Below are 127,835 nucleotides of genomic sequence, written 5' to 3'. Positions count from 1 at the left end.
ACAAGACTTAAGGACAAATATAAAAGAAAACTACCATGACAGAAACAAGATGTTTGTATATAAGAATCAATGACTCAGCATTTTCTTTCTGCTATTGCTTCGAAAAATACAGGCAAATAAATTCAAACTGCAGTGAATTATTTAAAAATGTTCAATAAAACGGTCAAATTTGATATTTCTAAAGTTATGCAGGATAAACAGTGAAAACTTCATGATTCATACAGTTTTTTTTTTTTTTTTTTTTATCCTTAACATTGAGACTATATGTGAGAAAAACCCATTTTCTGGCTTCTAGTACAGATTAAATGAATCCAGACAACACCACCTCCATGGAGACCAGCAGAGACCTGCATGCTGGCTCTGCCATCTGCTCTGGGAGCAAACCAAGGGGATGCAATATTGAGCTTTTGAGGCTGAAATTATGCATTTTTCTGCAGCAGATCGTGAAATCACAGATTTATAAACAGTGGCTGTAGGCTGTACAGACATCTGAATGGATGCCATAACAATGCAGAGTAAATAAGCTGCTTTTTGGGAACAACAGTGTTCGACTTCATCCAGGCAATCTTCTGAGCTGGTGCTGTTTTCCTACCAGTGGTAGTCTCACAGGCCCCTGCTGTGCACATCTGAGATGCATTCATTTGATATCCAATAAACATAAACTAAGTTAAAGTTCTTCTCTGAATACAGATTCTGAACTCCCCCCAGAAACTCCCCCTAAAAAGCATGACTGCTTTTTAGAGGTAATAAAGTTATTTTAGTCAATTCATCTTTGTGTATATTGAAGAGAAATAATGCACAGCATTTTTTTTTACTGTTATCAGCACAGTTCTGATTGTGAATTCCGATGAACTAAACAACACCAGCCAAGTTTTTAGGGATGAAATTCTCCTGTCGGTTCAGCTGGTGTCCATGTTGCGCTTTGTGTAAAAGTCTCATAATGTTTACTGGGCTGTTTCCTACAGAAGAGAAAAAACCTTGACTTTAATGCCGAAGGACCACAAAATTATTAAATGTCAATACATTTAAATCAAGACTCAAATGAGCAGTTTTATTGCCATATCTTATTATGATCATAAACTGCAAAAACAAATGTCCCAAATGAAAGAAAATAGCATCTCAATAAAACTCTCAATAAAATCCAGAACCAATGATGATTCTGTATAATTTACCAAAAAATGACAAGCATGAGAATTACTCATAGGCACTTTTTTCTTTTTTTTTTTTTCTTTGCTGCACTCATCAGTAGCCAGAGCACGCTCAATTTGGAGAATGATGGAAGTGAAGCTTACAATAATTCAGAACAAGACCATTGAAGACCAAATCTTTATGTAAATCAACTCAAACCTTGAAAATTTTAAAGTGTTTAGACGTTGTCAAACATAGGGATTTTTTACACAGTGCTACTTTTGCATCTAATAGTTCCTGACCTTGTCTCAATCTTCAACTAAAAAATGTCCATGTTTTTTTTAGGCTTTTCCTGTGTCCTTTTTACAAGAACACTTTTTGTTAGTAGTTATTTATATTAAATGAGTTTTATAATAACAAACTTTTTTGAGTTCCAAAATACCAACTCCAGGAAAGTAAAGTTTACTTAAAAACTATGAAAGGCACAAACAATTTCCATGCCTATCAGTAGGCTATCCAGTAAATTTGATGGACTCTGCAGCTAACATGTATACAAATAACCCCAAGCAACACAGACATTTTACAGTTGAAAAAAAACAACAACAAAACAAAAAACTTTTCCACAAAAGTGGGTCGAAGGTTGAATTTGTTTAAAATGAAGAAAATGTGCTTATGTGTAGTCCATGTTGCTGTTAGCGTAGCTGTCCTGTCAGAATTTCTCCCTGTTTCTCCAAACTGAAAGCTCTCTGACTGTCTGCTGCAGAAAAAAACACTGACTATTCGTAAGCACACAATCCCCTTTTGTCATGCTCTGTGGGTTTTAGTTGGGGTTTTCAGTCTTGTCGTTTTGAGCTGCCTCTCCTGTTTTATTTTATACTTCCAGCCTTGTGTTTTACATCCTGTTTTATTTCCTTTATTAGCTGTTTTAATTGTTAACTCAACCTGATTCTCTTCCATTTAAATACTCCTCGTTGTCAGTCAGTCTTTGTCAGATCATTCATTGTGTTTGTCTTTGTGAGGTCTGTTATTAAACTTTGTTTCTGCATTCACTCTACCTCGTGCCTCTTTGTTGGGTCCTCACATCCGCCACACCATGACACCTTTAAAAAAAAGAAAAAGAATTTTAAAACACTGAGCTGAATCCTTTTTGTCTATCACTACTTTCCTGACTAAATGCTGAGGCTGTCAACTACTGACACAGAAGCAAGAAACTAAACCAGCTGAAAAGCCTTGCACCCACCGGTGAGTACAAAGTGACGTTTGCAGTAATATATCTGATCAATGGGAGATCAAAAAATGGTCAATCAAGAGATGAGATAAGACTCTGCAATCACTTAAACCTACAAATCATCAGCACACAAACACACACACACACACATCTCCTTATTTTTTGCCCTCACAACTATAATCTGAGACATTACAACCCATGACTAGTGTAAATAAAAGATCTTTTATAAAGAGGAACACTGACAGCAGTGTGCATAAAAAACGCGATGTCACAAAATACCAATAAATTTAGTTGAAAAATCAGCCAGCAAGTTTGGCACAGGACTATTTTCATTATACTCAGTGTAAAGGTAGAAGTTAATGTTTGAACGTATTAAAAAGTATTTTGTCTAAAAACCACAAGATGAAACAAGACTGTTCATACTCTGTTGTAACCTCACTCATAACTGTCATACCTGAGCTGCTCCTTCACCTTTAGAAAATCTTATCAGAGCACCAAGTGAAACCTATTCATCATAATAAGGTGCTAAAAAGCCAGCATGACTTTGAAGATTTTGAAATGATTTATTAGAATTTATCGTTTTAGTCAGAATTCTATTAAAATAAACTGAAAACTTGTCCTTCACCTCTAGATGTGAATCATAAAGACAACACCAACGTTTCTTAACGCAGAAACTACGCTCACTTTCCAAGAGCTGCAGTAACATTAATAATATGACAAACCAAAAAAAAAAAAACAAAAATAAAAAAAAAAACTGCAACTCCATTCCAGCCTTAATGAAGACTATTACATCATGAATCATTAAAAGTAAACCTCTGCCAACAATTGTATGATTAAGACTAGCTGGATTTTATCTAAGGCAGATCCTATCCGTCTACAGGATATGCTTTTATCCAAAATCATGTTGTGTGTGTGTTTTTTCCTGCTCTTCTATTAGTGCTGATGGCAAAGCTTTGATGAGCTCCAGCTGATGTAACCACGAGAAGATGAAAAGAGATAAATGACAGCCCATGGAGAAACATGGGGAGGATCAAATCTCACATCATCTGTCATGGTGTATCGGTGAGAGAGAATGTTTACAGCTCAGCTGCAAGGCTTTACTGAACAGAGAAGAACAGCTCTGACAGAATTTTTCATTAAGCTTTTCATGCTCGAATGCTCCAATGCTAAATGACTATGTGGTCTTAGAGGGTTACAGCACGCTGCAGATGTTAACTGACTGGAGATCTCAATTAATTTCCTCTAATCAGGTTACACAAAAGAGTCAGATAGAAACATATCAGCATATCATATGAAGATGCATTTTCACTTTGGAGCATAAAGGCCAAGGTCCTTGCAGTTAAAGCTTTTCTAAGGAAGTTCACTTCAGCTTGATGCTACTTAGGAAACAAAGAAAAAAGTCTCCTTTAAGCCTTTAAAAGCTTTTAACAGCTCTCGGACCATTTCATATACTGGACTTGGAGATCAATGACGGGGATTTACTTCACCAGGAGCGATGGTAGCATAATGTTTATAAAATCTATAAAATGCACATCCTCTGGGTCCACTACTGGAATTTAATTAAGAGCTTAAAACAACTGACATCCCATTTTTCTGGTGCAGAAAATGCCTTGTCTCTTTACCTTGTGATTTATCGACAAACCATATACTGCGTAGGTGATATTTCAAAGAAGGTTGCTAACATCTATTACTGTGAGATTGAATGATTTTTCTTTTGTTTCTTTCAGGATTTTATTGGTAACTTCAGAACACAAGACAGATCCACCTGGTCTCCTCTCACAAATGCAGATTTTTTTGTTTCTTTTTGACAACAGACTTTTACTTTTGGGCATGAGGCATGCTGGCATTTTGAAATAAGCAACCCCCCCCCCCCAAAAAAAAACAAAACAAAAAAACTAAATTGTAACTGTTGTCTTCTCAAACAGCATCAACACAGTTTTTAACTTGAATACTGAGAGCTAATTGAAAAACTGACGGGTGCTGGATCTGCATCAAATGACAGCCGTGTGAGCAACACAAGAGATCATGCAATATGGGAATTAATAAAAAGAAATAGTTTGATTTGTTATTTGGGTTTCTGCACATCAAAGAACTATTTGAAACCCTTTCCTTATCTGTGAATGCTGAGGAAACTAATCTATTCACAAAATGAACTGGAAATGCATTTTTAACTTACTGTCCTTTAAAATCTGATCTGACTTTAAATAACAAACACAAAAGACTTTTTATACATATATTAAATCATTACAAGATAAATCTAAAAAAATCTCTTCTCCATCAAGTTATTCTGTTTTACATACAGGATTCACCTATTAATGTGAATCTTGATCACATAAAAATGTGGACAAACAGCAGCATAGTAATGCATGGCCACACGGTGTCAGTGTTGCATATTGGACAAATGAAAATACTCATTGCAGGACCCTTTTCACCCCCTCCCCTCAAATCTTTTTTTTCCTCTTTTTTGTGACATTTTAGAGTCCTTCACACTAATCTTTGCAGCAGTTAACACCTGTGAAGCATTTACAGATAAGTCTTAAGTCCAAATTGCTTCTACATTTAAAAAGTTTTCATAGAGCAGGATCAAGTTCAGAATATGCACCTTTCAAAGATTAAGTTGATGGACTGCACCGCATCTCAGTGCTTCACCAGATATGTCACCGTGTTGTGAAATGACATGACAAGCCTTCATTGAAATAAGGTGTCTGCTGAAAAATGGAAAGATTTTCTTGCAGCTTGAATCTGTTCAGAACTAAAACTTGACAGCACATTCTTGACCTTGGAAAATATAAATTACAGAACAACCTCCACTCAAGGACCTCTAAGTAAGTTTCTTTCTGAAGCTTGTGCACGAGAAATATGCCCATTTATACTGAACTGTATCCTAAACTAATATTGGAGGTAAATGTTGGGATACTGGGTCTGATTGAATAGTCCTTTCTTTGTTGCTGCAGTAGGTTCCTAAGTGTGAAGGAAATGACCTGGGTATATCTAAACAGAAGCCATAAAACCTGGTTAAATTCCCCAGGAATATTTATTTATTTGTGATAAACCTTAATTAATGAAGAAACATTTTCAAGCTGTAATCTGCTTAATAATATAAGTTACATGAAACATTTTAAGATGGCAATAAATAAAGAACATTTTGTGGTATTTATTACAGCAGACCCACATCACAGCTTTTTGTAAATTGATCTGTCTTCAGTTTAAATATGATTTCCAGCCAGGCCAAGGAAAAATGACAAGAATAGATAACTTATTGACTGATTTGATTGTTTCTATTTTATAATGCAGGGCCAGGTCTAACATGTAAACCTTGAAAAAAGTGTCTAGATTTCAAGAAATAATTAAATGATTATTGGAACTGTAAATTAAAAAAATAATTCAGCATTATTGGCTGTTTAACTTCACTTTTCACTTCTGGTGGGTTTGTAAGTTTTACATTATCCTAATACAATATAAGCAGTCTGGTCACACACATATATTTCCTTTCATGCAAACATTTGGTGAGACGATATTTTATAAATGCTGTATTATGACTAAGAACATGATGTTGATGTAGAACAACATAGAAATACATTACATGCTGCATTCACTTGCAACTGGACACTTGAGGGTTATGTAGGTTATACAAAGGTCAGTTTATACTAAATATTTGTTGGGGGTGAAACCTGGGGGGTGAAGATGGGGGGTTTGCAGTCAGATTTTAGTGGTGGCCCATGCCCTCCCAGATCGTCCCTCAGGCCCCAACCGTTAAGTGAATGACGTTGCTTTAATTAGGATCATCTGTGAAAAGTGAAGGAATTAAAAGTCAAAAAAGAGAGGGTTTGAAGTTTTTAATGCCAAAGTCAAACTTTTACATGATTCATCTTCATACCAAACCGATCGTTGACAGCTTCTCTTCTTCCTCATCATAGCAAATGCAATTAGTTCATCATGTAATTACAGGAAGGGAGCAGCAGAAAGAAGAAGAAGAAAAAAAAACAAACTAAGCGAGTTCCTTAAGAAGAGAAATCAAAGAAGAAAGTAAAAATACATTTTTTTCTTTCTTTTTTTTCTTTTTTTTTCTCGAGTGCAGATTTGAACCTTAAGCATGCCATTGTCTGTTATGGTTTCCAGTTGTTCTTTCTACAGTGTAGCTTAATCTGTACATGGCAAGGATAGCAGTATGAGAGGGAATGACGGGTACATGATGTCCATCGAAGCGTCCTTTTATAAAAAAATTACTTGATTAGTGGGTAATAGACTCCTTCTCTGTCTGGCTTCCCTCGTTACTTTGCAGTAGACTGAAACATATTAACATTTAAACGTGCAGTATAAAAAAAAAAAAAGTACACATCCACACAGATTCATGTACAGCAAGATCCCCTAAATCCAGATTCGAGGGTTTGAAATGTGCCATAGAGGAGCTGCCATAAAACAGCAGTCTGAAGAAATATGTGCCACGATGAGGAGACAAGGCTGTGTCAAGAGTCTCTTTCCAAAACAAGTCTCTCCCCAAGTTCTTCCCTCCTTTCTAAGGCCTGAGACAAATGTATCCCAATGCTTTGATTCCACAGCAAGACCATGCGTCCTTTAGTTTCTCAGAATCTGTACTGCTGCAGGTTATTGGAATTTTGTTTTCAGCTTGTCAACACCAAGTCTCCATGAACACAGAAATTCAAAAGCTTTGAACTTTGTGAATTTTCAGTACAGTCCATCAAAACAGAGCTCAATAAACAGCCAATGTTGGTTGATATTTTTCTGGGGTAATGAAGGCAAGGGAGTAAATGCATCAGTGGCCTCAAAGCTTAAGAGTTTTCACAGAGTAGTAAAGTTAAAAGTATATACAGGTTTACAAAGTGTGGTCACACACAGACAGAATGCTTCATCCTAATGACTCCTTTCAAATGTAAGCAGGTGTCATGATTACAACTATTTCATTGCCCCAGATGTTGAGTTATCTGTCAGTCACTGTTGCACACCTGAGTTGGGTGCTGTTCTTTTTTTTCCCCCTCATTTCCTTAACAAGGTAATGTTCTCTGCCTCTGATCTGCTACAACTAGAAAAAATGAAGAGGCACGTTTACTGGCAGTTTCCAGCAGTGCTCCTTTCACCTATCCAAACATTAATGAGATCAGTGCAGATCACGGGAGAAAAAGAGAGGAGAAAGGAAACTCATTAAGACCGCAGGGACGACCTAACCCTATTATCCCTATCACACCACTGAGCCACACACACTGATGATGGGAATTAAGATGTGTTGGCCTCGATCCACACCCACTCTTCAGCCCGATGCAGCAGAGTGTGTTGGAAGTCGCGCAGCAGCTGACTGGAAGGACGAATGTGAAGGAGTCTGTTATCTGTGCAGTTCAGCACAGCGGTATGGGTGCGCCCAGGTCCGTGCTGTGCAGCAGAACAGGTAATGGCAGAACCCTGCACTCTCTCAGTTTCTCTCACTCTACAACATGTTCTTTTTAGTCACAGCCTCTGGCACACTTTGTGCTAAATCCAGGGCTGTGGAAAACTGAGAGAAAGGTCCAAACATGTTCAGCCACTGAAACTAAAACTCTCATCACTATCCCTATTTCCCCCTGAGAGCACTCACTTAGCACAGATGTATCCAAATAACTGTGCTGTCCAAAAAAGTATGAGGTTTACAAAAGAGAGAGAAAAATAATCTGCATCATATTTCTGTCATGCAAAGTTTTTTATCCTGTCTTTTTTTTTTCTTACAGAAAAAGCAGAGATTTGGTTTTTATATGAGTCCTACTTACAGTATGCAGAATATCTCCTGCACCAACATTTTCTATCAATTACTTACAGTAGATGTCATTGAAATTCTCTTTAATGTATCCACACACATCAGTCAGCGAGATGAGTAATTATTTAGATACACTTCATGTTTAAATACTGGCTGGAGAAGAGCAGGCAAAATGCTACAGCTAGTTCAATGAGGCAATGTGCTAAAAAATTATGATTGAACGCACATACACACGCTTGCGTATGAACGGATTGGTCAGTACATCTCAATACCTGTTTAAGTTTCTGGTTAAGTTTTAATATGTTTGTATGTTTGTGTGCATTCATGTGTGAAAACTTTTTCTGTAGTCTGAAGTGAATGCAGCTTAAGGTAAACTTTATGTTACACAGCCACTAAAACTGAAGTGTGGCTCTCTACATGTGTGTTGAGATTCTCTAAATGCACTGTATGAGTTGGAGTTTACATGCTAATGTTTGAGTGTATACGTGTTTGCATGCTTGCATTGTGTATATATGTATGTGCATGTGTATGAGAGCGCTTACATTAGGACACAGGAGATGTGACATGAACTCGGCACCACTGTCTGTTCTGAAATGGCGGACAGCAGCGTAAACAGAATGCTGCTGTTTTATCAAATACACACATGATATATACATACAGACTGGGTGTAAAGGAAAATTAATGAAACATTTTCATACACATCAGAATACTGTGGCACTAGAGACTCTATGAAAACCTTGTATTCTGAAATAGTACTGAGTACATTAAAAAAAGGTCTTTGTTTTACCTTGTTGCTGTTTGCTTTGATTCATGTTTTTATAGAACAGACTTGACACTGTTTACGAAGCAAGATTCTCATGGAACTGGTTAATATATCCCACCTGTGTTATGATACAGGTGATTAGGCATTAGAAAGTTTGATTGGTTGGAATTAGATCCAAATTACTCATTCAAAGACCCGTAACTTCTTTTTATCTTTTCTGACAGGATGGAGTCTCAGTGGCTTTTCAGCAGATGGTTCATTAGTTGAGTCCAAATTTGGACTGTTTTAAGATGCAACCAGGCTTTTAATGCATCATGATGTACACAGTTTTAATCTATCTTATTTGCAAAGATACCTTTGTGGTCAAAGGGTTAGGCATGCATTGGATTTTATAAAGGAAAAAAAGAGAAGATTGTCCTCTTCTATATAAACATACAGTCTTTGCCTGTAGGTAGCTTACAGTAGTTGTTAAAAAAAACGTTTTTTGTTGTTTTTTTTGTTTTTAGAAAGACTCAAAGCACTCTAAAGAGTTTATTGTGACTTAAGTGCCTATGAGTATTAGTCCAAAAGTTAAGAGTTTGATAAAGGCGTTTGGAGATGATCTTTTTTGATATTTTCCCATCTCAGTTTCAAGTGTGGTCAGAACTGCTCTACAGTGTGGCCGTCACAGGTAGACCTCACGGCGGGACAACGTGAGGCAGGACGTTGTCTTGTAGTCCCCTCCAGTCCGGGTCAGTGGTATGACCTCGGGTTGGTTCTGGCCTTCTCCTCCCTCCTCCTCTGGCTGGCGCCTCCCGAAGCCTGCACTGCTGAATGTGTCGTAGGACGCTGAAGTCATCTTGCGGTTCAGTAGGTTACGGTTGTGATCGCCCACGTTCCTGTTGCGGTCTCCACGACCCAGGGTGCCAAGAGGATCCCCGTTGGCTAAAGGTAGCCTTTGACCTTCTCCGCTGACCACCACCCCAGGTTCAGAGCTTCCTGCACTGCCAGCACTCTCGCTGTCGCTCTCGTGGTTGTTACCACGGAGATTGTTGTTGTCATCTCCTGGGGCAAAAGTTGAGAGTCGTGGGGGGTCACTGCCGTGGCGCTGACGTTGCCGTGGCGAAGGGCGGACGGGCATCCAGCACGTGTCAGAGTGGCCGAACTCATCACACTCTCGAGTGCACTTTCCTGTCAGAGCTACATCAGGCAGCTGTCTGGCATCTGGATACAGGATAAAAACGATAAAAAAATAAACTAATTAAAGACTTTATTTTAAATTTCTGCCTTTATTTTATAGCTGGAAGCAGATATATTTTCACAGGGGAAAATGGGAGGGTGCGATTTTAGTATATCTATAGCGCCACCTGGGTGCCCCATGAAGAGGCAATCAAATTGAAAGTGCAACAAATGAGATAAGCTAAACATTAAATGAGGGAAAAAGGTAAAAATGAGTAAAAACAAACCACATGATTAGATTAGGGATATAAAGGTGATAATTGAGTTTGAAGGGAACAAGAAAGGAAGGAAAAAAATGCTGTTGGTGCAAAATGAAAATTGCTGACTTCTAAAGAATTTTCAAAAACCCAGCTGTGCTCAGCATTACATGAAAGGTGAAAGGTGAGTTTAAGCCAAACAACTATCAGAGCCACAGGGAATGTAATTATCAGCCATTTGAAAGGCAAATCTAAACTTTTTATATGCAAGGACAAGATTACATGTTCTGAATATTAGCTACATCCCATGAGTGAGGACACCTCAGACTGAATGCTGATGTCCTGCAGGGCCAAAATTCTTACCTATTTAAAGCAATAATTTATAAACCCATACAGAAAACAGGTAAATTAAGCCATGACTGGCAACGAAAAGAGAACATTAATGCGAATAACATGAACAATACAGCTGTCATATAACAGGTATTGATAACATTTAGAGAACATAGATTTAACTTTGTCTCCTGTGTTTCCAGTTTTGTGTAGTGCTTCAAAGATTTTTTGTAGATGGAAAAGGCCTACAAAATTATAAAGCTCAAAGATTCTATTAACTGGATTAAAGGGAACAAACTAGGCTGCATGATTATGCCAGAAGTTGGCAATGTAGGCTGTTACTTATGGATGTACAGTATCTCACAGCAGTGAGTACACCCCTTACATTTGTACAAATATTTTAGTCTAGCTTTTCATGAGACAACACTATAGAAATGATACTTTGGTATTCAGAATATCAGACTATAGAAACTTAACTTATTTTTGCAAAAATGTGAGGGGTGTACTCACTTCTGTGAGATATTGTAACTCAGTAGAAGAGGTGGTCCTTACTGGAATATTAATAAAAAATAATAAAAATAAAAAAATCAAGTAAGAAAAGAAAAACAAAAACAACTGTGGTGGACATCCAAAAAAGGGAAACTTGTTCATATGCTTGGCTAATTTAGCAATTAGCATTAATGCAAAACTTAACATTAACAAAGGAATGAAAAACGAGCTCGTCTTCAGGAATAATTGTAATCTCTGGGAATATCTGGGATATTATGATTATACCTGAGAAGATGCTGGTCAGTCAAAATACATGAGTTTATTGTTTGCTGGCTACAGAAACAGCTGGCGGGTCACATCATTTTAATCTCTCCCAATCACATGTGAGATACAAAGCTGTGTTTCATTTTGTCTGATGTGCATCTAATCTCTGTTGAACCAGTGAGAGACCTTTTGCACATTTTATTTTAGTTTATTTTATTTTTTTTTACAATTTATAAGCTTTCCATTCACCTTTTATATTTAGATCTTCTAAATATGAATAAAACATGGCAATGGAAAACAGGTTCTGGACTTGACCCCTTTGCTGGGACTTCAGACTTTTCTTTCATTTCTTTGTTGCATCGGCATGTAACCCGCACACCGCTTGGTTAGTAGCTGGTGTGGAGAGCTTCAGATGAAAATGAGCCACTGGCTCATATGCCACCACTTTTGACAAATCCTCCGACTAATTAGTGCAGACCATTTGGGGAAGACATTAGAGTAAAAACTGAGTAATTGAATCCTTTCTGTTTTTTTGTTCCCAAACACTGATGCAATCTTATCTTATCTTATCTTATCTTATCTTATATCTTTGCTTATTTTATTAGTTTGTATACTGTTAGACTGCAAATCTGTGCAACACTTTGCATTGTTTAAATGTGCTATGTAAATAAACTTGACCTTCACCTTAACCTGACATTAAATTATTTCAACCTAAGGGCATAATATCTGCTATTAAATGCTCATTTGAGACCAATCATTCATTTTCTGTAAAAACCGTAAATTCTGGAATCTGCTTTACTTCAAACTAAAAAAATAAAAAAAATTAAATAAATAAAATAAAATCAGTATTTCAGTTGTAATGTCATAGCTATTTTTTAACATGTGCAGCAGCAGTGTTGACAAAATCACATGAAGACAAACAAGCATATAATTATACACAATAATTAGAACCATCACTAAGAATTCACGGTTCAATTCTTCTGTTTATCTGACTGAGACAAAAACTTAATAAGCTACACAGAATCATCAGTTTTTAAACATTGGCAAAAATCTTATTGAAACCACACTGACAGCCTCAGAAACAGTCAGTCGCCACGGACACAGTGACCTTGGTGAGCTGCCACTATTCCACTGTACGATTATATGCAGTGGAAGGAAGATGGAAAATAATTTTTTGTCACTGACAGGGAGGCTTAAGGCCTTGGATGAGACTCTGGCACAACATACTGCAACATTAGCTTTTTGAAAAATCTCCTTGCATAATACAAGGAGGCCTTGCACACAAAAACAGGGTATGCACTTTGTGAAATAATGCATGCATATACACAAAGGACAACTGCTTTCTTATGTGAAACACATTCCCATCAAGAGAGGAGAATAAAAACTCCTGAGACCTTGACAGCAAGTCAAAGTTCCAATGAAAATGTTTCTGTAGCATGTTTGTTTGTCTGTTTGTGTGAGCTAGAGAAAGAAAGATAGTGTCTGTGTGTATAATCAAAAACATGCCCATTCCTTTCACAGTATAAAGTACAGAAAACCTCGAGATGGGAAATTTTCAAGTCAGTGTATTTGGCAGCAGGTCAAGTTCAGTGAATTTTACTGGCTGAGCACCAATAGATGTCCTGTATGAACGCCCGTACCATTCTCCACATGCTCCTCTTCCCCCACGCTGCCCTCCGGTGTGGTTCGCTCGTAGCCTTCTTCGGGAAGCGACAGGGCTCCTAGCCGTGGGCCTGAGGAACTCTTGCTGCTCGGCGTCTCTGAATCTTCCACACCGCTGTCATAGCAACCACCTTCCTGGGGTTGGTTCACAACAGAGAAGGTCACCCGACGAAGGGTCCCCTGCAAGAAACATACACACACACACAATATGGGATTAATCATCCAGGATTCCTAATCTGAGATTCTAAATCTGAGGATTAGGCAGTTGGGGAGGGTCTGCAAAGACATATTGGGATTATCTGATCATGTTCGTCTTGATTATGGGCTTAGCTGCTACAGTGCAGGGTAATAGTCATCAACCAGCCATGGCAGTATTTCAAAGTTTTCAATTGTCTTTTAATCTCCGTTTAGATTAATGCTGCTGGACATGGCTGGTGTTTACAAACCTCTGAGACACTTATTCCCTATCTGGACTGGCGCCTAATAATAGCAGCTGGATAATAGTGTCCAGTCTCAAAACACTTACCTGGTGCTCTATTACAGTAGGTGAAGATATTTTTCCTATACTGTCAACTAATGCAAGTAATGCACTGATCTCATTAAAAGTTTTTCCTGTGTTTCCAAAGCTTCACTGCTCAGCTAATGCAATTCAATATCAGCCACAACATCCAGGTTACCATAAGTAAGTAACAATGCTCATGGTGTTACAATGCAATGCTTTCATTCTGGCATTCACATGGATGCAACATGGATGTTTGCAGAGTATGACAACAGCAGCCTCCCCCATCAGGAGCGGGCCCCACAAGAACAGCTTGGACAGACCTCAAAGAAGATCACAAAGAGTCTGTGGTGTTCACCCATCTACCAAACACTCCAAATGCTAATCTGGTGGGTTCTGATGGCATCTGTAGGAAGCAAATCCAACGACCCAATCCTATTACCCAAAGGGCCCAAAGCATCTGTTGCAGATGTTACTGTACCTGACGCCCTACGTACACCCTAAGATGTTCTTTATCCAAACGATGACTGGATGGTCCATTTCTTACAGCATGAGGAGAACCAATATAAAATCTACTCTAGACAGAGTAACATAAACTAGTAATAAAGGACTATTTCCATGTGTCTTTATTTAAAAGATTTACATTTTAATTGATTCTTGGATGAATGAGCGGAACAGGCAGTAGAAGAGTCAGAAAGTGGTTCATGCTTAAAACATAGCTGGTTTTGGATCTCATGAAAATGAAAAAAAAAACAGAATATCATGAGCCATATGTCTCTTATTGTTAACTTGCTAAATAGTTTATATATTTTCTGATATTAGTTTTTGTTATTACTTTTTTTCTTTTTCATTTATGCTGATTGTTTCTTGAAAATTCTGTTTCAAGTGGAATTATTTTACACTGGCCAAAGACATTTCACTTATTACTATTTCAAAGTCCATTATGAGCAATGCTTGAACTTCATCCATGAGCCTTCCAAAAGGCTCCAGCTATCACTCTGAACACGAAACAATAAACAATTTAACAACAGTTTCCATAAATAAAGCAACTCTGCAGTGTAAGTAATTTCAACAAAGATTTACAGTTTTCCACTCATACAAACTGAGCATCACAACTGCTCTAGTTTTCACACACTTGTACCCCCTCCTTTGTTGTTAGCGGAGTAGTTTTAACTCTGGAGAGAAACAAGACTGTAAGTTCATGCTGAGAGAATATCAGAGAGAGCTAAATGACTCCATCTGGCCTGAAGGGATCAGTCTGCACCAGGACGCCTGTTTTTATTTGACATCCATCCTATCTCGTCTCATACTCATTTATCTGCTGACAAAATTACATCCCTTAAATCTAGATCTGCTTTGAAACATGCAGTGTGTACTGAGAAAACGAGAGAAACAGAGTTAGGAAGGAAATTAGGGTCGAAAAACTATATCTCGTAATGTCACCTCTGGATAATTTACAGGGAAACTGATGGAATGCTGGGATGAAAGCTCGAACTATACTATTTCTTCTTTTCTTCCAAACATGGAAATGAAACATTTGAACAGTTCATCTACTGAACACACAAGGCAAGAGGAAAGAGGAACACAGCAAAATTAATTAAGCAGAAGGAGGGAATTAACTTGTTTCTTCTGCCACTTCTTAACTACATTCAGATGAAAGGGGGGATGAGAGAAAGTGACTCAGACAGCAGGAAGGGCGAGCACATGCAAGGCTGAGGAAGAGCAGAAGATATTCGAGTCTAATGGAACACCAGCAGCCCTTGGAATCATCATATTAACTCTTGGACAAAAAAGTCTATCCTCTTTTAACATGTTCATCAGGGAGCGAAAGAGAAAAATGCTTTAAGAAATAAGAATGAGTATAAACAGTCCCAGAGAGCGTGGGGATTTTTGTTTTTTTTTATATAAAAATTTATATGCGTGATCCCATCATAACAAGTCTCTCATGCCAGAGATATCAATAGAAATGATTTCTTTGCTTGAAAGGCTGTCAAAACTGTTTTTATTAGATTAGAGAGTAATATTATATCAACATCATTGCAAACTGTGTATCTGTGATCACAGGGTAAGGTTTTTTATGATAATGTAAACTTTAAATTATTTCTCATCATTAGACTGAAAGACAAATACATCACATCAGCTTACTGTTCAGAGTCAAAATTGGAAAAACAAAAAGCAAACTATTCAGAAATTATTCATGGGAACATCATTAGCCCCATTTTATGCTTCCTGTCTATTACTATGGTATTACCACAGCAGTGCTCAGCATCCATTTTTCAGAAAATACTTAGTGATTTTTGAAAACTCCACTGTTATTTAACAACATTTGGAACAGTTGTGAACATAAGTGAAAAGAGAAAACTCCTGATTACACACAATGAGGAAAAAGCTTAAATACATACTTTAACGATACTGGATTTTTTCTCTTCACATTTCATGAAATAAAAAAAATGCTCAGCTATTGTGCACAAAACAGCAAGGACGTGCCATTTATAAGAGTCTAAAACATCCCACGGCCAGAAAATCCAAGTAACGTTCATTCTTTTGTGAAGCATATTGAATCTATTTTCATCCAGGAGGTTAATGATTCTGGAAATGCCTTCAGTGGCTAATGATGTTAAGAAAGAAACAGCTCTATGAGAATGTACTTTGGCAAAAAAGGGGCATTGAGATAAACATTAAGATACTCTTTGCTAATGTAGTGAGAGCGCTGCATGTTAGTTCTAGAGTTTCAGTTTTGCATGTTTAAGTGATGCCCTTTACTAATTTAGCAATTACCATTAAGACAAGAGTAAGTAAGCTAAGTAAGGCAATTCATTTTTATTTACAATGTATTAATTACTAGTTAGATGACTTAGTATTTTATATGTAATTCTTATATCATTGTAAATGCATTACTGGCAATTATGATGCACTGTGCTTTTTCAGTTTTCATTTTATTTTGCCTAATGTGTAGATATGAGGCACAAGTTCAAGTTTCAGGATCTTGTTTTAAGTGAGTATAAGACCATAATGTTTACATTAAATACAGCTGGCAATGTATAGATTTACAGGTTATGAATGAAATAGACATTCAGCTGTTGATGGATCTTCGTAAACAGTCAGGGGAGATTTGTGTTTCATAGTTTTCACCTTCAGGGAGACATTAAGATTTTATAACAATCCATGCCATAGTTGTTGAGTAACAGTCTAATGGCAGTTCATAATTCATGCAATTTTATTATTGGTTAATATTTTTAGGTTCATGTTCACTTCCATTATTTTGAATACAAAAACAAACAGAGTTTTCAATTTCATGGTATAAAGAAACTCAACATTTGGAAGCTGGAGGTAAAACAAAATGACATTTCCCTAAAAAATAAACTGGATTCAATGCCAGCTGGCAATCATCATTTCTTTGATTTTCATTGACTTTTGTTTACTGCTTATTTTGTTAGGTTTAGGCATCTAAACAACTTGGCTATAATTAGAAAAAAATGGGCTATAGCTTAAATACACCCATCTACATGCTTAAAAATCTCAGGGGTTCCATATGCATGTGCTTCTGAGTATTGGATGCTTGTGTATCTGATTTAAATGTGAGGAACATTGGATGGCGCAGACTGGGGCTAGTAATATAATGTGAACACAGAGATCCGGACTGAACCACAGGGTAGGCCTCCATTGACTTGCATTGGGTAAACTGGCGGTGGCTGCTCTCTCTGTGTGTTCCATTACAGAATTCATCTGATCAGCAATGATTCCATTTAATTCAATTTCACTCTTTCCGATCAAAGCGAGCCAATCCAAACCCTTTATCTGGATCATGTTGTTTTCTTCTCCTCCCCCTCTGTCCTTCTTTTCTTCTGCTGATCCAATACTTGACTATGCTTTTCAGTGTTGTGACTCTCAGCCTTTTTTCAGTTCCTCCATCTCACTTCCTCCACCACCTCCTCCTCTTCCAACCCCTTCCTCTCCTTGCCAGTCAGCTTTATGATGTGGCGATCAATGATGAGTCCTTGACCTCGTTATGAGTCCCTCTCTGCTTCTCCCACAGCAGGGTTTATTGACCCATAACTCCTCTTCAGTCCCTCACCCACTTTCTCCCCCATTTCTTTTTTTTTTCTCTTATCTTCTCCTCAATCTTAAAGTCACTCACTGACAAACCTCTCTTCTTTTGCCAAATCCAATATTTTGGCTACTTTTAATTATTACTTTTCACTCACTGTACACTCAACATGTTCTGACCTGGTCCCTCTGGCTTCCTCTCAGTGCTGCTCCAACCATTTGAATAGCTTCGGTCTTAAGGGATTTTTTTAAAACTCCTGCCAAATCTCTCTCTCTCTCTCACTCCCCTTTGCTTATGTCTTAAATGTATCTTTTATTATTTTGTTTCTGCTTTACCAGCTTCTGTTGTTGCATAAAAAGTACTTAATCCTTTCAAACCTGACTCACAAAGTGGTCTTTTGTGTATGTTTATCTTCTATCAATAAAGGCTGACAGCTACATATCTCAAATTTCTATATAGTTAAGACACATTTATCATAAGTCTGGACACACACACACACACACACACACACACACATGGATAAGTTGGCTTTGGTCCAGTATGGCCTATGAATTTATGCCTGATGGAATATTAATTGAGTTTGACAGAGGACATAAGAAACCTTCCTCTTAATCTGACACGGACCATTACAGTTCAATACTGACATGGAAGCCTAACTCATCTGCATGGTACCATGAATGTGTGTGAGTGGGTGTGTGTACATGTCATTACAGTTTTGTAGGCAATGCAGCTATATTGTAGACATATTTGAGCATCCTGATAAAATACAGGAGTTATCAGGAAGCTATTTCTGTAAGATGAGTGTGAATCAAAAAGATGCATAATGGTCCTGAGCTAAGAATAAACTTAACCATGTGAATCTTGCAGCTCTGAAGCAAAAGAATGAGAAAAAAAGTTCCTAATATAGCTTCCATTTTGGGGCACGAGTGCGTTGCAGTGCACAGGAGCATGTGGTTATGTTTGTGTATAAGTGAGACTTCACACCTTTATGTTTGCATTTTATGACTGTGTGAGCCTAAAAGCCTGCGAGATGTGTTATGTCAGCCTGTGAGAGCGTGTGTTTGCAGTGTGAGGACCAGCATATGTGTGCGCATGCACAGGCACAGGTTGGCTCAGTCATCAAGGTAATTAGTGTGTAAACCTCCTCGCTGTCGGTTCAAAGAGAATTAACGAGCTCTAGTTAATTAACAGTCTCCCTCTCTTCTCCTTACATGTGTCTGCATATTCAACACATGTGTATGCATCTGCACATCTTGCTGTGTGCGTGTGTGTACATTTGGTTGCAAGTGTCTGTTTGTTTGTTTGTGTCCTGCTGCACTCTGGTCTGCATAATGAATTTACAGGTTGCGGCTTATGCATAAACCAAAACTACAAATATGGTTGTAAGAGAAGATCCACATTTCCCTTTGGCTCTCTGCTCATTCATGTATTGACATCATCTAGGTATGTGGGCAAAACCTCCATTAAAAGCTGACTTTTTTATTTTTTAGTTAATTACATCTGCATAATACTCTGTGGTTACTCTTTCTTACACAGCAAGTATGTTGCTTGTAACAATGCCCTGAGGTCAGGTTGTAGGTCAAATTCCAACCATGGAAACATTTATTTTTATTTATTCACTAACCACTAAGACACAATGCATGCATGAAGAGTCAGGGAGTGATGCATAATCCATAGCTGACCAAGTGCATTGACCTTTGTTGCATCCTATAGCAGATGAAGCTAAACCTTCAGTAGTCTACAGTCAGAGTGGAAATTAAATCAGCCTCTAACAGTTTGTTTCCTGAACTAAATCTAACAGGAATTTGACTGATATGGCTTATTCATGGATCATGCTATGGCTCATCCTAACACTGACTCTCAGTGGGTGTAGAAAGGTTCGGCTGCTCTGCTTGGCATTTAACAATCACAAAAATGATATAGCTTGTTTGCATTTTATTATACCAGCCACAATAATCTTGGGCTGGGGTAAACCCAGAATGAAGAGATGGCATTAAACATGTGAAAAGCAAATGTTATTAAAGGAGATATGTTATGACCTTTTATACAAATTGACTCCATTTCCTATAAGTTCTAATGAAATGTACACAATGTGCTTTAGATGAAATCCCACAGAGAGGCAGTACAGCTTCTTTTTATACCTTTCAAGCACATAATTTCTATATGACAGAGCAAACAGTAAATAACCTGAGAGCTCACAATAGCAAATACTGCAAACCAAAGACTACCACGCTGACAGAGACACACTAAACTGTGATAAAATTCTTACACTTCTTGTCTGCAGTTCAGTCACAAATGGGGTTCTGATCCTTTTTTAAGGCACAAGAGTGACATAATGAACTGGCCCAGGTCATTAAAACACTGCATTGCATAAATATCAGCTCCATAAACTCTGGGCTTCACAGTTGGTACATTCCTGTGTTTTGAGCAGGTTTTTATAAACTGTTAGCAATAGTTGCTATTTTGAGCTACTCTTTTGACACTGCTCCAAATGGGTTGAAAATGTTGGGCTTCAACTAAGCTACTGGATGTTCAGAATAGATTGGTTTCAGCATTTTCTAACACAAAACTGTTTAAGGAAGATGTTTTGTTTTTGAACTGATATTTAATTTAAAAAATATCTAACTAATATATACTTGAAATTAAAATGTGTTTTCTCTTGCCCTATTTTTATTTATTTTTTTTAGCCAGAGGAAACAAAGCTAAGAACAGGAGTGAAAAGACTGCAGCTGAATAAATTAACATGTTTTACAGCTAAGAATGAGAAAGGATTTTCAAACACCGGTTATATCTGGTGCGTTGGCCATGATCACAGCTAATGTGATGGATTATTATGTGTCGGTGAATGTGTGAATTTGTTATTGTGCCCAAAAAATAACAAGTTGGTGGTAAAACTATATTTTTACCTTTGTGTTTTTGTGTTCTATCTGATCATTTTATGAGCCAAACATAAATCAACCAGACGTTTGACATCCTCTTTGTAACAGCTCCCACCAGACACTTCAAATTCTCCTAACATTGACTGAGGGGCTTAGCTTTGTAATTTTCCTGTCTGTTGTCCTTGACTGCTGATTTAAGCCTGAAAACACATCATATTTGATACCAAGTATAAACAATTTTTGAAATATGACTTTCTTTTATGTCAGAAATTGGATCGTGTGACCCTCGTGGAATTATAAAAGTCGATCAAACGCCAAATTGATGGAATTTCTTAAGAAGTTTAGCAGTTCCAGAGAGCATAATGACTGAACCCAGTCATTTAAGCATACTGTGAAAAAACGGAAAAATAGCCTTGCAAAACTTAATGAAATTAGTGATGAAGTGTTTCTAGGATATTTTGACTTCAGCCGCTCTGAACAAGCATATATCTGATCTTCAATGAAAGATTAATATAATTCAAATCCTGTTACTTAAACTACATTATCCCATCATGTTTCCCCTAATGCAAGCTCTTATTTACTACCCTAAGAATAACTGAGCTGATAAAATGTCAGTCTTTTGCATAGTACAGCTATGACTGTGCAAAAGAAGTAAGGTGATACAGCACACAATGAAAGCTAATATGTTTGTGTTGACATGTCGTGGACGCGGCCCAGAATTCATAGCTGGAATGCTGATCAGACAAGATGACCTTTGCTTCTGCTCTTTTGTTTTGCCTTCGTTAAGTGATCACATTCTGCTAAAGCAGCCTGTAAATTTAAAGAAAGAAATCTGCCCATACATTGAGAGTACAGGGAACGTTGGACTGAAAAAGTGAGCTAAGCATCATGAGGTGTTTTTTAGGAAATTAGAGTAAAAAAAAAAAAAAAAAAAAAAATCAAAGCAAGGATGCTGCTGTCTATACACACAGCTCTGCTGCTGAGGTTTTCATTTAGTTTATTCACTTTAAACAATCCCTTTCTTTGCTGTTCTTATTATCTTACCCACTCCAGATGTCTTGTTTCTTTCTTTTGGGCTTTCTCAACAAGAACCTCGACTGTGAAATTTATGTTTGAGAAATAGCCTGAATATCTCGGGGTGATTCAATCTCATCTGTGCACAGTTCAGCAAAGTTCATTCATTTACCATTCTATTTCAGTACCTTTTTCTGTTGCTGTGGTTTATTGCCACACTGATGAGAAAAGCAAATGAATAAATAAAACCAATCTAAACTTTGACAAAGCGGTTGAGTCAACAGGTCAAATTTCTCTGCTGTAACATCACATTTGCTGGAATATGTAAAAGAAATCTTTTGAATCTTTTTGCTGTCATCTGTTAGGTTAAAAAAATAAAAGGCAGCGAGGAGGAAACATTGTAAATATCTAGAGGATCTTGCAGCTTCCAAATGAACACAATCCACAGGTTGGTATTCATTTGATGATGACATATTTGCACAAGTTATGTCAATGTAAACTTGATCTGTAACTGTATTCAAACCCCAGGTGCTGGGGAGGATGTTGAAATGCAGTGGTAAAAAAAAAAAAAAAAAAAAAAAGAATAGTTCTTGCTTACCCAGTGCCATCATTAGGTCAAGTAGACAGGCACAGTGGGACATGTGATTAACAAAGTGGATTTTAAAATCCATTTTCTCCTGGATAGTTACATATGCTGAAGATGAGTTGATCTCTAAAAAGTCTGAATTCTTAAGAGAATGTCTTCTCTTTACACCAAAAGGTCTTAATTAACTTTTGAGGGTTCATTTGTGTGGCTTTAAACAGTCACTGCAATGCTAGTCCAGGTAATGCAAATTTAAAATCAGTGATAACTCATTTAAGCTTGACTCAATCTGCAGCCATGGGCTCCTCTAAGCAGCTAACGACCATTCTGAAATTTTTAGGAATTGATGCCAAAAGCAGAAGGTGGCCATAGGAAAATATAGGAAGAAGAAGTACAGCGTTCCCCTTCACAAATATGACCTTTATGAAACAGTGATAGAAAGAAAACTCCTTGCTCACTACAAATTTCTGATTCCCAAGTCTGGAGTTTAACTTCCAAACAGGAAGCCTTCTGGTTGCAATGTGAAAGGATTTAAAACCTCTCACCTGTTGAACTTGTTAAATCATGTTTTGGACTTGTGCAAGAATCGGCGGCAACATTAACAACATTTCCTATAACTATAGGAAGGACAATGATACTATGCACACCTACAAAACAACTACCTTCAATGAAGCTTCAGGTCTCACCAAAACCTCCACAAATATCTATGCAGGCATCTTGAAAGAGTCAGCTTAAAGATGTAAATAAAGCAGAAGCATTTTGCAGGAGGAATGGGCAAAAATCTCTAAACAAGAATGACCCTAAAAGCTGCAACATGCTAAGATATTTGTAAAATAAATTGTGTTTTAGGTTAGTCAGACTTCCCCTTTTCTTTGAACCCATAAAATATCAAACTAAAACAAGCAATCTTTTCTTTTTTGTAAATTGTTCCCTTTTTATAATTTAACTGTTTCATACCCGTTACACAACCGAACAGGGGCAACGGATCGGTACGTGCTAAAACCAGAAGTGAGACAGAAAAACAGTTTACAGTCACAGTCGAATCCCAGTTAGACAGAGTCAAAGCATGATGTTTGGCATTGGAGGGTTGTGGTATTTGCAGAATGCTGAAAATTGTTTGGAGCAGGTTAAAACTTAGCTCGGGGCGAGAAAAAGAAATATGAGCAGCATTTCCTTCATTTGTCTGACCCACAGATGTTGAAGACGCCTTATTACCACAACACTCACACTCACACAGCCTCCATACATATACCGTAAATGCACCCATTAGGCACACCTGCTAGCTTCCGCACACTTGCAGGTGTGCATGTGCACACATACACCCTCGCACGCATTTATAACTATGCAGCAGCATGTTGCAGTGGGACCACCTCTGCAGTAAGAGCAACCCCCCACCCCCGCATACTTCTGCTTTCCCCCATATTCCCTCCTTCACTGCCATATTTCTCTGTTACCTCTCCCCTTTTTGTTCACTCTCTTCTCTCATTTCTCTGCATTCTCCTCCTCTTTCTTACTGATCTCCTCCTCCTTTCCTTGCCCTTCTATTCTGTCTTTCCTCTGCTTTAGTCTCTCCCTCTCCACTGCTTCCTCTAGAAGCAGGTGATGTAGAAGGGTGCTCAGCAGTATCTGACTATCAGGCCTGACTCTGTGAGAGGAATGATAATCACTGTGCTGCACTGCAGAGAGAGAAAGAAGAGGGGGAGAGACAGAGAGAGAAAAGAGGGAGGGAAAGGGGCATGAGGTACAGGAAAAGGGGGGCAAGTGCGGCAGTAGAAATGAGGGAATGAGGGGTTAAGATGAGGAGGGCAAGAGAGCAGGACAAAGAGAAAAGAGGGAGAAAGTAGACAAATAGGAATGTAGGAAAAAGAGTTTGAAACTGAACACTGCTTTAGTGGCACATACCCTTTTGGTGTCATGCTCTTATTCCCCCCCTCCCTCTTTTCCATTCCACTCATCTATCTGCTTTTGCATTCACACAAACACACCTCCAACATCACTACTTCTACCATCATGGCTGCTTGTAAAACAGCAGCCCTGCAGTATAAGGGAGAGCCTTTGCCTTGTGTCTGAGCGCCAGAGAACATTAACTGCAGCAGCGAGGTCATCTGATCGACACTATGCGGACCCTCTTTCTCTCTCCCTTTACTTCTCTTCCTACTGCTGCAGTCTGCTGTGAGCCCTCCCATGGCCAACACTGGAACTACCAGCCTTGCTTCTTCCTGGCACACCTGTCCCAAGTAAATGTTTTGTGCTGTTCTTTTATTGGGAGCCAATTTCTCTTATAAAAACCCTGTAGACCATGCTCATTATCATGCCCTAAACTGTAAGTGTGTCTTTCTGTTTGTTGGTATCATCTGTGTGTATATAACTGCAGAGATAAAGAGACTGTTTCACTGCAGGCGGATCTGCTGCATCCACCATGGCTTTGTTACCATCAAGCTGTCCACTCTGGCATTGTGCTCTCTCCCATCTCCCCGTCTCCATCTGGGCTCTCCACCCTGCAGATATGCATTGGAAATCACCGACTCTATTCACAGTATCAGTCTTTTGAAATGTTTATCCTTTTGTGCAGCTGTGGCTGTCTATGGGTAAAACACAAAATAGAGACAAAAGCTCGTAGAGTGAGACATAAAGCGAGGCTTTCCGGACAAATGCCCATGATTCAGATTAGCTCCTTTGTTGGCGTGTTTGTGAGCGTGTGCTGGTGATCTTCATCACTTTCCACTGCTTGTTCTTAAAACAGTCATCTCTTTTAATACCCTTGACAGCAGTCATTGTTAGGAAAGATGCAAACAGGATGGTGGCACACAACTGGCCCTCTGTGTGTAATTGTGAGTAACAGAGACCATACATATGTATGCATGCTATTTATTGGCCATTCTGTGTGCAAATGTGCGCACGTGTGTGCGTGTGTGTGTGCGTATTTAGTCAATTAGACTAATGTGTTAGGGACATGCTTTTCTCACCCACTTCTATTGTCCATTAAGCTTGACCAGATGAAAATGGGACAATAGCTTCTCTGTAGGGTCCAGTGTGTGAAAAAGTGTAAGTGAGAATGTGGTTTAAGATACGTGATCTCACACACAAGGCTGGCAAACGAGCACAGACACATACAAAACCAGGTTCCCTGTTGAGAGTGATTAGGATTGCTGCTGTGAACAATAGACAGAGTCAATAAAAAACCTCAGAGACATCCAGATACAAGAGCAAGGTGTCCCCTCCCCCCCCCCCCCCTCACACACACTCTCTTCTCCGTCTCCACCTTCATTTACTGGCACTTTTTTTCCCTTTCTCAGCATTCTGTAGCCTTTCTCTTCATTCTACATCACGTTTCTTTAGTCTCTACCAAAACTGCTCTTTCTCCTTCACTTTCCAAACAAGTTAATTTATCACACTGAACCCAGCTTTCTCTGTGCCTCTCTCATTTTCGCCTTGTTTCTCTGTGTCTGGCACTGATACTCTGTCGCCTTTGTGGTGCCCCTGTCTTTTGTAAAACCAACGTATGGGCTAAGCTGACAGAGGCTGACACGACGGAGTGCCATGACAAACTGAAATCCATCCTGTCAGTTTAGAATTCATGTCACTCATTTTACAAGGTTAAAGATAGCTTTACCTAATGTGTTGTCAGATGCAAACAAACATGCACTCCGCATTGCCTTCGCCACACGTACACCATCACAATTACACTTACAGTACAAGCACAGAGTAAGGCTGGCGCACACACTCACATGTACTCTGCACATGAGAGTGCCGCATTAAGTCAAATACCTGCATTTTAATATGACCTAAAATGGTAAGACAGCACATTTGTGTATGAATGTTGGATATTTATGAGGGTGTATATGTGTGTGTGTGCACTTGTATTACTCATGTTGAAGGGTATTAAAATTATTTACACAGTCACATAGAGGGGACCAACCTCCCTTTTGGGAGCAAAAAGCAAATCCCCATAACCTCTAACACTGGGTTGAGGTTTGAGGTTAATGCTTAGGGCAAGTTGTTAAAATTATGGTAGGGTGAAATCTAGAAATGCTCCTGACATTAATGTCCTAGATGGTTAAACAAGGGGGGGAAAAGCCTAATCAACTGGTGTAAAGCTGCTGTCAGACTGCCAGCTCTAATCTGTTCTTCCACATTAAATGTCTGAACAGCAGAAAACCAGTGCTGTCAAGTTAACATGTTAACAGCATGTTAACCTAATTTTCTTTCTCTTTGCCTAGAAAAATACCAACAATAACACTTTTTTTTTTATTTAGACAAGATTATGCTCTGAATTCAGAATATCTATGCTAAACAGCATTTCCTGTTCCCCACTCACAACTAAACTTTCATTAACATTCAAATATTTCCAAATCAACAAAAGCAACAACTTAAATTACTAATTGTAACAGGAACCTTTGCTAGCACATGATTAACTAAATTCAAACATTATCATTGGCTACACTGAAGGAAAAAAAACATCACAAAGCATTCTCAACATAAAACAGCTGTCTTACTAGTTAAAGCGCTGCTACATTAATAAGCAGATAACAAATGAATGGTTCACAAAACTACACACAGTACAAATGAACACCAGTGTTTTTAGCTGTTGTATGATTACAAGAAGAATTTATTTATATATTTTCAAATCCTTTAAATCAATTTGGGTTCAGCATCACCAGAGTACATCTAGTTGACAATATGCCAGCTAAGCTAAAGCTAACACAGATGACATTTTTCCTGATGATGTGACAGATTATAATTTAGACGACTTAGCAAAAACAACAATCCTTCAACCCCCACGTCAACATTATTGTTTTAGACACTTTATAGAGTAGAGTACTGTAGTAGTGTGTTTCAATTGAAACCTGAAGTGTAGCGTCACTAATAGTCCACTTAAATGTCTGACGCAACTCCATCAAAGGGCAAAGTGATATAGGTTTTCATTTCTAAAGCGGTGAACAACATCAAGATTATAGCGATTCTGGCCCCTGAGGCCATCTACATACTAATTTTGAGCAGTGATGGTATTATTATTTATAAACGTAATTAATAGGTTTGCATGATTAGAGCCTTTATAAAGTAACACTTATGTTAATGTGTTACTATCACAGAAAAGTAAGGCTTCTGAGTATTTTTGTGTCACCAAATATCAACACATTTTCGTTCCTTTCTTGTGTTCTTTGGTACATCATTTAACATTTTCCATTGAATTTACTGGCTGCTTTAAGTGATCACATCAGGGATCACCAATTCCAGAGCTCTTGGGCCAGCTTCCTGCAGGTTTTAAAAGTTTCCCTGCTGCAACACACCTGATTAAAGTGAAATGGTTCTCCAACAGCTTGTTGTCCAGCTCTGCACAAGCCTCTTAATGACCATTTATTTGAGTGAGTCAGGTGTGTTGCTGTAGAGAGGCATCTAAAAACTGTCAGTCCAGAAGGTTCAGAGTTGGTGATCCCCCATTTCTCTGGCTACATTTAAACTGCAGCTCAATTCTGATTTTTTTGCCTATATGTGACTCATCAGAATTTATTAATGACAGCCTGAACAACACAAATCCAATTTTTTTTTAAATCCGACCCAGGCCACTTTCGATCTGTGGTGACCTCAGTCTGAATGGTAATGTCACATTTCATCCGACTTTGACATCACAGAAGTGAGACAAACGTCACAATTCTGCATCGATGGAAGGGGAATGCAGCAATATCGCATCATGACAGATAATATCAATGCAACTTTTTTCATTTGTCAATCGGCCATAATTTTGTTGGCTCCGACTGTGCAATTATCTCTAAATTGATACACAAACATGTGGAGCATCCTCATCTACTTCTGTAAACACTGCATTCTATGTGACATGTTTCCATCTGCATGATGTGATGAAAGCTGAATTGGAAAGATAACAGGAACAGCCATGCAAAAAAAAAAAAAAAAAACGTCTTTGGGTAAAAAAAATGGATTTGAGCATCCACCTGCAGTGTGTACGTAGCTATAGTCTGTTTTATTGTGTTTAATCTTTGCAGCCTAATAACGGTGCATCATTAATGATAAAATTTACAAATTAACATTAAATCAACATGCAGCTCAATGTGTAAGTGTATGACTTAGGAGGTTTCAGATATTACTGATCTTTACAGAATAATGGTGACTTGGAAGTCGTTGACAGCATCTCCTTTGCCACATAACCTTCTAAAAGAAAACAAGTTGGCTGGAGGCGTAATATATTTCTGTGGAGCATTTGTATGAAAAAAATCTATTATTCAAGTAAAAATGTGAAAAGATTATAAAGAAAAAAAATGCAATAAAGTTACCATTTGTTATGAACAATAGATATTTAGCCATGTGATTAAATGCGATTCCAATTAACAGGTTACTCAAAAGGTTCCAGTCATTTGACTCAGTGATTAAAGACCCATTTATGCTCCCTTACATAAATATGGACGTCTGTTTCAAAAGTTGTCATATGTTGCTGTCCTCGAGCCTAAGTGTGCGTCTTTTGTGTTGCCATGTTTAAGTCAATTCTTCCACTAGTTGGCAGTGCAAGTTCAGAGTTCATTCCTACAAGCTGACGTCCATTTCATTACACCGTCTGGCAGCGATAATGGATCGCTACTGTATAAAGTTGTTTCCAACCGCCCATCATGCCCTAAACCCTCGCTTATCTTTTCTTCAAAAGCTCGCACAACTTTTAACAGTTGTCCTCATCTTCATTCTTCTGCTGCTTTTTTGTTCCCTTCCTGATCCTCTTCTTCTTCTCTGGTTTGTTTCTTTCGCTGGTTGCATGTCAGCTATTCTGCTCAGCACTGCCTCCGTGATTTCCGGTGGTATTGCCTCGTCTTCTGCGTCAAGCGACGGATAGCTAAGCTTCCTGAAAACGAACCCAATTACTTGCGCAACCGACGCAGAAGGCGAACAAATCTGTCTGTCCATTTGTGTATCCGTCTTCTGCGTTGAGCATAAATGGGCCTTAACTGTGAAAACAAACTCTTACTGGTTGAACTTCCAATTGAATCAAGTCCCCAATTGTGTCGTGTGTATTAAGTGAGAAAACAACCTTACAGACTTCTACAGTACGAACCACAGCGCCTAAAGAACAAATGTGACAATATACTGGTATTGGTTTATTGGAAGAGGTTCATGTAAAGGTCAAAATGACAGGAACCCACTATTGGAAAACCATGTCACAAAGTTAGCTATGTCGTTACTGACTGCTACTGTAGCATTTCAGTCAAATAGCATTGTGATTTCTAGACATCAAGTATGACAATATTACACAGTATCAGCACTTTGTTTTAAAACCGGATCTAAGAGACAAATTTGTATCCAGTGTATCCAGTTTTTCCCATTATAGCCTCCATTATGGCATAAGCAAAGGCAGAAGTGTCTACTTTCTGCAAACATTTTGAACATGAAAGACTAGGTTACCCCTTTAGCATTTCTGGTGCCATCTAGCAAGGGTAGCAACCTTCAATTGACCCAATGGCTAATTATGCCATCCATGTCCATGTAATGTCCTCTTAATTGAAGGAAACATGACTGCAAGTGTGCGCATTTGTGTGAACCCCATCGCAGCCCTATCACCCCCGTGACAGACACAGTGCCACAGAAATGTCTCGGGGCACCTCGCCCAATGTCTTGACAATAGTCTCAGTGTGTGTGAGTGACAGAGAGTGACTCGGGGACACAGAGGGGGCGTTATACTGGGTAGACGGCACGCACGCAGATACTCATACACACAAACACAGAGGCGAACACACACTCACACATTAAAGAGGGAAGACAGTGCGCTCTTTCTCTACCTCTGCACTATTTCTCATTCCCTCTCTCCCTGACGCAGAGAGAGTCAATCATTCACACACTCTGTCTCCTTTGACGCAGAGGAAAAGCATAAAATAACTGCTCCCTCACTCTTACTGTCTTCTTTTGTGTTTTCGTGTGTGTATGTGCGTGCACAAATGCGGACTGTATAATTAATACAGCTTTCATTTTCTTTGAGCTATGAAATATGCTTTTGGTATGCAAACAGACTTCTTGCTTGTGAGCGTGCATTTATGTGTGCCTGATTGAGTGTGTGCGCGCGTTCAATACACCAGAGACCGAGTGCAAAGTTTGGCCATTGAGCGGAAGGAGGAGAGTTAATGAGAAAGCAGGGGAGAATCCAAGATGCTCCCATCGATACCCCCCCTCCCCCCCCCCCCCCCAACATTTTAAGAATATATGTATACATTGGGTCTTTTTTGCAATCCCTTTTGAAAATTATGGTTCAGCATCAGGGTTAAGAAGTGACTTCAGAGAAATAATTTTCAGCAGAGTTTCACAAAGCTGAGCCTCTGCTCAGGATTCTGTCCCATTATTATGCAGCTCATGGCATTAAAAAATGTTTGAAAATGCTAATTATTCCACAGCTACTTCAATAAAATAGTTCAGTAGCAGCTGAAAACAATACCGCACGTCCACACAATGGGTATATTTTTCATTAATTACTTTTACTGTTCAAATATATTGTTTTCGACTAGTGTATCAGTGATTGTGTAGCATCTCATATGGCAAAGGCTTATAGTTATTTGTATGGTGTACAATGTGCTGTAATATAGAAAAAGTAGTACGGTCCAATACCAGAATATTTAAAAAAACAAAACAACAGACACAAGGGTATTATTTTACATAGCCTAAATAACTAATTTTTCCAGTAGTTAACATTAGAATGAGAACATATATGTACTATAATGACATGCATTGAGACTTGAAACCAGCTTCACACTACCATTATTTTCTTCACACATTACTTACTATCAGCGCACACACTGTCTACAGACTGCACGTTGGCACTTCATACATTTCTTTGGTTGCGTTGGGTTTTGTTGCACTCATTTATGCGAATTCACACTACAAATGCACCTCATCTTCTCCTCGGTCTGGGTTGACGGTGTCTATGCTGGCCTTGAAATGTGCTCATTGCGCAACAGCTAGCAGAGCTCCAGGATTAAATCCCGTTGGGGAATGTTTGTGCCTATGCATGTCATCTACAGGACCTACGCATTCAGGGCAGCCATGTCCAGTATGTCATAAAACACAGCAATTGGACTGTACCATCTCCTGGTTCTGGTTTAGGGTGGAGAACTGCCTCAGCATCTCGTCAAGCACATTAAAACAGGGGTTTTATTTTAACAGATATAAGGGGGTCATTTTTACCCCCTTGGTGGCTTTATGTTTAAAGACACACAGAACTGTTGGAGTTTTCCCAGAAATGCAATGACGGCTAATTTTGTATCCATATTGCATAATACATATACTATGAGCTCTCTCCAGCCAGTAAAAGACTTTTCTTGATATCGTCTTTTTTGTTGTTCTGTCTCTTTCTCTCTTTCTTTTCCTATATTCCTCCAATAATGCGGTTTCTCAGCCTCAGGACGCTGCTGGGCAGAGACGGCTCCAGAAATGCACATATAAATGTCACAGTGCCATCAAACTGCAAAATTGTAAAAATTTTTTCATCTTACTCAAGTACTTGTATTCTCCTATGTTTTTAAATTGTTGTTTTAATCTTTTGTAAAGCACTTTGGTTCACCAGTGGGTTGTTATAAAGTGCTATATAAATAAACTATGTTTACATTTACATTAAACGAGTCCGTATCCAGAGTTTTTAATTTACAATTGAAGAAAAATTTCCACCAAAGCTTTAACAAACACCTGTTAAGATTCCATTGAGAACCAAATACTATTTTTGTCCATATACAAGCTGCACTTGTACAATGGCTAAGCTGTTTCCATCCAGTGAAACAAATTTTAAAGCAAACTATATCATCAGTATATAGGCTAAGCTGCACTTGGTAACTAACAACCTTGGCCTCATAAAAAAGAAAATGGGTAAAAAAACTATTTTTTTTTTTACAAATTGAGCAAATTGTGTTCATACTTTCATGGCCTGCAAATATTGATCATGTTTCTAAATGTTTAAGTTAATCAGCTTGGGATTTCTCAATCATTCTGTGCATGTTATATCTGTTTCCTCTTAAGCATCACAATACACCAAGCACACATAAAAACCTTCATGCAAAGCTTCTGAACATTGCCTTTTTATTGAACTTAAAAACAAAAGTTGAAAATAAAAAGTTAGGGCTATTTGCCACAGTCATGGTCGACTGTAATTTTTAACAGTTGATCTTCACAAATGTTTCATAACATTTTTAAAGCGTAAATGGTATCAAACTGTTCAATGTTTTCAGACTTGAAAGCATAGTTGAAATTTGTAATTTGATCTGTTTCTGTTCACATCCACTTAGGGCTGGGCGATTAATCGATAAAATCGATAAATCGAATTTTCCATTTCTGAAAATTAATTTTTTTGAAAATCGGGATTTTTTTCCATAGTTAGTTAGCAGCAGACTTAGCCTTCCCTCCACACCAGAACGGTGTTTGTCTGACAGATTTTCATTAAAGTGACCCTTCACTCATGCCTAGGATTTAGCTGTGTGTATAACTGCAGTGAGAAATGCTGCTCTCTATGAGATGCAGAGATCAACTTAACCCACAAACCCTAGTTAAGAGACAACCTTCATCAGGGGAATTATTTCTGCAGTGGATCCTGTATGATAAGGATCCAGATGGAAAGAGATCACGGATGCATTGTGTCGCATATTTCTATGTAAGATATGAAGTCGTTCATATGGTGGAAGAGCTATGACATTATATGCTTTATTTTTGCTAGCATTCATCTATATAAACAAAATAATTTTTTTAATAAGTTTATTTATGTTTTGTAAAAGAAAAGGAAAAAAAAATGATTAAAATCGGAAATCGGATTTGGTTATAAAAAATCGGAGATTTTATTTTTAGGCCATATCGCCCAGCCCTACATCCACTACTTCTATGTCAAAGCTGGTAACATTAAATAAGAGCTTGGAAACTCTTTAGGCCAATTTATGCTCTACACTAAAAACGGACACAGAGCTTCTGTCCGTCTCCTGTGTCCTTGTTTGTAATTGGGTCCGTTTTCAGAGAGCTCGCAGATGTGTACCGCAATGCAGCAAACAGAGCAGTACCAGTGGAAATCGTGGGGGCAGTGTTGAGCAGAGTAGCTGACGTGACCAGTAAAAAGGTACGAAGAAAAAGAAGAGGAAAGAAGAAACTGCAACACACTTTATGGCTCCACAGACCACCATCGTCACTGCGCTGCCTTTCTGAGAATGTACATTATCATTATCTCATCCACCGTCATCACATTTGCTACAGTCTAAAACTGACGTTGGAACATAGAGGTAAACTCTAAACTCTATACTGCCCTCTGGTGCATGCACTGCCTAACAGCCATGTCAAAGTAACGTGACGTGTATGTAAACGTGATGTTTAAAATTGATGTACCTATTTACACATGTAAAGGGAGCATAAGTGAGCCTGAAGAGTAACTGCCATTGTCTGAGAAAAATCATTATTTATGTTTACTTACTACTTAATAATGTTGGACATCTTATGTCATGGGTTTATTGGTTAATTTTCAGTGGAGTCAATAATAAAAACAAAGTATCAAACTCTGAGTTGGACATTCTTTTACCACAATGGTGAAATCTTTGAAATGTTTAGAGGTCTAGAAAATGCTCACGGAAATTGCAGAATTGTTTTCATTTTGCTGAAAAAAATGCTCAAATGATTCATTCAATCATTCTCTGAACCGCTTAGTCCATTAAGGGTCGCGGGCAAGCTGGAGCCTATCCCAGCATTAACAGGTCGGTTATTATTTTTTGTCAGGGCACACGTACAAAAACATTACACACAGGGTAAAGGTGCACTGTACTTGATTATAGTACAGTCCCTATGGCAGGTAGAAAGAAAATTACAAACCACAAGACCACTAATTCGTGCAAGATTTACATGACTTAATTTATGATTCGTACAGCTCAAACTCAGTCAGGCACTTTGTTGATGTAAGTGTACTTGTTAATATCTACATAAGTTAAGAGATTCTGGGTTTAAATTGGTTTCCTCACAGTCCAGATCACAGGCTCACATTCTACACAAATTCCCATATGGGAGTGGGGAATAAATTATTAAACCATTCAAAATGATTATGCCATGCTGAGAAACCATGCTTTGTAAAAGTCATTTAGACATATTTTTCTAGTAGAGAGACTCAAAAATGTAATGGAATTAACACCAACATTTCTTAAATACATCTATTCAATTAACAGTTTAGTCAACAATTCTAAAGTCAATTTTTGATCGTCCATGAAACTAAACTAATGCAGTAGCTTCCTGGTTCAAATCTAGTTTAAATGTGTCTGTGCAGGGTGGGCACGCTTGATGTCTGTGTTTTAGAAAATTCAGGGAGAAAAAAGAAAAAGAAAACTGAAAAAATGGGGGTAAAAACCCAAGGGCAGCATGTTGAGGTGAAATCGTTGATTCAACATATTTTTTGACGGAAGGCTCCCTGCAACGGCTCTGCTGGATTTAAAAGGGCCGCTGTCAGCAAAGGCTGGCATTAAGAAACACTTTCACACATCACATTCTAATCAAAGCTCGCTTTTTTTAACGGACGTAAAAGCTTTCATGTTAACACGACACCACGACCAAAGCTTTATTCACGCTTTTAAAAAGAGACTGACCGGTCAATGAGTATGTGCGTGTGTGCCTGCTCCTGACAATGCACCATATCTGTGTCAACACACTATACCTGCTTCTCATCTTACCGGCGACACTTTGTACGACTCCCCTTAACCATGCATAAATTGTCTGTGATCCCCACTTACACTGTGTACACCTGCAAGCTTGCAGATGAGGACTCGTATATTTTCCAAGCCATCTCAGGTTGTCGGCTCAGATGTGAGTATTCACTTATTCAGCCAATTAGAGGTTGCTGCTTTATCCCCATAGAAACCTGTTTTGGATCCTAATTGGAAAAAGAATTTGCATGACTTTGATTATAAGTTTTTCTTTTTTTTTTCCTTTTCGTGTATATGTGCTTGTTTTCAAGTTTAGGAGTAGATCTGAGTAACATTCAATAAAAGCGAGTTGTTTTGTTTTCCCTCTTTTCCTCAAGTGTTTTTAGTTGCCATCCTCATAATATTATTGTATTGCTGAAAAAGAGACGAGAGCCTCTTAAATAATGTATGTCTGATTTGTGCCTGTGCGGTGTTGGCCCATTAAGAACCAGCTTTATGGTAATGGTGCGCAATTACTGTGATGTATTTGGAGCAAGCCATTGATTTAAAGTGCAGTTTGAATCATCCATTTGTTTTGTGAGGTTTGTATCTGTATGAGAACAGGTAAAAAGCCCTCTTTGCATGGTGGGAGCACCTCATATGCAATGTCCATGGCAGTGTGTTTAAAATGCTGTGGAGTGTGTGATTGCATAGGCAGTGAGTATGTTTGTGGGTCAAATAGATCAAAATATTCTGCTGTCTCTGCTTCAGGGCACTGGTTATAGTTTAGTTTAGGTATATCTCTTAGTGTGTGTTTATATATTTTAGGTAGGCATCTCTCTTCTATCTGGTCTATATCTGACATCAACAGGCCAGTGGGACTTAACAAAGACTGAACAAACACACAAATCCACACATATACACTCACAGATACATTGGGAAAGGCTTGGGTCAGTGGTATAATATGGAGCATCGCTGCAGGCAGAGGTCTGCCCACTCAGATTTATGTAACTTCTTCAATAGGGCAGGTAGAAAGCTCTCATTTCTCTCTCTCTTACACACACACACACACACACACACACACACACACATACACTAAAATAGCCTGAAGAGTGTGAGCTGGCCTTACTTTTAGAGTAAAGTTCCTTCCCCTCCTCTCCCCGCTTCTTCAAACCCAAGACCCATATACCTCATTTCAGTCCTTCTCATTGCCCTCCTTCCCTGTTCTGCCCCCATCAGCTTTTACCCCCCTAGGCAATACCAAAGAATGCATACTCATTTTGTAGCTTCACATCTCCCCTTACCATTCACTGAAGCATTGCCTGCTATCTCAGTCACCTTACTTCTCTTCATCTACCTTCCCAAATCTCACAGCTTCCGCCCCCCTCAGTAATCCACCCTCTACTTTCTGCATCATGGGTACTGACCAGGGATTTCCTTTTTTTTTCTCCTGTTCTTGATACATTTTTTTTTTTCTTTTGTCTTTTTCTTAGCTTATTTCCCCTTTTTCTATCTTAATCTTGATCTTCTGATTTATCTGTCTTCCATCAACAATTCCAAAACAGATGGCTACATTTAGCCCAGAGCAAAAACATTGGCTTAGGACTACTGCACTAACAGGGCCAGTCTTTTGCACTCATGCAAGATATAATGAGCTGATACCCGGCGAGGGGTATGTGCTCTGATTCGCCACTGGCAAAAATGCATAAACCATATTGCTCAGCACAGATATTCACACCTTAGGCTTGTTCCTTGGTAGCATAATTAATTATATCCAATCAGAAAAACATAAAAAACAAAGATTAAAGCTGACTTTAACTACACTTCTTTATAACTGAGGAAAGAAAAATGGAAGGGGGTGTTAAGAACCATTTGTAGAATTTAAAGAAACTATTCAGTGTGATGGGGAAAAAAATTGGGAACCATTAAAACACGTTTTGAAAAGACAGATCCAGATGGTGAGTGATGAAAGGAGATGAAACCACTTAGCGAGAACAGAGAGATCAATCAGAACGAAGACAGACGGAGGAGGATGTCATTGACTGTGTGGGTGTGTGGATGTGTCTGGGAGGGTCCTTCATACAAGGCGATGGAAGGTTGGAAAGTGATGCATTTTTTCACTGGAGTAGTTGAACAGCACGAACTTTAATAAGACAGCGCAGGCAACTAGCACTTGGGCTACAACTAATGCACAAGATTTTCTCACCACAGATTTGTAAGTGTGTTTATTTAAAGGGCACATTTATTTCCCTGATGATTTTTCCCTCACCTTCAATGTACTATCTAATCTTCGTTCTTAAAAAAGTTATAAAGCCCAAAGATCACAACAAATGGTAATCCCTTTCCACGGAAAAAAAAAAAAAAAAACGTTTCTGCTTCTTTACATTACTTTGTAAAACATTTACATAATACCTGTCAACAGCTTAATTCTGGGGAGTTGCATCATCAAAAATTCTGAATAATCATTTAACTTATGAGAGCAGAGCACCCCTTTTGAAAGGCATGCCTTAATATGACAGGAGCTAGAAGGAAGCTTGCTGGACATACCATGAGAGGTGCTGCAGAAGGGACCAGAATGACAAAAAAATGTATTTTGAGGATTAAAACATAAAAATACAGGAATAAAATGAGGAACCTGTAAATAAACTTAATATAAGCTCTTAAAGTTTTGAATTTGTAAGGTCTGTACCAAGAATTCTGTTTGCAAATCTGTGCTCATTGGTCTGTTTGTATGCTCCTAGTCTCAGACAACACAGCATTAGATCAGGGATGTGAACTCTAGCCCTAAAAGGCCACTGTCCTGCAGGTTTTAATTGGTTCCATGCTCCAACAAACCTGAGTGAAATTTAATGGATCTAAAAGCTTGTTATGAGGTTCTGCACAATGACCCATTAATTTAAGTCAGGTGTGTTGAAGCAAGGAAACATTTGCAGGACAGTCTTCTCATGGACTGGAGTTTAAGATCCTCTCTTTAGATAGGCTAACTATGACTATTTGGTCTGCCTCTCTAAGGAATTCATAACATTCATAAACTGTTTCAGACTTAAAGGAAATTTCTAGAATAATTTATAACCTCATCTAACAAAATGACACAAACATTATGTTTGTTCCCCATATTAATAGCTTCTATACTGGGAACTGAACTGCAGCATCCAGTAGCAGGAAAAGCACCTTAAAATTCTTTCAGTCTGAGTCAATATGACTTGATTTCATAGAAACTGAATTATTCAATTTAGCCGAGTTGGGCTCAGTACAATTCAACTCAGTTCAAGTTCAATTCAAGACAATTTAAATCAGCTCAACTCAAAACCACTTTGTGCAAGTAGGATTCCTTTGTGTCAGTGGATAAAACCAGTCACAGGGCCACTAAGCTGTCTAGAATTGACGCCTTGTGCGAGAAAGAGTGCTTTTGTTTAGCAATATTGGGTAAAATTGCTCAACCCTTAGACAGCCATTAAGGTAATGCTGGAAGGCAGATGAGCTGAATGCAGAGCTGCACAATACAGAGCGGCATCTTAAGAAGCAAATAAAAGGAAGCGTCTCAGCAAGGGGCTTGCTATGTAGGTCTTTGTGTGTGCTCAAGAGTGTGTCTGTGTCAGAGTGAAAAGAGTGCGTTTGTAAGCCTCTACGATGATTCTGTGTGTGATTCAAGAAGACGGAGTGTGCTTGGGCTTGTGCACAAGACTCCATCCAGAGGGAAGAAGAGACTGATGTAAGAGATGGAAAACTTTTCTGTCTGCTTGTGTGTCATAATATTCTTATCAGACTTTGTTTGCTTGCTCTGAAAAGTGTGAGCATAAAGATCTGGGAGGGTGTATGATTATGTGCTATTATGTACACACAAGACCATGCTTCAGAGGGGTATTTGTATGTGTTAAAATCGCAAGTTTGCAGCGTGTCTCTGCCTCAGCTTGCCTGAGTGTGCGTGTGGGGATGACATTCCCACATTCCTGCCATTTCACAGGAAAGTTGAAACAAAAGCTGAAGGGAGGTCTTGTTAACATGGAACATCAGCTGAACAGTCTGTGTGTATTAACTCGTGCAAAACAGCCAAGACAAACAGGAAACCTTCAATCTCATTCCTGCTCCCTGTGATCTTGACATGAGGGGAAACTGACAATTCCTCTCCTTTTGCTGCCTTTCTCTCATTCTCTTCTCAATTCAGTCTTTCTTTGTATTTCTCTAACGCAAAACAATTTATGACTCTTTACACTAACCTCGATCCTCACCACACACCTGCCTTCACCTTTGCTTTCATCTAATCATTGTTCTTACTTCAAGTCTCATCAGAAAAGCTGAATTTTGGCACCTCAACAGAAACTCTGTAATTAAATGTTGCACTGTTGCCAAAGTAGAGAAGTTTCCACATTACTCATAGGCCTGTACTGGAGAGTATCTAAGAGCTTTTATACAAGTGTGTTAAAGTATTTGATTTAGTCTACATGTACAGTATCATTTAAATACAAAATAATGTATGATATTTCTAACTTACACTACTTTATACTTCCATTTTACTACATTTTGGAGAGGAACATTGTTATTTCTGCTTCTTTACACTGGAAAAAATATGAAACCGTGTTAAAAATTAAACCAGAGCTTTTAAAATGTCGTACTGTAAAATGTCAAATGTATGATGTCTGACTATGTTGAGGATTTTCTTGCTATAAACTTGGTTACATGGTTCAATTTCCATTAAGGTTAAAGTGATCTGCTGTCTCATCAAAAATCAATGACAAGAGGAAAAGTGCCAAAATTAAAAAAAGGGAATAAGAACATTTTTCTTCTCTCTTCTCTCATTAATCATCTTACATATTCTTTGTATGTTATTTTTCTTTGAAAAATGTTTCTTGTGTTGGGGCTATTTTTACATCCATGCTGTTGCATTAGTAAAGAACTTCCTTTAGAGTCCAATTCTCAATCCTAATAGCTTAAATAAGGACAACTATGCATAAACTGGCAGCTTGGAGATACAACTGTGCAGATGTGCAGTTTGTTCACTTCTGACATTGGTGTGTTTCAAACTACAGTAAAAGACAAACTGCTTCATTACAGGACCCATTCATTTTAACACAGCTGAGTTTTCATATTTAGCTCTAATGATAAAGGTTAATCTCTATTACCACCAATAAATAAATAAATAGATCATTATCCAAGGAACTGTGTGCTTATGCAAATTAAATATGCAATTATACTAACCTTTTTGTTCAGGGGTCTGTACAATGGCCCATGATTAGTGGGTTCAAGAGATACCTTCTGGATTTTCACTATCATGAAACAGGTTCACTTCTTAACAGCTTGTGTCACCATGCCAGCTTATACAGAAAACCAAACCTGCTTTGGAGCGGGTGTGGATATGAGATAGGCACCACTTCAGAATGAATTCACTCTCTCATATATTTCTATGTGGAGTTTGCATGTTCTCCCCGTGTATGCGTGGGTTCTCTCCAGGTTCTGCGGCTTCCTCCCACTGTCCAAAAACATGCATGTTAGGTTAACTGGTCACTCTAAATTCTCCCTAAGAGTGAGTGGGTGTGTGAGTGGTTGTTGTCTCTCTGTATTGGCCCTGTGATGGATTCGTGACCTGTCCAGGGTGTACCCTGCCTCTCACCTGCTAAATTGCTGGGATAAGCTCCAGCTTGCCCGCAATCTGTAATGGACTAAGCGGTACAGAGAATGAATGTATTATATTATATTATATTATATTATATTATATTATATTATATTATATTATATTATATTATATTATGTTAGGGTGTGGACAGTAAAAGTCTCTGTTTAGAAATATTATGTAGCGGCATGTTCAGCCCTAACAGGTGAACTGAAAAGACATTAATCATCTCATTACATGACAAATATATTTATAGTTTTTCTAGGGAATTGTGTTTCTTGGGGGAAACTACTTTAACAAAGATCACACATCTAAACTCTGCTGCACATCAAGCACAATCCCTTATGTCAACAGTACTCCAGACAACGCTGGCCTCCCAAGATGTTTACCCTCAAAGCCATTAAGACTTGCATACCCTAATTCCAATCAGATATTAGCTGGATAGGCCTGAACAAGCCTGAATCATGAAGATCACATTTAACAATCTACAGGCCACAGGGAATTCCAGTTTCAATCATCACCATCACACCTTCTGTTTTAGTGTTCATCACAGTACCATCCTGCTGGCACAAAGGGGGACCTAGGCAATACTAAACTACATGTAGTTCAAATTAAAATGGAACATGACTTATGCTGTTTCTAATGTAGGCCCACATGCCATTGCTGAATGAATGAATGAAAGGTAATATAACCGCTAATAAACAGCAAACTTATAAGACCAAGTTTTAAAATCTTGCTTTGCCTGCAGTAAACTGAACAAAAAGATGCAGAGTCTTTTTTTGTTTGGATGTGGACCATTTCAACTGGATGCAGAAATGAAAGCACCTTTGAACACTGCACATTTGTATCCATACAATGCTGGTCAAGCGTAAAATCAATGTTTACAGGGTAAGCATGTGTTCCACCTCCAGCAACGGGCATCTAAAAGAACACACATCTGTCTTTGTTTCCGTGTAATGTTTAAGCGTTTCTTCGTCTCTGCTCTTCACATACACCTCTCCCACTCTGTCTCACTTTTTTCTGCTTGGCTCATGTTCCCTCTCTGATGTCCACTGACTCACTGAGACCACGTCACCTCCCCTCGCTCTTTGTTGCAGGGTCAGTAGATCAGTTTTCAGTCTGGTTCAATGGGTGATCCATGCTTATGTTACCTCGTCCTTCTCACCTCCCGTTTACCCCATCTACTCACCCCTTGAGCATATGGCTTGCTGCATGGCCTGAACTCAGTGCAGCTTTAATAAATACATCAGAGAGCTGGTATCATCATGACAGGGGTTATGGGTCGGTTACAGCGTGCATGTATAAAGAGAAAGAGAGGGACGGGGGGGTGTTATGCGTGTGTTTGTTTCTGGTTGACAGCGCCATAACCCAAATGCATGCCACATGTTGCCACAGGAGGCAGAAGCCTGCGTGCCTGAGGGCGTGGAAAGGGTGAGTGTGAGTTTGTGACAGACGCTCATCATATTTAATCCTGGAGGGATTTAGCAGAAATGAAAAGCTGCTTTTCAATTTCATAATCCAGTAGACCTAATCTCTGCACCCGTGCAAGTCCATACAGTCCAATTAGGTAAACAAGACTGACTGGATGAGTCTGATTTGCCACTAACTGCATCTCAGTGTTGTTGGGAGTCCAGTGCTGACCTTCACTGAGCAGAGCCATGCAATGCGCATAAAGCTGCACGGTCAACCTACCTGTTTCCACTGCAGTCTTGGCCTTGTTAACAGGGCATTGATTGGACTTGGACTCATTTGTGTGAGTGTGTGTGTGGACATGGGTGTGTATCTGGTTTGATTCAGCTTTCGAGGCACCGGGCTCTCACCCGCCCCCATACGCCCACTGAGTCCAGAAAGAGAGAAAGTGCACACTACAGTAAAAGAAGTCACACTAGTGAAAATGCTGAGTTGAGAGTTTCTCAGAGGTCAGTGTGGCGTATGGAAGATGCAAAGAGAGCAGTGGTGGGCTCTTTAGATTTATAGCAGGGCATATGGCAAAGAAAGCAGGAGAGTGACAGCAAGGAGCAAAGGGTGAAAGTCAAAAGGAGAAGTGATTAGAAAGAAAAGGAAGAAGAGCTAAATAAGACTATATTACGGTGGAGTAAAAAAAGGAAGAGCAGCAGAAGGAAAATCTAAGGATATTGAAGCATGAATGCTGGATTCACTGACCTTTGTTGTGGTTGATTGAGGATAGCAGACAGTAAAGAACTGTTTCATGGTGGTGTGCGTTACATATGTGCGGCTGGACTTAGAGGGTAGAATCAGGCCACTTTTCCCATATTGGCTGCAGTGCCATGTGACTGCTGTGATCATTAATGTCTCCTGATGCCAACGGGTATCCTGATGACCTACATCTCAGCAGTCCACTCTCACTCTCTGGCTGCCACCCAAACCAGACCTCTCTATCACATGCAATTTGCCTGCCCATCCCCTCTTGGATGCATGTGTTCTAACCTTCCTCCTCTCCCATTCTCCATTAGTGTTCTGAATCCATCCTGAATACATTTCAGGCGCTTACTGGAATGAGTTTGCAGCTAAGAACTGAAAGCTGGTGCTAAGTGTCAAATTGGTTGACTCGTCTTCACCTGGCTACACACATGCTGTCAATTTAATGAAAACTTGAAGGTTTCCCCACTTTAAATTTTGTATTTGGAAAATGATTTGTGTTTTTCTGTGAAAGAATCTGAGTCTCAATGCCAGGTGACATTGAGGGTTGTTTTTCCAATAAAAGCAACTTTTTCAGAGGTTTGAATCATATTTGATATTTTCAAAATAACTTTTTTTTTAAATTAAGAAGTCAAAAAGGCAATTTAAAAAGTATATTCATTTTAGAATTTAGAATTTAGAAAGATATTAATATGGCATTCATGGCTCCGTTCAGTCTGGCACATTTGAGATTTTCTGCCTTCGTGCATTTTCTTAAAATCTTTAAAAAAACATAAAATTTTCCAGTTTTAGAACCAACTTTTATTGGCAAACTGGCCTGAACAGATTGATGGTCCCAGTATGAAAATATGACTTTTTGTTTTGTTGTCTTCTGTAGTGCAAATAAAAACATAAATAACTTTTTTTTTATCAGCACAGTTGTTACAAGGCTACAAACTCCATCCAGATATTTTCACAGCCAGCGTTTAAACCACAGCACTTTCTGTCTCCTACACTTCCAACTTTTAACTTTTTAACAGTTTGTCAACTCATTTATCTTCCTAGAGATAATTAATTAATACACAGGAAGAATTAGACTTTGGGGATTAATAACACCACATATAATATATTATATAATATATAATAATTTAGTTCAATTATTTTTTTCAGTTTGATTTGATTAATCTTATTCAGTTCCATTTAATTCAGTTCAATGCATAAACTTTAATGAAGATCACCAATTAATGTATGACTAAGATTTCTGTAAAATGAGGAAAAAAAAAACATGCAAAAGAACGGAAGAAATTTTTTTTTTTTTTTTTTTTTTACATTTTATAGAATAAATGTAATTTTCACAGCTTAAAAAAATTTTAATTTAAGACCAAATTCCAGATAAACATACTCCAGAGGTAAAACTTTACCTAAAACGTTTAAAACTTTTAGAACAAACAATATGGAGGAATATTTGGTTGAGAATAGAGATTTTTCAACAGGGTCAAATTTTCACTAACTGTTGTCACCATGAGACATCCCAAGGTGTCTATTCTTGTTCGTTTTAAAAGTTCTCCAAATTTAATGGTTGAAAATTGCAAATGATTCAGAACCTGAATAGATATGCCCTGACTTGCACACAGTGTTGTAAGATATGCACACATACCACATATGATTAGATGAACCTTTTACCTGGAAAAAAAAGAACAAATCAAATTAAAAAGTTCTGATTAAGTTGATGTCGACTGCACTACCTTTGTCAGTTAGATGAGAATTAGTCATTCCAATAACATTCAACCCTTGTTTATGTTTCATTTTTATAATATTAAGATTGACATACATATTGTTTCCCTCTCCTGAGTAAACAGCTGAGATTCAAAAGCATCTCTAAAACCATCAACCAAGCATTTTGTTGCTACTCTGAAGCAATCTTGCTATTAATCTATGAGTTTTAATTACTTTTTTTTTCCCTTAAATTAATTTTTTCTTCCTAATTTGAGTAGCCCAGTTGGACTGATCATCTACTGACTTCAGATGGAGAGTTTTTTTATGCTTTCATTGACCCAGTAAAGTAGCTTTGAAATTTAGAAGTTCTTCCCCCAACTCTTTTGCTCAAGCTTTCTCCACTCCTAACCTTTTATAAATCTCTCCCATTTCTGATCTAACGCTATTCCGATTTCTGTCGGCGTCCCAATTCCTACATTTGGCACATACATGTCACATATGACTCCTTAAGTCTATCTCACACTAGCACTCATGTATAAAATGCACATGTCTTTATAAAATAAGTAGTCCCTCCAGCACAGTGACAGGAACCCACCGACTCAAACCTGCCCATGTCGTCAAAAGTGTTCAAATTAACAAATTCTGACATTTAAGCAAACGCAGCCAAGCGTGAGCACAGAGTCTTTAACCCACACACATTCACACAGAGCTGTGGATAAAATGTAGAGCTGTGGATAAAACCACTGGCTGTTGGATATTTTGGGAGGTGGTAGGAGGGGGCACACCCCACTGCACCAGGGGAGTTAATTACCCCATGCGATCAATAATTCATTACGCTGTCAGTTTGTGTGTGTGCGACTCTATGTGTGCTGGCATGTTTTGAGAGCACGTAAGCATGAACGCCAAACTCTCCCAGTAAGCAGTTTCTTTCCCTGGGAATGGCAGATTAAGAGGATTGACTCCGTAATGGATTAACCTCCGGAGTTTGTGTGCATATGCATATACGTGTATGTTCCTGTGTGTATGTTAAACGGGATCAGAGAGCCCATGTATGAATTGATTAGCCTGAGAAGCTTCTTTCCTTCCCTTTTAATGACCACATCAGCATTTTTTTCCACCACAAGCTGGATAAATGTTGAGCTGTCTGTCAGAGACACCGCCCCTTTAAGCAGGGTTAGCTGTCACTTGGATATCACTCCTGGGAAGACTCCCCATGGACAACGGAGACCCTGCTGTGTCAGTGTGTCTACGATGATAGATGGTGCCTGTGTCTTTGTGTTATTGTCTGTGTGGGTAGAAGGGTTTGAGTGACCGACTAGATCCAGTATTTATTTGTCAGCTTTTAACTGCAGCTTCCTGAGTGAACATTAAAGGCAGTGCACTCATTATCTTTGCAACTGATATTGTTTATGGAATAAATATATATGCTAAATGGAAGAAAGGTCACAGCTTGACAAAAGAAACAGAAAGACAAAATGACCAATTACTCTGTTGGAAGAAACTGTTCGCCCACTCCTTCTGTGTCTCTGCAGTGACTGAACTCCTCAGGGGTTCATTCAAATGGTCTCACTCACATACACATACATGTATAAACAAGTATGCATTCACGTATCATTCAGCTACAGTATGGGCTTGACTCATGTGCCCTGCAGAGGTTCTTGCCAAACAGAAGGCCCATGCATACACACTCTGGCAGGAGGGTGCTGTTACACTGCTCATACGCTTAGGATAGTGACACCAACACCCAAGCACGCACACACTCTGACAGCTATTTTGTGGAGATAAAATGGTGTGTAGACATTAGCAACAAGGTGAGCAGGACGTATGTCAGCCTATGTGGGAGTAGTAGAGGATGAATCCACAGAGCAGAAAAAGAGGCAGAGATCTGTCTGAGATTTGTAGGATGACTTTTAAGAAAAGGGGAGAAGACTCAAACCAATACCTGGGTTTAAAGAGCTCTTACCTGTTTGCTGTACTTGTTCCCAGTCTGGCAGCCGTACTCTGAGCACTGGTCAGATCCTAAGGACATGGCATCTGCATTGCCGCTGCCACCACTACTGCTGCTGCTTGAGCCGGCGCTCCCCACGCATGCACCGCTGCCCACAAAAGTGTTGGAGGGAGGCAGCTCCTGGACCGCCTGGTGCTTCTTCCCCTCTGCTGGAGGTGAATGGGGCTGTAGATCCACTGCAGGGAGAGGTGAGCTGGATTTGTAGTGCCTGGCCAGATCTGGGCTTGACTGGTGTCTCCGGCCACCACCCATGCGTGGGCTGCCTGGGTCGCCGTCCACTGCGCAGTAACGGGCTGCCAGGCGTTCACTAGCACTGCTCAAATCCTCCTCATCATCATCATTGGCGTGGCGACGAAGGCCATTGACTGTGGCAATACCACTGTAAAGCGATCTGTCTGACTTCCCTCCTCCTCCAGCCACACCACCACCTCCTCCGCCACGTTTGTCCCGTCTGGGTTTACGTCCACGGTCTGATCCCCCACCTCTTCCGACCTGTGGTTGAGCCCCTGAAGGACTGAAGAAGTCTTCCTCTGGCTCCTTCTTACCAGCTTCGTAACCGTTCTTGCCCTGAGCACCACACTGCCTGGCTGTGACCACAAGGAGAATAACCAGGATGACTGCTGCGGCACCCGCCAGGATGCCGATGGCCACACTGAGGCGCTGTTTTCCCAATGCCCGCTCATTGTCTGGGTCCCCTGCGATGTCCAGTGACAAGGGGGCCATCATGCTTCGGGCCACCTAGGATGGGAAGGAGAGATGTGAAAGAGAAGTGAAATTAAATGAAGAGAAAGAGCAATAGAAAAAGTGTCCAAAGTGGTGCCTGCAACTGCATGGCACTGTGGGTGTCAGCCACAGAGAAACATCAAACAGCATCTTCATCTTAATTAAACACATCATTCTGTTTAGTGTGGGAGTTTCTCCGTTATTCCTAGTAACATCGAGTGCCACTAAATATATAATTGCTCTTGCTTCCCAGTTGCAGCATTTCAAGATGAGTCTGTAATTCTTTACTTATGATCTCGTATCATCGACAAGAAGTGTCTTAGATTAGGCTGTTTAAAGCTGATTAAAAGAAAAAGGAAACTTTGAACATTGAGGTCAGGAGCAGTTAGAAGAAGCAGCACAGGAAAAAGCAGTCAATAAATGTGAAAATAAAGGCAACAGACAGACTATGACTACACCCTCGGGCACAAACTCATCTACTGTCTCATCAATGAACAATATCCCTATTGTAAACGATTGCGTAGGTGTGGATTTGCTATCACAATTTTTATACTGAGAGCTGGATGGCTAGACAAAAAGGAGGTTACTGAAAATATGCGTGCTCTGTGCATTTATACAGCCATTCTCTTTTTGTATCTTTGCAGTCTTGAATTTGTTCTGACAGACATAATAGTTTCTTCATTGCAGGGCAAATCTGTGCAAATCCATTTGAATATCTACACTTGAAAAATGTTTTGTATTTTGGTTGGAGGTACAAGTAGCAATGATCTTCCCTTCTGAATACATATATACAGAACTGGGGGCACTCAGAAAACACACACACATGCACACAAAGCTTCTACACTAGTAGGAGCAACATTATAAGAAAAAGGGTTACGCTGAAGCACAGACAACCATTACAAGCAATGATGATTTCTTTACAGGAAACAGTGAGGCTGTGGAGTTCTGGTCTGTCGAGCCTTGCTGGTAACTTTGTGTGTGAGAGTCATTAACTATGCTAATGCATGTGCATACATGTCTACATCAAGTGGAAGCTATATGTCAGTGAGACTACTCATTCAACATACTGCACCTTGTCTCAGAGCTCACACCACAAAGTCTTTGGCCAGGCAGCGGTGGAAATAACAGACTCCCATAATCCCTGCTGCATTAAGACTAGTTGGTCTTAATGCTTGCAGGAGTGTGCAGGAGACAAAATGAGCCCTCTGGCTTTGAAATAGCCACATACAACACAGTACAAGACCCAGTATTAGTAGTAGAGCAGAGGATGTGCTCATATATACTGCACTGTGGAACTTAGCTTTTTACATTTTCCAAGACATATTAGGCTTACTCATTCAGAGCTACATTACTCACTCTCTCATCTTGTTTCCCTTGAGCTAAGAGTGACACTGTGTTATATTGCCTTGATTCATTACCATCTATCTCTGGGTTAAATTTCATTGTTTATTAGCAAGTTGTGTTAGTTCTGTTCCATTGTTCTGCTTCGACCGCAGAGTCTTTCTGCCAGGCTCCACTGTCGCGTCAACCCCACTGCTCTTTTTTTGCTTGCAGTATCCCTTTCCATTCTCATTCAGTGGAGCATCTATGGCACAGCGCTTCCCTGCACTATGTGCTGTATTGTGTGAGCAGACCAAATAGGAAATAGAAAGGCAGTGTAATATGTATGAATACAGTACTTTGCAAAAGCCTGGAGCCACCCCCTTATTTCTTCATACATTGCCAAGAAAATATTTGTGTATTGTCTTCCTCTTGTGTAATTTCCTCAGTTTATTCTGAGATATGCCAAGTTTCAGGTAATAGCTCTTTGGAAGTCAACTTTTTGCTGTACAAATACTATTTAGTGCCAGTGAAGCAGTTTTACCAATAGATAGATAGATATGGATATCAAGTATTTTCATGTACAAAAAAGCTCTTTTGCAGACAAATCATTAAATACATTTGCACAGATCACCTCGTATGCATGGATAAAACTATGTTTACGCACAGATCAGTTTACAAGTGCATGAGGGCTTTTGAGACTCTTAACGCTTCTGGGAGTCTCCCAGCTTTATGCATACATGGTGCGTTTAAGTGCTGGTGGAAAGCCGGGTCATCTGGATTTTCATCAGATTCTTTTCTCCAGTTATTTCAAAGTGGGAAAAATCCTTTCTATGATAGATAGATAGATAGATAGATAGATAGATAGATAGATAGATAGATAGATAGATAGATAGATAGATAGATAGATAGATAGATAGATAGATAGATAGATAGATAGATAGATAGAGAGAGAGAGAGAGGGAGAGAGAGAGAGATGTGGACAAATATGTAATGATTTTTCCAAAGTTGCCAGTAAGAACATTCCATTTAAAAATGTTTCTTTTGTTTTCCTTACATGTAGACACTAGTTCATCTCTTGAGTTAGGTACCTTGAATAATTAGTCAGTATAAAGTAGCTTCAAAAACTTAAACCTATTTCTCTACAAATATTCAGGTACAGGGACTGGACTGAAAATAAATAGGCCAATGCCAAAGAAAAAGAAAAAAAACAAAAAACAAAGAAAGACCTTCAAAAATGCAGAAAAAAGTACTGTTAAAACCACTTAAAAAAAGAAATAAAGAGGCTGGCTCCTTGGTAGCAAAATATTAAGAAATCAGGGTTACCTCAAGCTGCACCAGACTGTATTATATGACCATAAGGACAGAGTCTGTGTGTGTGCAGGCATATGTGACATACAAAAAAAAAAAAAGGTTTTTGAGGGTCTACAGTCCTGAGACCACGCACATTTGACTATGTGTGAGAGGAATAGACACAACACCATCTACAACCTCTCTACAGCCATCCAAGTTCAGACCTCTATGCTTTATGTGTTTACAGGCGCATACCAGAGTGTTCAGCAATATATGCAGCCACCTCCACTCCTGCATTTGAGCACATCCCTCTGATGCATCCCAAAATCCCAGAGGATTCATCCATTCTGCTGCATGCGCTTTGCTTTAGCTGGACTTAGCATAGCTTTCTACCAGCTCCCCTCTCCTAGGATTAAGTTATCACCATGTCACTGCAGATACCCGAGATGTGACGGAGACAAGGAACTCCCCCATGACCACACTGCTGACCTTAGCTCGCAGAGTCCCACATTTTAACCATAGCTTGGTGTATTCCCATCTCCCCAGAAAAACAGAGTAGCAGTTTTGTTGCTGTTAGCTCTTATATTAGAAAATAAAACTGTACTCAATAAATCAAGAAATACAAAGAAGCATGTTAAAGTATGATTGCTTCAAGTCGTCATCAGCTTGACAATACTGCATATCTCTGATATGCAAAGTGCCTTAAAGGTTCCCAAATGACAGCAATGACACATTAAGTCTGAAATGCCAGTTCTGTCTTCCAGGATCTCAAACTCTGCCGCATAATATTGCAGATAATTACCAAACATGTGGTTCACCCAGTGCTGTTGGATGGAAAAGACTGGAGCAATTTTCTGCCGCGGTGCTGCAGCAGTAGCAGCCGTTTTTGTTCCCTAATTGCATCTGGCACCCATCCACCATACGCTTTGACTTCATTATGAGATGGAGGTATTCTCTCTTAAATTACTTCTACTCAATTACTCTGCCAAGTTCCTCCCTACAATCAACCTAAACTGTGCATATTGTTATCAATGACAGCTGTTATACCAGCTTGGACTTATTACGCTATATTGTTTGAGTCAATAGCCCCGGTCATTTAGACACACAGCAGATAATTTTACCTATTGTTTAACATCTTACCCAGTGTTTTGCTCCAATTTTAATCTGCTTGATTATTGTTTTTGCGGTTTTGTTTAGTGTTACATGTATAAAATGCTCTTCTTACTGACTCTTCTTTAATCCTTCAACTTCTGTCTTTACTGGCTCTTATATCATAAATTGTGTAAACTTATTTTTACATGAGGTAAACAAATGCTCACAGCTTAGGTTTATACAGAGGTTTTGGGGTTTCTTCTTGCTCAAAGGCAACATTTAACTTTAAGTTTCATTCAAAGTTAGGACAAAGACTATTCAGAGGGCCCACAAAGCACAATTTTACTGTCCTTGCTGTATGACTGTTCAGAATAGCTACACTGACCAAAAGTACAACACAAAACATAAGCATGAAGACTCAGAATGTAGTTTAAAAGGGGTGGATTAAGAATGTTCATTGAGATTTGCATCTTGCCTTCATAGGGAAATATTCAGGGGTGAAAAATAAAGGCACCACTCAAGTAGCAGTTCCTGCAGTTCCTTGGCTATTTGATGCACATCAGGTCTCATATGACTGCATACAAAAAAAACCATCAATCTAGTAGAAAAAAAAAATTTGAAAATATACTTTTCCCTCATTATGACATGAATGTGAGTGAATTTTATGCTTCTATTTTATGTTTTGCACAGGTTAGACAGAATGCCACAAAGCTTAATTTCTTGTGTGCTTAATGATCCTTTCAGCATATTTAAGAAAGCCATCAAGTGCCTTGCCACATCTCTGGAGATGTGTGCCTCTTACTTTGTCTAAGTGCTCTTTTCCTCTTAAATGACTCAGAGCTACTTTAGAGTTAAACTTTCTGCATCATGTTACATGCACAGACTTGACAGAGCTTTTACTAAAAGAGAAAAAAAAAAACAAAAAACAAAAAAAAAAAACAAAAGAAATGTGTCCGAAACCAAGTTTCAAGTAATGGTTGAAACCACAAGCTGTCTGTCTCAGAGCAAACACTAGAACCACGAGGCCACAGCAACAATTTTAGTCTCAGTCGATACAAATTACTTGGCTCAGACCAAAGATGAAGTTTTTGGTTATTATTACCTGCCAGAGTTTATAGCTTAATTGAATGCTTTTAAGGCATGGAAGGAAGAGTATTCCATTAATACAAGGGCATAGAGGAAAATAATGAATTTCACCAGCATAGTACAAGCTAAATTTGAACACATACTGTTCCAGTTATTTCTGGTATCTCAGTAATGTCTTTGAGTCCAGTCAATTACCTCTGCACATTGTGGATCTTTCAAGTCAGCTCAAATCTTGCTCTGTTCCCAAAGACCACACAGATATTTTCAATTGTGGCACATATAGGTGTTCCACTGTCTTTATTCTCCATGTAAACATTACTCATTTAGATTTTATTGGGTTTTTTGTGAACCCTGCTACAAATACTGGCCACTAACCCCCAAAACATTAGCAAACAGCTCCTTCTGAGATAAAACTCCCATTCAGAACATACTTCAAACTACTTGGTATTACAAGGCCAAAACTGGGACAGGCTCATCTCTCCCCCCATGATTCTCCAAAAGACTTACCCTTAATGCTCTCCCTCTTTCTCTCTCTCTCTCTCTCTCTGACACACACACACACACACACACACACACACACACACACACACATAACCACACCTAATACTCTCAGATCTGAGTTCAATGTACCATAAATGAAGCACCACTTCAGTAATAACAGTTATTTTAACCACACAGCCGTTGCGACAATGCTCGCTGAGCAAAGCACAGTACTTCAGTAATATCGAAACTACAAAGAAGTTGCTTCTGCCAAAAGAAACAGAGTTATTTATCTGGAACAAATACTGGATACATCTATTTCTCCAATAACAAAGAAAACTGCAACAAGCTATAGGCTTTAAAAACTGCACATTTTTCCTCATTCGCTCAAGAAAAGTATGCTTTTATTCATTAATTTCTTTTGTTGAAAGACTTACAGTCTTCAACATCCTCCTTAATTGTGATATATTATCAGTGTGGACATTGTAATAGAACAATTTTATCACATTCAATGTCTGCACACTCCAGGATCTAAAACTTTTACACTCAAAACAGGTAGAATTAACATCATTTTAACTTTCAAAACTGACTATTAAAATGATGAAAATGATCATTTCTTTGTTTAAAACTTTTCTGAAATAATGTTTACAGCACCGGTTCCCAAAACATTGGGATGTTGTCTAAGATGTTATAATAATGCAATGATTTTATTCACAACAGAAAAATTAGTTCACATGTTGAAAATGAGAGATTAGCCAGTTCATAAAAACATATTAGCTCATCTTGAACTTAATACCAGCACTGTGTTTACAAATCCATCCCACTCTTGTCTGATATCAGATTCCTGCTGTTTAGTCAAGGGTCTTGGTTGTTATAGTTTGTTTTGTCTTGATGCACCAAACCTTTTAACCTGTTCCTTTGTTGCACATTGAAGAACCTTTGCCAATCTTTACTCCTGAGAGACTCTGCCTCTCTAAGGTGCTCTTTTTTATTTGTCTTTATCTGCAACCATGTTACTGACCTGTTGCTAATTAACCTAATTAGTTGCAACATCTTCCTCCTGCTTTTTACTTTTCAGTACCACTCATTTTCAACAGCTGATAAGTTTTCTTTGTTTTGTTGTGAATAAAATGGTTTAAAAGATTTATCATTGGAATTTTTTTTTTTTTTGCATTTTACTTAGTGTCCCAACTTTTTGGGGATTGGGATTGTACAGAAACACGTAATTTCTAAATTTGATCTGCATCTAATTGCGCTTATGTCTTTTGAAAACAAACAGAACACACAAAGTAGCATTCTGGATATTTTCTTTTTACAAATCTGAAAACAAAACAGCAAAAAAAAAAACAAAACTGCTTTTAACTTTAATATGTCACAGATGACATGCATGGAAATGGCCTGTGGTAGCTGGCAGAAACCAGTGAGAATAATGTATAAAAATTACCTGTGCATCCACTAGGGTGGCATTGGCCAAGCTCTCATTAATGAAGACGTGAACCAGTGCTGTGGCACAGAGAGAGGGGATGCCACTATCATTGACTCGAACCACCAGGCGATGTAGACCTCTATGGCGCCGCTCCAAAGGCTCTGCCAGGGTGATCACTCCATTGCTGTGGCCAATCTCAAACAGTCTGTGTGGATTTCCTCCCACTAGTGCATAGTGCAGATCAGCATTTGGGCCAGTGTCTGAGTCCACAGCTGTTACAGTCCTGACAATGGTGCGGGCACTACTGGCAGGTGGTAGTAGGGTATAAGATTCGTTGGCTGGAGAGGTTATTGAAGGGGCGTTGTCATTTTCATCTGTCACAAAAAGTGACACTGTGGCGGTGGCAGTTTTGCGAGGCTCTCCTCCATCAACAGCCCGGACACGGAAGGTGTAGGTAGAAATTTTTTCACGGTCAAATGATGCAGAGGAGAAGATTGTTCCAGTGTTGTTCTCAATGGAGAACATATCTTCTCTCTCATTGTCACTATCCACTCTATCCACCTTCTCCCCTGCTATCTTCATGTCAGCTCCATCCATCTCTACAAACAAGCTAAGTTCTGCATTCTCGCCTTCATCAGCGTCAGTAACAGTGACCATCCCAACTGGACTGTTGGCCAGCAGGTTCTCCTTGACATAGAACGTGAAGATTTCTTGAACAAACTTTGGCGCGTTGTCATTGCGGTCAGTAACCTGCACCACAACAGTTGCAGAACCTTGCAAAGAGGGGGTGCCTTTATCCTTTGCAATAACCCGCAGTTCATACCGCTCTCTCTGCTCCCGGTCCAGAACCCCAGAAGCACGGATATCTCCATTGTCTGCATCTATGTAAAATGGTCCATTAGAAGCAGGATCCAGGGAATATGCCAATTCAGCATTCTTTCCACTGTCTGCATCGGTGGCTACAACAGTGATCACCCTTTCACCTGGAGAGTTATTCTCAGCAAAGTGGACCTCCACAACGCTCTGGGCAAAGGTCGGAGCATGGTCATTGATGTCTACCACTCGAACCATCAGTGAGCTGTTACTGGACAGACTGGGGCTGCCAGAATCTACTGCCACAATTGTTACACTGTACTCTTTTGTGGCCTCGAAGTCCAGCAAAGCAGAAGTATGCAAGAAGTACTTTTTCTTGTTCCTGTGGAAATAATTGAAATATATTTCATGAATAGAGAAACTACCTTGGATGAAAATGATATTGACCAAGTCTCAAATATTGATGTTTCTTATTAAAATAACTGACTTCTATAAGTAGTCATTGGGCTGGTCTTTTTATGAGGAATGTCCTATTGTACCATACTTAGAAAATAGAGAAAAATTTCAGTTTCACAAAATCCAAGGTCACATCCTCAAAAGTTTAATTTTGTCCACCCAATAGGAAAACAAAAAGCCTAAACATAAACAGGCTAGAAATGCAATCATACAGTATTTGAAAAGCTGGGACCAAAGAATGATGTGTTTCAAATTGTGTCTTTGCTCATTAATTTATTGCAACGCTTAATAAATCTCTAAACTAGTGAGGCAATTACTTTACTGTCAATCAACTACTGGATTAATGAACAAATCATTTTAGCTATAATATGCTTTACTTTAATGCACATTACATTTTAGAAGATCTTCATGCATGACTGCTGTGATTTGCAGGGACAATAAAAGTGAAAAAACTGTGATAGTGACATTTTAATCAAATTAACTTATTGATTCGTGGAAGCCCTCTGATGATTATTGCTTCGATGAATTTTAGTCAAGGAAAGCCCTACATTGAATTTAACAACCAGTATCATTGTAAAGGTCATACTGTGTGATGGCAGTAATATCCTAAAAGGGCCATGACTGGTCCCCTCCCTCCCATCTCTCCATTCAATAGCCTCAGGCAGTGTTCTACAAATGACTGAAGAGCATTGACATTTGGCATCTGCACTGCTGAAATCATATTAAAGAGTGAAAAGCTTTTCATTTTGATGAATATTTATACTCAAAGTTTACAGATTGTATGACAGCCTAACTACCCTGTAGCCTTAGTGGATGAGTGAAACTACTTGAACCAAGCTTAAATGAAATTTCCATGTAATAACGCTTGGAGCACTTAATCTTTGAATTCTTTGAGGGAGAGATGCCTGTGTTGCAGCTGCTTGCTGCATTAGCAACAGTCAAGATGAGAAGCCATATAGAGGTATACAGTATTGTATTTATGTGTATAACATACCTGGTTAGACACCAAAGGGAGAGTCAGGAAGTTTTCTGCTGGCAACTATAAATCAGGTGCTTAATGGCACATTCAAATATTATCACCTTTTATTCTAGTTAAAAGTTTTATGCACCTTGGGGTAAGGCATTGTTTCATGTCTCATTTTTATTTAAAATGCATCATTACTTCACAATTACCTAACATTACTTACTGTTTTAAGTGCCCTCAAGGTAAATAGACTGTAGTCCTGTGACAAGGACTGAATCCTTTTTTGCAGCTTTGTTAAGGTATCGCCAGAAACAGTGCCTTTATGATCTATTCTACCGTCCTTGATTCCTAGTTTTCTCTGGAGTATTTATTGATAAGCATTAAGGTAGCTATCCAACTACTAATGGTTACTCTTGGTTTGTCTTACCTGTCAAAAGCTTCATCTGCAGGTAAGGGTGGGAGTGCTGTTTCACCTGCTGGCTTTAGTGTGAATGGAACATCTCCCACAACTGTGCAGGTCACAACCCCGTTCTCTCCCTGGTCTCGGTCTGACACCTGAACCAGAGCCACCGGTGTGTCCACCAGAACATTCTCTGGCACTAACGCTGCTCCGTCTCGCACAAGGATCCGTCCAATCTTTCTTATCTCTACAACTGGGACATTGTCATTTTCATCCCGGACTGCCAAAACTACTGTGGTGCGGTCAGTGCGGGGAGGCTGACCCCGGTCCCTGGCTGTTACTGTGAATCTCAGCTGTGCCACTTCCTCTCTATCAATCCTGTGAAGAACGCTCAACCATCCAGTCGCCTCATCTAGACGGAGGAGTCGCCTTACAGATTCAGTGGCAGCTCCAAAGACATACTCCACCTGACCATTGACTCCAATATCGCGGTCTGAAGCTCTGACCTGAAGGACAGGTGTACCTGGAGGGGCGTTTTCTGTCATTTCAGCTTCATATGTTGACCTCTCAAACTGTGGACTGTTGTCATTTACATCAGTGATGGAAACACGAAGTAGAGCTTGGGAGGAACGTGGAGGATTCCCTCCATCTCGAACCCTAAGGACAAGCTCATAAGAGTCTTTAAGCTCGCGATCCAGTGTGCCTTTCACTATGAGCTGTGGCTGCTTTTCTCCATCTGGTGTATCCGCAACTTGCAGTTCAAACACACTGCTCCTGGCTCCTGCTCCATTATCCCCACTTCTACCCCTCCGGTCAGGTCCATCTACTCTAGTAATGGGGTTTCCTCCTGCTGTGCGTCTTGTTGAACTTGACCCAGCTCCATTATCTTGGATGAGCTCATATCGGTCAATGCCATTTCGTCCAAAATCTCTATCCGTTGCTGTGGTGAGCAGGTACAGGGTTCCTATTGGGCGATTCTCCTCAACTGAGAGCTGCAGAACAGGTGAAGGGAAGGAAGGTGTGTTGTCATTGATGTCTGTTATAACAACGCGGCCTTCAAACAGGTCTACCCAGCTCTGCAGTGGTCCAATCACTGACACTTCAAAGTCCAAAAAGCACTCATTTTCATCAAATATCATCTGGCATTGCGGGAGCTTCTCTCTGTCAATGCGTCGCGGGCCTGTTGTCAGCTCACCTGTCACATTGTCAATCTTGAAGAACTCTGAGCCACTCTCGAGGGCGAAAGTGACATCCCCGCTGCCAGTACCTGCTGTAAGGCCCAGATCTGCGGCCACGTTACCAATTTTAACATCCGGTGGGCCCTCCTCCGCCACTCGGTACCGGAGAGCTGAGTCGGCACCCGGTAGCTGAGTCAGCAGCTGCAGCAGTACGACCACGAGGCTGAGAGCCTGCGCCGCGGAGGAGTGCACTGCACCAAGCCTCTGCATGGCTCTTTCTTCCTCTTGCCTCTCCTTTACAGCTCAGTCTGCTTCCCAGCTGGGGCTTCGTCTCTTCTTTATTGGTGTTTTGTGGTCTGGTGTACCTCACAGCGTGGGTGTTTGATTTATCCTTTCTTGCCTTCTCTATATCGCTCCCTGCGGACTGCCGCCTGAGGTCCGGGGAAAAGCTTCTGTAAGTGTAGTTCACTTCAGCGGTGCAAGATCCTTTTCTTTTTATTTTCCTCCTACACTCAATGGTAGGTTTTCAACTTCTATGAAAATAATTCTGCAGTCTTGCGGGGCTCTTCAAGCCTCGAAGATATAAAAAATCCATCTTGCTGCGGAAAAAACTAATTCATCAGCGTTTGATTAATCCACTTCACTCTCCTCATTCATCTCCTCTCCATAAAACGGAGAGCTATTGATGTTTGTCACTTCACAATGCCGTTTCTAAGTTCTTCTTATTCCAGTCACATTTGGGACAGCGGCTTTTCCTCGCGGTTTTCAGTTAGAAACTGCAATGCAGCACCACTACACAAAAGACACGAGAGAGGAAAAGAAAAAAAAACACAGCTCAGTTCACCGGACGCCGGTGTAAAAATAAACTCACATCTCCAATGAAGAATAAAAATCTGTTTAAGTGGAAAGATGCCCCGGCTGGACCTTCTCTTACCTTCCAATCCAACTGCGTTTCGTTTTTTTTCCTCTTACCCTCCCGCAGTGGAGCAACGTGCCAAACAGTCAGATTCCTTCACGTTAAGTTATTAAAAGAAAGAGAGTGCTTTTCAGCACGAGTTTCCCCTCATATCTTCTTCATAACCTCAGAAAATGAGCTAAGAACCTGTTTTTGTTGAGCTGGTATCCCGACATCAGTTTGGAGTAATCCTGCAGTCCGCGCTCGGGATGGATGTTTTGGTGATGGACCGGGTGTAGATGCGTCTTTTCCAAGAGTCCCGCATTCTCCGACTCTCTTTCTCACTCCAGCTAACACGCCTCCTCCTCTTCCTCCTCCTCCAGCTTTTTTTTTTTTTTTTTTTTTCTCACCTGCACTGCTCGGGACTGCTACTGTCTCCGGTCTCCAGCGATGCTGCAGTCTCTCTCTCTTTCTCTCTCTCTCTCTCTCTGTCTCTCTTTCCCCCCTCTCTCTCCTCTCTCTCTCTGTCTCTCTCTCCCCCCTCTCTCTGTCTCCCTCTCTCTTTCCTTGCTACTGCAACATTTTCCCCGACCACGTAACTCGATCGCTGAGCTGTAACAAGAGAGGCAGCAGAGGCGGTGTTGGGTCGCTGTGTGTGTAGCCTGTGTCGGTTACCGGGGACAGACCTCACCCCCCTCCTGTCATATAGGAAGATTAAATGGCTTGCTGTCCCGGCTGCTGACAGCCCCCGGTGGGAAAATATCTTTATTCACATATTCATAGAAAGGACAAAGAGAGACGGGTAGAGGAAAGGGAAAAAGTGATCTGGCTCTAATACAAGTCAGTTATAATTCTGCTGGTGCAGCTCTTTTGTTGGGGCAGTTGTAGCTCTGTTCATTCTTCTGCTCAAGCAGGAGTTATCACACATAGTGGTCGTTCTCTTGTGCTATTACTTGTAATATGTAGGCTATGTCCTGTAATTTATCGTTGAGGTTTGTGGTCACACATCATTACTGCAAACAATCGTGTGCTGGAAGGAAAGAATCCAGATTATATAGGCGGACAAAGAGTATATACGATATTCTACCGCGAATAAGTTTTTGTGATATAGCCTACGCTAACATTTTTATACTGATTTTATAGTAGTTATTAAATTGTGCCGGTGTTGTTTCTTTGTCAGGAGCAGGATGTTGTCCCTCAACGGACCGACCTGCTCAGCGAAGAGCGCAATGCAGCATCGGTCTGCAGTTATTGAACACTATAGCCTACCTGTGTTCCTACGCTGGTGCTCTGTTAAACCGCCTCTGCATGTCTGATTTTCAAGCTCGTCAGACTGCCCTCTGAACTGACAACCAGGCTGCAAGGCAAGGAAGCAGGGAGTCCCCCCCCTGCAACATAATGATATTGATGGAGAGCGCACGGTGCGCCCAGCCATTAGTGAACAGTTTATTGCTGGTGGATAGTAAACAAGGACGGACAAACTGCTGAAGGAGGTCACACATTTTTGTGTTACTCCCACCCTCTCCTGCTGACTTTACATCTCTCCATCTCTTTCTGCAGCCCTCTGTCTTCTCAGCTTCACCAGGAGGCGTGCGGCTAACAAAAAACAGTGCGAATTAAGTGGTAAAAGTGCTCAACATTTCAGAGGCAGCTGCACGCGCGTCCGCCCCCTGTTGTTAGACCGATCAGCGCAGGGGGGGAGGCAGGGTGCACTTAAAAAGGAGAACAGGCAAAGAACGCTGAAAAATCAGAGGAAGAGAACGGATATACACACGTGCTATTGTTGATATTTAAAGTCCCCCTCCAGCTAACAAATAGTCTTTGCCCCTCAAAACTGTAGGATTTAATAGTATTTACTAAATTGGCCTTCAAGTTGCCATTTCAGTGACTGACATTTTTCTCCTTCAACAAATGGAGCTCTATCCTAATTTGACTCAACCTGCCAGCACAAGGCACCCCGCCCTGTTTATTCCAACTCTTTTTACACTTTTAACATTGCTGTAATTCAGCTGTAAAAATTTGAACCAGACCGCGATAGCGATTCTCAAGCAAAGGAAGCTAAATTATACAGTGCAGTGCTATGCAATACATGCCAGTGAAATTATGGCTATTCACTTTCTATCACTTCTTACGAGATCAATTCATTTTTGGCAAGTAAATTTTGCTCCAATTGGCTAATGATTGCAGGAGTGTAGATTGGGCCAGTTTATGCTGGGAGGCAGCACATTTAGCACAAGTCATAACCATTGACCACACTGTAACAAATTGCTGTAAAAATACTGGATATTTTTAACAGTAGTATACTGTTCTCCATTAATACAGTTGAATACTGTAATTTCTGACGTCTTTAAGAGACAAAATATTAATGGCAAGCTTCTGGAAACTATTACAGTACAGAGCAGTATTTTTATTTTTTTTTTACAGCAAGCCACCATAATCCTACAGTATAATATAGTATTTCTTTTCTTTTTCGGTTGAGACATGTTCTTTGGTCCGTTCAGTTAGACATCTGAACAAAATTAGAAAATTAAGTGAATTTAAAATAGGTCTACACATCAGTGTGTTTATTCAAGATTGAGGAAACACTAACAAGAAGAGAGGAATTACGTTTCATCCGGATTGTTAAACTGAGAGCACCAAGCTGGACGGAACACTTCAAGTGACACGCTTTCCCTCTTCTCATCAAGTGAGCAGCGTTCCGTCATCAACCCTCCTCCCAAGGCTTTGTTAAAAAGGTAAATATCATCTTGCTAAAGTGAGAATACGATATTATGTGATTTTTTTGTTGGATTAGCATTTACCTGTTGTAAGCTAGCATGCTATTCACTCTTTTAGCAACTGCGGATAAAAGTTAAACTTTCTGTTGAAGCACGTTGCTAGCTTGAGCTGGTCGGTCATTTGTGATTGCTACAAGGTTCAATTTTACAATTTGTTGCGGTATTCTACATGTAAAACGATTTAAAGGAGTTTATAGGGAGACACCGTTATAAAGGTTGATGCAAAAAGCTTAAGGCAGCTTCAAAGTGGACTTAGTGTAATATAGCTAACGGTTAACAAGTTGTTGGGGAATGACTTTTTTCTTGAAAGAGCATTTTAAATATTAAGTGTAAGTGAAATAATTTTTTTGTGAAGGTCTGTAGGGTAAACGATAACATGATAACTTGTAATATATGTGGTAAGGCCTGCAGGAACACATTTGCTCATGTCAGGCACATGCGGACTCATAGTTGTCTACCATGACTGTACATGGAATTCCATTCTTAATTTGAATACTGTTCATGTTTTACAGATGTCTGCCACTGCAGCTGATGTAGAGTGAACCCTGACCCTCCCAACCACTCCACGACTGATTCTACTGGGTAAGTATCATAACAGCATTACATGGAATATAGAACAAATTGAGTCTGAGTGTAACGGTGTAACTTTTTATGTTCTGTCTTTAATGTGTTATCCTGCAAAATACACAGACATTGCAATGAATATACTGAACACATTTATGTCCTAATTTCCTCTTAGCACCACAGTTCAATCGCGTTGCTGGGATTATTGACCTAAAACACTAGTGAAACAACAAAAAAGAACTCCAAGTTGGACAAAATAGACAAAATAGTAATGTTAAAAGTAAAAAACTATATATATTATGTTACTTTTTCTTTAAACTTCTTGTCCAGGGCTCTTACACCCATATTTCTTTTCCATGATTGTTGTCTGCATCAGTTGCTGGTGATGGAGTCACATTGGGCCACTGGATGATCAGCATTGAAAGCCAGGTCATCTGTGAAGGCACCCAAAAAACCTTCATCTCAGGGCTTGCTGCAGTTTTCGCAACATTCTACGTGTTCAACCTGGAATACCAAGAAGAAGCTGCAAGGACCCTGGAGTTTGTGCAAAGGTAAATTTTGTGTCAGAAATATTGTTTGAATGTGTTACCCCTCTTCCCAGCTCTTGTTTAGGAATATTGAATTGTTATTTAATATAAGCCATGCTTATATATTCATTTTACAATTACAACATTTCTAAAGAAATTTTGAATGCTGCTAATGCAGCCACCCACGCCCGAGAGCGGCAGCCATGTTGGAGCACCTACATTAATGAGTGTGAGGGAAGGGCAGCTGAAAAAAACATTTACTTGTAAAAGACACCTGCAATAAGACTGCTGGAGCGTGTGTGTGTCAGAGAGGGATCATAAGAGAGACACACTGAGTCAGACAGATACACACCGAGTTAGACAGAAACACACTGAGTCAGACAGAAACACACTGAGTTAGACAGAAACACACTGAGTCAGACAGACACACACCGAGTTAGACAGAAACACACTGAGTCAGACAGACACACACCGAGTTAGACAGAAACACACTGAGTCAGACAGACACACACCGAGTTAGACAGAAACACACTGAGTTAGACAGAAACACACTGAGTCAGACAGACACACACCGAGTTAGACAGAAACACACTGAGTTAGACAGAAACACACTGAGTCAGACAGACACACACCAAGTTAGACAGAAACACACTGAGTTAGACAGAAACACACCGAGTTAGACAGAAACACACTGAGTTAGACAGAAACACACTGAGTTAGACAGAAACACACTGAGTCAGACAGACACACACCAAGTTAGACAGAAACACACTGAGTTAGACAGAAACACACCGAGTTAGACAGAAACACACTGAATTAGACAGAAACACACTGAGTCAGACAGACACACACCAAGTTAGACAGAAACACACTGAGTTAGACAGAAACACACCGAGTTAGACAGAAACACACTGAGTTAGACAGAAACACACTGAGTTAGACAGACACACACTGAGTTAGACAGAAACACACTGAGTCAGACAGACACACACTGTGTCAGACAGAAACACACTGAGTTAGACAGACACACACTGTCAGACAGAAACACACTGTCAGACAGAAACACACTGAGTTAGACAGACACACACTGTCAGACAGAAACACACTGTCAGACAGAAACACACTGAGTTAGACAGACACACACTGAGACAGAAACACACTGAGTTAGACAGACACACACTGAGTTAGACAGAAACACACTGAGTTAGACAGACACACACTGTGTCAGACAGACACACACTGAGTTAAACAGACACACACTGAGTTAAACAGACACACACAGAGTCAGACAGGGAGAGAGACAAATCGGAAGCTAACTGAGACAACTGTAAAGTTCCAAAAGGAAGTCAAACCATAGCCTGCTTCCTTTTGGAACCCATCTTAAGGATGGGGCTGGTCAGACTGACCATGTCAGTCTGTGTGATGCTCTTATTGAGCAATGTGTCCTTCTCTAACAGCCTTTCTTAAGTTGACCTGAAATACAGTCTTCAAAAAGTAGATACATTTTGAACTTTGAAGAACTAAATTCTTAGAAATCACTGCCAACAAATTTCCCAAATATGACATGTTTCCTAATGCCTCAAATTAGTTAAATAAATTCTGTTTTAATTGTAGCAGCTGATCTATTGTAATCCTCAATCATGAATGTTTTCTTATTTCTCACTGATAGTTTTTTAAAAAAAATCAAATTTTCATCCTCTCATCATTTTGAGTCACTGAGGTGATTATCATATAAATGTATCTTAATTCTTTTTTCAGTTAATGTGAAAGGGTTCCATATGAAATTATTTTTAGTTACCACACCTAATATCTTATATAATTTCTCTATTATTTCATTTTAGGCGCCTCATTGGGAGCAATCCCGAAAGGGGAGGAAAGACCAGCCAGGGAAAAGTGGTGTCAAAGAGGACGGGGAAGCTGGTCCACAAAAAGGCAACAACGGTGAATCCCCATGTGGCCACTCTCCTAAAAAATTTGATGGACTTTGAGTGGGGGTTTATTTAGTTCAAACTGTCTCAGGTGCCCATGGTCAATTTTTTTACTCACAGTTGTTGAAAACCTGTTTATGTTTAGTTTTTATTGTTGTGAAATGTGTGTAATGAAGTTAGCTTTTACTTTGTTCTTAGCTGCTATGCAGTGACTTTAACTGAACTGTTTCAATGTTTCGGTGAACGGAGGAAGGAAGAGGAAAAAATAACAAGCAGTAAAGTGAAGAGGATTTGAATTGGCTGATGATTTCTATTCTGTTTGCAAACAGTCAAACCAGCCTCGATCAATTTTGACCCAGTAGGACAACACAAAGTTTAATAAATGTAATGTGATCTAAATCCCATGTCATAGTTCAAGAAAAAATATGACAGTCAAGTAATGATGCTTGTGGATTTTATGGATACTACAAAAGTTCAGTTTTAATAAATATCAATGTTGCGAGGCCATCTCTTGTCTGAGCTCTTTCTTATGGCTGTTTTAATTTATTAGTAGTATAGTTTTACTTTTCACTTTAAAGATAACATTTTGTAGGATTTTGATATAGTTTTACAGTAATAAGTTGTTAATGGAGAATACTGTAAGAACTGTAAAATAACAGTATAATGGCAAAGAACTGACAGTATAATACTGTAATGTTTGTTTTATGTACAGCACAGTACTGTAATGTTTTTACAGTAATATACTGTTGCTGTAGATTACAGTAGATATACTGTAGATTAACAGTTTCAAGCTGGCAACTCTAGCTGCCAGTAGTTAACTGTAATTTAACAGGAAAATTTGTTACAGTGCACGAAGACCTGAATTTGAACAGTGTTGTGTCAACAGAAGGACATAATATTTAGGTTGATTCTGGGTGTCTCATTCACATAGGATAATCCCATTCCATATTAATCCAGAATTAACTGAAAAATTAATTCTGGACTCCTGAGGGAATTGAGGTAAACAGCCTTCTGTGGTTGACATCAGATATCCAAATAAAAGGATCACTAAAGCTTCCTTTTCTGTGTTGTGGTCACAAATATGTTTTTATTTTTTATACTTAAAACTCAAAACTTGCCAAACGTTTTGAGATTTTATTCCCACCAATTTTTCCACATCCTTCGCTCTTCACATGAATGTGTTTGCTAAAATGATTCAGATTACATACGGACAGTAAGTAAAAATCTGAAATATTCCAAGATTAAAATATGCCATGCCTACATATTTTGTATAATCTCATGCAGATATCTCTTTAAAGAGATTATTTTCATCCCTGCTGAATTAACACACATACCAAATACCTAATCTTTGCTCTCCCCTTGTGATTTTTTTTTGTTTAGACTTAGTAGGTGTGCATGTATCAGCTATGAAACTTCTCAATCTTTATTACAAACCTCTAGACTTCGAAAGGGGGATGTCATATCTGGTTTTAGAGACAAACTTTACAAATCATGTACATCTCAGAAAACTACCCAAAACAACAGCAGCAGAGAACAGATTTTTGTCACCACAATTAGAATGGGCAAATAAGAATTATACAAGTATTATATTTTGGTTTTTAAAATATGGTCGAACTAGTGTTTATCAAAGCTAAAGAATAAACAAGATACTGAATTGAAGTAATTTGCTCTGGGGTCTGCTCTGCTGTAAGATCAAGTTATTTCACTTTAACTTCAATTGATTCAGGTTATTTAAGACATATTTGACCTGATAAAAAATCATCTAATAAAAATCTGTTGGCCTGAGCATGCTGTTATATCCAACCCATTAAGATATAATTGAGCATGAATCCTCTTTCATCAGCAAATGAACTGCAATTTCAATTTGCATATTGAATTAAAAGTGAACAGAGTGTGCTTGTGTGTGTGTGTGTGTCTGTGCTTGTGAGAGCTCTAGTTAAAGACAGGATGTTCTTTGGAGAAACACAGCCTGAGCTGACATCCAATGTAGCCTAAAGGCCTAATCTGCTGTTTATGTCACCACAAAATGAGACTACAGCTTTACATGTGGTGTGGTCTACAGGGGTGACTGCAGAGAGAAAAAGAAAAGACACATGACAAGTGCATTTATAAAAGCTCTTGGCAACAAAGCTAAACACCCTGTAGAAAAATAGATAGATACACTGATGTGAAAAAGTGAGGGTTGTTATCCATTTTATAAAGATTTCAGTCAGAATCATTTTAGTATGAACACACTCTAGAGCCCCAGCTTTGGCACAGCTACACTACCAGTAAAAAGTTAGGCTACACCTTCCCATTAAATTTAATGGGAAACTATGTCCATACTTTAGAATGGTACTGTGCATCTCCTTCAAGATGAAAAATAAAAAAACAAAAACTAATTACAGCATGTATGAGGGGCAGAAAAGTATTTCTGGTCTCATATTCTGGTTCCTGTTTAGTAACAACAATGCTGATTGCATTACATTTGTGACATATTTGGATGTTTGAGCACTGCTTTCAAGCATGGTTGTACTCATCATGGAAAGTAGCAAATAATAGAAAAGGCCTTGGTGATGTAAGCCTATCAGTGTGCCCTATGACTCACCTGAATTACGTCACTGACAACCCACAAGACAATCTGCAATCCACCTCCAAATCAGACCGGTAGGCACAAGCTCGCTGATGTCTGGATTAATGCCTCCTGATGGTGGACTTCATCTCAGCAGTCATTGATTTGAGCCATAACGTTTTTACCCTTTTGATTTACCAGAATGGCAGGCCTATCTCCACTTTTCACAAAATCACAAGCTTTCCAACTGGAAGGATGAGGCAAGTAAAGCTACAGAGCTTTCCATCACCCCTGAGATGTGTGCTTTCTTTTTCTTTTTCTTTTTCTTTTTTTTTTTTTTACAATTTGTCTTCATATACACAAATGACTACACCTTAATATAACAATGTAAATCCTTTGTTAACTTTTAAGTTTGTAAACTCAGTTGCTATGATTTCATCTGGGCATTCTATATGATGTTCAAACACTGGGATATTGAAGATCTGTGACAGCCCAAACACCCTGGAGCTAACTTTTTTCAAAAGCTGGAACGAGATTTGACTGGATAGAGTTTTTGCTCAGCTTCTGCCTTGCTAACAGACTTTGAAGTGTGAAGCTTTATTGACCTTTGAATTCCTGTCAACCATAGTGCAAACTAAATAGAAAGCTGGGGAATACCCTTTTGAACATGAGTCACATGGATAGTGCATTTATTGAGGCAGTGGAGGAAACAAAACCTTCTGTCTGTCTGGTATAACTCCGCCATTAAAGAGGAAATGAAATTCATCCAGAAATCCATGAGAGGTAGCTGGAACATTAGAAACATTAGAACAAAAAAGAAGCACGCTGGTGAGCTCAGCAACTAAAGACGTGGATGTCCATTGATGAAAACAGTGATAAATGATTCCAGGATCCCTCATATTGTAAAAAATATCTTCACAGTATTCAGCGAGCCAAGTAAAGAACTGCCCGGCAGGAGGTAGAAATATCACTATTACTGAAGCTTAAAGAGAAGACTTCACAAAAGCAAATTCACAGGGAATCACAAGTATGCAAACCATTCACAAGCCTCAAGGATAGAAAGACCAGATACCCCCTATCAAAAAAAAAAAAAAAAAAAAAAAATTTCCAGCATTTTACGCCTGAAGACAGTAAGTATAGACAGGAAAGACGGGCCAAGCAACAAACTGTGTGTCACACTTAGACTCAGTCAGCCATAGCAGAAAATTCAGCCTCTGCACATGAAGAGCATTACCAAGTGAGTTATAGAGGCTTTTCTCCAAGACTCAGCTTAAAAAGGCAGAGCAGTTCTAAAACAACTTTCTTTGAAGAGATAAAACTAAACTCAACCTGCACCAGACTGACATGAAGCACAAAGTTAGGACCAAACTTGAAAAAGGTCAAAAGTGTGATGACCTGGGCACACATTGCTTTCACCAATGATTGGATCAAACACAATAGAAAAAGACAAAATCACATACATTTAGAACAAGATATCTTCATAATGAAGCTATTAACTAAACCTATCATACTGAACTGAATAAACAACACTTTGCCTGAAGCATAACACCAGCACAATAGCTGTTTACCAAAAGATATTCAAGTGTAGATTCCACTTCAAGTAATGAGTATTCAAGTCCCATTTGAAAGGGTTAAAGCAATCTGGGAGCAGTGCATGCTGGGAAACCAGGAAGAGGAGTTTGAGGTCAGTTTCCAGCTCCTGTTGTGTAAGCACATATAGCTGTCAGCTCCTCAGTTTGGACAATTCTTTCTCCTTTTGCTCAGGCAACGTCTGTAGGTAGTGCCTTTTTTTGTATTTCTGGGCTATTGAGAATTTAAGCTTGTGTGAATGTTCGGACTGTAGAGATATTTATCATGCTACCAGACTAGATTAGCGTCACGTTTTTGTTGCTACTTGCTAACTTATTAGCTTGCCTAGCTAACTTACGTTGTTGCATCTACACTGTGTTTATTTGTTTAGTAATACAAATATTTTATGTACTGTGTTGCAGTTTCACAAGTTCTCAGTAAACTCTATGGAAATTAATCGACCGAGTCCTGGTGTTTCCGAAAGTGTTTAAGCTGACTGGAACGTAGTCCAAGACAGCTGGCATTCAAATATGTGTGTAACTGTATTTGTTACATACTGACAAATTAAGAACAATAACATTAATAGAAAAATGCACCAAATGCCTTCTAATAACTATTGTTGAGTAGACTAACATTTTACAATGCCAGTTTATCAGCTGCAGTCTGTATAGAATACAGAGTGGCACTGAGTCCTTCCCTGTGAACAATACTTTTACAAAGGATATTAAGGCGCCAGTGCACTTATCTTTATGATAAGCATGAGAGGCAGCAGATTGGCGAAGCTAACTGGTCCAATAAGGCAATGAAGAAGCTCTTTCAGGTCTGGGACCATATTGTCTGGAAGTGCTCAGCGAGGGTGGCAAGAAAACAAGGACTGAATCAATCCTACATGACCTTCATCCTCTTTATCACAGTGGTAGAACCAATAAACCAGCACCCTAAACGGTAAAGTGGGACTCTGACACCAGCCATGCCACCACTTCTGATATCCCACATAGATTGCTCCTAATAGCTTGTGGACAGTGCACTTTGCTGTGATGTATTGTAAGATTTGAGTGTTCTGGCATCCTTTTTCTATCATGAAACACAATGATTCCTTAGTAATACACACACGTCCATCTAATTACTTATTGTCATATGTATTAAACTAAATGCTGAATATAAAATATTTTTAGGTTGATATGTTGTCATAGTTACATGGACACGTGCTCTCTGAAGGTTATCAAAATAATGTAAACACCCCCTTAAGTTTGATTGAAGATAAACTGTCATATTCTTTCCTTAATATATTAATATTTTCTTCTTTCAGACAAAGTTATGATAGAAGATGTTTATTTTACCTTGACACGTTTTGACTGGCATCTACAGTCTTCCTCAAAAGTGTCATCTGACTGTCTTTTATCAGCTGTTATTCCTAGGCATGGCCAACCTGATGGACCTGACAGATACATCAGGTTGAAAGAAGAAGCTGTGAATATATTCTGGTTTAACTCAACCAGAACTGCAAATGCTGCCACAGAAGTGGTATTAGATGGAATACCAATTATTAGCTTTTGTCAGTTAGATCAGGACTGGGGATCAACTGTGTGATGTCTTCTCATAAATGCATGCAACAAATGGTGTCTAACAAAGCTTAACAGAGCCCAGATCTTTTGTACAACGCATTTCCAGCTCATCACATACTGTCACTTGGTCAACAGACTTTTTTAGTGCTAATTTCTGATGCAGACATAACGGCTTCACAGGTGCATATTACAAACTACCCTTCTGTGGTGGCAGCAAAGAGTTTAAAAGTAGTGATGTTATGCTTGAGCTCATATGGTTGACTATGTCGACCTTATGAATCAAATATTGACAGCATGCAAAAAATCATGTGACAGAGGCCTTGTTGTGTCAAACATGTTTTGAAGTGTTTCACTAGGATTTTGAAGGTGCTGGGTTAGTCAGTGTCTCAATGCTTTAAAAGGGGTTTCAATCCCTTAAACCTTTATAAGTAAAGTAAATCACCATCCCAGTTGCATAAGCACCCTTTTCCACTTACTTTTCTAATAAAAAAAAAAAACATATAGAGGATGTTGCTCTTTTGTCTGTTTCAAATGTTTTGAAGCAGTGAGTCAATTTCATAACAGTCATGTCATTGTGATAAAGCTGTTTATAAGCGCACTATATATATATATATATATATATATGTATCACTATCGTAATTAAAAGTGGTGACAAAGAAGAGTTTTTAAGACCCAAAAGATTTGTAAAAATTCTTTGCAGTGGTCTTCCGGGTTTCTGGTAGTTGGTTCAAAATAATAGGAGCAATGAAACTAAATGCTCCTCTGATTGAGAAGTGCTAGAAGAGGTGGCTTGGGCATCTGGTCAGGACACCTCCTGGACGCCTCGCTGGTGAAGCGTTCTGGACACGTCCCATGTGGAGGAGATCCTGGGAAAGACCCAGGAAACCTTGGAGGGGCTACATCTCTCGGCTGGCCTGAGAACACCTTGGGACACCCCTGGGCAAGCTGGCGAACGTGGCCAGGGAGAGGGAAGTCTGGGCTTCCATGCTTAGGTAGCTGCACCCACGACCCATGGCAATGACTTTTACAGTAACAGTGACATTTACATTAAATTTACAAAACCTGTCATTTGATGTAAACTCTAATCCGTCTCTAATTCATGCTGGTATAAGTGTTTAATCACAGCCAGACTTGTGTGTACAGAAGGCGTGCATTCACATATTGCAAGCACAGGTATTTCTTTTTGTGTGTATGCATTTCTATCTAATCTATCTAATTTATCCAATCTTTACAAGGTTTGTAATTTGTGAAAGTGATTCTAAATTTAGTCTACCATCTTACAATGTTGTTTATGTTTACACTGCACACCTGATTAGTCAGTCAGAGACGATGGCAAGTCCTGAGTGGCTGTGGCAGTGGAGAACAAAGAGAGTTGCAGCGATGTGTGAGAGGTATTGGCTTGTGTCCAGTCCTCTCTGCCACAATGAAGAAAAGCATTCAGCTGCTCTGGATAAGAAAGTTAAACTACTGTGTGGTGTTAGCCGCAGCTGCTGAGATCACAAATATGTTTTCAGTTGTACTTTATGTTCTGTTCTGAGTTATTTTTACTTAAAATATATCTATTTTTTATGTACCTTGTAAACCTGTTTTTACTTGAAATATATGTATGGCAAGTATAAAACGTTTGAGTGTTTGATAAATTTGATGAATGTTGAAAATTTGTGGTCAGAGATGTGCAAATGAAAGGATGCAGGCATATTTTAGTTGACTGGTGAATAAAGCAGCTAAATAAAGCAGAAATTTCTTTACAAGACTCAGCTGGTGTTGTTGTGCTGCTCATCTTATTAACACTTGAGCTCTACTGTATTTCACTGCATGACAGCGAAAATTAAAGCATGCAAATGAAAAGTTACTTGGTCTCACTGGTAAGTGACTCTGTTCTTACAACTGAGTTGTCAAAATTCATAAAAGTGTTCCAACTTTCTCCTATTTCTTTTCCCCTGATTAAGAATAGCAAAGAAAAGAAAAACACAGTGTAACTTGATGATGGGTCAAGATAAATGTGTTTGTGTTTAAGTACATTGTTTCTGTGGTTACGACAACTCAATTGAACAGGAATCACACTCAGCATTTCAAGAAGCAAAAGGTGTATTAAATCCATTAAATTAGACACATATTTGATCAACATTTAGTATCAGATTGAACTCAGAGAGGTTCAATATTAAATGAATTAGATTTGGATCAGGTATTAATGGCATTAATTATTAAAGGCTATAAAGGTGAGAAATTAATTGCTTATTGAATATTTGAGACCTAATGATTATTACTGACATTTAAACATGATTATTGAAGGTATTGTTTTGCCAAAATTGATTGTCTACAGGTGGAATATTTCCCAAGGCAATATTCAGGTAGTAATTATTATCAGGTTATTTGTACTACCTTTGGATTGGTGCCTATATACTGCTCTTTAAAAGATAATGGTGGTGTGGGAACAAATGAGGAATTGCTGCAAAAATGGAATTTTTACTTTTTTTTGTCAGGAAGATTTTATATGAAAATAGTACATCACAGATCAAATTGCCAAATTAGAAAAATTATGTTTTTAAAATGCTCTCATTTTCTGTTTTGTGTAAACTGAAGAGGACAGAAATCAAATTAAAGTGAGAGAACTTTTTTCTTAATTTTTCTGTATCTCTTTAGTCAGTAGTTGCAGTGGTGGAGACATAAAGGCCAGTGACTGAAATATTGAAGCACATGAGACCTAACATGGATGGCTCCAACATTAAGAGGACAGGGCAACTGAGAACTCTTGTGGAAAAGCCCAGGGGCTCAGAAGGTCAGCTCACAGGAAAAGCAGACAGACGAGGCAACTCAAAAAGATGACCCACAGGACGAGCAGGACAGGCAGATGTGGCAACTTGAGAGTGTGACACAGATTCTGAGCTGAGGAGGGGGAAGCTGCTCTGGATGACTGCCCAGAGGCTGAGCAACCAGATGAAACCAATAAAGACAACAGAACCTAACTGAGAGCAGGACAGGGAAGCAGTGAAGCAGGAAATTTAGTTTGGGGAGGAGGCTGACAGTGAACTGGCCAACAGATTTTTGGGCCATTTTTGAAGGCGTTGTTTGAGACCTGTAGGATGAGACTCTAGTAAACAGTGCAGATGGATTCTCCACAGTCTTGGGTTTGATAAAGATTAGAAAAGTCTGTTGATCCAGAGAGAGCTTAGGGACTGCCACCAAACAATGCTCTGACTTCAGGACTAGAGTAGTGACAATTAACTGTGGATGCTCTGAGTGCTTAGTGTCAACCCACTGGTTGCGTTTATCCACAAGGACAATGAAGGACCTGGCCTGTAGGAGTTAGGAGTTAATACTGGGTTAGAGTCATACAAGTATGTCCAGATGCAATTCAACTTTGCTCACATCCTGGTCACTTGGTAGGGATTGTGTTCAGGATAAGAGATTTAACATGATAAATTACCTAAATGCGAGAACTGATGAACCATTCCCTCCTCCCTATAGGTTGCAGCGAGAGGTTATGTAGAGGGACTATGACATTGTGTGAATTAACAATAGCTTTTAAAGAGAGGAGGGTTTGAATATCTTTTAAGAACAATCACACCAAATGAATGCTTTACCAGGTTTTCAACTAATAAATGGGCTAAACGAAACATAATTCATGCATGTGGATGTGTAACCAGAAGAAATATGAACAAAAACTTATTTGTTCAGGGAACAGAAAACTTGCTGACATGCGGGACTTTAGTGCTGCTGCAGAAATGAACAGTGGGTAGTCACAGTAAAGTAATGACTCAGCTTGTTTCAAACTTTTGCAAAGGTAATACTTATGTGGAGATACCGTCTTTAAGATAGAATACGTTTTTTCTATTAGTATATAGAATACACAAAAACTATACATCACTGTCTTCATATTAAGCCCAGTCAAAAGACCTTAATCTATAGATTTGTGTCAGCAAAAATTATTTCAGCAGTTTACTGGACATGAAAATAACCCTGACATTACAAATTACTTGATTTTAGGAGTTAAAAACAATATGATTATGGCTCAGAAAACATCATAGTTTACAATAAAACAGATACATGTACCCCATCAAAATATATGTTTCCTTGACTATGGAGTTTCACCCCCTTCACTGATAACACAAAATGTGCTGGTCACATACCCACAGCCAGCCCAAGGCATAAATCACCTAGGTGGCAGATTGGGACCATGATCCCATCATTTGTAGTGGAAGGTTGCATATTTTGCACACTTTTGTACCTTTATTCCAAATTTTACAAATGGTAGTGCTTTGGTCAGGGGTCCTCCTAAATCAAATTGCTTGTGTCCCCATTAAGGCTTGGACTGGCTGCATATATCCGATGTGCAACTGAGGTACATTTCTTTAAAAGTTTTGGGTGGCATGGAAAAATACAGATTTTCAAAAGCACATATACAAGCTTTCCTATTTTGTGACTAGTTCATGTTTTGCTACAAAACCAGGCTGTTATTTCACTTTTCATTCAGTGATAAACATCTCTATATACACTACCGTTCAAAAGTTTGGGGTCACTTTGCCATGGGATTCAATAGGGAAGTGACCCCAAACTTTTGAATGGTAGTATAGATTTCTATAATAAGCCACAATAGACAGACCAAACACAGGGTCTAAACTGGGTTTTCTGTGTTTTAGGTGGCTACCGTATGTTCTTCTACAAATTTTGGGGAGAGGTAAGATGTTTAATCACCAATCAAAGTTTTCACTACGTCATCTTCACAAAACATAAAAGGCTGATTTCAAAGGCAATTTAGTGGTCCAAAAATAGACCATAAAATGCAGTAAAAAAAGTACAGTCTTTGTTTGGCTTTTTTAGTCATTCAAAACTGCTGACTCTTGTGTCTTGTTATTTCCTTGCTCTTCAATATCAAATAAATGCATGAAATGTCACAATACAATTGCATCAAATGCAGTTTGATGGTGGAAAAAAAAAAGCTTATGTCCAATGGTTGTCATATTTAGGGTTAGCGTTAGGTACACTGTGATTCTGGTTAGGACTGTACAGTGCTAGTCTAACAATAAACTGTGGACAACCAGTGACATCAAGGGCCTCCTGAACTAGAAGAAGATGGCATTACAGGTCGGGGATAAGTAAAAGCAGAAAAGTGTGCAATGATAGCTTAAAAAGACTGATGCACGCTTAGGTGGAGTACAAGAGAAAGGTAGAAAAACAGCTGGAGAACAAAGACAAGGAGAACAAGGAGGTGTGGAAAGGAATAAAGACCATTACTGGCTACAAACTGAAGAACTGTCAGTCTCAAGTTTCAAGTTGTTTATTTGTCACATGCACATACAAGATGGCAGTGAAATGCAATGTATATACAATATTAACAATGTAAATAGTAGTGCAAAATATAAACATTGTTAAAGTGAAATGAGGAAATGACAGTGTTTTTCAGCATAATGTATGACACTGGCCAGTGTTACTTCAGGGTGGAATTCACAGTTCTGACAGCCTGAGGCAAGAAGCTCCTCTTGAGTCTCTCTATGTTCGCCTTAATGAGCCTTAGGCACCGGCCTGAGCGCAGCCACTCGAACATACCTTTGTTAGGATGATGAGGGTCTCCCATGATCCTGTTCGCTCTGGCTGTTGTTCTCCTCATGAAGACGTCCTGGAGGGTGGGTACTGTTGCACCCATAGAATGCTCTCCTGACTTAAGCAACCTCTTCAGGGCCCTCTGGTCACGACCAGTACTGTTCCTGTACCACTTGCTGATGTTACCAGTCAGAAAACTCTCCACCCCTTCAGGGCAGAATATCCTCATGATTTTCAGAGAGACTCTGAATGTCCTCAGTTGTCTGAGGTGAAAAAAACATTGCATCACCTTTTTCACCTGGCTGTCTTTGGGCAGAGTCCAGGATAGATCCTGGGTGATGTGCACACCCAGGTACCTGAGACTGAACATTGTCACCAGAGTCCCATATATCCTGAGGGGTGTAGTTCCCATGCTGTCTCCTCCCATAGTCAATAATTTTTTCCTTAGTTTTGTCTACATTTAGCAGGAGGTTGTTAGCATGACACCACATTGCCAGTTTCTCCACCTCCCCAGTATACGCCTGCTCATCATTATTGAAGATGCAACCAACCACCACAGTGCCGTCCATGAACTTCACTATGGTGTTGGAGCTGTCCATGGCTACACAGTCGTGAGAAGAGCCAAAGGCTGAGGACGCTGCCCTGTGGAGGGTTCCGAGGTTGAAGGTGTGCCTGCCCACCTGCACCATCGGAGTTCTGTTTGATAGGAAGTCCAGGATCCAGGCACACAGGGTGGAGTTCAGCCCCAGGCTGAGCAGGTGGGAGTGGAGCGTAGTGGGGACTATAGTGTTGAAAGCTAAACTAAAGTCAATTAACAACATCCTTACATAATCTCGTGTGTGCTTGTCAAGGTGGGTGAGGGTGGTGTGCAATTCCTTGGAGATAGAGTCATCTGTGGATCTGGAAGTGAACTGAAGTGGGTCCAGAGACTTAGGGAGGGAGGCACAGATGTGCCCCCTGAGAGTGAGGGCCATGGGGCGGTAGTTATTAAGGCTGGCTGGAGAGAAATTCTTTGGCACTGGGATGGTGATGGCTCTTTTAGAGCAGGTAGGGACCACAGAGTGCCTCATAGAAATGTTGAATACCATGGTGAAAACAGGCGCTAGCAAGTCAGCACAGGACTTAAGCACCCATCCAGGAATGCTGTCAGGTCCTGTTGCCTACCTGCAGCTCACTCTCCTCACTGTTCTTCTTCTGTTGCGGTCAAAGCAGGAGGCAGAACAGTGTAGGTAACAGGTTTATTGCCGGAACAGGGAACAACCACACATTACAGGGATTAAACCACATAAGGATCTATCTATCTATCTATCTATCTATCTATCTATCTATCTATCTATCTATCTATCTATCTATCTATCTATCTATCTATCTATCTATCTATCTATCTATCTATCTATCTATCTGTCTATCTGTCTGTCTGTCTGTCTGTCTGTCTGTCTGTCTGTCTGTCTGTCTGCCCGATTTTCTTTGTCAAAATATTAAGAATTCAAGAATTCAATTATTAAATCTGAACTTTTGTGTGTTCAAAAGGTAACTTTCAATTTTTTGCATCCCTTAATTCTCTATTAAAATAAAGTTTGGTAAATTATTCTAAATAACTTTATATTACTTTTTTTATCCACTGTAAGGATATCTCACTTGGGGTTTGAGAGAGTTGCCAGATATTCCATCAGGCATATTCATTAATTCAGTGCAATGTATACTGAGACTGTGATTCATTGCGTCATCGGTGCATTGGGATTCAGATTCTGCTTAATGGACCTGTGACAGTCATATAGCAGAGAATAAATCTCGGAGGTGAGCCTAAACAGAGGGAGAAAGGGATAGCCAGCTCTGCTCTCTCCTCTATCTTTGCCATTCCCATTTCTGAATGTACTCACAATCACACACACATATCCACCCACACATTCACATTAAACCACAATGCTAGATGTAGAAAGTCTATTAATCTCTCAAGTGTTTAAAACAAACTTGCTCTATAGTGTAGATTCATAACATGCATAATTGCACATTCTGTTATTTTCTTTTATGATCTCGATCAGTCACTCTTGAAAGTCTGACATGCCTACATTCACACTTACACGTGGATGTGCACACAGATGCACAGTTACTTCCTTTTTACTTCCCATCTGTTGCTTTAAGAAGAAGCATAAATCTTGATAGACAGTGTATACACCATGCATGAACAGTCATTTACACACTAGTACACACTCAAAGTCAGGTACTCTTTTGTTTTCCAGTGATTCATAATATATCTCTGAATCCCTCTTCAAGGTTGACCTTCAAACTCTCTCTGTCAAAAGAGATATCTTGCATTCTTTTTTCTTTTTCTTTTGGGAAGACATTGACAAGGGCTTTTCAAACTGACTCTTTATCATTTATTACACTCTAGCTAATGTGTATTATGTAGCCACTTAGTAATTTTAAATGCTAAATGTTGTTTGTCAACATGCTGCTAAAATAAACAAAGCCCCTCTGGATATCAGAATGTCTAAAATTGCCATTGTTGAGCATTAATGGTAACTTCATGGTGCTTTTCCATTACAGTATGATAAAGAACAGTACAGTACAGCTGATAAAGGCTGTCTCCTTCTTTTTATTAATTTATTACAGACAGACCCCTCTCAGCTGATAAAGCTCCCTCAGTGTTGGCAGGATCAGCTGTTTATCAGACCAGTGACATTGCAGCAACACAGACAAAAATACATGACTTATAGCCAAAGTGAGTTAAAAGAGAAGACTATACAGATAACAAACACATTTTGGCCAAATCCAGGCTACTTTTGGCACTTCTAGCTCATATACACCACTGGCAAGTGTGTTGTGGGCCACTTATAGTCCATATGTCTTTAGCCAGCCTAGACTTTGGCTATAGCAAGTGTGTTGTAGGCCACATGTGGTCCAGATGCCATCAAAACTGAAGATTTGGGTCACATTTGACCCAAAAATATTTTGCTACTTGGTCCAAGCGGCACCCTCCGCTGGTAAAACGTGAAGCCTATGCGGAAGTACAAAAATTGCAGTTCACCCCTCATCCACTAGGGGCTGGCACTAAAACAGAGTCAATCCCCATAGACTCCCATGTTAAAAATACCAACTTCACAGCAGAAATAAACATGTCTAAAGCCTGGTACAAAAAACCATTTTAGGATTAATAGGTCAAGTTTATCTTCATGACTGTGAGGGCAGTGAATTTTTTTCTAACTCATCCGTTTGGATGTTGTTTGATCTTGAAATTCGGCATAATTAGGGGCGTGCCCTTTTGCTTGACAGGGATCCAAAATTCGTGGCAAGAACGGAGCATGCAGCACAACCCGCTAAGCCCGCTAACAGCGCGCCTTATCTTTAGCCTGCCTCCGTTAGCTTGTTAGCTACCATTAGCTCCGGGTTAGCTCGATTAGCTCTTAGCTACAGGCAGCTCGGAGTTTGATGGGTGTCAATCATTCACCCCCACCTTCACAGTCCCCCTCTCAGCTCCAACTCTTTGCCCATTTTTGGATTTTCTGGGAATGATGACATGCATGCCAAGATGGCAATGGTGAGAACCACCCAATGAGCTTCAAATCAGCTCTTAAGAAACCTACGGGTGATGTCATGGAGGCTCCGTCCATCTTTTATATACAGTCTATGGTCCTTCTTCACATGTCTCTCATGGTGTCCGGGGAAGAGAACCTGTGCCAGGGACAGGAAATCAGTAGGCTGGATGGGCAATATTTAGCCGATCATAGGTTGTGGCAATAAGCGCTACCAGGGGAATCAGAAGGGAGCACTTAGCCGAGAGGAGGGGGGTTGTCGAACTCTCCCCCTCCACTGCTCCACCTATGCTTCTCTCTCAGACTCTCTGTTGCTCTTCTGCTCTGGGACGCCAAGGATTGAAGAGATCTGTGTAGGGGACAGGCCGTGACTCAACAGGTCGGCGACAGGAAATAGCTTGCAGGCTTACACTGGCGGGTCGAAGTAGGGCTACCTCTGACTCACAACAATTTCACATCAAGCCTAAAAACACTAAAACCATACAAACGGAGCCCTTCTACAACGCGACCCCTCCAACACAACCACAAAAAGACACTTAGCTTAGAGGAGGAGGGTTGGTGAATGTTCCCCCTTCCACAGTTCCTACAGTGCGTCCTGTTGCACGGCCAATTCTCTGCTGTCCACGCCCATGGTGTGCCCTGGCACCCAGTCAGTTTTCCACTGTCTGTGCTCTCAGCCACGCCAGCCGTCCTCAAGCCTGGTCCATCACCCTCCTAATACCCACATGCTGCTCCACATCTGAAGACCTGCCATGCTTCCTCATCACACACACCTGTGTTAAATTATCTTTAATGTCAGGGACAGGTTGCAGTCAAGCACACACACATTACTCCCAGGCTCTCATGGTCTAGTCACCCCTGTCACACATACCGTGTAATGGAAAGCACCATAAGCTATTCTTTTCATTTGCATGCTATAGTGTACATCTGTATCACCATAGTGGGTGGATTTTCAAACTATGAAAAGATAATAAGTTGGATGATGCTTTTCCTTTGAAGCTCAAGAGGATGGTGCATCCATGATTTACAAAAGAAATTTCAAATTTGATCCATTGGATGACAGGACAGTTTTCCACTTTTTTATTCTATATCTAAAATTAGCTCAGGCCCTGAGATTGCAATGGTATTCCTTGATCTTGTTTATGTTGGTACACTACAGAGCCAAGCAATCTTTTGTGGATTAAAACTGTGAGAGAGAACAAACTTCCTTTCCAGGTAGCCACTTCCACCAACTTCCCCCATCTTTAGGATAAAGCCACAGGGTTTCTGTCATTCAGTCTCTCTTCCACCCAGACCAGATTACACCTCTCTCAGCTTTTATTCTGGAGGGTCAAAGTAGCACCTTCCCCAGGCTCCAAGGAACAGCAGCTCTGCTTTCCCCCAGGCCTCCTTGCCTTGGAGGCCAGGGAAGTCTTGGAAGTTCAGCTTGATCTAATTCATCTCCAAGTCAGCTAGCCAATTTCTCTCTGTTCTGTTTTGCAGCAGCAATCCAGACTCTGGGACCTTCTCAGACAAAGAAAAGTTTCCCTCCAAGAGAGCCGCCTGGTTAACATTCCAACTAATCTCTCCAACCAAGAAAAAGTGACTAGTCTCCTCCTTCTAAAGAGTACGCAACTCCAAAGAACCAAGACCCAAATGGACACAACTAGATTTAGCTGGACAAAGAATCCCTTTTAAGCTCTCCCCCCTTTTCCTCAGGGACCCACAGTTTCCAAAGGACCACGGTAACAAAGACATACACATACTGGGCTTTAGCATTTAGTATCTACATTAGCTTTAACATAACATGGCATGACTAGCTTCACTGTAAATGATTACCATTTTTTTTCACTGATGTCTTTGAGTTTGTGTTGTCGAATGAATAAGGTTAATTGACACAAGTAATGTTTAAGAATTGCTCTCACATGTTAAACTAACATCTTCATCTAACCCTGGCATCTTTTGGAATTCCCATGCTTACAACAAATGTGAATGGTCTTTTTAACTAATCTAGACAGAAGAAGGGACCTCAATCATAATTTCCTTTGTTTCTTTGTTCTATTGCACCACATGTGTTGTTGCTAACAAATGCTATAACATGGGGTTACATATACAAAGAGTGTGTGTTATTACGTGAATGCACTGGAATGTAGTGCATAGTTCACACTAAGCACTTTTTTCTGTAGTGACCGAAATGGAACACTGATGTTTTGCACTTACCAGTAGTGATGTACTAGCATTTAGACGTGATTCTTCTGCCCGGAAAAAATATCTGCATGCCTTAATTTATAGAACTAATTTCCTACTCGTGATTTTATTTTCTTTTGTTTACCCCTCACTTATCCCAACGTGTAAGCTACGTCACATCCAACACCGATGTCTCCTTCTATTGGCTGAACATAAATTGGAACGCATATTTTTTTTTTTTTTTAAAGGTTCCATATTATGCAAAAAATCACTTTCTAAAGGTTTTCTAAGACTTATGTGTCCTCATAGCCTGTGTAGGAGAGAATTCTGTCACCTGTCTCATTTGCTTACTCCACTTTTAGTGCTCAAATGGCAGTACCACTCCATTAATTGGCTTACCTTTTTAGGGACATTCCTTCTGACTAAGTAAGTTAGTACAAACACAGCCAAGTAAATAAGTACAAAACAATGGACACAAACAAACTGCCAGACCAACCCATACTTATCTATCACCCATACACATTTAGGCGACAAGGGAACCTACGTTTTTTTTCAATGTCGATTTTCTTTTTCTTCTGCCAACTGAACATGGCTGCAAATGTCCATCCGCCTCCAGTTTTTTTTTTGTCCCGGAGAACCAGCACTGCCCTTCGACATGTGGATGCGTATGTTTAACAGCTACTTACTTGTTATTAATGCATCAGGGAATGCCTGGCTGAAGCATGTAAAAAATCAACTTTACTTCACTGCTTGGGAACAGAGGGACAATGGATTTTCTACTCTTTACCAGATACAGGTGACACTTATGCTTCTGCTGTTGCTGCTCTACAGAAGCACTTTCACCCAAAGTTAATGTTGTGGAACCACACGCTTTTAGGCAGTGAACATAGGCATTACATGAGACTGTTGTACAGTATGTGGCCGCATTACACAACCTTGATTCCAAATGTGGATTCAAAGATAAAATGGATGAAATGATCCGTAATCAACTGATTGAACATGTGGCTAGCTCTAGCATAAAAGAGAGACTTTTGCTTGAACCAGATTTGACATTGGACAAAGCCATTACACTAGCAATACAAGTGGAATCTGCAGTTCATAAAGCTAGAACAATAGCTGCAGACCACAGTAGTCCAGTCCAACCTGTGCAGCCCCATCCACGCCCTGCAAAATATAAGTATAAACAAAATACTGGTCAGCGTAGCGCTCCTGTTGCTTCCAAGCCTGCCCAGAACTGCTTTAGGTGTGGTTCATATAAACATCTTGCTAACTTTCCTGAGTGCCCTGCTGCTAAGGTTGCATGTAAATTAGGCCACAAAGTTAGATACTTGCTTGTATTTGTCATTCATCCAAGACCGGAGGGGTCTGTGAAGTGCATGTACCTGGCCTGACTTTGCTATATTTGAGAGATCCCTTGCATGCACCCAAGAAACTGCATTGTGGAACTAAAGTCAGCACACCTGCTTGGCCTGCTAAAGACATTGAACTGATAGTTGATACAGGCTCTGTAGTATCTATCTTGCCTTATCACATTTACTCAAAATTCTTCAGTGACACACCACTGTGCCTACTAGACCTACAGCTCCCGACATGCACAAAGAAGAAAATTCCTGTAACAGGCTACTTACATGTTAGGGTGACTAGAGGTACTGTTACCACCTCAGCTACTTTCTTTGGTGTGAAAAAGGGTACACCTCTCCTCGGATGAGACCTGATGGGAGCCTTAAACATCTGCATTGCAGGCAACACCGTTCTTTCTCAACATGAGGCTTCTCCTGCACCTGTGATGACCACAGACTCACCACCTCCATCTTGCATCCCAGCTGCTCCTGATGTCAGCTGTGCACATACCTTCATGCATAAAGTTAAAATTGACCCTTCAGCCAAACCTGTTTGCCAGAAACTACGCCGCCTGCAGTTTACTGAGAACTTGTGTATCAGCAGAACTGGACCGCTTAGAGAAGGCTGAAAACATTGATGCTTCATCCTGGGTTTCACCCATATACGGATGTGTGCAGACATAAGGGAACCAAACAAAGTCATCATTACTGACTGCTACCCATTACCACATATGGATGAAATTTTTACAACCCTACAAGGTGGAAAAATGTTCTCTACAATTGACCTGGCTCATGCATACTACCAGCTGCCACTCCACGAGGATAGCAGAGACCTTATAGCACATATGTCAAACTGGTCCAGCAAAGGGCCGTGTGGCTGCAGGTTTTTGTTCCAACCAAGCAGCAGCACACCAGATTTGACTGATTCAATCAACTGATCTCAGTCTTCAGACAGCTGATTGGTCAAACTGTGTGCTCTTGGCTGGCTGGAACAAAAACCTGCAGCCACACGGCCCTTTGCTGGACCAGTTTGACATGCCTGCCTTATAGCATTCATCACACATGAAGGTCTTTTCAGATTTTGTAGGGTTCCATATGGACTTGTTTCTGCCTCCTCAGCCTTCCAGAAAATGATGGCAGAATGTTGGGTTGGCAAGGGTCTCCCAGGTGTCCAAAATTACTTGGAAGACCTCCGTGTTTTTGGCAAATCTACTTCAGAGCATGACCAAAACCTCAGTGCTGTCCTCCAGAAACTCAAAGAACCTGGACTGGTGCTCAATGAGGACAAATGTGATTTTAGAAAACCATCCCTGCATTTTTTAGGTCATGTTATCATTGCTGATGGCATTCTCTCTGATCAAGATCATTTTGACCCTGTTCTGGAAGCCCCTCCCCCTTCAGATGCTGCTACTCTAAGATCCTTCCTAAGCCTGGCCTTCTGGTACTCTAAGTTTTTGCTGAACTTTGCAACTGTTGTGGCCCCTCATGGGTGCATGTGTCAATGGCAGAGAACGGTTTTATGTATAATCCTGCAGCACAGTCTAGTTTTGAGGTTAAGCAACGTATTGTGAAAAGCTCTACACTTGCACTATCTGATCCCTCTCTGCATGTTGTAATTTCCACAGACGCTAGTGACTACAGACTTGGTGCTGTAATGGCTCAAGTGCAACCTGATGGCAAAGAGAAGCCAGTGGCCTTAGCCACAGTCAGCGTGCGGCAGGCAAAGTGAAAGCACTCAACTGTTGAAAAAGAAGCGGTTGCTTGTGTGTGGGCTACAGATAAATGGCAAACATACTTGTGGGGAAGACATTTCACTCTCCGTACAGACCACCAAGCGCTGATGACGCTCCCAAGTACAAAGGGAATTGGTCGCTCTGGAATACATATTGGTTGCTGGTCAGCCTGTCTGCTATGTTTTGATTATGATGTCATTTACCACTCAGGTTCTCAGGTTCTTTCTGCTACTTTGTCTTCACTCCCAGTGACTGACTTTGACTCCACCTGTTCTTCTTGCCTGAACTGTCTGCTTTGCACACCCAGATTGAAAATGGCTGACCCCCCTCCATTAAACCTGTCTCTGACATGTTTGCCCCTTACTACAAGATTAGAGATGAAATCTCAACAGTGGATAACTACGTTCTCATTGGCTACAGACTTGCATTGCACCACTTTCAGTAAGACCTTCACTCATCACTCTTGCTTACGAGAGTCATCAAGGGATTGTCTGCACAAAGCAACACTTAAGAGACCTCTGCTGGTGGCCAAAAATTTGAAGTACACTCTTCCATAGTTGCATGTGTTATTTGCCAGTTTAATGACAAGACCGCCCGAACACACCCTGCTCCACTTCAACCAGCTACCTTCTTGCTGTGATGCTGCGGTGCTAACCATCACACCCCCATGCAGCCTATTATTAGCAAATTTTATTTACTTAATGTTACATGTTAGTATTACTGATACAGAAAATTGAATCTCATTATACTTGGTTGCAAAGCTAAATGCTTTCCAGATTTTACTTAGTTTGATATTATTTGCTAATCTTTACAAAGTTAAGTTATAATATTTGTTGCTAGATCGGTCCTTGAATGCAGCACTTACAAAATTGTTCAAAAGTTACAGGTTCAATCATTGCATCTCCCTATCTTGCTAGCACTCTTTGGAAAGAAAGTGTATTGTGTTTTGTAGTTCTAATGCTGTAATGTTGTAAGGACTGATGAATTTCTGAAAAAAGATCTAGAATGGAGATGGAGATGGAGAGATGTGGTATGCTCTACTACGCAGAAGTTTGGGGCGTGCACTATTAAAGGAACCTGTTCAGCAATAAGACCTGTGTTACTACAACTACAACACTACAACAGTCTCTCCCTTTCCGCTACATCAACAAAATGGCATTTTTTTAGTGAGCGTAGTGTTCATCTGAATTTTTGGCCGATTTTAGGGCAGCATCCTGGTACTTTCAAAGCACTGAGTTTTTGCCTAAATGCCAGTGTGAACATACTATGTACTTAAACTTAGTGTTCTAAATAGGGCTGATTAAGACACACCCAAAGAATCGAATGTTCATTGTTCTCCAAGACAACAACAGCCATTTTGAGTCTTCACCAGCCACATGGTAAAGTTTCCATTCTGCTCCCCATTGTTTATCACCTTAATTTGCACTGACACCTCACACCTCACACCTACACACACACCCACACAACCATCACATTTACACACACACACACACCAATACAAATGATTGTTTGTCTATAGAGAATGCACAATGATGTCATTGCTAGATTGGTCCTTGAGTGCAGCACTTACAAAATTGTTCAAAAGTTATAGGTTCAATCATTGCATCTCCCTGTCTTGCTAGCACTCTTTGGAAAGAAAGGGTATTCTTTTAAAGAGAGATTTACACACACACAACACACAACCAACACAAATGATTGTTTGTCTATAGAGAATGCACAATGATGTCATCAATGTACAGAATTGTGGGAGTACTTCACCATTTTGGGTGTACCTGCAGCCTGTTTACATTGGTTCAGCAGTTGCTCTCGTCTGTTTAATCTTTGTCTTATTCAGAGTTTCTGACAAGTCCCCCCACCCCCCCCCCCCCCCCACCCCCAAGTTGTGTACTCAGCTGCAGGAGCAGCTTCGTGATCTTAGTACAAAAAGGAAACTAACGAGTGGATTTTCATCACCGGTTTTCTTCAGCCCTGTGAATATGTTGAATAAACAGTGGTCTTTTCCAGAAACCTTTCCAGGTCATGTGCTTCTGGCTGACCATGGTTTGGATATAAAGGACAATTTAGGCCTTATGTTTGCAGAAATAAAGATGGCTGCATTTACAAAGTGCCAGCTATGAATAGGGTGATCAGAGAATAGTTAAAATAGTACACCTGAGAATTTACATAGAAAGAGTTACTAGCTACAGCTGCAATAAGTACATAATTTCCAATGCAGCAGCACTGATCTGGATGATACTCCCATGTGCAGATGAGAACATCACTTTCTTCCACCAGATTGTGATAGTTTGTTGTTCTCTGTTTGACACGAGTCCCAGCGTTGTTCTGTCAGAGATTCAGGACTGTTTACTCTTTTCAGACATTTTAGAGTAAATCTGCAATCATCAGATCTGGTAAAATGTTTTGTGGATTTTATTGTTCTTGTAATAAATAAATATACTTCCTCAGATTTTGACTATTTTTACTGCTTCTTTTGCTTAAATAAAATACATTTAATTAATTAATCATGTATATTTAGACATGTATTTTCTTTTTATAATATCCAGAATATATTATTTAATTAGAAATTAATCCACACAGATGAACAGATAACACATTTGATTTCAGAATCAAAATATAAGAACAATAAATGTGTAACATATACATTTTTTTTTTTACTATGATGGTGTAGTTGCAGCAACAGTTTGTGGACTCACAGGTTGTAATTCATTTGTTTGTATAATGGCTGCATGAACATTTAATGATTGGTTGTTTTAGATTGATGACAGGTGTAGAAACTTACACCAAACACAAGGTAAACACCAAAATCTGATACTGAAACAGGTGTCAGTGCATTTTATTTATGTATTTTATTTTTTTCTTCTTGTTTTGGACTCACTCTTGATATGCACTTGTCGGTGCAGTAATAAAATGCATTTACTGACATGTTTTCAGAAGTGTTTTTTGGCCCATGCATTTACTGTATTTCCACAGCAGACTAATTCTAGATTCTAACACATAGATCACCATGAACTTGAAGATCATGAGCATTCATATCTCATTTCAGCTTGTCATGCACATACAGTGACTTCTTTAGATTGTCCATATTTCATACCCTGAGACATCAAATTCAAATTACAGCAGCAAATCACAAATCACAGTTTAGAAAAGCTCAAGCATAAACATAAGCATAAACAGTCTAATGTAAGTGTTGCAGAGATAGCAACACTCAATATTCAAATTTGTTTTCCTACAAGGTTATGTGGTTGGCCTAATTTTTGCCTGTTTGCCAGCGGGATTAAGCATATATATATATGGACAAATAAATGAAAAATCTCAAATCTTATTTTTTGATCATTGTATGAACATTAACATGAGTGACATGTACTTCAAACATATGTCTTGACTGACCCTTTACAAACACATGTGCACACCATATTCAATATCAGACTGATAGGTTTGCATGGAAACACATGATCCATCATCCATCCATACTGTTTGTCTTGCATCATGAGAAATTGTGAAATAGTAATGTTTGTCTGAATGTCCTTCGTGTGCTTTACAGTCCACACTTGCAAGGTGTCATTTAAGATGACAAAGTTTTGGTTGGCATTTGTTTTGTATCAGTTTTCAGCAATGTGTATAAAAACGGCAGTTCATCTATGCATTTCAGAAAAGAAAATCAATTTTTGAACCTTTATCATGACAATGCTTTGTTTGTTTCAATGGATCAAGGTATGTGTATGATCTGTCATGAAATTGTATCGGTCTGTTGCTGAGTCAACATAAAACAAATGGAGAGAGGCACCCATGCAGCTGGAGAAAGACATTGCTGTTGCAGGGCAGCAGTGAGATTGCTTGTCCTAAAATATTAGTAAGGACTAGCAGCAAAAATTTGCTGCTAAACCGAGAAATAAATCTGTTTGGATTATTAGAGCATGTCTGAAGTCCCGAGTCTGCGACACTGCAGAGTAAACATCTAGAAGAAGAGACACTGCCACTAACACCGCAATGAAATAGGCCTACTACAACATTAGCCTCAAAACTATCCAAACAAACCATCTAGCTGTGCATCCAACAACAAGCAGGCAGAAATACATCCTCCATTAATGCCAATATTTGCAGAAATTATCACCTAGTTGGCAGGGGAAAATTTAGTCTATGAAGAAAAATGGATTCATTTAGTAAAAGCAGCACCACAGATTTTGACAGTTCTAAGCAGCCTGTCATAAAATCTGATTTATGCCTGCTTGGTTGAAGGGAGATGTCAACAACAAACACCATGGCTGTTAGAATATTGCATGTGCATGCACTTTTTAAAGCATGACATGGGTTAATTTCATGAGGCGCCTATACCTCACTGGAGGTTAGAGGGCAGCAACTACTGAGAGAAACCAAAGTTACCAAATTAACCATGGTGAGTGAGAACTTCGTGGATAGATTTTGTGGAAAGCCATGGCAAAGGACAGTTGAGGCTCAATGCCAGTACCAGTCTCATTTTTTATGGTGCACGCTTTCCAAACATTCTGGGTAGACAATTAAGATTACCAGATACACTGATGCAACAGCATAGTATAGCAGTTTGGTTATGTTAAAACAAATTCAACTCCATTGATGTTATTCAATTTAGCTGGCATGAATTCCTAGTGTCTCCCCAGTAACTATGGCAGAAATCACTGATCTTTAGATCTTGAAAGCTGATTTTCTTTTTGAGCATTCTTTTCGAGCTTGACTAAATGGTTAATAACATTTTTATTTGGCATGACAGACCCAGAACATACTCATTTAATTTTTAGTCTGGCTTAAATAGTGTAATTTAAACACTTGCAGCCTCAGTCTTAAACTCTCAGTCCCCGTGTTGAATATTTCTCTCAGCAGTGTCCCTGGAACGTCGTCAGCTTTAGAATTGCTGACATACAGAAAAAGCAGCTGAGTCATTCCTAATGAAGATCAGGAAGCTTTTCCCCCTTTCCCTCCATACATCGTCAGAATAATAAGCATGCTGGCAAAGACAGCACAAGCTTACCCCATTAGAAATTTACTGCTACAGCACAAGCTGTCAAAAAGTTACCGACGCTTGGCAAATAAAAGGTAGAACAGGAACAAATTTTCACTTTCCTCACGTCACCTTTATTTGTCATGTTTTTTTCCTCTGCTGGTGATTTGCCTGATTCAGAATTAATCATTCAAAATGACTTCAGAGTGACCATTTAGGTAAACCAGAGGCACAACAGCATAGAAACCAACTCTGGGACAATTCTCAAGTCACCCTCTACATTTGCAAAACAGTTAACTGCATTTCTCAAAACAATTTGTACAAATAGAAAAACACCATGGATTAACAGCAAATGCCAGACTCTTGCTCAAAATCCTTAGTTCATCTCTCAAAAGTAAATTTCTGTGTCAATGAACATGTCAGTGCCATCAGAATGACAAATCCTTGTGTCACTGTGTTGGGATAAGACAGTCATGTTGGCAATACAGCAGCATACTCTGGAGGGATGTTCTGATGTAAACTATGGTTAAAGTTGTTATATGACAATTATTATAAAGCACAAGTTACAACTTTTAATGTATTTGGGAGATTGGTTGCAAGAGACTAGACAAGATTCACATTTTCGCTTTTACTGTTTGTAATGTAATTTGTTGACAGACCATGTCACTGTGATACGAAAAGGAAAAGACAGCACAACACACACACACACAAAAAAAAAAAAACAGAAAAAAAAAGAAACATGAAAAAAGGGTCACACTTACTGTGCTGTATAGCACTATATAATGTTGTACTGTTTACTGTGACGTACAGTTACTGCATGCTCATGCATGTTTTACCTGTACATGCTGGTAGCACAGCTCCTTCACTCTTTCTTTTAAATGGAGCACTGTAGCTGCTTCATATTCATTTGGTGTCTTTTCAGCACTTGTCAGTGGTTGAGATGTTGACTGTTTGATGCTGTCAAAGATGTTGTTGTACTCTATAGGCGCATTCGGACAGAGAAGTTCTAAGAACGCAGTTCTAATAACTGCCCTAGTTCTATGAAGGGCCTTCCCCAGGGCAACTAGTTGGGGGCGGTAGCGGGACTGATGTGACGCAACCGTCTGCGATAGTGATGTGCGACTTTAGTGCCACACAACAACAAAACAAAACCCGCGAAAAACAAGACTGCACAAAGTAACACCGGCAAGCCAGTATGGAGAACGAAGAGATCGCCGTGTTCATGGTCTGCTTGATGGAGATGTTACTGATGGACGATAAAACCAGGCGTCTCATGTCGGGACTGGAAGGCTCCTGAAAGTCAGAAGATGAAGAATCCAGCGGCAGGAGATACGCCGCAGACAAAGGAGACGACGTGTAAGTTTAACTTATTAAACATGCGCCGATTGTATGCATGTTGTATGCGTAAACATTTCAGACGGTATTCTACTGTCTGTGTTGAGCATATCACAATAAGTGAATATTTTAGACGGCCGGTTTATTGTAACTCGTGTTCTGTTTGCATTTCAGAAGTTGCTGCTGCTCATTGAACAACACTCCTCACAGTCCAGCTGGTCCGGAGCAAAGCTGATGACTGGTGGGAAAAGGTTGTTCCCAATTTTACCGATGAGTAGTGGATAGAGATTTTCTGTATGTCCAGGGAGACATTTCAATACATCTGTCGCCACCTGAACCTGCACTGGAGAGGATGGACACAACCACCTGCTGCAGATACTGAAGGAGATGGAGAACAGCCTTGATGCTTTACCTCCTGCCTTCCAACTAATCACTACACACCTGTTCATAATAAGCATCATGTTCTGGAAGTTTGACAGACAGAACATACATGTATACACGATGTACACATTTAAAGAGAAAATGTTCCATAGAAAATGCATCATTTGTTAATTTTTTCTGTTACGTGCAAAATAAAGATCTCATCAGCTGCTTTTAAGCTTTGTGTGCTTTATGGAATCATCAGTAGCAAAGGTGAAGGAGAAATCCGTCACTGAAGGGCTGGTTGTGACTGACTTATGGTTTAGAATTATGAGAACATAGTCACACAGAATTAGAAGTGTATGAGGATTAAAATATAAAAAGGGTGGTGAAATGTTTACAGGTGTGTAATTTGTGTCCACAAGTATTTGATGCCAGATCTTCGTTAAACGTGATAAACTTTGTCCTGTGATATGGTGCATATCATAAAGTTGATAAACTAATGTAATTTACACCCAGGGATAAGACCTAAAATGTAGCGACAAAAGATGGATTATTTAATATTTCATAACTATTATAGGTTAATAACTACTCAATATTTTTAGTAGCTAATATTTTATAGATGTGGCCAAACCACATCTAACGGACACAAACTGAATACTTCTGACCTTTTACAAAGTCATTTATTTTTTATAGTGAATACAGCAGTGCAAAAATAACTATTTACATGTGCGTATATGATTCTGCATATCACACTTTCTTTTCCTGCCATCCTGTCCGGTACACCCAGAGACCATCATGGCGACAGTGTCGATGAAGGGGTTTGGTAGTCGGAAGCGACGAAACAATATATGGACATATTTTAACTATAATCCATCATAATTTAACTGGCAGACTAGGTCAAGTTGAACATTTGTTCCTCATCCATTGCTCATATTTTGAGCATGTGTATGTTCAGGGTGGAGTATTGCACTTCAGAAAATTCTCAGAAATAAAGCCACAGTTACCAAAGTAAGGATGTTGTTGCTTTTTGCTGTTTTTGAGTAACTGAGTCCACAGTTTCACTTTATCTGTGCAATGCATAACCCTAAGTACATCAGAAAGTATTTGCTGTTGGTTGGGAAACCTTCTCAGTCTAAAACCACTCATTTTAATTTTGTAATTACTGATGAAAATAACCAAACAACAAGCTCACAATGTGTTGCTTAATGTTGAACTTATAGATCTGCTATTTTCTTGTATGACATTTTTGTATGATGAAGTAGGGCATCAATTCATAAAAAAAGTTTAAATATAGAAATAAAATGTTTCTGTCTAACAGCAATGAAGAATAGCACAACAGCATTGCATCCCTGTTGATGAGAAAGTCTCTGTTAAAGCTATCAATCTGATAAAGGATCTGGTTATTATGCAAAAGCATTAAGGTTAACTTGTTTTATGACTCTCAATATTTGTTATAACCTGTCAACCTTGATTCCACTTTTTAATACATATTATTGACCTTAATTAATTTGTTAAAAGACAAATACTTTTTTTTATTTGACTAAAACTAGACTAAAACCTTTTTGAGTTTTCGTCGACTAAAACTATCAAACTTTGAAATGGCTAAAATGTGACTAAAACTAATACGCATTTTCGTCATGACGACTAAAACTAAGACTAAAACTGAGATGTCTGCCAAAAACAACACTGGTCCAGTTATATACTTGCCAGTTGATGGTTCATGAGATGCACCTCTGTGTGTTTTCAGAAACTTGGTTGATCATTGGTTAATGAATGAATGAATGAATGAAAAATACTTTATTAATCCCAAAGGGAAATTCAATATTTAATAAATATTATTTAAATAATAAATTTAATATTTAATCTCATTCTTTACACATTTTCCTTCATTGGAGGAAGTCAAGATTCACCAGGGAGCAATTTATCAATTCAGGACAGATTTAGGAAAAAAGAGGTATAATGGAAATGTATAGAAATATGCTTGACAAATTTGTTTAACCATTTTGCATGTAGAGACTCATCCTATGAAATAAAGCCTAAATGTTGTGGGGGTGAGACGATCCAACAAAGACCCATTATAATACATTTTAATCAACATAACATAAACAACTGATAATGTATGAAACAGCAGAGAGTTGTACATTTGCACGAACGTCCCAAAGCATTTACAACTTGTTCAAAGTTGCTTTTTTTGATGTGCACAAGTGACACAATGATGTGAAGATTGAACAGGTAGTTTTGAGGATTTAAATTCCGATCTAAAAAATAGATAGAGAATAGCTCTAATTCTTTCAGAGCAATAGACCTCTGTAACTGAAAATCAGAGTTTGTTGGAAAATGCATTCACTGAGGAAAGGACAAATATTTGAACATTTGTGCCACAAATATTAAACCTTAACACTCAATAGCATTCCTACTTTGATGGTTTTGAAGTTTAACCTCTTAAAATGTGGCATTGTGCATACCAAAGTCTACTTTAAGTCATGGCAGCTATTGACAATTAAGTTTTAAACTAGATGTTCATTTAAAGAAAAAAAAAAAAATCTTACTAAAAATATTAATTTACTAAATTTTTTTAAGTTAACCTTCATTTCATTATATACACCAATGAAATGTTTTAAAGTGGCCTTGAGCAAAAGTTCTCCAGGCTTTCAGAAAGTTTTTCTTTTAGGACGCTGACTGCTTTTTCCACTCAAAGTTTACTTTTTATTTGAAAAAAATGAACCAGTGTTGTGTCTATACATGCCAGGCAGTTTGGCAAAGAGCCAATTTGAAATCTTAAAGCAGTGTTAAAAACAGCCTGTCACAAAGACACATAATTTCTTTCCATTTTCTACTTGTATTCATGAAAAATACCAACAATAAAACAGTTTGACAGGCAGAAAATAGTATTGTTGCACCAACAAGGGGATTCCTGAAGAGTTTTAGCTGAAAACTTGGCATATCTTGGCATGATGTGCTGTGTGCCCTTAAAAACCTAAAGGGAAATTGTACAATTGGAAGACAAAAAAAATGTAGCAGGTGTAAATAAGCCATATTTTAACAGCATCTAAAAGGTACGGAGTACCTCTTGTGGCATTGATAGAAAAAAATAATTAACTTCTGGATTGACGTGGGATTGACATAACTAAGTCAGGGCCATGGATTACTACAGCAAGGGAAGAAGATAATTAGGTTGTGGCCATGAATTACCAATGCATCAACAACTTGCTTAATACCCGCATATTGTTTTCATTTCAACCTGTGCACCCTCAGCCCCACATTAATTCTTTCTTACGTGTGTAATTGTGATAAACTACAGCAGATTGAAGGATATTGTTGTAAAGGACCATCTTGGTATATAATGTTTGGATTTTTGAGTAGGATGTATGTCCCCCCAGGGTTATCATAGTGTAAGGGAGGGCAAGGTTAGTTTTTTTGTAAAGCACATTTAATGTACAAGACAGTAAAACAAACTGGGCAAACTTTTGTGGGACTTGTAATTTTTGTGGAGCAAAATCCCTGTGGCCTTGAATTGTTTATCTGGTGTTCTGTCTAATTTTTCTTTTGTAGTTAAACTGTTTAGCTAGTCGAACCCAGAAAGCTTGGTTACAATACTATAATTCAAGCCAACATTGAAAAAGAATTAAATTAAATTGTAATTGCCTATGAATATGAACATAACTAATATGGCCATAAGTTAATTATTTAGTTCCCCTGCATTAGTAATTGGTGGCCACAACTTAATAATGTGTGGTCTTAAGTAAATTTTTTTCTATCATGTCAATGTCATTAGAGAGGTTCTGTAGAAAATGTTGTCAAAAAACAAAAAACAAAAAAAAAAACAAAACAAAAAAACAAAAAACTAGAAAGACCTGAAACAGGACTTAAGAGATGCACTGGTAATTCCATTCATCCATCTACTGTTCACAGAAATCATCTCCACTGAAAGGTGGCTGTGCAGAAGCCATTCTTGAGAAAGAGATACAAGGAGGAAAGACTGAGGCTCAATCCCAAACCGCCCCCTACACACTACCCCTGCACACTAACCGTCCGTTTTCACGGAGGCTCCGCCTTATTAAGGGCCAACCCACACCGTGTAGTGTGGATGGCGAGTGGACCGTTCAGCCCTCAAACAGCAAGTCTGCAATGCTTCACACTCACAACGCATTTTGCATCCGATGTGATGGCAAAATGTAAGAAACAGCCTTCAAATATGAGTTCCACATGTGTCCTGCATGTATGTCACAGTGGCAGAAAATCACAAAAGGTTTAGGAAGATAAAACAAAACTAGCAAATCTTACTTTATGCTGATGCTTTCTTTTTCTGGTGGAAGGATGAGGGTGTCCCATTCCTGCTCATCTTCTTTATGCCCTCCCCATTTTATTTAAAGTGCCCTCCACAGCTGCATGTGACTTATACTTGGATGTGACACTCGGTAGCGAAGGGGTACGAAGTGGTTTGGGATTGAGTCTAAGCGTATCAAATGACACAAGAACTGGATGGCAAATCAGTGAGAAGAGGTGTTATGGAATGATGAATCCTCCCCAAAGCCTGGACCTCTTCACTGTTGAAGCGGTGTGGGATCATCTTGACATACAACAGAATAAAAGGTAGCCAGCATCTGAAGAAGAGCTTTGGAAAGTTCTTCAAAAAGCTCGGAAAACTATTCCCGAAAACCACTTAAATCAATTACTAGGACGTTTTTCTAAGAGGATTCAGGCTGTATTGAAAATATATATATATTATGTAATATATTCCATTTATTTCACACATTTCTTTAAAAGGGGAATAAGCAAAAGTTAATAATTTCTAGATTGAAGGAATTAAGAAACCGCAATGTGAATAACTAGAGGTGCCATTTCATCTGGAGTATAGCATGTCCCACATTATCTCTGTGTTGATCTCCAGTCTTGTGTTTAGCAGCCGTTTCAGTCACGTGTTCATGTACATTCATGTGAATCGCCACCTCCTCTCCTTTCCGAGCCCTCAGCCCTCCATCCCTATAAGCGAGCAATTGCAGTTCAAATTTTTTATGCAAAATGGCGGAGAGTGGTTCATGACACACTTTGTTTTGGTCTACAGCAGTGGTTCCCAAACTTTTTCTGCAGGGCCCCCTTTTCATTGACAAGAATAATGTCAAGCCTCCCCTGATCCCTCTACCACATGCAACATTTGAAGAAATGTGACACAAAAGAGTTTTTAGTTTATTGGCTGCTACTTTGTTAATTATACTTAAAACCGTGTCAGTGGCAGAAGAAATCGACTGCTATTAAGTGAGGCATTTAAACCAGGAAACAAACTATTTCAGGCGAGTTGAGCTTTGAATGGGACGGATGCTGCTTTAGTAAAACAAATCTGCTATATGACAGTTCTAAAGTAATCAACAGGCTCTTCTTTGTGTTCAGGATGAGACATTCCCAAGTAGGCTTGCAAGTTGTTTGGCTACATACTGTCAGATGCTGATATTTTGAGACATATGACACGTTGTGGTCTCTCGTCATTACCCACCATTGGCCATTCCTTGAACTTTACCTGGTCAAGCCTAGTGCAAGACATGCCTCATTATATTTTTTGTCTTTATTTTGGTAGTTGCAATCTCTGTTGTTGAGTCATCATAGTTTACAGATTGATACAAATTTGTCCATGTTTTGCCAGCAGTGCAAAAATGATCAGTTTTATTTAGCCTTTCCTTGATTTCAGAAAGATGTAAAAAACAAACAAACAAAAAAAAAGTGTTGTGTCCAAGCTAAAATGTCTCAAACATTCTCTTATTTGTTTTGTATTGTTTAGGAATAATAAAATGGTAACCCCCCCCAAAAAAAAAATAAATAAAAAAAAACAATCCATAAATTAATAACTAAACAAAATAAAATAAAAATACAACAAAAAACAACAAAAAAAAGGGTTGTGTCCAAGCTAAAATGTCTCAAACATTCTCTTATTTGTTTTCTTTTATCTTCCTGTTTTGTATTGTTTAGGAATACTAAATAGGAATACCCCCCCCCCCCCCCCAAAAAAAAAACAAACAAAAAAAAAAAAAAAAAACAAATAATAATAATAATAATAATAATAATAAATAAATAAATAAAAATAAAAAAACATGTTCTGGTCTCCATAATGACCTCAAATCAGCAATAATCCAACTTTCACCATATGTTTAGTGTATAGACAACATGTGACTGCTCTGAAGTAACTGGTCATCCTGGTGTTTTAAACCAGTTATCCAGGCAGTTGCTGCACTGTCACAAAGACGTCTGTGGTCTGACATTAGCTTGAGCAGAAACCCCACCCACACCAAGTTCTTGCCACAAAGCAAGAACATTTTTGAGTCCATCACTTACCTTTAAATAAAGTGGACTTGAACTCATCATGTGTGTTGAAAATAAAACCAACATTTTGTGAAGTATCTCTTTAAGAATTTATATTACACATATAATTTATGTGTGTGTATCAAATCAAGTTTCTTACACAACCCCAAACACGAACAGCAAAATCAAGTTGATCAAGTTTGGAAAGTTTGACAAACTAAAACCATTTTAGTTAATTGTACTTAATTCCTTAAATTAACAAAAACTTAATTTATTTTTCTTTGAGGCAACAAGTTTGCATATATATATATATATATATATATGTATATATATATATATATATATATATATATATATATATATATATATATATATATGTATATATATATGTATATATATATATATATATATATATATATGTATATATATTTTTTTTAAGTAAAGTCAACTAGGTAAGTTTACAGTGCACAACAAACAAACAATGCTGCTGTCCATGGTGCTGAAGGAAACAGAATCTGTATCGTTTGGAAGATTTAATTGATTAAATTAAATAAATGAATAAACACACAATGCTGACAAATACAGCTTTAAAGTATGTGCTGATTGTTTTTAGGGTAGCACCTCTGCCTTTTAAGGGCCATTTATGCTCGATGCAGACGGATATGCAGACTGATGGACAGTTTCCTTCATCTTCTGCATTGGTTACATACGTAATTTGGTCAGTGTTTTGGGAGCTTAGCTATCTGTCGCTTGGCACAGAAGATGGAGCAATACCACCAGAAATCGCTGGGGCAGTCCTGAGCAGAATAGCTGATCTGTGACCAGGGAAGGAAGAAACCACAGAAGAAGAGGAACAGGAAAGGGGGGGGGGGGGGGGGGGGGGGGGGAGAGTAGAAGAAGAATGAAGATGTGCACAACTGTAGAAATTGGGCAAGCTTTTTAAGAAAGATCGTATGCGAGTGTTTTGGGTGTGTTGGGTAGTTGGAAACAACTTTATAGCGGTGCATTACCGCTACCAACTGGGGTCAAGATGTGGAAGTGAACTACTTCACACAGTCCACTTGTGGATGAACTAACTTATTACCCATGGAAAGTAAAAGATGCATGGAAGTATGAGGGCAGCGACATATGCCAAACCTGTCCATCTTCTGCGCCGAGCATAAATGGGCCTTTAGCGGAGCTGAGCTCACCCTAGCCCACCCTGTATTTTGAACCCCTGGAGGAAGAGAGCAAAAGAAAGATAGAAAAGGACTGACTGAGAGATAATCGTCGACATCAGACTGACTTTTACTGTTTGTAAAGAGTTCTGAGTACAGGTAGGATGCAACATGGATGCCACATTAGCTGTTGTTAGGGGATGTCTCACTTAGAAAATCTGTAGTTCAGTAGTATTTTTTAAAGAGTGCTTCGAGACTTTTGCACAGCACTGTAGACTGCCATGAAACCCATGATCTCCTGTTTGTTTAGCAGTTGATACATTTGGTGTTGTAATGGTTTGAAATACCTTTGATTTGATTTCACTGCAACAAAACTCATGACAAAGTAAGTTTGTGTTTTTCAGCCATCAAAATGACAGACAGTAGCTCTGAAAAAAGGGGGCTTTAATGTTGGATTAAGTGCCTCCTCATACTTGAACATCGGTTGTGTTTTCAGGTCAGATTTGGAATAAAGCAAAAAATAGCAATGCAACATATGACATAGCAGTCCATAATGCAACAATAATCATTAGTTTTACAGGATATGAAATTATAGATAGCAGATTTAAAGGAAAGTCACATACAGGAATCTAGTCTGAGGAGGAAAAGAAAAGTGTCAGTGTTTGGAAGGAAAAGATTAAGCCTTCTAATGAATGTGCTGTAATCTTGGAAGTGTTGTTTGTTTCTCCTCACACCTGCCTAGACATGCCACACCACAAAGTTTCCCCCGTTCATTAGTAAGGGGCTACTGCTGTGCGCTAATGTATGTACTCGGCTGTTGTTCATGTCCTGGGTGTTTGAGTCTGTCTATGTGTGCGGCTCAGTGTCTGCGCTTCTGTGCGTAAACGCTGCCATATTTTTTTCCCCACTGATTAAACTCCTGCTGTGAAGCGATACTTCCTGTGTCTCTGCAAACTTCTCCTGTTTTTGACCTTTCTGTCGAACCTGCGCTCACACAACCCCACGCTCATGTGGTCACACAAGCTGGTGATGGATGGTGTTATTACCTGAAGCTTTTAAGGAGCAGAGAGGTGCTTAAGAGAACAAACACAGCTGACTGATTGTGTTTTATCACCCCAAATTAACAGTCAGATACACACACACACACCAGTGCGCGCGCACACACACACACACACACACACCGATACACTTATATCAAGTATAGTACAGTTTTTTTCTAACATCAGCATTAAACTAAGAAAGTCAGTATGTTCTCACCAAAATTTGTTTTTAGCTTTTCCATGCTCACATGCTTTCACCTGTGAAAATTATTCATTAATGATTTATTGAGACTCTCCAAACCCACCCAGGCTTGAGACTTTGAATTAAGCTTTGCATTTCCAACGCAGCATTAAGTACGGATAATTGCACACACACATACATGTGTATACATTTTTGTTTTTTACACATTTATTAGTGCCAGTTTAGATCAGCATGAAGCTTTTTCAACAATCAAGATGACCTTGATTTGTTGTTTGTTCAAATAAAAACACCACTGAGACTGAGGAGATGGCGTATCTGTGAGTCAGTAATGCTTTAGGTAAAAAAAAAAAAGGATGATTCCAAATGCATATTATTTTGCTGACTGTCAAAATGTCACAGGAGGACTGACAATAAAGACATATTGCTTTCATCCATCTCTCTTTCTTACTTGCCTCCTTTCTTCCACCTTCTGTCTACCCCATCTCCATTTTTGCTGATTGCTTTTCATCATTAATATTTCATGTGTAATGTGGCTCTTTTGGATACTGTGAGCATGTGTGTTTGTGTGTGTGTGTGTACCCTGCCGTGTGCTTGCGTCTGCATATGTGCATGCGTACACGTCTGTGTTTGTGTGTGTTTGTGCCGCAGTATCAAATTCTGCACTCACAGCTGTCGGCTAGTCTCAGCCTGGTTGTGATCTGTCTGTCTACCTCTCAACCTTCAACCTCTCCTTCTGTTTCCCTCTCTTTCTTCCTTTGCTCTGAGTTTGTCATCTGCATCCTTCTGTTTCCACAGCTCTCTGTTGCTTTCGGTATCCTTTCTTCCCCACTGCTTTACTGATTTTTTTTTTTTTTTCTTGTCCAGCATCTTGTTCCTTCTCTGCCCTCGACATCCTCTCCCTCCATCCCCCTCCCTCATTGCTGTTACAACCGCCCTTTTTGCTCTTGCATTAATTTCAGTTTCCTGGACTCTTTTTTATATCTCATTCATTCAATATTAAGTTTTTACAGATCTTTGTTTTTACTTAAGAGATATAAAGTTTATATTGAGACATTTTTCTCTGCTTTATTTACATATGTTCAATGTATTTTCTAAGTTAAGAAGAGGAATTAGTGACGAATAGGATGATGAATGTTGATGTCCACAGTAATCCCTGTCCAATTCTTGATGGAGCTCACGTGAAAGCCATATTTTAAACAACAGTGATATTTGGGATTGACTTTGCCCTCCACTGAAGCATAATGAGTGACTCAGTCCAAGGATGTGAGTCGACAGACAAAGACCACGACCATGGTTAGACGAGTTCAGCTATATCATGTAGGTTTTCTTTTACTGTTTTGGAATTTCGTCTACATGGAACCAGGATTTTGGGAGCCCATAAATGCTAACTTTTAAAACTGCGTCCCAAAATGAGTAAATTTGAAAATGCTAGTTTCATTTCCATCTTTACAACCCATATGCATCTTTTCTGAACCAATGACTTAGCCCCAACTCTCCTTTAACTCACATGCACACAACAACACAACTCATTTTCAGCCTGGGAGATTTACATTTAAGACCAGCCCACCTCTTTCTGATGTAGAGTAAACTGGATAAAAGAAACATTTTTTCACTACAATTTTGTAGTTTTCATTGTGAAAAAAAAGATAATTAAAACTATATTTCCTGTATTTCCCTTCCTGAGGAAGAAGATCATGGAGGGAAAGAACAACTACAGAACAAAGATGGAGAATCAGCTGCAGCAGAACAATGTCAGCGGAGTCTGGAGGGGCCTTAAAACCATCTCTGGCCACAAGGAACCCAACTCCCAGCCTGCGGGGTATCCACGATGGGCTAACAACCTCAATCTATTCTTCAACAGATTTGAATCAACCATCTAACCCTCTACCCCTCCCCCTATCCAGGCCTCGCTTCTGCACCCCCATCATCTGCCCCGCCTTTGTACTTCTTCTCTCCCTCCCCCACCTCCCTTAGCACAAACCTCAGCCCACAGCCACCTTGCACATTTACTACACTTCCTGTCCAGTGCTCCACCCCTCCTCCTACAACCCCCTGCACCTATTACCCCTGCCACAACCTGTCCCTCACAATAAACCAGGTGAGGAAAGAGGTCAGGAGGATCAAAGCAAGAAAGGCTGCAGGTCCAGATGGAATCAGCTCAAGGCTTCTCAAGACCTGTGCAGACCAGCTATGTGAGATAGTATGTCACATGTTCAACCAGAGCCTGAAACTGGGGAGAGTTCCACAGCTGTGGAAAATATCCTGCGTGGTACCGGTTCGAACCCAAAGAACCCCAACAACTATAGCCGGTGGCACTGACATCCCATCTGATGAAGACCTTGGAGAGGCTGGTTCTTACCAGTTTGCCTATCAGCCTGGTATTGGGGTGGAGTTGTTGTCATCTACGTCCTACAGAGATCCCTGTCTCACCTGGAAAAGGCTGAGAGCACTGTTAGAATCATATTTTTTTTTATTTCTCCACTGCCTTCAACACCATATAGCCCACGCTTCTAAGACAGGGGTAGACCTCCCTCTCACAACATGGATCCTGGACTACCTCACCAACCGACCACAATATGTGAGGACACGAGACTGTGAGTCAGACAGGATTGTCTGCAGCATGGGGGCCCCACAGGGAATAGTTCTGGCTCCCTTCCTCTTCAACCTCTACACTGCAGACTTTACACACAATTCAGCAAACTGCCACCTACAAAAGTTCTTAGATGACTCTACAGTCATCGGCCTCATCGCAGACAGAGACAACAGAGTACAGAGGACTGATCCAGGGTTTTGTTTGCTGATGTCAGCGGAACCACGTCCAGATCAATGCAGAGAAAACCAAAGAGCTGGTGGTGGATTTCTGCAGGTGTAAACACTCTCCTCCGGCACTGGTGAACATCCAGGGAAGGGACATCGAGAGGGTGACATCTTACAAGTATCTGGCTGTTCACCTGAGCAACAAACTGGACAAGACGGACAACACTAATGCCCTGTACAAGAAATGATAGAGTAGGCTGTATCTCCTAAAGAGACTCAGGTCTTTTGGAGTGCAGGGGACACTGCTGAGATCCTTTTTTGACTCTGTGGTGGTAAAGGCCATCTATTATGGTGTGGTCTTCTGGGGCAGCAGCATCTAGACTGCTGACAGGAAGAGACTGAACAAACTGGTTAAGAAGGCTAGCTCTGTCCTGGGATGTCCCCTCGATTCGGTGGAGGTGGTGACGGCACGGAAAATGATGGCTAAGCTTTTGTTTCTGATGGAGAAAACGTCCCAGCCCAGGACTTTTTAACAATACTGAACAGCTCCTTCAGTGACAGACTGCTTCACCCACGGTGTGTGAAGGAGCGATACCGCAGGTCCTTCCTTCCTGCTGCTGTCAGACTTATCATATCTTATCTTATCTTATCTTATCTTATCTTATCTTATTATTGCACCAGATTTCAAAAACATTGACTAAAGAAATTATTTTCCATGCTTTCATACCTCCCACTATGAAAGGGCTGTGACTTACAGCACACATCTCAAGAGATCAAAATTTATCTTAAATGTGAGCAACTTATGTATCACAGAAACCACACTCCCTCTCCCTTATCTCCTCTCGTCTCTGTCCTCCATCTACTCTGTCCTCTTCTTTTTAATATCATCCATCTGTGCTTCCTGTCTCCTCACCTGCCTCTTTTGCCACAGGTCATCAAAGATTTATATTGTAAAATTATCTACACCTTTCTTAGTTTCTTTTTATGTCTAAGTTTGTTTTAGAATCGACCACTGAAATGTTTTTCATCAAGTTCACAAAAGAAAAGGTAATTAATTCAGAAATACACACATATACTATCGTGGTAAACCAATTCTGCTGTTCTCTTTTATGCTAAATGGAGCCTGTAATGCCTCTGGAATAATTAAACAACTCTCTGTGGTCATTAACTACACTGGGTGGAAAGGGACCAGTCAGTTTAGTTTGTTTTAAACAACACAGGGCCATACACCTCAGCTATCTATTTATTTCCATACATTTACAATTATTCAAATAAACATACAACTTATTGATGTTATTCTCCATCTTATATATATTCTACATTCTATTCTACCGTCATTTTGCAGACACTTTTATCCAAAGCGACTTACATTTGAGAGTAAGAATAACACAAGCATGAATTCAAACATGATGGGACCTCATAATTAAATGATAGTCAGACTACTTTGAGTCCAGTTGGACCCAGGTGCTGTCATGTAGTGCTAGAGGCAGTGCATATAATTTTTTTTTTTTTTTTTTTTGTAAGTCATTTTGTTTAAATACAAACATCACGATTTCATCAAACAATATCAACTTGCGCATAAGTGCATGATTTCATCACACAATATCATCTTGGGCATAAGTGCACACAGCTTCTTCAGTACTTGGTTGAGCCAAAGAGCTGTATATATATATATATATATATATATATATATATATATATATAGATAGATAGATAGATAGATAACCTATGTATATATATATATATATATATATATATATATATATATATATATATATATATATATAGTACCTGCCTGCTGCGCCATCTCCGCTGTAGCAGCACCTGTCCTCCTCCTCTCATTAATTTGCCTCATCGCAACCTCATCACCTCTGCTTCTGTTATGATTGATTCTTAGATGCTTGGGGTGGGTAAGCAGTGACTGAATCGTGTGCTGCTGCGACGCTACACTTTGTTCCTACCTATCTTGAAAGTTTAGTTAGATAAATGTTGGTATAGGAGGAATAAATATTCAGTATTGATCAGCACATCACTACTTATCAGTCTTCCCCGATAACTACTTAGATCAAAGCATAGGCCTGTTTTTACTTTAAATCAAATCACATCAAACTTTATACAGCGTTTTTAATGTTGAAGGCAGAAGTGCTTTACATGATAAAAAAAAAGCAATTCATGCATATTAAAAATAAAACAAGCCTTTACACACTTCAAAATAGATTACATAGCAATTAATAAAAAAAACACTTGTGAAGGATCCCCATGAGGAAAACACTGGAGTTAAAACAAAAATTAAATGACCTTAAGAAACAATAAGAACAACTAAGAATAAATAAATAAATAAATGTAATACAGTTGAGTAAAATGAAAATAAAATAACATGAAATAAAATTATGTAAAATAAATAGTTACCTACTTATTCATATATTCATTTATTTTTTTGACCGATACACTGGCCCAATAAAATTTCCCATCGGGAACCATCCTGAACCTCCCGATTAGCCACTTGGTGGGTGGTGTACTACTGATCATGATATGGCTTTTACAGCAACATCTGTAACAACAAATTAGAAATCCACACAAATACGTTTTAGATTGATTTTCTACTATCTTCTTCTGTTTATATTTGTTTGCACTGCCTGCATTACAGTGCCACTCACAGGCCTGGCATGAATACTGCAGCGTTGTCAGGGGTTTTGAGTGGATGCACAGATTTCTTAAAACTATTCTTTCTTATGGACAAACTTTTATAAACAAACCGGGTTCTGTCTCAATTCTCAAGTAAATGAAGAGAAAGAGTATGTTAAAATACTAATACCCCTCAGATTAAAATAAATAAACAAATAAGACAATTAAATAGTTTAAAATAAAAATAAAGGGAACAAATACAAACTTTGATTTAATTCAAAACTATATATATATATATATATATATATATATATAAATAGATATAAATAAAATCAAAGAAACTATTTCAAGCTTTTCAAATGACTTTACATGATACTTCTACATTTCTTCATTTTTTAGAGAACTTTTGTTATATTTAATTTCCAGCTCTTTCTTTTTTCAAATAAGGGGACACGATATTCCTATGAATCAGGGGAAGCAGCAGCACCACTAAATTGTCCATGAGTAAGGATAGCTAATGCCACATGTCCTCAGAACATTTTTCGTAATATACTAGTCATTCAAGGTCACGATACCAGAGACCTTAGAGAGAACACATCCTAGTGAGTCTTCAACAAGATACCTTCTCACATTAATAAACCAGTTTTCATTATTGTCCACATTGATATTACATTTCTTTCATACATTTCTGTCGCTCACTCTCCCATTACCCCATTCATTTGTATTGGTAAATAGAGAACATGTATCTAGTTTATAGACCTTTTATATTCTTACTGCTACTTCATATGAATCAGTTTCCATGCTTCCTCATTTTAATTTAAGAGATAAGAATAAAAAAGTGGCAGCAAGAAAAAGTGACATTCTAAAATCCTGGAAATATTGTGCAACAATTAAAAAAAAAAAAAAAAAAGAATCAGTCAATGTTGTTTATATTTATGAGAAAATGTTAGGGGGTTGGAATGGTTTTCATATTGTCTGATATAAAGCATCTGTAAATGCAACTTCAATCTGGGCTTTCGCTCTCTCTCTCTGTGTGTGTGTGTGTGTGTGTGTGTGTGTGTGCGAGAGAGAAAGAGAGAGAGAGTATTGTCCAAAAGCCTCCTGCTGATCATAGGCACACGCTGTTCTCTGCACCTTAATGAACAAAATTACCTCTGACGCACACACCTTCCATTTATTACTCTTGTCTCTCATTATGGATGGAATTTCTGTGAGTGCACGCTTCCCATCCCAGGAAAAGTGTGTGTGTTCCTATTAGTGTACTGTATGTCCGTGTGAATGCATTAACTCTGCTCCAGCGTGGGCCCAGGCGTGTGATTGGCTGTGGATGAGAGCTAAGGTTGGCACAGCAACATTTCCGCAGAAGGCCGTAAAGCAGTAGGCCTGGAGCGCCGGCAGCATCTGCCCCTCTGCTGCTGCCAAGACATACACAAACATCCACACACACATACATGCACAGATTTGCATCGACACACACGGATTAACATACATGTAATGACACACACTAGATAATTCACAGTCTCTCATTTAGCCCCAGATTCTGCGGTCCCTTGTGCCAATCCATCCTGGCTGCTGGCAGTGTGGTGCCTTTTGCTCACCTTGTTGACCTCTCTCCATCTCTGTTCTTCTATTTCTGCTACAACTATCCCTCGTAAGTTGTCTCTCTATTTCTTATATTACATTCTTCAGCCCTTAACTCTGTTTGTCTTTCTTTAAAGCTGTCCTGTATTATCACATACAGAGGTAAAGTGTTTCTGTAGACCCCACTTCTTCAGTGTAGTGGTCATTGTCTTCCTTCTTCACCTTTTCTGCCTTGCAACAGCACCACACAGTCATTACAGGCCTATTGGTGTCTCTCTATCTTTCTCTCTCTCCCTCTTTCACACAATCACACACACATATACATGCCACGCACACAAGCACATAGACACTGTGCTATGGGGTTATTCATCTGTCTGGAGCAGTGGCTTATGAAAGGTCAGCCTTTGAGTTATGACAGAATCTCCTGGCCAAAGCAGCCTAAGCGTGGGTGGCAGAGCATTGACTCTGTATGTGGGTGTTCGCGTGCATGTGTGTGTTTGCCTGTGTGTGTATACAGTTTGGATAGTTGTTTGTGAGCAAGTATATGCTTTTGTTTGTGGGAAAGTGTGTATCTTTGAGTGTATGGGTGGAGTGGTAGCAATGCATCATGAGTTTCTGCCTGTGTTCAAGTGTTTTTTCTTTTTTTTTTTGAGTGTGTGTGTGCGTCACAGGAGCTGTGGCCTTTGTGGACACACAGAAAGAGGAGCTAAACAGAATGGGCAACAAAGAAAAGTGGGGTAATAGTGAATTCAAGCTACAAAAATGAAAAGGAAAACCTCACATGCAGCTTCTTGTTTTTCCATTTAATTTTTGTTATGAAAAATTAATGATTGAATTAATTCTTAAAATGTGTTCACATTTCTCTCTGCATGAGGTTGTTTATCTCAGCATGTAGAGAACAACTTTCCTGAGACTCTTTATGTTCCCTCTGGAAATATAAGCGCTCTATTGATAATCTATTGCTTCTTACCAACTATTTAAACATCAAAGGAGTTTTAGTCACCATCTTTTTCTCATTTCAACATCCAACACAGCAACATGAAAACTCTTGCGTGAAGAATTCCAAGCGAATTGGCACATTTTCAAGCTGGCACACACTCACAAGGCCAAACAAAATATGTTGCATGATCTTCTTCACTGTGTCTATTGTTCTTTGCCTGAAAGTTGTGTCAGAGGTGCTTTGTCACTACTTGCCCAAAATTTTAAACAACTGTGGCAGAGACTTTTATCTGCACCCCCTAATCTCTCTGCAGAATTATGAGGCAATTTTTTTTTTTTGCACCAGCCCATCAGAATTCTTGTTTTGCGAGCACAAACACACGTACTCTATTGTCATAAGTAAGTAATTTGGACAATCCTTTGGCCACTAGATATCATTACAGTCATCACATTGCTTTCTCAGTTTGCCTAAATACTGCTTCAGATAAAAATCTTACACATCAACAATTTCTATTTTAGATCTCTTTATTTGAGTCTACAATATCAACAAAAGCCATGGAAACGATGTTGCCATGACCACCTTAAAACCACTAGCAACAGGCTACATATTGGGATAAAGTGAAAAAAAAAATCTTTCTTTGTATGTATTTCTACCAGAGGACACAGTCTAACTGATGATTTCTAAAGCCACTTTAAGACCTGGTTTAATAAAAACATGTATGAGTCCTGAATAGACATAAGCACCCAAATTCACTTACAAATGTAAAAACCCACAAATACACACAAATACATACACAGATAGTTCACCTGAAAGATCGTCTGCTCATAAGCAGTAATAAATTATAGATGACCTTTTCTACTGAGAGCTGGTGCTTCTTCTAGACAGATTTTAGAGCTGAAAGCTTAGAAAGTGTTTCAGTGTCACACCTTTTCCTCATCAAAAGCAAACAAAAAAACAACAAAAAAAACAAAACAAACAAAAAAAAAAAAAAATCAAAACAACAACAGCAACAAAAAATAACTTAAAATTACCACATGATATAGGTATATCAACACTTTACTATTTACTCTTGTGTCTTTGGTAAATGTACTGTATCAACCTATATAAGCACATAGACTACCAGTCAAAGATACACTTCCCCATTGGATTTAATGGAAAAGTGTGTCTAAACTTTTGACCAATACTCTACATATACAGTAAAATGTATGGGCTCAATATAAACTCATAAAGATTTTGCAGCTGTAAATGAATGTTTGCAAATAATTTCAGAGCTTGTATTTGTAAATTCAAGTTTCCTAATGTGCAGAAAAGGATTTGTATGGTTGTAAAAAAGATTTGTATTTGTGGAAAAAAAATAGAAGTTCTCTTGGGAACATCTTGTCCATAGATGCGAAGCACAAAACTATATCTACTCCCCTTTAAGAGCCTGCAGCGATGCGGAAGGACAGGAAGCTGTCTGCTCTCTGATTGGACAGTTTGATTAGTTACCATTCAATCAGATAGATGTAAAAAGACAGGGACAAAATTCGCAACCACAACTTCAAAGTCTTGCACGCAGTTTTGCGCTTTGCATCTGTGGACAGAATGTTTGCAAGAGATCTTCTGTTATTTTCCACAAATACAATATTTTTACAACCATGCAAACCCTTTTCTGCACATCTGCAAACTTGAATTTTTCGGGCAGTTTTTTTTTTTCTTTTTTCTTTTTTTCCAAACTTTAAAATTATTTGCAAACGTTCTTTTACAGCTGCAAAATCTTTATGACTTTATATTGAGCCCATAAACATGTCCTTCAATCCATAAAACATGTAAAATGCCAGTCCTCTCTACCTCTTTTTCTTCCTCACACATAAGAGACGTTTATAAGTACAAATGATGAGTTCCCTTTTTGTCACAAGTGAAAATGTTCCTTCAATTGTTTTCTTAGCTCAAAGGTTTTTATTATCTTGTGAGCCTTCAGGTATTTAAATATACATTAGAAGAAGAGTTCTGAATCCACTGGTTCAAAGCAGGGGTTGGTTTTTATTCATCAAATTTCACAAGTAGTATTTATTTTTACAAATAATATAAAAGACAGTCGTTTGAATTATTCAAATATTTTAAATTGCTCCTTTGTGCTCTTCAGTCCCTGTTGTGAGATGTGATGAGAGGGAGAAGACCCAAATGCAGGGCCAACAGACAAGAAGGCAGAAGTCAGAATTGAAGGCTTTTGAAACCTAACACAAAACACATTAAGACATTTACAATAAACACAACGGGGCAGCAGAGGTTAAATGCAGCAGCTATGATGGCCCTTGAAAATGAATTTATGGATTACTGGACTTTGACCGAAGGTTATTGACAAGTTTGCCCAGATTAAAGATCAACGTGAATCCTCCCAGGTCAGTGACCCTTTTTTAGTGACCCTTTATTTTTAACTCTGTGCATAAAAATTGTATTCTTGAATTACATTGAAATGAAATGGATTTTGTGTGTGTAGGTTTTTGCCATTATATATGACTCATACTGATCAAACTCAGACTGTACTGGATGTACATAAGAAAGTTTTAGAGTGTGTTAACTTTTCATGCCAGAGACCTGTAATGGAAAATTTTATACACATGCACTTTGTATTGTTACAAAACCTTGTCTTGTGTTTTACTGAGGAAGGAGGATGACTTGTACCCAGATAAGAACTGAGTGAGTTCCATTTACTTCCCCTTCCAATCTCCTAGCATTCCTTTGAAACAGAGGACTAATGATTTGTCTTGATGTGATCAGCTCATGCTAGTTTATATAAACCAGACTCAAATGTATCTCTTCAGACTCGCGCAGCCAAAGCTTCTTTGACTGTGGGACTCTCATTGCTGTACAGCTCTTAATTAAATACTTTGTTTGATTCTCACTCAGTGTGTGATCTTTGACAATAAAATTCCACGACAGACCCCACTGGTCCACACACAAAGAAACAAACATTCATGAGCAAGGACCATGCCACAACAGTATAAGTTTAAAGTGATTTATTTAGGTTGAGTGAAGGAGGATGTGGAGTGGACGTCTGGGGTGGTGAAGTGTCAAGTTGGTGAGGGAGACTCTGAGTGGGGGTGCCGTCTCAGATCTTCAGGAAACCAACGGTATGTAACCCCCAAGGTTATACATGGTTTAAGCAGAGAAGAGAATGAGCTTGGCAGATATCAGAAAGATTATTGCAAATGTAGGAATAGTAGGCTTGTGATGACCAGCGTCCGAGAATGTAGATTGTGTGGTCTGAGATGCAGGATCTGGATGCGGTGCTAATTAGGAAGAAATGGATGGAGTAATGTTCTGGTGCTATACCTGACAGTCGAAGAACTTGACAGAAATATTTACTGAACCAGAATCTTGTGGCAGGTCTTCCTGTTATGGTGGTGAATGGAGGATCTTAAGAAAAGGCGGTTGCTTCCAGTCTGAGACAAACGTGGTTTACCAGAGGCTCATAAAGGCCTCTGGTTTAAAGCGATAAATTTAGGATGTGATGAATGAACTGCTTAATCTAAACAGAAATACCAGCTGCTAAACCTGCAACATCTTAAAGAAAATAAAGCTGACAATCAGGAGCACCTACAAAAAGACAAGCAAAGCTGGGAAAAAATAATATATATATAATATAATATAATATAATATAATATAATATAATATAATATAATATAATATAATATAATATAATATAATATAATATAATATAATATATATATATATATATAGAGTAATAGCATGGACGCCTCGGAGACAAAAGCAGGTAGTCAGATATTTATTTAGAAGAACTCAGAATATGGATCTTACTAGAGCTGACCACAGAGGAGCAGACATGGGACTTCAGGGAGCCTGGAAGGAAGAGGAAGAGCGTCCATATGGCGCTTAGGTTCATGTCCAACGGGGAACACCTGTGGTGCTGGGGTAGATAAGGGCTGGTGAGACAATGGGAGACAGGTGTGACAGGTTGGGCTTGATTGGAGGGAGAGGGTCAGGCACAGGTGTGGAGGATGAGGGGAGTGCTGACACAGGATAGGCAGGACAAACTGTGACATTTATATATGTATATATATATATATATATATATATGTATATATATATATATATATATATATATATATATATCTACACAAATATTTATATAAATATATGTATGTATATTAGCGCGGGGCACGTTAACATGTTAATCGAGCGTTAACGCAAAGATTAATTAACGCCGTTAATTTTTTTAATTGCACGTTGTTCTTTTTTTATTAGTTTTTTTTTTGCTGGCCACTAGCTTTGATGACAGAAACATGGCATCCCTGTCTGCCTTCCATGCTGCAGCAGTGCATCTGATGTAATCAGGAGAGAGTGGGTTTATTAACATGAAGAGACGTTTTCTGTCTGGAACTTAAGAAAGAAGAAGAACTGACGTTTCTTTTTGTCAAAACCCATGCAGATGGCAGAACATCGTGATTTTTGAACAGAAAACTGCTCCCAAAAGACAATGCTCTTCTGCTATTGGACGACTACCATCCTGCACTTCCTCTCTGCCAGCCAGCCAGGACTCCAGGGCTTTAAGAAGGAGGAAGCGCCAGCACTCAGGGCAGCTGTGTACCATTAGGCCCACAGCTCCCCAACTAGGATTGTGTATAGAAGTGGCTGGTCTGAGTAACCCTTGTAGTTTTGTAAGAGCATTTAGAATTACCTTAGTTTAGTACATGGTTGTATTTGTGGTTGAGATAACTGAGGATATACGCTCTTGTTGTGTGTGAGTAGCTTTTGAGTTAAGTTTTATAGCAGATTTTGGTTTGTAGTTTAAATAGTTTTTGGTTTGTATTGAAGGCTGCTGTTTGGTATTTCATTGTGGTTTGGTTTGTATAAAAAGCACCATTTTGGTTAAGGTTAAGAGTAAGAGTAAGATTTTGGATTTGTATTAGAAAAAGTATTTTGGTTTCGTATAGTATTTGGGTATTCGAATAAGTAAAGAGAATTGTTTATTGTTTTGTTTAATTATTAATTGTTATTGTTAATTATTACCTCAGTTGAGGACACCTGTTGTTAATTGGTTTTCTTTTTACTTTTACTGGACTTGATATACCGACTATTGGACACCTTTTGTTATTTTTTATTTTTTAACCTGGTTTTGTAATAAATTTAGTGAATATATCTTTAAGTTTGGCTCGTCTTGTTATTGATCCCAATTCCCCTGGATTTGAGATGGGGTAGTAACAGAAGAAACATAGCAACAACCTGCAAACACAATACCCAGCATGGCAAAGGACATACATAATGAAATAATGATGGCGATCTTGCATCTATTATTAACAGAAAAAGCCAAAATTGAAAAAAAAAAAAAAAAAAAAAACAGACTTGAGGCAGCGTCTTATCTTTGATCTGCAGTCAGCTCGCTCTCTGGTTGCCTTCATTCTGTTCCAAGTCGCAATCCACAGTGTCACAACTCAGGAGTTGTTGGCTTTTCTCACAGCCGATATTTGGGACAAATTTGCTCTTAACACACCTCAGACCAAATGATAATTTTATAGGATAATCATAAAAAAATTAAGATAGTCGGGCATTTGCTGTCCTTGGTTGGGAAGGGGGAAAATTGGGACAAAAACAGTCTGATAATCTTTATGTGTGCATGCAGCTTAACTTTGGTCTTGCTAGAGCGAAGCCATTGGAACAAGCCAAAGTAGTGCTTTTCTTTTTAGACATGGCAAAAAAAGCTAAATTTGCTCCCTTGTGTCAGTTACTGTTTATTTATTTTTATTTATTTATTTATTTTATTATTGTTTTATTCTACAATTACTAACTGGCCCTTTAGTATCCCTCATCCCTTTTTTAAACTTGTGGTTCTGTTAAGTCTGTTTCTATCTCTCTTCCTTCTTCTTCTAAAGGCTACTTTAATCCACTGTATATACCCCATCCCCTACACACTCTGCTTTTCCAAAATTATCATGGCTAAGGGATGATTCAGTCTGGGTTTTAGAGCCAGAGAAGGAAGATAATATTAGAAAATAATATTATTTTCAGAGTAGAAGTAAAACGGTTTTGCCTAAAATTACTCATGTCCATGGAGACAAAAGCTTAGCCGGATGCAGACATATAAAAATACACCAACAGGAAGCAAAATACATGTAAAGAAAAACGAGCTGTAAAAATGCAAAAGCTGCATGAAATACACAAAGTCTGATGCTTGGAGTTTGATAATGTACACAAATGCACACACACATACATGACAACCAGTCAAAATTACACACGGTTTATAAATAGAACGTTGGTCAATGCAAAGATCTGCAAATTCAGCTGATTATACACTCCCTCGTGCACACTCACACTGACATAGAATAACTGGAGAAAAGAGAGTTTTTAGGCTACCATTATGCAGCTTCTATTTTTCCTATCAATAAGTCCCTCTTTACTATTACAAAAGAGATAGATCATATAATGCTGCTATCAGGTGACCTTTTCGATTTCTTCCAGTCATTTTTACTTCACTTCATTAAGCAAAGACTGAACTACAACTTCTAGTAGATTATTATAATATTTATGCCCCACTGGAATATCTAAAGACTCCAATATAATTAGAGCTGTATGGATAGGCCATCTTTGTGGTAGACAAAAGTGGAAAAAAAGGTTTCTGCTAATGTATCGCTCAGCTACTTAGCACCTTGCCTGTATGATTGCTCTGCTCCTCATTCTTACTGGTCCCACACCCCTTAATAGAGTCCATTGGTCTATGCTATGGAAGTCCCATTGTTCAGCCCTTTGGACATACCATTGTCCAGCAACTTTGATTTATACATTTTCAGCATTGTGGAAGTCAAGCTTCCTGAGCCCTTTTTAAAGCCTTTCCAGATCCTTGGCCAATGGGTGACCTCTTTCTGGGTCTACTCCTGATGCTGTCTGTGTCTTCTATTTTTGGACTAGTCAAACACTTGCTTTGCACCTAATTAACTTGACATCTCTCCTTTTCCAAGGTCTACCTTTTGGTTGGTTAATGTCAAGCCCAAAAGATAGTTTCTTAGAGAATTGTGGCTTCCACTGCCCCCTTAGTCTGGGTAAGCTGCAATTTGTATTACTCTTGCTGTTTTTCCTTGTACATGACTCGACTGATGTCACAAATTTCTGGGTTGCATGGCAATTCTCTTGTTCCTAAGTCTGAATTGGAAAGAGTGAGATTTCTCTTGAATCACCTCAGGATATCTTCAGTTATTTAGCTACCAAACATAAGAACTGTCCCTAACTTAGCCAACACCATGCCTACTCCCAAGGTGAGCCAAACTTACCAAACTATTCTTCCTTTATAACTTCTTACTAAGTCCAGAGTTAGTTGCAAGGATCATTTGTCTGCCTTGTTTACCTGGGACCTTTTAAGTGTACAGCTGGTGTGGTTTCCAGCTTTCAACCTGTCTCACGTCCTTTTCTGCGCTATACCCTAACCACCCCTGCTAGGCCTTTACTGGTGCTCCATCTATTGCTGCCATTCTCTTGCTTTCCACCTTTACCTGTCTCTCCTGCCAGTGGGGTTTTCAATGCCAGAAGAAACTCCCCTCCTTGGATGAATCTGCTCCCATGTCTATTTTTATGTTTTGTCTATTCTGACTTAGGCCCTGATCTATTAACGCTTTGCGTGTACTAAAACAGGTGCAGACAGCTTTGCTCCGCTAAAATCGGCCCAAGCTTATCTATCAAAGCCGCAAACATGGAACTGCGTCAGTTATCCTGGCAAAACTGCGCCGCTCTCCACTTTGCGTTTCTGAAGCTACTGCATATGCATTATGGGCGTTCCGGCCTGAAAGTGCACATTAGTGGGAGGAGACTATGCAAATAAATCTGGTTTGCGCAGCAGTGGGATTCATGTAGCCCGCAAATAGTTTGCGTGTTTATGTTTGCTCTAAAAATAGCGTTTCTGAAAAGCAGGTGCTAATTGGCACAACAGTATACGCGCAATGGCTGCAGTAATAATTTTAAGGAGGAGGCACAGACACCATGAAAGGCGACTAAGATAATGCATTTTTTTCTATTATATTAATATATTTAGAATGCCAGAGAAGAGGATTGTGGAGACGATCCAGCGTTGCAATATTAGAATTGCTGGATAAGTTTAAAGACTTTATCATGCCTGTCTTTTATTATTATTATTATTATTATTATTTCTTTATAGCTTTTAAACCTTTATTATTTCTTATTTGTTCCTTGCATGTTTTTATATGTACAATACCTTGGTTCCTAAAAGTTGTTGTTAGTGTGCCTTATAAATAAATTGAACTTGAATATGAAACTATATTGCAGCATTTCTGGTGACATTTAGATTTTTTTCCTCGACTTCCGCAATATTTTTATTTGTCTCCTTTATTTGTCTCAACTTCTATCGGATAAAAGTTAATTTTGCGTTTGCGGTTTCCTTGCTCTCCAGAACCTTACATGACAGAGCAAACAGCGCCGCTAAATCCTCATTTAAATACTGCTGTTTGCTCCGCAAATGATAACAGGAGCAGTCTTAATAGATCAGGCGCTAATCGTAGAAACATAACCAGAGCAAAACTGCGCAGCAAATGTTAAATAGCGCAGCAGTTTTGCCCTCGTCATAACTCAGCCCCTTAGTGTTAGTTCAGGCAAGGCACATCAAGCTCAGCTATTTGAGCATCCTGTTGGTAAATTTAAAACATAGGAAGTCATTTAAGATATATTAGCCTCGTTCCTTTTGCTTATGCCTCTGACCAAAGCTATGTCGTCATCCTTGCCCCCTGGCTCTTCATTTCCACCCTTCCTGTGATGTAATCAATGTTATGTCTGTCACTGATTATTGCTTTCTGTTCATGTAAGGGTAAATTTGGCTGGTTTTGTTGCATTAGATTTATGGGACGGGTGGTGAGCGCTCTCTGCCTAATGGCTTCTTATGTATGCAAACCCAAGGAGGTTCTTGAATAGAGAAAAAGTGCTAAATCTAACTTTGTGCAAGCAGAACCAACTGGTGCAGTCCAACTGGTGCAGAACCAACTGGTTTTGACAGAACTAAACCTTCTTTTTTACCTTCCGCATGCATATGTGATGTGTGTCTGCTGGATATGCTACCCTGAACTGAGACATAACAATTTCTCCAGAGGGCAGTACAAAGCAAAACAGACCGTGTGCTTCACTTGAAGATATTTTGCTTACAGATAGTAGATGTATTCCATCAGTAATTCTGAACATCTGAGTAACAATTTTGTAAGTGGTGCAGTCCACAAGGTGATGCTTGAGCTCATTGAATTGCTGTGTGTGTTTGGTATTTTCCTTGGCCAATTATTTAAGTTTAACAAAGAACAAAGAAGCGTTCAATCAATTTGCAGGTAGCTGAAGTAAGTAAGTAATTTATTTATATAGCACCTTTCAAGCACAACTGCAACTCAAAGTGCTTCACACAAATAAAACAGTTTAAAAAATGCAATCGAGCATAACAAAGTAATGACAACAACAATTCATTATTGTTTCCTTAAATCTTTTACTTATGTTTAGTTAGTGTAATGGACAAGGTGAAAGAGCATGGCTGTCCATGACCTCCAGCCAAGAACAAAAAGTGTGTAAGGTATTTCCCTTCAAACTCCTCAAATGCTAACTGGATAGATTCTGGTGGCATCTGTGGGAAAAAAAGCCCAATACACAAAGACTGCACCCCACCTCACAATTTACTGGGCCCAAAGGATGAATTACTACTAGTGAATATTCTAAGGTATTCATTTCCAAGCCCTGAAAGGTCATAACTCTCTTGGCAGCAGGAAGGGACTTATTCAACATTAAACTGGTGGTCGTAATGTCATAACTGATCGGTGTATATAAGTTTTAATGCAACATGTGCTGTCATCCAGGCAATGTCTCTTTTAGAGGAGGTCTTAATTTCAGAATATACCTGTAGTGCCAAAGTGAGTTATGCTCCTTTTATGACAAAACGGTGCTATACTGTCCTGATCAACTAAGGATGGGCAAACCATCAGACCACTGGTCTCTGAAATGCTTACAGAAGCATTATAGTAACCATAACCCGGTGGTGCAAAATAAACACACTTCTCGCTCTTTTTTTCCTTTTGTTTTGAGCATTACATCACATAATTATGAAGATGTAAAATGGCTGCAAACAAATATAACCTTGTAATGCCACTTTCTGACTGCAGGGATGGTAGGAATAAAAGAAAGTGGGGTATTGTAAAGTAGGAGAGATTTTCATTGAGCTTTGTAAATGAATTCCATCTTGTTTGATACACATGGTTCAGGAATAAAGTTTCAAGTCTCTTTTTTGCACCTTTGGCAGTTTAAAATAATAAACCTTTAGCAGTCAAAATCACAGTGAATTCACAACTAAACCCAATCTCTCTGTCAAACTGTTTGTGTATTCACTGTGAACACACCTTCAGGAGGAGGAGAAAGGAGACAACAGAAATAGAAATGAACAAAGATAGACTCAGGCGGCTATGGTGTGAAGGAAAACGCTGTCACGGGTGAAAGTTTGGATAGCAAAGAACATAAGTGGTCCTCCTCTCACTATGGAAACAGAGTTGGAGTGCAGCCCATTGTCACAGCCCCCTCCAAAGTTTCAAAAAGTTAACAGAAGACATAGAAGAATGGAGAGAATGATGTGAAGGCAAAGAGAGATGGAGTATAAGAAAGATACTCTTAGGGGGAGGGGAAAGAAGGTGTGAGAAAGGGAAAGCCAATGTGGAGGGCTAAAGGGAGGGAGAGAGATGCAAAAAAAAAAAAAAATGCAAGGATTTGGGGAAGAGGAGGGTGGGAAAGTTTGTTAAGAGATGGAGGGGAGGAGAGAAGACTGGAAAGTCAGAGAAAATAGGAGGAGGAGAGAGAATCAGGCCATTCATCCATGCCTCTGGAGACGGACGCAATCTGAATTCAGGATAACTCATTCAAAAATGCCGACTCCCCTTTGTCCCACAACACCTCTGTCAGTCTATGCTACAGTTACCAAATGACTTGGATGCATCCAGAATACCTTAACACCCTGACTGACAGTAATTTGCTGCATCTGACATCCATACACACACACATCCACACACCTACACACACACACACGCACACAGATGACATGGAACACTCTTTGGGTTTCTTATGCAATCTTGCAATAAAACCTCCGCCATAAACAAGATCAGAACCACACCTTGGAAAGCCGTGTTCATTTTCTAATATGTAAGCCAAGGCACTCTGATGCTGCATAATGCACATGCTCATAGGCATGTGTGTGCAGGACTCACAAACACAATCGTGATGCCTGAGGAAACATGCTGCAGTGTTGTCAGAAATGCACATATCTCCTTTCGCTAGCACAAGAGAATTTCCTTAACCCTGTCAGATAATTGGTCTCCAGGGAAACAATATTGCTTAAGGCTAAAGTTAAACCTCAATAACACTGTAAATACACATACAAACATTGAAATAAATGTAAGAGATGTATGCAAGACTGGCACATGCAGAGGAGAGTCAAACATACACACAGTCTGTCTTCTCACAATACATTAAAGGTGATATATGCCAGAGTAATGGAAAACAAGTCAATAATTTTGCTGCCTTAGCTATTTAGCCTCATAGACAAGAAGCATAGTGTAAACAAAGGGCCACTTTCCTTAATATCCTGTGGTTTCCCAACCAGGCAGGAATCTTTTCTTCTTTGCTGTTGCAGTTTTATGTGCAAGAAACATCAGCTCCTCCTTACGGTGTTCTGGCCAACCCGTGCGTGTGTGTGTGTGTGTGTGCGTGTGTGTGTGAGACTTCATGCATGTCATGTGTCTCTGTGTCTATATATGTAATTCTGTGTGACCTTGTCAGGAACACTTCCTATTTAATCATCTCAGGGAATTCTCAAATTTGCTTTCAGAATTGAACATGAAAGGTAACCTTCCCTATTTTTACTTGCGCTCTCTGCAAAGAACCAGGGAATTATCTTTTTCAGTGTGGCTTAGATCTATGGTAGACAGTTGAATAAAATGGAAAGAGAGAGAGAAGAAAAAGAAAATAATACACACTCAAAAGAAGATAGGGATAGTGAGGAGTGAGCGTTAGTTTGTAGACAGAGGAAGAAAGGTGACTGGAAAAGAAAGAATGACAGTAGGACAGGAGTAAGTTAAAGAGAGAAAATAACAAAGTAAAGAAAGAAATGGTTGAATGAGCTGTAGAGGAAGATGGGCTGCTACTAAAGCATTGGAGCAAGACAAACATTTGGTGTATTGCAAAGAGCTGGACTCCTGATATGCAGAATAAGGTTTCCACTTAATAAGGTGCAGACAGAGGATGTCATAATGAGGTAGAGGTTCAGTGCATCAAATTGGCAACTCAATTTGCTGTAAAATGAAGATGCAGTTCATTTTCAGATAGCTCTTTCCAGTTGACAGTGGCTTAATGACATCCAGTGGATATGCAGGCATAAAGGCATATGTGTCACTAACACTGACACACTTGCATTCACACCCCTCAAATCAGTGTGGCCACCCTCTTTATGCACATCCTTTAAGTCTATCAGACTCTGCTTCTTTTTCTTGCTCTCTGTGAGGGCAGGGCAACCAGCTAAGTGGCGGTGTTGGCTCAGCCTTAGGCGAGAGCAGTGAGACCTCACGTTTGGCTGGGCTTAAATATTTAAGGAAGCCATCCAAAGCTTGTTTCACTCAGTACCCAGTGGGTCAGGCTCTTCAGAGACCAATTACAACTACTGCTGAGCCACAAACGAAAGGCTTGATCAAAGAAAACAATACACCAGGACATGGTCTATGCACTTACATGGATACACATGAGCATTCACACACAGAGTGATGGATGTAGACAGACATTCAATGCATGAGCACGCATGTATAGCAGACAGACTTGCCTGGCCATTCTTCACCTTTTCTTTTTCTCTGTTGTTATTGTCGTTTGACAAAGTTTTGTGTCTCTCAATCCTTATTTTCTCTTTTTCTTAACAAAAACACTTTATTTCCTCAGCTTCACATCTTCAGCAAATCACAAAGGTTTCACACTAACACTCACAGGGACCCACATACCAAATGTTTCACATACAAAGAAAAAAAGTGTATTCCATGAATACAGATTAAACCTAGTACAGTAAAAGGTGAGCAGGTGCACAGTCAAAAGCATATACACACAAGCACATGCAGACACTCGGGCAACTGGCCAGATTTAAGCTACCTACACACCAACACGCTCTCTAAGATCAGTTGATCAGCTGCTCTTGATGGTGCCAAGAACAAAGTGGAAGCTCCAAGGAGATCAGTCTTTGCTATCTATGGTCCCAGATTATGGAACGACCTACCTCTGCATATCAGACGGGTGTCCTCCTTGCCTGGTTTTAAATCGCCTCTTACAACTCACCTGTTCTCTTTAGCTTTTTCACACTCTTGAAATGTTGACATTTTCTTTTTGCTTTTATATTAGAACTAGTTTTAGTTCTCATTTTATTGTTTCTTAATGCTTTGATTCATTTTATTTACTGTGATTTTATTCTATAGCAGTTTAGTCCACTGTGGTTGTTTTAAAGTGCTTTATAAATAAAGTTGGATTGGTGACGTCCGTTCATTGGCAATTCATTTAGTCTGTTCCGCAATCCCAAATCTGTTCATTGTGACATGCAAATACATAGAAACACATGACCGGACAGAATAAATTATTCATAATGATCATTCAAAGGGGGGTCAGTGGGAGGGGTTGGGGGGGTGCTTAGGATAAATCACTCGTTCAGGCCCCCTTCCCTTTAATACAATGATGAGACTTGACAGACCACCAGATAGGTAGTAATTGCCCACAGTCATCGGGGCCAGGAGGCAGCAGAAGGTTGTATCTATAACTATACACAAACAGATGCATACAAAGACATTACTGCACACATTTGAATGCATTGATACTGATAACACACTATGACCAGAACATATCAATCTGCCTGAGACATAAAAACAAACACTAACCCAGATGATCTCTCTAACTCATATTTGCAGTGCACCTTTCTTGATTTATTCACCTTTGTCTCAAGGCTAGAGGGGAATAGATTCTGTATTTCTGTCTTCCTTTTTGTAAGCCCTAAGGAGAGAAGCCACTTAAGAGAACATTGCTGTGATACATGTTGAAACAGGGCTGCCACTGAGATACGTGGAAACTGAAGTGAAGAAAGCAAGAACTATTTTGTAAAGAGAAAAAGGTAAAATTCTTCTTATTGACGCACATGATGAACCTGGAAGCTGACACTAGATTGTGATAGTTAAGTATTAGCAAAATTGGCAATGCTGTCCTTACTGTTTGGTAATATAATTCATTGGCATGCTGATGCTAAGAAAAGCCAATGACTCTATCTCATAACTTTTGTTAGCAAAGAAAACAACTACAAGGACAAACTTTTTTCTTTAGTGAGTTACACTGGAGTTTTACTCTCAAAATCAATAGTTGCACCTTCTCTCCATTCACTTTCTTCAACATTGACAGGAAGTCACCAGGGTTATGCCTACAAGCCATTAACAAAACATCTACCAACCACTGTTTTCTTTCTTTTCTTCTCTAACCCTCTGCAGCGAGAAATAAATCTAGCTCTCTTCGTTCTTGGATCCCCCAGGATGAGGGTCAGATCTCACTTTTTAACTGCCGCCCTTTTTGGTTAGGTCAGCTTAGATCTTTTTTTGGACCTCTGGACAGGTCTCCTGCTCTGATCAGTCTGTGGTCTGGCAGCACAGACAGTGACCTTCTCTTATGTAATGACAAAGACCGTCTTGCATGAAACTCAGAAGCTGCCAGCTAATTTCATCAGCAGTGGACTAATAACTTTGCAAGAAATCTCCTTCAACCAAATGCTCATTCACTGTCAGCGACCACATTACTTTTCATCCTGGCTCACCAATGACTGAATAACTAGAAACAACATATACATTTCTAACAATAACTGGAGTGAGCAGATCACTACAGCAAATCAGTTTTGCTAAAAGCTGTTTATTTGAATTCCTAATTTTAATTGTGCCTATTTTGAGTAGTTGATTTGTATTTTCACTTACCTTATTGCAGGTTTTCTATTTATATTTATAATTTCATTTATTCTCTATACTTAATTTATCCCTTTTCAGGATTAGAAAGGGACTGCAGTCTATCCCAGCTGCCATTGGGACAAAGGTGGAGTAAACCTTGGACTGGTCCCATCTATCACAGGGCCAACAGGGAGACAGTTGTGCACACATATACTCACACCTATGGTCAGTTTAAAATCACCAGCTAACATAATGTGCATGTTTTTAGAACCTTGAGAGGAAGCTGCAGTACCTGGAGAAGGCAATAATAGTCCACTGAAAGGCCCCAGCTGAGATTTGAACTGAGAACATTGTTGCTGCGAGGCAACAGTGCAAACCATCGCACCAAAATGAAACCCTAGAAGATTTTAATTAATTGAAACAAAGAAAAAAAAAGAAAGATATTAAATCATTCATGAAATAGATTTTATGAGTCTAACTAGAATATCCTAGTATGTATTGGGGCATACAGTAAGGTGGAGAATTCTTAATCACAATTCCCATAGTGAAGAAACAGTGACAGAGAAAATGAGAGTATAGGGGCTTTTGGAACAAAGACCAGTCATGAGTGGATCTATTCACTAAAGAGCAGAGCAATAGAACTACATCTTAAAGAGCTTATATTAGCATTTCGCTAGTGTTTCTATGAGGTATATCACCATCTTTCATCTGTAGTGTATATATTTTCTCACTGAGATACTGTACTGCTCTCCTTCAACTACCCTCACACTCAAAAAGTTCCTGCTTTTGGGCAAATATGCTCTGCTGCACCTCAAAACTATCAGATTCACTGCTGCGCATACAAATGTCCTGCTTTTCAGTTTGAGACCTTCAACATAGAATCTTGGATCTTTAGTTTTTGCCCTCAAATTGCTGTCAGTAAAATAAGGCTGTCAAAAAAAAAAACATCAACAAACAGCCATGTGTGATGCAGATGTCACCACTTCTTTGTGACTGCGATCGTTTTAGTACAAAATGTCCCCTTCAGACAGAGACTTGCTCTCTGGGTTCAGCAAATCAGTGAGAGTAATTCAGCTGAAACCTCATGAAATATATCGAACAGATGTAATGCAGGATGTTGATAGACTAAATGAATCCTTCAATCCAACCTCCCAAAATCCTATCAATCCATCGTATTATTATTTTCTTTTACTCTGCAAATACTCTCTCTGCAGACTCTAAAATATGTAAAAAAAAAAACAAACAAAAAAAAAAACAAAACAAAACAAAACAAAAAAACAAAACAAAAAAGAAATACATTTTTATATTTCACTACAGGAATATGTGTTAGGATACCAGAATTCAGCTTTTACAACATAAAGGATTGTTCCCAGACATTTTTCTTAAATTCTGTAAAAAGCATGGGAGCTTTGGCAAAGCAAGTAACACAGTTTGCTTTATTGAAATGTTCTGATTTTGACCTCGTGAGTGAACTGGTTGTAAGGTAGCTGTGGTGGGAAGTCAACAGGTCCACCCATTTCTCTGTCTGGAGTTTGTGTGAGAAATTTCACCAGAAGCTGTCGGCAGCTGTGAAGTGAATGCAGATGAGGTGAGTAGATTACTTACAACCAGCCTGAAGGGGCCCAGATAGGCCAGAATTAAAGTTATCTGAATGATGTACACAGTGCTCACTGCTTTAGAAGTGCAAATTAAGGCCCAGATCATTCAAAGTTGTTACAATTTGGATGGTCAAACTTCACCTTCCTACTCATCTCTTGTATTAGTTTCAGTATAAGCATACCTGATGGTATCCTTTAAATACCTATGAACAAAACATTTGCACACATGCATTAGGTAGTTTTAGCTTGTTTCAAAGAAGAATTGGTGTACCTTACATTCCTAAACCTTAAATCTCATGTTAGGACCCTGCTACATCAGCAAATGAGGCCTGGTCCATGACATAACATGAAGAAGGATGTTTATTGTGAGGCAGAAGCTTTATACATCCTCAAACAGGTCAAGAAAAAATGATCAAAATATGCAGAAAACATTTATTTCATTTGACTGACTTGACAGGTCATCAGATGTTCTTGTTTTTTCTGTCAAGCAGAAACTTTCAAATATGTGTAAATGAGGTATCCATTGGGATGCCTTGACTCTGCAAGGAGTCCTGATGTTCACTTCAGGTTGTTTCAGGAAAACTCAAAGCCAGATTAGATCTACATCATCTTAAATGACATCACATGTTGAAAAAATACAGAGATAGGAACAATAGGAATAGTTTATGGAAAGTATTTTCCCAAATATACTTTCTCGTATTTACTATATGAACTGTGTTGCATACCATTTTTGCAGGAACTGATAACAGATGTATTATAGCTACTTATAAGTATAAACCTGTCATACATTCAGGGAATTGGTATTAAATGACTTGCTGGTACTTCTTGTCTCAGTCTGATACAATAGTGATACATAATCTTCACAGGCAAACTATATCAGTTGCAACCTTAGTGAGATTCAAGGCCCCTTGTTGAAAAACCTGAAATCCAAAATCATCAAATCATTCTTTCACACTTAATTATATAAATTATAACTTCAAAATGTTGTACTTAAATATGATATGCAAAAAAAAAAAAACAAGAAAAAGAAAAAGAAAAACTAATTTTTCCAGGGGCATGCCAATGTTAAATAGTCTTTTACAAAACCAGAGGGATTGTTGACTTTCTCCACTCAAAGAGTTATACAAAGACTATAAAATTTCACATTCTGTCTTTGAAATATTACTTTCTCTGTCACTCAAAATGGAAAAAGCAGAAAAACTTTCTGCAAATTGTCCATTCATGTTTGCACACATTTTTCATTTTTTTATATAGATATGTTGGATCAATTTCCACTCTCTTTTACTTTGAATAATGTTGTTAAAACTTTACAAAGGCTGCCTCCTCTTTCACAAATTAAAATTACATTATTTGCAGCCGTACCTAATTTTCCTTCTTGGAGTGCATCTTCTACCCTTTCACAGCCATTTGCTGGTCCACAAGCTTTATTGTTCTCTCCTGTGATGTACACATCTCAGCACAATGCATCCCTTGCAATCTGATATTCTTTGTTTTTATTCCCAAGGTACATGTATCTTGTTTAAGTGGAGGTTTGCCAGTAGCAAATGTCCTCAGCTGTCCTTTTGCTTCTACCTTTTGCAATACTTGGAGCATATTTAGTAACCCAAGAAAACTAACCATGGAAATGGTCTTAGCTACACTGGGTGATAAAACTGCAATAGCAGCTCTAAGTGGCCAGCTAATGTTAATTTATTCCCCCACTTATCTGTTTCTATTTAAACTTCGGATTACATTTGGTCTTTTAAGACATTTTGCCTTTATTTTTTGACAGACAGTTTGAGGAAGAGCAAAGAAGCAGGAAAGAAAAAAGCAGCAGCAAATTTCCACCTGAGTCAGCTGCAGCAAGAACTCTGGCCTCAATGTAAAAGGCAGACACTCTTCTGTGAGTCAACTAAAGAGACTTTTACCTTATTTATGTTTCCTTTACATACATAAATAAGTACGTCCATTTCAAATATTGTCAAATGTCACTGCCCACATTCTTCCATGCATGCTTTATATTGTCATGGTAGTAAAGGGAATACATCCACTTAAGGACAGCGCAGAGTTCAGAGTTCACTTGCGAGCTCTTAAGTCAGCTTAAGACAATAGCAAACATGGTGGTGGTGGAGATCATTATAATACACATTCTCAACAAGACACATCAAAAGAGGCAAAACAGAAGACGGCAGTGGTCTGTGTGTGACCATTAGATACATCATGGCAAATTTTCCTTCAGTTTTGTTCCCTTCACTGGTCACATGTTAGCTATACCATGCAACACCGACTCCGCAGTTTCCAGTGGAACTGCTCCATTTGTTACGTATAGGTATGCATCCACAAGCTTGATAAAAACTAACCAAAATATGCATGGAAAGGATGGACAGAAGTCTCTGTTCGAATGGATATGTGTGTTTAAAGTAGAGCATAAATGAGGCTTTACTGCGTGTTTCATTTATTCTAAAGGGCACGTTGCAAAAGTTAACCACATATTCTAGGAGTCAATGAATTTTACACTAAGCACACAAAGCTGAAGTCACGAATGTGCGTGAGACACACTAATAGACTCTCCGATATCTAGTTATTATTATTCCTACAATGAAAGAGGATACATATTATATGAACCCCTTGATGCCTGATTGTTTTACAACTATATAAAAACAAAACAAATACATTTAAAAATAAGAAAATAAGTAACAAAAAGAAAAAGACTGGAATAAAATAGAAAAAAATAAATATTACATAAATATAGAGCAAATACATTAACAATATAAAAATAAGTACCTGGAGAACAGTAAATTTATAGAAGTAAATACATTGATTAAATCAATAAAATTAAAATAAATAAAATAAATAAAATAAAAAAGACCAGAAGTGGCTTGTCACCAGGTGTCAAGGAGTTAAGCTCAGTCCAAAGATTAAAAGAACTCAAACTTAAACTCCATTGTTCACATGTTAAAGAAATACAGCCGTTGTCACCTGTGCTAATGGTTAGAGGTTTATTGGCTTCACTGAACACTATTAATAAAAGACAGCTTTGGTATTTAAGGTTTAGCTCTGCTGACAGTAAGCATATCTTTTTCTTTACTTGTGTTTTCCATCTTGAGATATGTATATATATATATATATATATATATATATATATATATCTGTGTGTGTGTGTGTGTGTGTATGTGTATAGTGCAATTTTTTTTTTTTTTTCTCCATTCATTTGGACGGGAAATCTTTTATTCTCTTTTATTGTGTCTTAGATGTTCTCCCCTTGTTTCCTCAAAAACACTATGTACCTGGGGGACCAAACAAGTCAAAAACACATATCAGACCATGTGTCAGCCTGCTGACCAAACGCAGCAGTGTCACTGAAGCAAATTCGTGGAGATGATGTAGCCCCCAGGTCATACACAGACATCAGGCTGGGGTTGAGAACAATAAATAGCAACGCTATTATTTAACAGACTTTAGAGTCAAACGCTGCTGCAATGTGTGACCTTTACATTGCTTCTGGGCTTACACAATGAAAAGTAAGCAAGACTGACAAAGGGCTGGGAAATTAGGGGGAGCAGACACACCCAGATTAACACCCACCCCAACACACATATATTCATTTCTGTGCAAACGCTCATATTAGATCCTCATGCATGAGCATCTAATGTCATTATTAGTGATGCAGAATACACTAACGCATGGTCACGAACACTTGCTGACTGCTTGGATCACACTACACTTTTACCACACACAAAAGGGTGTAAGTAAGTGCATGTGAGTCTGCGTGTGCATGTGACAAATCAACCAGTTCTGCAGTCAAAGTGACTGTCAGACCCGACTACTGCAGGGATGTGCTGATAGAGAGGTTTTAGAGCAGCAGACTACTGCCTAAGGCCTAGAAGAAGGGGGTGGGGGCGAGGTGGGGGCAAACAGAGGAAAGGAGGAGAAGCAACAGAGATAAAGAAAACAGGAATGCGGCAGAGAATAAACAAGGTTAAATAGAAAT

General features: G+C 39.1%; 1 protein-coding gene and 1 long non-coding RNA gene across 3 annotated transcripts; one reads left to right on the top strand and one right to left on the bottom strand.

The window, feature by feature from the left end:
• Nucleotides 1–6,177: 6,177 nt before the first annotated feature.
• pcdh7a (protocadherin 7a) lies at nucleotides 6,178–58,707 on the bottom strand. 2 transcript variants are annotated; one of them, XM_041983728.1, is made up of 6 exons: nucleotides 58,296–58,707; nucleotides 56,211–58,153; nucleotides 53,569–54,745; nucleotides 46,086–46,868; nucleotides 13,001–13,202; nucleotides 6,178–10,065 (listed from the first exon to the last, which is right to left on the bottom strand). In XM_041983728.1, the coding sequence occupies exons 2-6, from the start codon at nucleotides 57,629–57,631 to the stop codon at nucleotides 9,527–9,529; spliced, it is 4,122 nt and encodes a 1,373-aa protein (XP_041839662.1). In that variant the 5' UTR covers nucleotides 57,632–58,153; nucleotides 58,296–58,707; the 3' UTR covers nucleotides 6,178–9,526. The 2 variants fall into 2 exon arrangements, with proteins under 2 accessions (XP_041839662.1, XP_041839663.1); XM_041983729.1 differs by having other exon boundaries at nucleotides 56,211–58,707.
• A 2,189-nt stretch (nucleotides 58,708–60,896) lies between these two features.
• Nucleotides 60,897–64,545, top strand: LOC121638762. The gene is made up of 4 exons (XR_006010067.1): nucleotides 60,897–60,991; nucleotides 61,546–61,615; nucleotides 61,974–62,148; nucleotides 63,966–64,545. It is a non-coding gene; the product is annotated as an uncharacterized LOC121638762 (long non-coding RNA).
• The last annotated feature ends 63,290 nt before the right edge of the window (nucleotides 64,546–127,835 follow it).

This window comes from Melanotaenia boesemani, chromosome 4, assembly GCF_017639745.1.
Source record: "Melanotaenia boesemani isolate fMelBoe1 chromosome 4, fMelBoe1.pri, whole genome shotgun sequence".
NCBI lineage: Eukaryota > Metazoa > Chordata > Actinopteri > Atheriniformes > Melanotaeniidae > Melanotaenia > Melanotaenia boesemani.
The sequence above is the reverse complement of the archived record's forward strand: the minus strand, read 5'-3'. Positions and strand labels throughout refer to the sequence as shown.

Bases quoted from the DNA above. Each gene is read 5' to 3' on its own strand.
- pcdh7a (XM_041983729.1), bottom strand. From the start codon at position 57,631: ATGCAGAGGCTTGGTGCAGTGCACTCCTCCGCGGCGCAGGCTCTCAGC. The intron at 54,746-56,210 runs GTAAGACAAACC...TTATTTCCACAG, and splicing joins GCAGATGAAGCTTTTGACAG to GAACAAGAAAAAGTACTTCT. The intron at 13,203-46,085 runs GTAAGAGCTCTT...TGTTTCTTGCAG, and splicing joins GGAACAAGTACAGCAAACAG to GGGACCCTTCGTCGGGTGAC.